This window comes from Leucopleurus acutus, assembly GCF_964270905.1.
Source record: "Leucopleurus acutus genome assembly, chromosome: 1".
NCBI lineage: Eukaryota > Metazoa > Chordata > Mammalia > Artiodactyla > Delphinidae > Leucopleurus > Leucopleurus acutus.
Genome location: NC_139142.1, coordinates 25066100 through 25167825, shown reverse-complemented (window position 1 = coordinate 25167825; position 101726 = coordinate 25066100). Strand labels below are relative to the sequence as shown.

At 42.3% G+C, this 101726-nt stretch overlaps 5 protein-coding genes across 7 annotated transcripts; 2 read left to right on the top strand and 3 right to left on the bottom strand.

The window, feature by feature from the left end:
- Nucleotides 1-8461: 8461 nt before the first annotated feature.
- On the bottom strand, nucleotides 8462-33493 carry TMED8 (transmembrane p24 trafficking protein family member 8). 2 transcript variants are annotated; one of them, XM_082835212.1, is made up of 6 exons: nucleotides 33226-33493; nucleotides 19761-19842; nucleotides 13953-14082; nucleotides 12077-12218; nucleotides 11384-11689; nucleotides 8462-10127 (listed from the first exon to the last, which is right to left on the bottom strand). In XM_082835212.1, the coding sequence occupies exons 1-6, from the start codon at nucleotides 33341-33343 to the stop codon at nucleotides 9910-9912; spliced, it is 996 nt and encodes a 331-aa protein (XP_082691338.1). In that variant the 5' UTR covers nucleotides 33344-33493; the 3' UTR covers nucleotides 8462-9909. The 2 variants fall into 2 exon arrangements, with proteins under 2 accessions (XP_082691338.1, XP_082691339.1); XM_082835213.1 differs by having other exon boundaries at nucleotides 12077-12203.
- Nucleotides 33494-33537: 44 nt separating this feature from the next.
- Nucleotides 33538-42205, top strand: SAMD15 (sterile alpha motif domain containing 15; the record flags this gene model as incomplete). The annotated part of the gene is made up of 4 exons (XM_082849669.1): nucleotides 33538-33543; nucleotides 33659-35296; nucleotides 36138-36236; nucleotides 41969-42205. 4 exons carry the CDS (start codon nucleotides 33538-33540, stop codon nucleotides 42203-42205), a joined length of 1980 nt encoding a protein of 659 aa, XP_082705795.1.
- A 3311-nt stretch (nucleotides 42206-45516) lies between these two features.
- NOXRED1 (NADP dependent oxidoreductase domain containing 1) lies at nucleotides 45517-61955 on the bottom strand (the record flags this gene model as incomplete). Its single annotated transcript, XM_082833302.1, has 6 exons — nucleotides 61786-61955; nucleotides 59885-60081; nucleotides 55385-55565; nucleotides 54677-54828; nucleotides 53767-53989; nucleotides 45517-45694 (listed from the first exon to the last, which is right to left on the bottom strand). Exons 1-6 carry the CDS (start codon nucleotides 61938-61940, stop codon nucleotides 45517-45519), a joined length of 1086 nt encoding a protein of 361 aa, XP_082689428.1. The 5' UTR covers nucleotides 61941-61955.
- A 3616-nt stretch (nucleotides 61956-65571) lies between these two features.
- Nucleotides 65572-90352, bottom strand: VIPAS39 (VPS33B interacting protein, apical-basolateral polarity regulator, spe-39 homolog). The gene is made up of 20 exons (XM_082844505.1): nucleotides 90240-90352; nucleotides 87401-87493; nucleotides 86444-86549; nucleotides 84517-84660; nucleotides 83375-83413; nucleotides 82966-83030; nucleotides 82191-82247; nucleotides 78310-78402; nucleotides 77628-77661; nucleotides 77017-77119; nucleotides 74739-74766; nucleotides 73297-73370; nucleotides 71272-71347; nucleotides 70698-70832; nucleotides 70048-70089; nucleotides 69636-69725; nucleotides 68484-68570; nucleotides 67817-67906; nucleotides 67293-67397; nucleotides 65572-66538 (listed from the first exon to the last, which is right to left on the bottom strand). Exons 2-20 carry the CDS (start codon nucleotides 87491-87493, stop codon nucleotides 66518-66520), a joined length of 1482 nt encoding a protein of 493 aa, XP_082700631.1. The 5' UTR covers nucleotides 90240-90352; the 3' UTR covers nucleotides 65572-66517.
- A 489-nt stretch (nucleotides 90353-90841) lies between these two features.
- On the top strand, nucleotides 90842-98669 carry AHSA1 (activator of HSP90 ATPase activity 1). 2 transcript variants are annotated; one of them, XM_082848654.1, is made up of 9 exons: nucleotides 90842-91054; nucleotides 92420-92610; nucleotides 94303-94385; nucleotides 94787-94904; nucleotides 96004-96092; nucleotides 96945-97073; nucleotides 97534-97635; nucleotides 98127-98178; nucleotides 98296-98669. In XM_082848654.1, exons 1-9 carry the CDS (start codon nucleotides 90975-90977, stop codon nucleotides 98466-98468), a joined length of 1017 nt encoding a protein of 338 aa, XP_082704780.1. In that variant the 5' UTR covers nucleotides 90842-90974; the 3' UTR covers nucleotides 98469-98669. The 2 variants fall into 2 exon arrangements, with proteins under 2 accessions (XP_082704780.1, XP_082704781.1); XM_082848655.1 differs by lacking the exon at nucleotides 97534-97635.
- Nucleotides 98670-101726: the final 3057 nt, after the last annotated feature.

Here is a 101726-nt window from a genome sequence, read left to right as displayed (position 1 = left end):
TATTCCCAGAGGAACTTAGCTGTGCTTTGAGGAGTAAGAGAATGCAGCGTTACTAAGCCTTCTTCCCTGTGTGAGAGCAGAGCTCCCTCAAGCTCCTCTAGGGCTACACTCCTGACCTCTCTTGCCCCAGTACCAAGCAAGATGACTAGCCCTGCTCCATGAATGCATGTGAAACTGAGAGATATCCTTCCCGTACAACCGTGGCTGGCTACCCCCTCCCTCCCTGAGTGTCTCTCTCCTCTTTCAGGGCCCTGGAAGATCATGAAGGAGCACATATTTCCCCAAGTGCATAGACTTTTCTCTAGAGGTCAGACAATGGCTCCAAGGCTTAGCAATAATTAAGCTTCTATAAAGGGTTTTTAAAAACTACCCCCCCGCAATTCCCTCAAGTCTGCAAATAAATTCTTATTTTGGGGGGTCAGATGTATCTCTCAAACCAAAAACCATCACCTATTCAGAGGATGTTTTCCAGGAGGGGTTTCTCCCCAAAGGCTGACTGAATGGTGAAAGTCAGGTCCTTCTTCATTTCCACATCAGTTGTTAGATCTGTGAAGAACGATCCGCAGACACCTGATCTTGGGACGCCAGGGACCGCAAGGAGATCTGATCTGCCATCTTCCCGCAGTGGGCGTGGCCACAGCGGATGAAGAACAGACGTTGGAGTGGCCTGATGCTGGTAATTAGATGTGGAGGATCTTCCAACTCTATGGAAGTAGTAAGTCCTGGCAAATAGTTTAGAAGGATGAAAGCAGGAAGGGGGTGCTGCCAGGAAATATTTGAGAACAAAGTAAAATACATACGATTTTATTCCAAAGCAATTTTATATAACCATTAAGGAAAGTAGTAAACTTACTGGACAAGCAGGTGGTGGACAGTACCTGGACACATATTCATAAGATAAGTACTCACTCTACTGGCTCCTCCTAACTTTTAAAGATAACCTATTTAGCTCTTGATTCCAAGGTCGTAGGCAGGTGTCATCCCATCTGGGCGAATACCTGAACTAAGATGGCTGCTGAGTGTAGCCAGAACCTCATGGGCTAAGGAACATCAGGCTGGATGTCAAGGCTGCAATGTGTGGCCTGCACAAATTTATATGATCCTGAACTATGTCAGGGTCAATGATATGGCAGATATGAGTGCCTTTAAAAGTTAGCAATAATCTCCAATATGTTCTGTGTCAGCAGTGACACACTACCTTTGCCTCACCCAAACACAATGCATTAAAGGTCCCCAGCTATGTGTAGTCTGCCTGGGCTTTTTATTATTGCTTGTGGTGTAGTCTGGTGGGAAGAGTATACTCATTTAACTCACAATTAGTTCAGATCTCTTCCTCCTTTATACATCAGCCTCTAAAATATGTGGCAAAGGAAAGTAGGGAAAGATCTAACAGGCTCATCTTAGACCACAGATATCGCCGAAGAAAATATTTAAATGGCACCCCTCTCTGCTCAGATGTGAGTCCTTCCTGTTCTCTAATAGGCACCAACGATGTGCAGAGGCAACATTTTGAGAGATGTCAAAGATATCTTATGGTGTCATTTCTGTAAATGAAAGTAGGCTGGATTAATATCATCTAGACTACGTTAAATGATTACTGTGGTGTCCAAACTACTAATTCCAAATTTGAATAGAGTAAGTCAGTAAACTGGAAAATGAACATCACTGGGGACCAAATACTAACAAAACTCAGTAATATTCTATTAAGTAATCATTACTGTAAACCCAGTTTTTCTGCCCTTGGGCCAAACCCAGATCCCAGTTCATACTCAGCCATAAATTTACATGCAGATGAAAGATCTATCATTAATCTCATTCTCCATTTTTCTTAATTTTTCTAATAATAGATTATAAAATAACTGGTATACATTTAAAGAATACTTTTCTTAAGATGCAGACGAGAGATGAATAAAAAAATTTTAACTCTAAGTCATGTTCATTAAGATATAACTCAAGGGCTTCCCTGGTGGCGCAGTGGTTGAGAGTCCGCCTGCCGATGCAGGGGACACGGGTTCGTGCCCCGGTCCAAGAAGATCCCACATGCCGCGGAGCGGCTGCGTCCGTGAGCCATGGCCGCTGAGCCTGCGCGTCCGGAGCCTGTTGCTCTGCAACGGGAGAGGCCACAACAGTGAGAGTCCCGCTTACCGCAAAAAAAAAAAAAAAAAAAAAAAAAAAGATATAACTCAAATGTTTCAGGTGCATAGTGAAAAAGTTTATTTATGACAGATTTCAAAATTCGGAAGAGAAGACAAAGAATGCACCAAAGCATCACGAAACTGTTACATAATATAAAACACAAGAACTGAGCTATTTCAGGAACCATAACTCAGTATCATCTATGTATCTCAGCAACACATTCAGTGCCACAGGGTGGTAAAAATATGGTGTTTTAAAGGAAAAACCACTCAGCAGGACATAACAAATAACAATTTCGGTAAGAGCTCTTAGAAATCATAGGAGATGCTGACAGCATTCCTCATGATAGGGTACATGTAAAACAAGTTGACCTCAATAAACGATCGCTTGGGATACTTTGATTTTAAAGAAAAGACTGTGACACTGTTTCCCTTCCAGACCCCTTTTTGTAACGTCAGCATCAGTGCACGATACAGAACGATAAGGAAAGAATGCCATTGTGGTTGCCAGTTGCTTAAATATTTACCAAGAAAGCGTGATCATCTTTCAATCAACTGATAGATCTCAGTGCATGGCACCAAAGCAGGCCTTTCAGAAACATAAGCTAAATGGCATAAAGTAGTTTAGGAAAATCCTTACCCAAAGTCTGGCTTCCTTATAATCCATCACTTTAATTACAAAGCAGCTTTCTTCTGGGGTTTCAAAACACTTCCCATTATTAAGGGAAATGGGTGCACCAGATTCAGGGGTTACTGGATTGCTTTCTCCAGACTCTACTTGCTCTTGAACATGGCTAAATGGAAATAATTCAACTTGATTAAATAAAAACAAATCCATTTATGGGACAATAATCTCAGAAAGGGCTGCTAGTGTTTTTAAATACAGATTTTCTTAGTAAAATGTACTGCTTAGGACATGAGAGAAGGAATTAGGATAATGTTTTCCAGATGATTCTTGCCTGAACCTGAAAACCAACAATAACAGTCACTTACAGGTAACATTACAGATGAGGCATTTCAAACCTGAGTGAGAGAGAGTTCAGGAAGAGAGCTCCTTTACATGACGGTGAGTTAAGGGCTCTTCTGTAATCCCATATACTATAATATTTCAAACCAAAACTTAACAATTGTTCATGACCCTATATCAGAACATTTAGAAAATACATTTTGTCCCCTGGAAATCATTTCACATATATTATTTTATCCCTAGATAGGTCAAAACTATCTGCTTAAAATGACAGAAAACTGTGGAATTTAATTTTGAAAAAGCCTCTATCTCTAGACTTCTGGGGCACCTTTTCCTTATCTCTTAAGAGTGAAGAACAGCCATGAAATGGACTCTGGTCCACATGCCTGGGGGACTAAAAGAGATCAGATCATGAGTTCAAACCAGTGACTGGGACTACAAATAATTTCAAAGCCAGAGTCTTGTGCCTTTGGACTTAGTTTTTGAGGGACTGACTGTAAATGAACCCCACTGTCAAGGCTTTAGGCAATTACTTGGGTTTTCCCAGGTTGGTGATAAGACTTTTAAATAGGAGGAGTTTTGTTTGGCCTTCTTGGTTCCAGCAGGGACATGCAACACCCCAGAGGGAGCAGTGATTTCTGAAATCTGGCCACGCAATACTTAGCAAAGTTTCTCTCACCCTTTGGGTCCCAAATCCTACCCTAACCTCACTACCTAAATAACTGGGTAGATGTCAAAGGAATGCCCACAGCTGCTGGACTGGTTGGACAGAGCAAAGGGGCAACACTGACCATAACCAGGTACCAAGAGAGCCAGAGCAGCTCTTGCCGGGGTGTCTCCACCCATTCCCAGAAAAGAGACCACCAGGAACCAACTCCCAGAAGGTTCTCCTTTGCAGAAAGCCAGAGTCACTGCCCACAGAAGACTGGTTCCTTCAGTGGGTTCTGAAGCCAGACTCTGAGAACCTGCAGAGCTCATGCTCACTCTGAGATTCCACTCACAGCAGGTGACAGAATCTACTTCCCGTAGATGGAGGCCTTGCTCTGTTTCTTAGCCAACTCAATTAATTTGTCGTCCTCATCAGCATAGCATTATCACATCCTCTGCACTCACCTGGTAAAGTTAATAAGAGTTCCAACCACACAGTCATACACGAGTTACCCAGCTACCCCAATGTGGGACTATAAGTCATAATCCCTCCTCAGCCCTACTTCCAACCTAGGTTGATCGCCTTTATCTACTCAACTCATGTTATTATTTAATTCTGATTAACCGGTAAACTGAGGCCTTGGATACCATGCTGCCAGTGCTAAACAATACTATAAATAAGAGAAGTGGAGGGGGGCCTCGTCCCTCTCTTTACCTCTCAGCTGTGTGGAAATGAAGGCCTAGGGACAGGATCCCATGTGCATGAAAATTGGGACCCTGGCCATAGGAATATTCATCATCTACTGGATTGCTGGAAAGCACCCAACTTGTGACTGGCTTTAGACACCTGTTCCCTATTTACTCCCCAAAGAATCATGCATCATGGCTCCGTGGGCACAATCAAATACGCTGAATACAATGACTTGCTCTCTAAAGAGCATAAATCCCTTAACAGCTGCCCCTCACAACAACAAAAAATGAAATCACCTTCCTTCAGACAGAAACTCACTTTCCCTTTTCAACCACTGAGATTCTACATGGATGGTGCTCTTTCCTTTTCTAGCAAATTCAGGTTTCTAAAAGGTCTACACTTTTGGCCAGGTGGAGAGACTAGTTAAAGTGGTTGATTTGGACCTTTTAGACCCGGGAGAAATTCTAAACCGAAGCTCTAAAAGGAAGGACAAACTGTGTCTGTTTGGTTGGTCCCATTGCCTGCTGTGTGTATGACTGTCCCACACAGATTAAAGAAGATGGCGATTCCTACACCTCACAGGGAAGTCAGCCTACAGAGGGCAGAGCTTGTTCACAAACACACTCTTGTGGCTCTTCTGGGATGTTGGTCAAAATTAACCTGTTTCATCCCTTTTTAGCCATAGTCAAAACCAACTGAGGCTCCAGTGACACAGCTGGAACTCCTCCTAGCCAATTTCTAAACTCACCATCTTTTTTCATGGCACTGGACTCACAAGTCTCAGAGAATATAGAGATGAAATCAATCTTCAGGTCAGGATTACACTTAGCAGAGGAGACCTACTGAAAAATATTTCTAAAGTCGATCCTGTTGGAAAAGACAGGTAGGTTTGGGATTTCTCCAACAAGCACAGTGAGAACCAGTGAGGCTTCTGGCCTAAAGAACAATTCCAACGGATGAAATGCAAACTAAAGAACTACACAAAATCAGGATATGCGCAGAATTCTGGGATACATTTGATAGCTTTTCTCTCTTCCTCTCATTGTTTTCATTCCTTACTATCAATATAAAAAGTCAGTTCACAAGCTGCATGAACTGTTTCACTCTTGCCCCTTCCTCTAAAACAATAGCCTTTTGTGTAAATGTTAGGGTCACTCAGCTCTGTACCTTAGAACCTTATACTTTGGGGTTAAAAGGCAACCTTTTGCAGAAAAGCAGTCTTAAAATAAATACAAAAAAACAGACTTTAGCGTTTGGGCTTCACCTAATTCTTTCAAAGAGGGACTGGATAGGGCTCATCAAAAACATGCAAACATGTATTTTCTCTAAATGATGTTTTACAACAATATCTAAACCCAGCGATCAAGATAAGACAGTAAGCTTTCAGGTTTAACTCTTCCATATACATATTATAAGGGATAATATATACTTTTTAAAAGTCTAAGGTTTTCTTTCCTAAATAACAGATAAAAATATTTTTAAAGTGCATGAATCAATTAAGAAAAAAATAACTAAGAATGGCCTAAGTTCAAATTGCTACCTACTTCCCTTTTAAAGCTACATATTATCTGAGGATTGAGTTTTAATTTCAGAGTCCTGAGGATGTGTTGGAAAGCAACAGAGACTAGAATAAAGTCCTTCCAGAGCAGTTTCACAATTACCTTCACTCTGACATGCCAGGTAGAGAAGAAAACATTAGAAATTACAGCCTGAGGGAGAGAGGAAATACAGCATGAGTTTTGAAAGATGGAGACCAAGAAACATTTTTATGAGGACCACCTCCCCAGGTAACTGGCACTGAATGAAATAATTTTGCTAATAAACCAGCTCTCTGACATAGGAGAGCTGATGTCTGTGCAGGGAACATACTCTATTGAATACCTGTCAAAAGGAACAGAATGGCAGAATCATCTTTGTTTAAAAATTAGCAGTTTATAATTTTAACATCTATGTGCTGGATATACATAAGGGTGCTTACTATATACTTCTTTTAAAAGTTTTTTTAAACAGTCTTTTTTTAAAAAAAATTTATTTTATTTATTTTTGGCTGTGTTGTGTCTTCATTGTTGTGCGCGGGCTTTCTCTAGTTGCAGAGAGTGGGGGCTACTCTTTGTTGCGGTGCGTGGGCTTCTCATTGCGGTGGCTTCTCTTGCTGCGGAGCATGGTCTCTAGGCACGCAGGCTTCAGTAGTTGTGGCTCGCAGGCTCTAGAGCGCAGGCTCAGTAGTTGTGGCGCACGGGCTTAGTTGCTCCACGGCATGTGGGATCTTCCCGGACCAGGGTTCGAACCCGTGTCTCCTGCATTGGCAGGCGGATTCTTTTTTTTTTTTTTTTTTTGCTGTACGCGGGACCCTCACTGTTGTGGCCTCTCCCGTTGCGGAGCACAGGCTCCGGACGCGCAGGCTCAGCGGCCATGGCTCACGGGCCCAGCTGCTCCGCGGCATGTGGGATCTTCTTGGACCGGGGCACGAACCCGTGTCCCCTGCATCAGCAGGCGGACTCTCAACCACTGCGCCACCAGGGAAGCCCAGCAGGCGGATTCTTAACCACTGCGCCACCAGGGAAGCCCTCTTTTAAATTTTGTTTGCTGAAAATTTTTCAAAATAAAATGTTGGGAAAAATTAATACTCTAAACTTTCTAAAAGCCCCATCTCTCAACAAAGTAGCAAAACTGAACAAACTGAAGAAACTTAAGAACTCAGCCACTCTGTGGAGAGACTTCCACGCTCTCTCCTACTGTGAAGTACCTTCTTTCCATTGTATGTCAATACTTATTTATCCTCTAAAGAAGACGGTGAAGGTGAAAGCAATGATTTTCATTTGATTGTTTGGTTCTGTAAACTCAGACAGGGAGAGACTAAGGAAGTGACTACCTCTTAGGGTCTGGTGGACTATGAAATTCTCAGTAATTACCTGTGTTTGTTAAGTAATATTTTGTCCCTAAAGTTCACTAATTTCAGATACTTAATATAGGATAGTGAATTAATTTACCTATTTTTTGTGAATGGATCAAAGAAGCACGGACTGTTAATGAAACACCAGTACAGAATGAAATGTAACAATGTCCAGGACTTCAAAAGTGACCAGACAATAAGAGGCACACAGAGGCGTTGGAAACAAGTCCCTCAGGCTTCCTTGATGCAACAGAACTAGGATTCCAAAGAAAATAAGTACAGGCTCTGATGGCAAAAATAAACAACAATAAATGTTATCCCAGGGAGCTTCCAATGGCCTGACAGCTCCATTTTAAGAGAATGTCAGAAGTCAATAATAAACAGGAAAAATAAGCCAGGCTTTAGCTGACTGGAGAACAGCTCAGTAGAAAATTATTTTATAAAGATTCTACTCAATTAGCTAAGGCGTGATTCAACTTCAGTGATGAAAAGAGCAGTCATACAGTTACCAGATGGGATGACGCAGAGCAAGTTTGCTTTCACTGCCCAAATAGGCAGTCACTAAAATAATTTCTAACTTCTTACAAGGTATATAAATTTGGGCCAGTATAATCCTCTATAAAATGCACTCAAATATAAAATAATGGAGGTATGAGGCCGCTCAGAGGATGCGGACGCTATGGTGGTCCACAGCATCCTCTCCTACTTGGGGCTTTGCCCCCAGAGGAACAGAAGGTGCGGCTGTATCACCCTTTGTTCATAACGTAGGTGCCACTACAGACCTATTGTGAGAAGCCCTGTTCTTTGAGTTTCTGCTTCTGTGCAGAGGGAAAACTTGGTGTGAGGCACCCACACAAGGAATGAATGAGCTAAAGGAAACATCGTGAAGAAGCTGACTCCTCAGAGCAGACAAAGGACTTTGAAGTCCTAGAATCACAGGATGCCTCTGGTTGGCTAGTCAAGTCCTCTGCACAATCTGGGGCAAATGGGCAGATTCCCTCACAATCTAGAATTCCTAACAGGGAGCGCTGGGGTAAGCTGGCATAATCCATCCATCTGAGAAGGGGCAGACTCCTCCCAAAGCATTACAGGACTGACCTGCAGGAGTGGAACATTATCCCTTCCCCACTTCTCCTGAAATCGTCAGCTTTGACTCCACAGAAGAGGTGCCCTCAATGGCTCAGAGCAGATGGAAGCCTTCTGAGAAACAGACGGAAACTGTCTCAAAGGCAAAATGAAATGTGCTTTAAAAATAAATAAAGTAATAAATAAATCTAATTATTCCTCAAAATCCTAAGGCAGGAACAGGCTTGACACAAGGGATAAGAAAGAAGGAGGTACAGATAATCGCAGTGGTCCCTTCTCTGCCCCCTCCTCCGCTGGGGCCCTGGGCACCCCCCTGCTCTGGTGACACTGGCTGCAGCACCCTGGGCCTCAGGGCCCACAGGGTGGAAAATGCAGTCGCCAGGGACTAAAGAACAAATACACCAGCAGCAACAGTGAAGTTTCATTATCACCTTTCCTGAGAGACTTTGAACACCAAAAGTTTTGAGCCCTCAACGCAAGAAACCTAAATCCAGAAACTCTGGAAATCTGACTGGTTCCAAAGCAAAATTTCTAAATAACACTCCTAAAGACCAAAAAAAAAAAAAAAAAAAAAAAAAGGCGTGGGAAATCTGGAGTGTTGTTTTATTTGTTTTTTTAACATCCTCTCTCAGACTGTACCCCTCCTTCTTTGATTATACAAAAAAAAAATAATTTAGTAATACTTGACTTTCAAAAATGTGGGTTCTGACATCAATCCAGTACCTAATTTCTACCCTTTCCCCTTCGACCACCAGTGCATCTTGAAATAGGAAGTGAAAAACTGGAGGCAGTTTTTCTTCCCAGAAGACCTTAGACTACAGTGATCATCATTTTGGATTGCATGGAAGTTCTTGCTGTAATGGCAAAGACACAGACTTAGAAAAGGGAAAAGAGGAGAGAAAGAGGTGGAGTGAAACCACTAGGACTAATAACACCCCTCCAGAGGCAGTGAGGGCTCCCAGCCTGTGCTAGAGACCACAAAGAAACAGCAGGTGGGAATATGGCAGTGGTGAGAGGCTGGACAGAGCTTTCTCCATCCAGGAAACTGGGCTCCTTCATGGACAATGTGCTTTGCTCTCTTCCAGCCCTTTCAAAAAGTGAAGAGAGTGGGTGCCACTAAACACATCTGCAATAAAAGCTCTGGAAGAGAAGAGAACAGCAACTGAAATAATACACCTTGTACCAAAACAAAACTATATTTAAAACGCAACACCCAACTTCCTTTCAGGCTTTTGCCTGATGGTTTCCTCCACAGAGAGATTTTGCTGGAGTCTAAAGCCAGAAGAGCGTGAGTCAGGGACCACGGAACAGGGGCACTATACCACCATGTGCAGAAGCCTGGGAGGGGGAAAAGCTACATGGGGTCAACAGTCAGGCACGCCAGCCAGGGCGTGAGGGTCGGGAGCTCTTGCCTATCCAAAACAAGAGGCCCCAGCTGGCAGCCTGCTCCAGCCAGCAAACACCACCTGCCCCCTGTCCCAGCGGGCCTTCAGCTGGTGTAGTAGATGTGGAAGTAGAGAGTCTTGTTGCGCAGCAGGGAGTAGGAGTTGTCGAACTTGAGCAGGTAGATGCCCTCGCCAGGGTAGTCGTGGCTGCCGGCCTGCACGTCTCGGTGGCTGTCCCGCCGGTACACGGGCATGACCTCCCCATAGCGGCCCCGCAGGGAGCTCCTGGAGCCTCGCTCCACGTCTCCAGCTGGGACAGGGTCTGCATGAGCAAAAGGCAGAGTGTCTGGATATGAGTTCAGAGACCAAATACGCCTACCTGAGGGTGAAAAGATGGACCAGGTAACCCAGTGGCTTTCACCCAGGGGAGATACTGTTGCCCTCCTATGGGCATTTGTAAATGTCTGGTGGCCTTCGGGCCATCAGAGTGACAAGTGGGTGATACGGGCATTTAGTGCTCAAGGGTCCAGGAGTGCTAAATATAGGGATAGTACCTTCTCAACAAAGCAGTGTCTCACCCCAAATGCCAGTAGTATCTGCACTGAGAAACAGTGATTTAGCCTTATAGAGCCTTCCTAGCTCCAAGAGTATCTGGAAATTTCCAAGGGGGAGAAAAAGATACTTAGAAGGGAAAATTCTGACATCTTTTCATCCAACAGGTAAAAGAACTAGCTAAAGGAGGTAGGAAAAGTGGAAAAGTGCTGAAATGCTGAAAGTGCTATATGGAGTGACCCCGAACTCCTACTGGTCCCCCGGAAGGGCAGCAAATAAGATCTGAGGTTCTCCTCCTCCCTGAATACATGCAGATTTCCCTGCAGACTTGCTTTTCCATGAAGAAGCAAGTTAAGGGAATGACTTAATGACTTAATCTTTCCCGTAAGATTATACGGGAAAATAAAGGAACAAGGCTAATGCTTAGAACCTACTCTTATACTACAAAACAAACAAACAGAAAAAAGCGGCTTCAGGGCCATGTGAGCAGGCGCCGCAAGTAACAGCTGGAACAGAGCACAGAGACTATTTTTAAAACTGCTCTTGTCAAGCAGCTGTGACAGTTTGGAGGGCGGAGAGAATGGGTACATTTAGCAAATTGTAAACACTCAGTTTGGTTCCAGACCAAGAATAAATGTAAATATCCCACAAGTAAGAGAGAAACATAAAATAATCTCAGATTTATACATGTGATCTGAAAAACACTGCCCATACATACACCAGCACGGATCCACCCCTTTTCCTGCCCCCAACCTATCCCTGTCCCCAAGGAGATCTTGGGGGACACGGCTAGGTACTGATTAAAAAGAAAAGAAGCTTTCCACTAAGGCATCAAAGCCACCCCACCAGAATGTTCTTTAAGGGTCTGACTTTGACCTGCATCACTCAACTTAGCTTGCCATGCTGAAAGGGATTCTTCACCTGCATTCCCAGGAAGAGGACGACTGGTACAACACAGGAAGTGATCGCTGCAAATTAGGTTGAGACAGAAAAGGAAACTGCAGATTATGTTAAAATTAAATTTACCTTCAATCTCCTCCTCTTCCTCCTCATCTTCATCCTCATCCTCACTGGAATCACTGACCTGCACCGTTATGTCAGTGCTGGTTACAGGGGTCCAGTCAAAGTAAACTCCAAAGCCAATGTCGTAGTCATCGGTCGCAAACTCCCAGCAGACACGCTTCCCCTCTGGGTGGGTAGGTACCCGGATGGTCACCACCTCACCCCGCTTCACCACCAGACGGCTGTTCTTCTCTTTGCCCAGCTTGCTTTTGAATTCCTTCATCTTGGCAAAGGTCCAGATGCACGGAGGTGCTATCAGAGGCGGGGAGACTGAAAGGACAGGCAGCTCACCACCGAGAAAGAGACCCGGAGGAAATGCCGCCACACCCGGCATTTTGCTTAGGGAGGTTGCCATAGTCGAAGACATTCTTCCTACTGGCTTCCCTGACTTCTTTTCACAAGGAAGGAGAGAGCACTGCCCTGAGGTGTGTCAGCTACTCAGCTTAAGAAATAGTCTCTTTACGTACCATATATATACCTGGTACTCTATCCAGAATGTAATATTCAGACACTAGCTGTTTTTCCTCCTTTTGTAATATAATCACCTATGTAATCTTACGCTTTCTCCTTCCTTTCTTTCTTTCCTTCCATCTGTCTGTCTGCCTTTCTTTAAGTACCCACTGGGAACCACACCTTCCACACCCCCAAAGGTCTCACCTCTCCTGTGGTCCCCCAGAAGGTCTGCAGATTCCAAATCAGCTGAAAGAATATCTACAGCTCCTGTGTGCTCAGACTGGATCATAACGATGTCCCCAGACCTTGGCAGACCATGGTACTTGGCCATCTGCACAAGAGAACTCTGGTTACAGGACATATATAAAGGCGGATTCCAATTAGCCTCTTTCCACCTGAAGGCTGCCTCCCCTGCCCTATTACCTCCACTCTCCCAACTCACAGTCTGAGTGCTAGTCAACATTCCTGCTCTCTCCTCCAGCCACAGGTTGCTAATAAATTCTACCAACTTTTTTTAATGCCATCAACATGTTCCCTAGTTTAAAGCTTCTTTCTTGTTCTCTCCTGCTTTTTGCAACTTTCCCACTTCAGACCCTTCATAAAATCCTTGCCCAAGAACATCCTCAAAATTTGCTACTGACTTTTCCATCGACAGCATTTCTGGGCGCAGCGTTTCTGGGCCATGCCTGCACAGTCTCTCCCTTCGGCTCCTCTCAGGACAGCTCTTGCATCTGGGCTTTAGCTCAACCTTCACTCGGCCACACATCCTCCTGCTACAATTTCCATCCACAGGTTACTTCCAGGTCACTGTCAATCAGTTCACCAAAGTACTGCAGAGAGAGAATCTGGCTCCTACTCTCTGGCTGTCTCTGTCTCTCTCTCTCACCCATGGCACACCTTGGATGTCTCACCCTATAGGTTGTCTCATTCACTAACAATGTTGTATAAATAATCACAATCTCACCTTAGACCAGCCCCAGGATTTGCATTTAAACAGTATATTTGCTGCCTGACATCTAACTTGCATGTAAGTGCAAATATCACTCGATACTCACAAAGCCCTCACTGACCCATGGCAGGAGCCTGCAGTCTCTCCCTAGTGGGTTTCACTTCAAACCACTCAGATTACCATTCCCCTATTTCATGCTATTATGACTTAATTTCCTACCCCTTCTCCAAGCAGTTGACAAGCAACTCAAGAAGAAATGTACGCCTACTGCCAACACGGAAGAGCACATCGGTGAGACAGCAGTCCAGTTAAGGAATCAGAATTATATTTGCATAAATGAATGAATGAATAAATGAATGCTGTAATCCTCCCAGACTATTTTCTCATAATATCTGTTTCTGAAGAGTTAAGTTCTTCAGCTCTTATTTCCAATGTTAAATGAGGTAAATCAGACTTTGACTAACTTGCTTGAATGAGTCCTTCCTCTTACAGAGGTTAAACAAAAGATTTAGTTTGCAACTTATTAGCTGCATAGACTTGGTAAAGTCACTAACAGCTCTGAGCCTCAGTTTCCTCATCTTTAAATTGGGGACATAATGGTACCTATCTCACAGGGTTGTTCTCAGGAGTAAATGAAGTATTATATTATGGATAAAAATGCTTTGTAAACTCTAAAGCATCATACAAATGTAACTATAATGTTCGGCATTGTCTTTACTGACACCATTTGTTATTCTAATATATGTGTTAATAATGGTATGAACAACCCATCCCTCCATGGCAGGGAGACCACTACTACTGGTACCGTTTCTATGGAATCTTTACCATAAATACCGAGTAGATCTACCACAAGAAAACTGAGACTAACACATAATCCAATGGTTGAAGTTTCCTCACATCGAGTGGATTTTAGACAACATGGGAACATTCATTATAACACTTCATTATTTGAATAGATGCTTACTGGGTGCTAGTACAGTGATGGGCCCTGGGGAGGATACACATGATCATTCCCCAAATAATTAAACCTGAGATGACAGTGCTTTCTAATTCCAACCCACCCACATGCATCTAAATTCTGTTGTCACAAACTAGTGCTTTTCAGAGAGAGAGTAAGAATGTGCGCCCTACCTTGCTGAGGACCTGGGCCTGGTCTGCAGACAGCAATTCCTGTTCCACCGAGGCCTGTGCCTCCATGGCACTGGCTGCCTTCTGCTGATCTTCTGTGGCATCCTCCCTCACCGGAGATACCATCTGTGGCCTCCCAGAGAAAGAGAGCATGTCAGTTCAAGGACTCTTTTTTTTTTTCCCTGGCCACACCGTGTGGCTTGTGAAATCTTAGTTCCCTTGTGGGATCTTAGTTCCCCAACCAGGGACTGAACCCGGGCCCTGGGCAGTGACAGCGTGGAGTCCTAACCACTGGACCGCCAGGGAATTCCCCTCAAGGACTCTTTTCAAAGGCACAATGGTCCTGGAGAAACTCAGAAAGAAAAAAACCTTCAAAGGGTACCCCCAACCCCTGTTTCCTCTGGCATTTGGGCCCACCGTCATTTCAGCTGACCACCGCCCAGGGCTGAAATGGCCTACAATGAAGCAGTGACAGCATGTGAGGGCTCGAGACTGACAACACCACATCCCAGGCTCCGAGAACCACGGTAAACACACAGCTCAGTCATCTGAGATAGACCGCAGGTCTGGTTTTTATTCCTCAGTCTGGGACCGATGCCATTTGCTCTGCACAGAATTTCAACAAAAGAAGAGTTAGAATCCCAGGTCTGTTCCACACATAAAGCTGCTGTTAGAAGCAAAGGGAGGAGGCCTCGCCTAAGCCAGAAACCGATCACAAAACAAAGGAAGTACAGACTGGTTAGCAAGGCAACCCTCTCCGCCTTATCCCAGGAGCATTCAGCGTTTCCATTCACACTCTATCACTGATATCCACAGCACACCCAGTTCACTTTTTTAAGCACATTAATCTACTATCCCAATAACTTAAAACACAACTATTGGGACTTCCCTGGTGGCGCAGTGGTTAAGAATCCGCCTGCCAATGCAGGGGACACGGGTTCAAGCCCTGGTCCGGGAAGATCCCACATGCCATGGAGCAACTAAGCCCATGCGCCACAACTATTGATCCCACGTGCCACAACTACTAAAGCCCGCGCACCTAGAGCCCGTGCTCCGTAACAGAGAAGCCACTGCAATGAGAAGCCCACGCACCACAATGAAGAGTAGCCCCCGTTCTCGCCGCAGCTAGAGAAAGCCCGCATGCAGCAACGAAGACCCAACGCAGCCAAAAATAAAATTAAAAAAAAGAAAACCACTATTCCAATAGCTGATTTTAAAGAAGCAAAGGAATAATTTATGCTCTCTTCCATTTCTTCTGGCTTTGGAGAGACCAGAAAGTGAGTTAAGAGCCGGGGCTGTAGCACAATACCCCAGGCTTCCTGGAAATCTGTCGCCAACAAAAGGTGGCGTGGAGTCTTTAGACAAGCAGTTATCAAAGTATGGTCCAGGGACCCCTGGCGTCCTTAAGACTCTTTCAGGGGAGTCTGTGAAGTCAAAATCTTTTCATAATAATTCTAAAATATTATTTGCCTTTTTTCATTTTCATCTTCTCAAGAGTTTACAGTGGAGTTTTCCAGAGACTACATGACATATGATATCACAACAGAACGAATGCAGAAGCAGATCTGAGAATCCAACTGTCTTTTGTTAAGACACACATTAAAGAGATTTACAACATCCCTCTTCTCACTAAATTATTTTTTCTTTGGAAAACAATTGTTTTTCATTAAAGACATGTTATTTATATTAACATGTAATGAGTTCCTTATTATTTTAAATGAATAACTATTTTTTAATTTTCTAGTTTTAATTACTAGTATAGTAAACATTGTAAGATATAATTCACATAAACAAAAATTCTTTGAGGTCCTCAATAAATTCAAGAGTGTAAAGTTTTGAGAACTGCTGCTTTAGGGTATCGTCCATTTCCTCAGACAGGCTGAGCAAACAACTGGGAAACAGCACTACGAACTGCACGGGGAAACAGAGGGCTTATTTTGGAGTTCATTAGTTTCTTTCTTTTTTAACATAAACAAGAAAGATCACTCCTAGTTTATAAATTACCTCTTCTTCAGATAAAACAGAGCCATCTTTTGGAATATCTAAGTCACTCCAATTGACCTCAGAACAAACAAGAGGTAGTTACTATGAAAATCAGAGCTGTGGTTGATTATTCTGTGTGAACTGTACATTGGTCTAGGCTGTGAGCCTATTTTATTCTCTTAAACCCAGAAATTAGAGCCCATTTTGGTTCCTTGGCACTACTTATTATGTCTCCTCCTCTATTAGGAGGTGAGCTTGATGGCAGGGACTGGGTCTTACTCCCTCTAGACTAACAGCTTCCATGGCCAAGCTTGTCGCATGGAACCCTGAGGCCCTTTGCACTCTGACCTCATCTCCTAGAATGACCTCCTCTTGCCTTGCCCAGTCCACGCCAGTCACAATGGCCTGTTGAATCTCTGAGAGTCCTCGAGCACCTCAAGCTCTCCCCCACTGAGGGTCTGGGGGCCTGCTATGGCCTCAGCCTAGAATACTCTTCCCCCAGTTACTCAGGGCTTCCTTCCATCCTTCAGGTTTCTGCTCAGCCATCACTTTGGGAGAGGCTTCCCCTCCCTGGCTCATCACTCTTTACACCCGTACCCTGTTCATTTTTCTTCACTGCACTGATGACTGCCTGACATATTATGCACCATATTTTGTTGACTGCGATATGCATATTTGTTTTCAGATTTTAATACAACTGAAATACAGGATGTCCTAAAAACTGGTGGTATCTTAAAACTGCCGTGGGCCTGGAGTGACACGGAATCCCTCCTCAGGGGATTTGCATTTGCTTCTGCCAGGGCTTGGGAATGCTACCAACTGAGGTGACTTGAATTATGTTCTGTTTAAGAGTTTTGTTTGGACCACACTGGCAGAGTGAATTTACACAACAGACTTGTGGCTCATATTCTCAGGGGAGGTATTTTTCCCCCCTTACACAGCGCCAAGGTTGAGACATTCAAGTTGCCCTGCTCTCCTTTTCTGTGTGGAGCAATCTCTTTCCTCGTTTCTCTTTTCACTGAAGGTGCAGGCTTTTGCGGGAGGTCTCTTATTAGCCTATCTTGGGCATTCTTTCCTTTCTTGGTGGTATATAAAATAACAGTACATCTTATAGTTGATGACAACTTAGATTCTATGAAATACGATGTATACTTTTTTTCCATCTACCTCCCCCACTAGAATATAAGCTACATGAGGCCCGGGATGTGGATTGTCTGTTCATTTGTGGTGTCTTCAGTGCCTAGAACACTGCCAGGTAATAGCAGGGTCTCAATAAATATCTGTTGAATGAATAAATGTATAAGTTAACTTTTGTTTGGGAACAAAAGAGGACTATTCGGAATGTGAGAACACAATAGTTAATCTGACCAGCAGCCTGACCTTATTGTATATGGCATCTAAAATGTAGTTTCTTCTTTGCCTTTGTGCATGCTACTTTGCACAAATATGGTTCTGCTTATTTAAAAAATATTTTAAACAGGACACGCATAAATTTAATATTCACATTAGCATTTTATGCTCTGAAGAATTAGTGAAAGGTACTTTGGGAAAGATAAATTGCGAATCACTTGATGCAGATGATAAACCATGGAAAGGAAAAACTCTCACTGTAAGCCTTCTGGTTTATGCTAACCCAGAGCAAGGAGGCCATCCCAAAGGGAGGGAGAGATTGGCCAGCCAGCCTCACTAGAAAAGATCAAGAGTCATGCCGTTTCCATTTCTAAAATATACAAAACACAAACACCAGACTTCAGGCGTCATGCATGCTGGATTATTTTTCTTCACACATCAGATTTTAGAAACAAAACTTGAAATTTTTATCTCCTTTTTTCTAAGAATAGTCTATATTCTTCACTCAAAAAATTTATTTACTCTTAGTATGAAAAAATCAGCTCTGTACCAAAAGCCATCTCCCAAGGATCCTTCAAATCAGCATGTGCAGGGACTTCCCTGGTGGTCCAGTGGTTAAGACTCTGCACTTCCACTGCAGGGGGCAGGGGTTCGATCCCTGGTCAGGGAACTAAGATCCCGCATGCCACGGGCCATAGCCACAAAACAAACAAACAAGAATCAACATGTGCAGAAAAAGCGTGGTGGTAGGAAAACGGAAGGACAGAAGGACACTCTTCTCACAGGATTTGATGAGAACATGAATTATCTCAAATAATCAATGCCTGGAGGAGGCTATGTCTTCTAAAAGTATCCTTATATGTAATAACCTAGTAGCTCTAAGCATAGATCTCAAAACCCTTCTGTTGCTACTTATGAGAAATAAGCTTTAGAGTAAACAAAACTAAAGCTGTGTGAACTTGGGAAAATTATTAAATTCACTGTTTCATTTTCCTCATCTTAAAAAAAATACTTTATTAGGTTTGTTACGAGGATTAACTGAGATAATACATTTTAACACCTAGTACAGTATTGAACGAACAGAAATATTTGATAAAAAGTAACTATTTTATTATCATTATTACAGAGAGGCATTCAATAAAGGGTGGCTATTATATTATTATCACCAACTGTATTAAAATTATATTAATTATTATTATTTTCCATTGTCTGAATTCTGGGGGAAAAAGTTTTATTTCATATACAACGGTAAGAAGAGATAATTTCTACTTAAGAAATAACATTTTAAAAATATCATGGGACTTCCCTGGTGGTCCACTGGTTAAGATTCCACGCTTCCACAGCAGAGGGCACAGGTTCGATCCCTAGTCAGGGAATTAAGATCCTGCATGCCGTGTGGCATCGCCAAAAGAAAAAGAAATCTTAACATACCCCCACCCCCAGCAATCAACTTTGGGTGGGGCATGGAGACCACAGGTTCTACTGGACAGTACTGCACCATGAGCTGATTAGTTGGACTATAATATTCACTAGCTCAGCATTCTCCAAAATAACAGTTTTTCATTAATTATTCCATTAATGTTTTGTGGCTTCCACTTATTCTAGGGCACAGTACTACTATCCCCTTTCTGCTATATACTCTAATATCAGTGATGGCAGGAGGATGAGATGGGTGGAGAGGGAAATTAAGAATGACAACCTGAAGATCATCATCGTGGCTGCAACACTGTGTTTGTGTGTGTGTGCATTTTATGGGTAAAAACCAAACACATGTTTTCTTGAAAGTCCACCTGTGGACACTCTTTTTCTTTCTTTTTTTTTTTTTTTCTGGGCTGCGTTGGGTCTTTGCTGCTGTGCGCTGGCTTTCTCTAGTCGCGGCAAGCAGGGGCTACTCTTCGTTGCGGTGCGCGGGCTTCTCATCGCGGTGGCTTCTCTTGTTGCAGAGCACAGGCTCTAGGCGTGTGGGCTTCAGTAGTTACAGCATGCGGACTCAGTAGGTGCGGCACACGGGCCCTAGAGCGTATGGCCTTCAGTTGTGGTGTGTGTGGGGGCTTAGTAGCTGTGGCACACGGGCTTAGTTGCTCCATGGCATGTGGGATCTTCCCGGACCAGGGATCGAACCCATGTCCCCTGCATTGGCAGGCAGATTCTTAACCACTGTGCCACCAGGGAAGTCCCTGGGATCCATTTCTAATGTTTTAACATTTTAACCTGGTCTTCAAGAGGAGATAAATGAAGACACTACACTATTTGTTACAGTTCTATTCTCTGAGAGTTAAAGAAAATTTTATAACCTGAAATAGACCTGCATTCCCCCTAAACACACTTAAGGATTGATTAATTAATGACAAAACACTCCATACTCTTCACTTCATCTTGTCTTCCCCCTTAAAGTCACTGTTCACTTCTTTCATCAATTACTATCTCAGAAGATAAAACCCCGAGAAGCATTATATCCAAAGTAGTTGCTGTCCCTACCTGTAGGATGAGGAATGGGGTTCCGGATCAGAGGCAGAAGCTGCTAGAGAGGTGACCTTGGTGACTTCTAGATCTTCATTCTCTAGAAAATCATGGGAAGAAAAATTCAATACCGGAGAAGGAACACAATCATAATTATCTTGTATCTTTTTAAAAAATCTGGCAGTTTCAACCAACTTTCTCTTTCTAAAAATAATCTAGGCACAAACTTTATACTGTGGGAGCCCCAGTACATAAATTATTCAAGTCATCACGTCCAAGTATTCTCAGACCATTATAACCTACTCATAAAAAAAATGTCATTTTCCAAAACAAGTCCCCACAGAATTCATCCTAATTCAAGGATCACATTTCACAGAAAGCAAATGGTTAAACTAGGCAGAACGTAGAGGACAGAATGGAATGTAGAATGAAATGAACTGGAATTCAGTGCCAAAGTAGAGAGTGCCACCTCTACATTCGATCAGCTCACATCAGATCACTGTATCCAGGGTCAGGTAAAGGATTTTTGTAATTTCATTCATTTACTCACTCACTCATTCACCAATGACTTACTGAATAACTGCTCAGCATCGTCAAGGAATATACAGGTGAAATGTACAATGAAGACCAGTTTCCCAGGCTCACAACAAGCCTGTGACTGGTATTATCATTGCCATTTTGCAGGTAAGGAAACTAAGGCATAGAGATAGGATGCAAACCCAGGCAATTATGCTCTTAACCATTAGGTGTTACTAAGTTTCATGGTGTATTCATGTAGCCTTTCCTGTGAGCACTCAGAAAAGCATATGGTTTAGTGTGTTTAGATAACCCCTGGTGAACCTCCTCTAGTTAAGACAGCAAAAAAACTGAAGCCCAAAGTTCACTTCTCAATATAAAATATAACTTACTGATGTAAACCTCAAACACTGAAAATTTCAGAGTTTGGTAGCAACATAAAAGTATAAATGACAGGTAAATATTTGTGATTCAACTTTAGTCTCATTTTTTTTTTGTATGTGAATAGGATCTATTTTCTTTTTGTCAACTCACATTCTCATAGGTAGAAAGACCTTACAGCTTATGCTACCTGATTTTCCTCTTGTGAAATAATAGAAAATACATATATTAGTTTCTGCCCCCAGTTCCTGGCACAGAACTAAAACCTTTATAATTCCCTAAGTGATTAGAGCACTATGAGTACCTTTTGTTCTAATATTTGGTCTTTGATTTGGTTCCTGCCACAGAGTTCCTTAATTCCATGGAATTTCCTGGGTGATAACAATGTCTATTGTTCTAATGAGGTGCCTCTTGGGCCCCTACATGGGGGCTGGTAAAGAAAGAGACAAAGCCATGATTAGAAGCTTGGGATTTTCAACCCCACCATCCTTTCTGCAGAGAGGGGAGAAGGGCTGGAAATGGAGTTAATGATTGATCACACCTACATGATGAAGCCTTCATAAAAATCCCAAAAGTACTGGGTTTGGAGAGCGGCCAGCTCAGTGAACACATCTCTATAGCAGGAGGGTGACCCACCCCAACTCTGTGGGGACGGAAGCTCCTTCGCTTGGGACCCTCCCAGACCTCGCCCTCTATATCTGACTGTTCATCTGTAACCTTACCATATCTTTTAATAAACTGGTAAACGTAAGTCCTCTGAGCTGTTCTGGCATTTAATCAAACCCAAGGGGGAGGAAGTCATGGGAACTACCAATTTGTAGTCAAGTCTGACAGAAGTTGTGGGTAACCTGGGGAACTACTACTGGCAATTGGCATCTGAAGTGGGATGGGAGCAATCTTGTAGGATTGAGCCCTTAACCAGTGGGATATGACACTATCTCCAGGTAGATGGTGTTTAGAATTGAGTTAAATTGTAGGACACCCAGCTGGTGTTGCAGAGTTGCTTGGTGTGGGGAAAAAACTCCACACATCTGGTGTCAGAAGTGTTGAGAATGTGGCTGTGTGACAGAGTACAGGAGAAACACAGGAGGACTGAGGTTTTCTTTACACCTCTCAACAAAGGAACTGAGTCTAAGACAAAAGTCAGACGTTCCCCAGGGTCCCCTAGTCTGTGAAGAGGCCCTTTTCACCAAGAGATAATGAGAATAAAAAGTTCTTCCCTATGTTGACCTAAGTAAAATTCGCTTCCTAATAAATTCTGCTCTTCGATCACTACTCCCCACAATATCCTTTCAAATATTTACAGCCTGCTATCACATTTCCTGCAAGTTCCTTCCCAGGCCGACCATCTCCAGTTCTCTCCATCATCTCTTTGTTCCATTTCAAGAAAAGAGCTAAAATGGACAACTTTTTCAGATGAGTCCTAAACCATGCAGAGTACATGGAGACAATCATCTCTTAATAAGGACACAGTATTTCTTGACGTAAGACATTAACTGGGCACTAGATTTTTTTAACTGCAAACTTACCCCGTTGGCCTAAATAAGTCAATCAAGATCTCCAAGGGCTTATAAAAATAAACTTATTCCAAGCTCAGTCTCTCCTATGCTCTATTTTTGAAACAGATTTTTGGAAAATAACTGACTTCTTAACTTAAATGCAGGACTTCATGTATCCGTATTACTGATTTTAAATTAGGTTTTTGAAATGACACAAGTACATGCTTTGCGTATTGTAGAACAAATTAAATACAGATAAGAAAACATTCTGCATTTACCCTTCCAGACTTTAATATACAAATAATCCATTATTCAGTGTAGAAAAATCAGGAAATACAGACAAGAAATAAACAAAACAACCAAACACAATCCCACTAGCCCAAAATAACCACTGTTAACATTTTGGTGCATATCCTCTCAGAAATATATTTATACATATACATACACATATATGTACATATTTATATGTATTACATATATAGATAAATGTATACGTATAGACATCTATATATTTTCCCCCCCTATCCCCAGCAATCAACTTTGGGTGGGGCATGGAGACCACAGTTTCTACTGGACAATACTGTACAATGAGTTGATCAGTTGGACTATAATACCTACTAGCTCAGGTATGAATACAGCTTTTCATTAATTATTCCATTAATGTTTCATAGTTTCTACTCATTCTAAGGCTCAGTACAAATATAAATGTATATATAATATTTATATATGTATTATATAAATATTTATATAAAAATTCTATTTATATACCTATATTTCCGAAAGGACATGTACCTAATATTATTGAACATTATTCATGAAAATTTTTCAGGGTCAATAAGAATGGGACTAGGGCTTCCCTGGTGGCGCAGTGGTTGAGAGTCCGCCTGCCAATGCAGGGGACGCGGGTTCGTGCCCCGGTCCAGGAGGATCCCACATGCCGCGGAGCGGCTGGGCCCGTGAGCCATGGCCGCTAAGCCTGTGCGTCTGGAGCCTGTGCTCCGCAACGGGAGAGGCCACAGCAGTGAGAGAACCGCGTACTGAAAAAAAAAAAAAAGGGACTAAAAAAATAATTTAAAATGGCTGCATATTACCCCATAGGCTGTACCATAATTTCTTTAACCAATCCCCAAGCCCCTATTGTTAGAGCTAGACTCTGTTTCAAATCTTTCCCTGTTATAGACAATTATGTTATATTAGAGATGTCTACAATCCTCTCTTAAGAACTCTGACTGTCCACAGCCTTGAAGGGGCAGTCCTGTGACCAGGGAACACTATGTTGGCTACTGGTTTTGGGTGAACATCTGCCCCACAGTTTCCAATTCTCTTCCCCCAAGTCTGGGGTTGGTACCAGAGACCAAAACAAACTGTGAAGAGCCTCAGTCGGGTCAGGGACTGAGGCTACCTTTTGGAAGAAGCCTTTGCGTGCCATGCAAAAGCAGATGACTAAGCAGAGGAGACAACTGTCAGAGACAGAAAATAATGCATTCAAGCAAAAAGAAACAAGGCGTGGTGGGGTCCAGGCAGCTGGTGTCAGGTGAACCCGGATTAGGGACAACCAAAGGAAGCTGCACCTTGGCCTCCTCTGAGCCAAAAGCTGAGCCCTGGATTGTCATTTTATTATTTATAGGAGTTCTGGATACAAATTTTTGTCAATTGTATGTTATAAATACCTGCTTCCACTCTGTGATTTACCTTTTCACTCTTCTAATGGTGTCTGTCCTTTGATGAACCAAAGTTCTTAATTTTAATGTTGTCAAAATTTATCAATCTTTTCCTTTATTAGTCTTTGTGTGTCCTGTTTAAGATGTCTTTCCCTACACTGAGATCCAGAAAATATTCTCCTTTATTATTGTCTAGGAGCTTATTGTATTTTTTTTCACATTTTGATCTACAGTCCAACTAGAGTTGATTTTTTGTGTTTATGGTGTGTGAGATAAGGATCAAGGTTTTTTTCCTTTTCCTTCTTTCTCTTAGGATATTCAATTTTACCAGCAATATTTACCATTCTTGCCCCACTACTCTAAAGTACAATCTTTGTTGCAAATGAAAGATTTTGTTTCTAGGCTTTTATTTCTATTCCTAGGGCTTAACTGGGCTATTCTGTAAAAGCCTTAAAATAAGTCTTGATTGTAAATCAACTATATTTCAATAAAACTTTTTTTAAAAAGTCTTGATACCTGATAGATCAAATCTTCCCATATTGTTGTTCTTACTTGAGTGTCTTTGGTATTGGCCTTTCATTTCTTTGGTAATGGCCTTTCATTTCTATATATATTTTAGAACCAGCTTGTCAAACTCCACCCAAAAGGCCCACCAAAACCCTCTAGGAAATTTATTGGGATTGTATTTTATCTATAAATCAAGTTGGGGAGAACTGACATCTTTACAATACTGAGTCTTCCAAACTAAGAATATGATAGATCCTTCCATTTACTTATTCTTTAATTTCTCTCAATAATAATGTATTATAATCTTCTGCATAAAGTTTTTGCATATATTTTGTGAGATTTGTTCCTAGGTATTTGAAGTTTCTTTATTCCATAGTAAATTACATATATATATATATATATATATACACACATATATATTTAACTTCTTTGCTAGTATACATGAATGCAATGGAATTTTGCATATTGACCTATATCCAACAATCTGGACAAATTTATTAATTTCAATAAATTATCTATAGATTCTTTTGGATTTCCATGTACACAATCATCATCTGCAAGTAACAGACTGAATAGGATTCCTTTATAATCCTATATTTTTCTTGCCTGACTGTTCTAGCTAGAATATCCAGTAAAATGATGAAAAGCAAGTGGTGAGAGTGGACAACCTTGTCCTATTCCTAATCTCAAAAGGAAAGCTTTCAAATTTCCCCATTAAATTTGATGCTGCTTGTAGGGACTTTGTAGATATGCTTTATCCAATTAAGAAAGTTTCCTTTTATTCCTCGTTTGCTAAGAGTTTTGAATCATAAGTAGAGGCTGAATTTTACCACTTTTTTCTGCTTCTACTAGACTGATAATTTTTATTCTCTACTGTACTAAAATGGTGATTATACAGCTGACTTTTTTAAAAAAAATGTTAAAGCAACTTTTCATTCCTAGAAAAACCCAACTTGGTCATATATATTGCTGGATTCAGTCTGTTAATCGTTTGCTAATGACTTTTTGCATCTATGTTAATGAGGGAGATTAAACTGCAATTTTCTTTTCATCTGGGATCATTTTGATTCTGCCTAAAGAATTCAGTTACCTGTAGGTGATAAATCCTGTTTTTGATTGCCTGAAAATATCTTTATTTCACCTTCATTCTTGAAGACTGTTTTCACTGAAAAAAATTCTATATTGGTAGTTATTTTCTTTCAGTATTCTAAAGATAACCTAGCTTTCACTGCTCTGTGCATAAGTCAGCTTTCAGTCTAATTACTATTCCTTTGAAGGCAAACTGTAATTTTTTTCTGGCTACTTTTAATATTTTGTCTTTGCTTTGGTTTTATAGAGTTTTAATTTAATGTGTACCTACTGTGGATTATATACCCCTACCTGGGGTGTACAGGGCTTTGTGAATCTGTAGATTCCATTAGTTTTGGAAAATTCATAGCTATTATCTCATCAAACATTGCTTCTGTCCATTCTTGCTCTCCTTACCTTCTAGGACTCCAATTATACAAATGTTAGACCTTTTTACCATATCCTCTATGTCTCATCTCTTTCCTGAATTTTCCATTGTTGTATTTTTACATATTTTCTTTTGACCTTTCTTCCAGTCCACTGTTCTCTCTTCAGGTCTAATAACTTATTGTTAAACCTATCAACAGAATTCTTCATTTTCATCTGTATTTTTCAGTTACAGAATTGCTATTTGGTTCTATTTTTATAAATTTCAATTCTCTGCCAAATTTCTCAACTTTCTCTTTTACCTCCTGAACATAATAAATATAATTTTTAATTGAAGTATAGTTGACTTACAATATAATTATTTTTAAGTCTGTATCTGGTAACTCCAAAATCTGATGCTCCTATGGATCCATTTTTACTGTCATTTCTTTTGATTTTTGTTCATATTGTGTCTTTTCATGCATTTGGTCATTTTTGATACATGCCAGAAATTGTTCCTGTAAAACTGTTTGTCAAAATAATTTGAAGACTACAGTGACCCTTCAGAAAAGATTTGCCTTTGCTTCTTCCACATACCTGGGGGCACTAGCACCCTGGGGTTAACTTAATCCAATTTCATGAACTCAGATGTTTCTGAAGCTGAGCTGTAGTCTTTGCAATGGCCTGCTTCTAACTTACCCTTACTTCTAGAACATGGCCTTTCATGGTCCTAACCCAGAGAAAAGGGGGTTAACCAGGGTTCCCCCTACTTCATTAACCCCTGTTGCTTTAGTTCAGAGAAGCACTTCCACAGTCTTGCCATTAAGCCTCCCCACTTAGGAGTTCAGCATATCCTCTCAGAGGAGAAAGGAACCCCAAATTGGACTCTCATCCTTGGACCTCTATCTTTTTTTTTTTTTTTTTTTTTTTTGCAGTACGCGGGCCTCTCACTGTTGTGGCCTCTCCCGTTGCAGAGCACAGGCTCTGTACGCACAGGCTCAGCGGCCATGGCTCACGGGCCCAGCCGCTCCACGGCATGTAGGATCTTCCCAGACCGGGGCACAAACCTGTGTCCCCTGCATCGGCAGGCAGACTCTCAACCACTGCGCCACCAGGGAAGCCCTGGACCTCTGTCTTTATACATCTGCCCTCACATGGATCATAGCCTAATAATTATTCATTATCTGACTAGCTGACTAGCTTTCCAGGATCTTCAAGCAGATGTTTATATTTTGACAATTATTTCCTAATTGTCCCCAGTGGGAGAAATAATCCCAATTACCTAGTCTAACATTTCTCAAAACAGAAACCTGCATTGCTTCTACCCTTTTCAGTTTTAAGATACCTTAGTGAATAAAATGGAAACAAAATAGAATTTTTACAAGTCTGCCTTCTTTCTGTCACTGGCGAACAGTATCAGCCTCTGTAAGTAGTGGATCACAGTGAAGACTTAGGTAAGGTTGAATTTTTAGACAGAAATGAAAAGTAGCACAAGAATAAAGGAAGTCAGTAGTGGATTTAAAGAGTAACATAATAAAATAAGCTGTAAGGATATACTGTACAACACGGGGAACATAGCAAATATTTTATAGTAACTATAAACAGAGTATAACATTTTAAAATTGTGAATCACTATATTGTACACCTGTAATTTATACATTATACATCAACTATACTTCAATTAAAAAAAGAGTGCTTCCCTGGTGGCGCAGTGGTTGAGAGTCCGCCTGCCAACGCAGGGGACACGGGTTCGTGCCCCGGTCCGGGAAGATCCCACATGCCGCAGAGCGGCTGGGCCCGTGAGCCATGGCCGCTGAGCCTGCGCGTCCAGAGCCTGTTGCTCCGCAACGGGAGAGGCCACAACAGTGAGAGGCCCGCGCACCGCGAAGACAACAACAACAACAAAAGAATTGTATGAAAATCATTCCTAAGGAGATTTACAAACTGTATTTCACAGAAACTTTATCCGAGATAAAAAAACCCCAGAAGAGGTCAGTTCCTGATGAGCAGAAAGGCAAAAAGAGATACATAGAATGGCTCCAACTTACAATATAAACACAGTGAAGAATCTCATGACATGCTTGTGTGTATTTTTTCTCAATAGGTAATATATGCACATTATTCAAAATTCAAAAAGCATAAAAGTATACAGTGAAAACTTCCTCCCGTCTCAGTCCCTACCTCCAATGTTACTAGGTTTTGGATAGTCTTCCAGAGATATTTTGCATTAAAAAAGTGTGTATGTGTGTATAAAAAGAATATATATATACTTTTTCACACAAATAATGGACATACTAGACATGCTAGCATACACGTTGTTTTTTCTACTTAACATCTCAGAGACCTTTCCATAACTATATATAAAAAAACTTCCTCATTCTTTTCCACAGCTGATTAATATTTCAATGGCTGGATATTCCATAATTTATTTAACCACTTCCCTATTGACATTTATGTCCTTTCTAATCTTTTTTTTTTTTTTTTTTTTGCGGTACACGGGCCTCTCACTGTTGTGGCCTCTCCCCTGCTCTGGACGCGCAGGCTCAGCGGCCATGGCTCACGGGCCCAGCCGCTCCGCGGCATGTGGGATCCTCCCGGACCGGGGCACAAACCCGTGTCCCCTGCATCGCCAGGCGGACTCTGAACCACTGCACCACCAGGGAAGCCCCTTTCTAATCATTTACCATTACAAGCAATGCTATAATAACCTTGTGTCTGTGTCATTAAATAGGTGTGTGATCTATAGGATAAACTCCTGGAAAAAAATGGATCAATGAGGACATATATTGTAATTTTGAAAGATATTGACAAATTGCCCTCCATAGCATTTGTATCAATTTCCACACCCCTCAGCAATACATGAAAGTTTGTGTTTCTGCACGCCGTTGCCAACATATAGTGAGATATTGAACTATCCAGCATAGTTACGATTTTCACTTCCCTTATTGTGAGTTAGGTTGAGCATCTTTCATATGTGAAGAGCCACTTCTCATAGCATCTTAACAACTTAATGTATGCAGGGAAAAAAAAGTGAAAAGAGATATTGCTTTTGATTTTTAAGGTTAAATATATTCGCTAAACTATGTAAGAACTACTGGTAAAACAACTTGTAATTGGATTCAGAGAGGCAGGAAGTAAGAAAAGGAGAAAGAAATATATGTTTATTTCCAGAAGTTTAAAGTGTGGAAGATGCAGTCCTGTTTTAAACAGAGAGAAAACAGGGCTTCCCTGGTGGCGCAGTGGTTGAGAGTCCTCCTGCCAACACAGGGGATGCAGGTTTGGGCCCTGGTTCCGGAGGATCCCACATGCAGCAGAACAACTAGGCCCGAGCTTCACAGCTGCTGGGCCTGCACTCTAGAGCCCGTGAGCCACAACTACTGAGCCCGCGTGCCTAGAGCCCGTGCCCTGCAACAAGAGAAGCCACCGCAATGAGAAGCCCACACACCGCAACAAAGAGTAGCCCGCGCTCGCTCGCCACAACTAGAGAAAGCCCGCGTGCAGCAACAAAGACCCAACGCAGCCAATAAATAAATTAATTAATTAATTTAAAAAAAAAAACAGAAACCCAAAAACCACTGGGGCTCTTTGGCATAGACGTCCACTCTTTTGCTCCACCTAATATAGTAACCACCAATTTTTAAATTTTAATTGAAATCGAAATAGCCACAGATAAGCAACATTTCCATCACTGCAGAAAGACTTATTGCACTGCTCTAAGTCCTGCATAAGAATAATGAACAAGTTCACCTGACCTGTTTGCAGTCCTTGACGTCTACATGCATCGATAGCCCTCAGGGTCATATATACCAGACCAAGTTCTGCTCACTTCAAGGTCGTAACAGATTTTGCCCTTTATTTTCCCCAAAGCTCCCTAAACTTAAAAAACAAACAAACAAAAAAACGATGAAAGAAAGAAAAGCCCTGTTCTTAAGTGATGTAACATATGCCTCAGAGAGTTTCACTATATAAAGAGTGATCTCTCTCTCCTCTTGGGAAATGAAGGACCCAGGTGCCCCCAAATAAAAGACTATTAAAAACAATTACAGTTCATAAAACAACAAGAACACTATGACCAATGGAGAGTTTAGTTCAGAAGAACATCAACATTTTTCTTACTTTATTACCAAAACCGCAGCTGACAAACACGAAGACCCTCAAAAGGTATTCTTTGCCTAGAATACCTTTAAAAAACAAGTCATGGTTATTCTGGATAATTATAAATTCCTGCTCTGAAGGAACAAGACACACTGAAAAAAATCAAAACCCTTAATTCAATAACAAGTGAATGTCCAATCTCATTTCTTATTGCTGAGAGAATGACAGAAACCTCTTTTGTTGTTATTGTTGTTTTTGGCCGCGTGGCATGTGCGATCTTAGTTCCCCAACCAGGGATCGAACCTGCTCCCCTGGCAGTAGAAGCACGGAGTCTTCAACCACTGGACCACCAGGGAAGTCCCCCGAAACCTCTTTTGATTTCATTCTTAGGCCTCTATTGCTTACTCATTGGATCATTTTCCAGAGGAAGGCGGCAAAAAGATCCAATCAAACAAACTGCTAGTTCCAAGCAGTGTTTTGAGTTTACTCCCAAGCCTATACAGCTCTGAGTTAAGCCAAATGCATGCTTTGCACACCACTTTGGAAACCCAGCTGAACTCTAACTCAAGGTTTCTCAACAGCTGCACTACTGACATCTGGGCCAGATAACTCTTCATTGTGGGGGCAGTTCTGTGCATTGGAGGCTGTTAAGCAGGTTCGCTGGCCTCTACCCACAAGATGTCAGTAACAGCACTTCCCCTCCTCCCCAACCCAAGTTGTGACAATCAAAATGTCCCCTGGGAGAGGCAAAATCGTTGCCGGTTGAGAACTGCTTTCACCTAAAGAGCATTCTTGATATCTCAACCCTAATTCCTCATATTCATTTGATGCTCCTTCAAACCTGTGTTGAGACTTTGTCTCACAATCCAGCAAATATTTACAGAACCTCTAGGACACATCAAGGACTCCAGGAGAGAAACAGACAAGATAGATTCTGTCCCTACCCTTAAGCTGGTTTCTTGGGGGTACGTACATAAAGAATTGTAATAGGGACTTCCCTGGTGGTCCAGTGGTTAGGACTCTGTGCTTCCACTGCAGGGGGTGAGGGTTCAATCCCTGGTCAGGAAACTAAGATCCCACATGCCGCACAGTGTGGCAAGAATTGCAATAAAAGACACCCAATTATATAAAGTTTTGAATGGTCGATTTTTCTTCCTGGGTACTCTCATCTTACCAAACTAAAAACCCCTAGACAGCAAAGACCGTAACCTGCCCTAGAATGCCAATACTTGATTAATGGCCAATAAAAATAAAAAATAAACTATTCTGAACCTCATCATAACAAGGGGACAATTTCAGACAGACAGTAAAAACTCCACACCTAACTTGAGCAAATAAGTTAACTTCTCTCAGCTGTAGTTTGTTCTTCCGTAAAACAGGGAGGAAATGACTGTTGACAGGATTAAGTCAGATAATACAAGGAAATCTTTTTCCACATTCTGGCACAGAGTAAGCATTCAATTAATGTAAGCTATCATTACTATTATTTTATTAGCTATTTTATTAGCAACAAATCTTACCTCAAGGGGAAGAGCTTGCTCTGAGCTACAATAACAAACCCCTATATGACATAAAAGAAATTGACACTCACCCTGTTTTCTGAGGGCAAGAAGAAGAAAGGAATCATAAGTATTTCCATCAACATCCTGGGAGGAAAATGTGAATGCAGGAACCAATTACAAGGTTTGGGGGGTGGGGAGAGACATACTCAGAGACAAACCCACTATCCTCCAATACATTCCTGGACTATTCTTAAGACCTTTCTGTTTAAAATGCTTGGGTATATTTGCCACAAGGATCTAAAGAGGAAGTATAAAAAAAAATCCTTAATTTATAAATATTAACACATGCAAGGGACAGATGTTTATGAGACTTCCTAAGTGTTCATTTGCTTAATCGTTCAGAAAGTATGCTTAAAATTTCTATTGCTATAATGTTAAATACATGCCAGCAATTCTGAATTTACTACAAAGCATAAGAGTTCATAAGAAGGAAAAAAGACAATTGTTAGATATTTTAAAGTAAGAGAATATAAAGTCACATGAAAAAGCTGGGTGATTCAAAGCTTGTGGGTGTGTGTGTTTGACCCAAGCAGCATTAGGAAATGGGAGCTATTTAGGATAGAAGTAAAAGACGGGGAAAGTCACCATACCCGGAGATACACATCCAGGAACACCTCCTCTGACAGCACGTGGAGTTTCGGTGAGCAAAAACAGACCTTATTCTCATAACGGATAACACCAGTTTACTGTGTACCGTGGCTTAGGCACCAAGTGCCTCATACATAGTGGTCCATGCAATCCTATAGTGCCCACATTTTACAGATGAGGAAACAAACACAGATGAGTGACTTGCCCAAGTAAATTAAAGATTCACACTCCAACCCAGGCATCATGGTACCCACCTGTACCGCTATACTTCATGGTGTCTATTTTAATTTCAGAACTGGAAATTTAATTTTTACTTGCTACTTAGTGAGCCCAGTACTCTCCCCCTACCTACCCTTCCGTATTTCAAATGAGCATCTTTTTAGTTGCATCCCGTGTGGTGATGATAAGGAAGCTCGGAAGGTAAGTGTAATCGCTGGACACTTTCGCCTTCGGACACTGACAATGAGGTAATCCACACGGAGGAACTAGCGTGGGTGGAAGTAAGACAGTCTCCGGAACAAGAGGAGGGTCCCGGAGAATGAAGGAGGGTCGCCAAAGTTCCTATTTCAGCCCCGATTTCCTGCCTTGGCTCTGGCCGCTATGTTCATTCAAAAGACCCCAGAGCCCACCTATTTCCAACTGCGCTTTTCATCTCGCCCACTCTAAAAGGCGGAGAGGATGGATGCGAGGTGAGGCGCGGGGCCCTATATGCAGGCAGGCTACAGCAAACGGGATTCTGGACAGAGGAAGGCGAGGCTGCCTATTCGGATGGGGGCAGAGAGGCGCGTGGAAAGGCTGGGACCTGGGACAGAGGTGAGGATCGGGGTGGGGAGCCAGAAGCAGGGGCAGCAAGGCCGGTGGGGTCGGGGTCGGCAGCCAAGGAGGGATGGGCAAGCGTGCTGAAGGTGAAGAGGCGCCAGGGTCAGAGATGCCCTGTCACTACCATCCGGGCTGTTCTGAGAAAGGAAGCGGGGCAGGAACCAAGGTATTTCGAAACAGGAGTAGAAAATAATCTCGAGGGAAGACCAGGCCCGAAGGATGGCGGCGGCGGGGGCGGGAGTCGCGGCCCGGGGGAGCCGGGCCCGGGCAGGAGCGAAGGCAGGGTCTCCGCGCGCGAAGGGGCTGCCCAGGCCGGTCCGCTCCTCTGGGCAGCGCGGGGCAGAGCGCGGCCAAGCCTCGCACCGAGGTGCGGGGTCCCGAGGCCGGCAGCACCCACCCGCCGGCGCCCGGCCTTGCGTACCTGAGGCGGCCGCCTGGCTCCCCTCCACTCCCGGGCCGTCCCCGACGCCGTGCGCCGGCCCTCGGCGGGCTGCGGGGCTCCAGACGCCCGGCCCCTCAGCCGCCCGCCGGTCCGACATCTGCAACCCGCGTCCGCAGCGCCTCCGCAGCCTGCCGCAAGTGGCTCCGGAAAGAGCCGAAGGCCCAGCGCGCCGGGAAGAGCCGAGCGGAGCCCGCGGGCCGGAAGGGGCAGCGCGTCGGCCCCCGAGCGGTCGCGAGAGCTCTGGCTAGCGGAGGCCTGCGACGCAGGCTCGGGGAGGGTTACTGCGTGCTTATGATCGCAGGTTTTTAAAGTCAGTGCTTGAAAGAAGAAACGAAACCTGGGCAAGATTCAGTGAGACCCGGCCGGAAGTCGTGGTATCCATAGACACGCTATCGGAAATTGGGGTTGCTAGGAGGCCTGGGCGCGTCGGCTAGTCTGCGTCACGGCTGAAGTCCCCGAAGGTTACGATTCCGGCCCCGGTGAAGATGAAGACCTGCAGCCTGAGAGACCAAAACTTCAGTCTCTTAAGGTGACTGAAGATGTCGAACCAGGCAGCATGGAAGAGGCAGGGCCAGAGCTGCCTGTAGGGACTGACCAAGAGCCCCAACCAGAGACGCAAGAAGAGGGCTTCAAAGAGGAGACACCGGCGAGTGCTAAGAATATACACCTACGTCTGAAACCCACCTGGACGTCCGAGGAAGAGGCTCCCCAAAAGTCCAAGACAGACATTTCTAGCGAGATTGAGCTAGGGATTCCCAAAGAGGTAAAGTCGGAGACATCCAGACAGATAGAAGTAGAGCTTTTCAAGGATTTGGAGGTCCTTGTGGACGAAAAGCATGGGGAGCCAGAGGAGGAAGCCAAACCAGATGTCACAGAGGATATGCTCATAGAGGCAGCTAAGGAAACAGATCTAGAGCTACGAAAGGAAGCCGAGTCTGAGGTTCCAGGGGCCACAATCAGTGAGACAAGATTAGAGTTAGTAGAGGGGACCAAACTAGAGGTTTGGGAGGAGTCACTTAGAGAGCAACATGGAAAGGCGGGTCTGGAACCTACAGAGCAGACCAAACCGGAATTTCCAAGTGAGAAACTAAGAAGATCAATTGAAGAGGCAGATCTTCAGCCACCAAAGACACCAGAGATTCCAGAGGAGACACAAAGTAAGTCACCTGAGGAGAAAAGGACAGAGCCACATGAGCAGGCCATACCAGAGTTTCCAGAAGAGAAACCAAGTATGTCTACTGAGGAGACACAAAGAAAGTCAACTGCAGAGAAAGTTCTAGAGCCACCAGAGGACACCAAATCTCCAGATCAAAAAGATAAGCAGAAAAAATCAACTGAGGAGACAGGTCTAGCACCATCACAGAAGTCCAGATCAGAGGAGACACTAAGAGAGTCAACTGAGGAGCAAGTTCCAGAGCCACCAGAACAGACTAAACCAGAGTTTCCAAAGAAAGAACCGAGAAAGTCAACTGAAGAAACAGGTCAGGTGCCACCACAGAAGATCATACCAGAGGTGCAAGAGAAGACACAAGCAGAGCCAACTAAGAAGATAGATTCAGAGTTACCATATAAAGCCAAACCACTACTTAGAATAGAGACATGTGTAGAATTTGCCAAGGAAGTTAGGCCAGAACCAATCAGACTTAAGTGTTCTGTAGACAGAGATGAGCCAGAGTACTCTGACTATCAAACAAGAAAGTTGTTAGTAAAAGAAACTAAAGACGTTTCAAAAGACTCTGTGTTAGAGTCTCTTCCAATAAGTGAAGTAGACTCAGTGAATATAGATTATGAGTTTTCTAAAGAACTCCAAAATCTGTTTCAGTTTTCTGATACCAATTATGAATTCTACTCATATTACTCTGAGTCTCAGAGGGATTTAAAAGAGTCCTCTAATGAAAAGAAAGATCTGTCCCCAGAGTCAGTGACACTGGTACCTAAAGATAAAGAAACCCAGCCAAAAAAAAGTACTGACCTACAATTTGAGTATCTTGAATGGAGCCCAGAGAAAGTTGCAGAGTGGATTTGCCAGCTAGGCTTCCCTCAATACAAGGTATACAAAAATAACATTTTTTGAAATCGTATAGTCTCATTCCTCTACCTCTTATTCCTCTATCCTTACCTGAGCTTTTGCATCTTCACTAGAAGGAGTGTAGAAGAGGCATGGACTATGGTAGTAACTTGGATTTTAATTTTGGCCTTTCCACTGATACATATTTGTATATTGGGAGAGGAAGGAAAGGTCACGTTTGTTTTTCCTATTCATCACAGTGATTATACTTCTCTGCAATCCTTGAATAAAGACTAAGAAATTTATGTAGATTTCTTTTCATAGAAATCTGTATTTCTAAAAAGATTTCATCCAAGGTAGACTTTTTGGTACTTTGTTAGGTTGTTTTAGTAGCAACTCCCTTAACTTGAACTTGTACTATTAATCGTAGTGTCTGCCCCAAATGTGTTATATGTACCATGATCACCTAACAGTACTAATTTATATAGCCAATTAACCAAGGATAGTTTTCTTTTTTAAACAGGGTGAATCCTATTATTTCACTGCCAACTATGTTCCACAAACAAAACAAGATCTGAAATCTTTGGTACCACTGTAGTTAAAAATGTAGTTGAGGCAAGAAAGAAGCACTGGTTGTATCGTGCCAAAAAAAAAAAAAATTAAGCAGCAATGTGAAATTTAATCAAGAGTTTAGATGGAAAATATGTGGGATTATTAAATTACAATTTTTTCTCAGTACAGAGCTAGAGACAAATATGATTTATTTATTCCTCCTCCCCTCCCTCCCTCTTTCCTTCCTTCCCACCTCCTTTTCTGTTTCTTGCTTTTTTTCTTCCTGTATTTGCCATACATCTTTTGAGTAATGTTCTCATTGTACTGACAGGAGTGTTTTACCACAAACTTCATCAGTGGCCGAAAACTCATCCACGTAAACTGCTCAAACCTCCCTCAGATGGGTATAACAGATTTCGAGGACATGAAGGTGAGTTGTGTATAATTTCCCACTAGAGCACTGAAACAGTGCTACCACCTCAAACCATCCTCCTTTTATTCCAACCTGGCCTCCAATTTCTCCCAAAGGTGTTATCATACTCCTAGTTTCCCAGGCTCAGAGTGGTTGCTTCCTCTCTTTCCTTTGATCCCCACAAAGATCCCAAGAACTATCAGTTCCTCCTATAGCATCTGGTTTTCTCCATTCCCACTTGTTCAGACCTTTATCAGACCTTTACTAGAATGTACTTAGAATGTACCAGTAGCCTGCTTTTAGCCTCTGTCTATAGGCCCTTTGGATTCAAGGACCCTGCTTTTAGACTCTCACCTTCCAACTATTTATACAGCATACTACTCAAAGCTTCTTTGGATCCCCTCTACTTACAAGGTAGTCTCAACTCCTCAGCTTAGGATTCAGGCCCCTCCACAAGTGTTCTCCCACCACTGTTCTCTCGCCTGGTACTCTTCTATGTGAATCTTCTGCTTCAGCCTCACAGGTCCAGCTCACACCCTCACAAACCTGTCTTGTGCATTCTTCCCTCTACATCTTTGCTCAGTTCCCCGCCTCCCCCGCAAGACTAATATGAATCTTAACCATCCCTCAGGACCCAACTCAATTCTCATCTCCCCATGAAGTCTTTCCTGATCTTCCCAGCCCACAGTAACCTCTCCTCCAAAGCTGTCATACATTTTATGTCTCTAACACCTACAGAAGTGACTCACCTTTCCCTTTGTTCTTCCTACAAAATACTAAGATGACAGAGAATGTATAGGTGAGACTGGTGAGGGGTGCAGGAAGAAAGAAACACTAATTTTTTTCTTTTCTTTTTTCATGGAAAGACATTTTAAATATAGCAGTGTGTACATGTCAATCCCAAACTCCCAATCTACCCCTCCCCTCCCCGCTGGTAACCATAAGTTCGTTCTCTAAGTCTGTGAGTCTGTTTCTGTTTTGTAAATAAGTTCATTGTATCATTTTTTTTAGATTCCACATATAAGCGATATCATATGATATTTGTCTTTGTCTGACTTACTTCACTTAGTATGATAATCTCAGTTCCATCCATGTTGCTGCAAATGGCATTATTTCATTCTTTTTAATGGCTGAGTAATATTCTATTATATGTACCACATCTTTATCTGTTCATCTGTTGATGGAAATTTAAGTTGTCTCCATGTCTTGGCTATTGTAAACAGTGCTGCAATGAACACTGGGGTGCACGTATCCTTTTGAACCATGTTTTTCTCTGGATATATGCCCAAGAGTGGGATTGCTGAATCATATAGTAGCTCTACTTTTAGTTTTTTAAGGAACCACCACACTGTTGTCCATAGTGGCTGTATCAATTTACATTCCCAACAACAGTGTAGGAGGGTTCCCTTTTCTCCACACCCTCGCCAGCATTTATTGTTTGCAGGTTTTTTGAAGATGGCCATTCTGGCGGGTGTGGGGTGATACCTCATTGCAGTTTTGATTTGCATTTCTCTAATGATTAGTGATGTTGAGCATCCTTTCATGTGTTCGTTGGCAATCTGTATATCTTCTTTGGAGAAATGTCTCTTTAGGTCTTCTGCCCATTTTTTGATTGGGTTGTTTGTTTTTTTGATATTGAGCTACATGAGCTGTTTGTAAATTTTGGAGACTAATCCTTTGTCAGTCGCATCATTTGCAACTATTTTCTCTCATTCTGTGGGTTGTCTTTTCGTTTTGTTTATGGTTTCTTTTGAGTTAAATTAGGTCCCATTTGTTTTCTATTACTCTGGGATATGGATCGAAAAAGATATTGTTGCAATTTATGTCAAAGCGTGTTCTGCCTATGTTTTCCTCTGTTTTATAATAACCAGTCTTACATTTAGGTCTTTAACCCATTTTGACTTTATTTTTGTGTATGGTGTTAAAGAATGTTCTGATTTCATTTTTTTACTTGTAGCTGTCCAGTTTTGCAGCACCATTTGTTGAAGAGACTGTCTTTTCTCCATTTTATATTCTTGCCTCCTCTGTCATAGCTTAGTTGACCATAGGTGCATGGGTTTATTCCTGGGCTTTCTATCCTGTTCCATTGATCTGTATTTCTGTTTTTGTGCCAGTACCATACTGTTTTGATGACTGTAGTTTTGTAGTATAGTCTGAAGTCAGGGAGCCTGATTCCTCCAGCTCTGTTTTTCTTTCTCAAGATTGCTTTGCCTATTCGGGGTCTTTTGTGTCTCCATACAAAGTTTAAGATTTTTTGTTCTAGTTCTGTGAAAGAGAAACACTGATTCTTCTCACCTGGCCAGGGAGCACTGGAAACCACTATCCTGTCTTTCCCATTTATAGTGATGCACTAGCTTGGCAAAAAGGGGAGAGAAAGTCAATCTTATTTATTCTAGGGACAAGCTAGTCAAGATAGCACTTGCTTCAGCTTTCTGTCTTAGAAAATAATTCACAAAATATTTTAAACTATTCACTCCATCAAGTGAACAAAAGAACTCTGTGATAAATATTTGGAGAAGAATATAGATGAATTGCTTATTCCTTTCATATGCATGATTTTATGTTTCAAAGTAGAGCCTTATAAGCTTAATAATATCTCAGGAATTTTATTACACCTGCCTTATTGCAAGCTATTTAAATAGCACAAATTCATAACAACATGTCAGCAATTGTCACTAAACAAAAATATATACTTTTAAAAATTTTCAAATGATTTTAGTTTTACAGAACAGTTGCAAAGATAGTACAGAGAGTTCCCATATACTCTTTTAAAAATATATATTTATTTATTTTTTGGCTGTGTCATTCTCAGTTGCAGCACGTGGGATCTTTCATTGTGGCACGCAGGCTCTGTAGTTGCAGCCCTTGGGCTCTCTAGTTGTGGTGCATGGGCTTAGTTGCCCCACGGCATGTGAGATCTTAGTTCACTGACCAGGGATTGAACTGGCGTCCCCTGCATTGCAAGACCAATTCTTAACCACTGGACCACCAGGGAAGTCCCCCATATACTCTTAACCCAGCTTACCCTAATGTTAACATCTTATGTAACCATTTATCAAACCATTTATATATTTATCAAAACTAAGAAATTAACACCAGCACATTACTATTAAACAAACTACAGACTTTATTCAGATTTCTGCAATTTTTCCACTGATGTCCTTTTTTCGTTCCAGGATCCAGTTGGGGATACTATCTTGTATTTAGCTGTTATGTTTCCTTGGTCTCCTCCAATATATGACAATTTCTTGATCTTTATCTTTCATGACCTTACTTTGAAGAGTAGTGATCAGGTATTGTGTAGATTTCCCTCAGTTTGAGTTTGTCTTATGTTTCCCATGAGATTATGCTTTGTGGGGAGAGTATCACAGAGATGATGAGCCCTTCTCATCTAATCATATCAGGGAGTACATGGCATCAATGTGATTTATTACTGGAGATGTTAACTTTGATCATTTGGTCAAGGTGGTGCCTGCAGGTTTCTTCACTACAAAGTTACTGTGTTTCCCTTTTCATATTCTATTCATTAGAAGTGGGTTGCTGAGTCCAGCCCATACTCAAAGAGAGGGGAATTAAGCTCCACCTCCTGGAGGGAAGAGTATCAAAGAGTTTATGGACAAACAGTAAATACCACAGTAATAGATATACTGGGGGAGGTGGTTTGAGGCTATGCAAATTACCTGTTTCTTAAAGTTTTGCCCACTAATTTTAGTATTCATCAGTGTATCTTGCCTGCATCAGTTATTACTATGTTGTTCTAATGATAATTTGGTTTCCTCATTCCTTCCATGTTTAATTGGAACTCTGCTTAAGGAACTCTTCTGTTTAATTGTCCCTTCTTCCCCATTTGGGAACTCTTTCAGTTTGTCTCCTGTGTCCTTTTGACATGTTCCCGTTATTTCATTTTATTGTTTTTTAGCATTTTCTGGCACTACACTTTACTTCAGACTCATTTTCTGTTTTCCTTGCTACAGCCCTAGAAGCAGGCATGTTTCCAAGGAGCCCTGGTTGCTTTTATAAGAGAATGGTATTTAGAAATTAAGATGTGGTCACTAGTTGTGCTTGTTGCTACTGAGGTGTTACTGCTTCTAGGCACTCTCAGCAGAAGGATGTAGGAAATATATGTATATATACTAACCCATGTATACACAAATATTTATCTTATTTCTGTAAGCATGTGTTCATACTGATATCCCTGACTCTAGTCCATCACCACAGGGTTCATACTAGCTTTCATCCTTCCTACTCCCTACCCCACTTTGCTTCTTTATAACTTCTTTCTCTGACAGTGAGAAACCTGGCTCTGCTTATTTATAAATATGTATCCCTATAAGAAACAAATTTACCAAAAGAGTACAGTATTTGTATACGGTTCTTTTTGTCATTAGCCTTACACTAACTAGACAAAGCACTGTTTTTCAAAGTTAAAGTTATTTAGGTCAGCTCCTTTCTTCCCAGCCCCCTTCAGTGAGATTATGTCTTAATTTGTAATAAAGTTAAGATTCATCTGCCCAGAGTTTATATTCCATCATGGGTTCCCACAGCATCCTGGCTTTTAAAAATTTTACCTGCAGTAAAGTCACTCTTTTTAGTATACAGTTCTGTGGGTTTTGACAAATGCACAGGGTCATGTATCCACCACCACAAAACTGTATAGAACGATTCTATCACCCTAAAACTTCCCGTGTCCCCACAGTAGTCAGCCTATCCCTCCACCTAATCCCTGGCAACCATGAATCTGTTTTTTGTCCCTATAGTTTTTCCAGAATGTCACACAAATGAAATCAAATAATATGTAGGCCTTGAGTCTTGCTTCTTTCCCTTAGCAAAATGCATTTAAGATTAATCCACACTGTTATATGAATCAACAAGCAGATCTTAAGGACATTATACATCTGCTTTAATAATGGTATTTTACCTATCTAAAATGTACTCCTAATGGGCAGTTTTGCATCAGGTTAAGAATTGTCTGTGGTGTGAATTTTCCAGCCTTGTAACTATGGCCAGTAGTTTTAAACAAACAAAAATCCATTCCACATACTCCTTTGACTGTGTTCTAGCAGCAATTTCACGGACTACATTCTCACCCAGAGGCAGAATATGAATTCAAATAGCAGTGTTATAACAGACCTGCAATTAAAACTAGACTTTGAAAATGCAATGACAGTTTAGGATATCAAGTGGCATGGTACTCAATGAATACAAAGTATGTTTTAGAGACACTGAAATTGTGGCAAAAGATATTTTAAAAGAATATACAAGTATAGGCACTAATAAAATAACTGGAACTTTAATGTCTGCTTTTTAGTGTTTGAGATTTCTTTCCAGGCAAATAAATTGAATGAGTAATAATTTTTTTCTTAGTTAACTGAGCCCCTTATAAAGTTATTTATTAACCTTCCTAGAGAAAGTCATGGCTCCTAATCTGAACATATTATCTGCTCATATCATTGGTCAAATTGCTTAGCCAAGAAAAAGAAATGAACCCATCCATGGCTATCTGATGCAAGGGTCTAGAAACATCTTTAAGTGGTACTTTTAAAAAGGTAAATCATGTGATGTTTCTCTTAAGGACTGTGTTTTGATAATGCCAGGGTAGGAAGCCTTTCAATGTGTTATCTCGTTATTATTTCCCCATAGAATTAGCTTAAGGGGTTAGCATTCAAGAGGTCTAGGAAACTAAGTAAAACGTACTTGATTTAGTTGTATTTTCAGGTTAATCCCATTAAAAAATTATCCTTGCATTACAGGTAATTTCTCAGCATACCCGGGAGCTACTGGGAATTGAAGAGCCATTATTCACACGCTCCATCAGCCTTCCCTACAGGGACAATATTGGCTTATTTTTAGAGCAAAAATGTCATAGTGGAGTTAAATCTGATTCCTTGACCTTGTCTGAATTTGTGCAAGCAGTGGGATTACAGGATTATGCTCCAGAAATAACCACCCCTGAAGAGGATGCAGCATTATATTCCATTGAACCATAGGGCAAGCCGTTTCACTTAGCTTGAAAATCAAATTAAATTATGTGGGGGAAGAAGTGTAGTATTTCTGCATTTTCTTTTTCTCTTCATTCAGGATCAGAGTTAGAACTGCTGGCTCCATTCCTAGTTCTGCCACTGACTCACAGCACCTTCCCTTTATTTGTGTGTCAATTTAGTCCCTTGTTAAAACAAAGATAGCAATATTTCTCTTTCTGAGTAATTGTAAGAATTCCTGATAAATTCTAGTACTTCATCTGGTAGTAGGAGCATGATGGAGAAACAGACTAAAAGTAAAATCACCTGCCAACCCAGATAATCCTCTTCATAAGTGCAGACAAGGAAACAGTTGTATTATTGAATCAACATAAAATCAGACTTTGATGCACATTACAGGCAGGCCACTAAAGAGATTGCCAAGACAAGGAAATCTCACCCTTCTATATAGCCAGGCAGATATAATCCATTATTTACATGTTGACTGTCTGTATCCAAAGGAAAAATAAAAGTTCTCATATCTTAGTGACAAACAGAAAGTTACTCCCTGGAGCCAAGCACTTAGGCTAAACCCCCAGCGGCAGGGAGACAAAGCGCCATCCTTCTAAACGCCCGCATTTCAAAGAGGCGGTTCCAAGGGCCCCTCCCCCAGAAGACAGTCCCGGGATGGAAAACTGGCAGAAAGTTTAGTCACCTTTTTAGAAGAGGAGCATACATGTCAAAAACAGAGAAAAAGGATTTATATTACAAGTTTTTAAAAGGAAATGTGTTATGCTGTTGGTGGGAATGTAAATTGATACAGCCACTATGGAGAACAGGATGGAGATTCCTTAAAAAACTACAAATAGAACTACCATACGACCCAGCAATCCCACTACTGGGCATGTACCCTGAGAAAACCATAATCCAAAAAGAGTCATGTACCAAAATGTTCATTGCAGCTCTATTTACAATAACCAGGACATGGAAGCAACCTAAGTGTCTGTCAACAGATGAATGGATAAAGAAGATGTGGCACATATATACAATGGAATATTACTCAGCCATAAAAAGAAATGAAATTGAGTTATTTGTAGTGAGGTGGATGGACCTAGAGTCTGTCATACAGAGTGAAGTAAGTCAGAAAGAGAAAAACAAATACTGTATGCTAACACATATATATGGAATCTAAGGAAAGAAAAAAGAAGGTCATGAAGAACCTAGGGGTAAGATGGGAATAAAGACACAGACCTACTAGAGCATGGACTTGAGGATACGGGGAAGGGGAAGGGGAAGCTGTGACAAAGTGAGAGAGTGGCATGGACATATATACACTACCAAACGTAAAATAGATAGCTAGTGGGAAGCAGCCACATAGCACAGGGAGATCAGCTAGGTGGTTTGTGACCACCTAGAGGGGTGGGATAGGGAGGATGGGAGGGAGGGAGACGCAAGAGGGAAGAGATATGGGAACATATGTATATGTATAACTGATTCACTTTGTTATAAAGCAGAAACTAACACACCATTGTAAAGCAATTATACTCCAATAAAGATGTTAAAAAAAAAAGGAAATGTGTTATGAAAAAGGAGGGGGGAAGTTCTCATTCCTTTTTGGCATCAGAGAACAAAATTTTAAAAATATTTTTTTAGATTTGTATTTACCTGTTAAAACAACATGGCTTATAGAAGTATATCATTGACCATGGACTAGGGTCTGGGTTTGTTTACAAGGCGTTTTATGTGGTAACTCCAGACTTTTATAAAATGAAATTCAGACCAGAGTCTGCCTGTGACTGGACTGTTCAAAGGAAATTAAAAATACTTCTTGTTGCTTGAATGACTCCAATTCCACTCTAGTTTTATAGACTAACTTCTCTTTCTCTTCCCAGCCACACTTCTTAATCCTAAGAACCACTGTAGGGCTACCATAATCCAGAAGGGCAATGATGTACCCTATCCAGTTCCTTACATCTGAATGAATAGTCAAAGGAATCCATTTCTTTTCCTACTGAGAGAAAGAACAGTGCCTCAAATTAGCATTCATGTCACGTGTTAATGTTTGATGATGAACCTAATTTTTTCCCAAGTGGACTAGCAAAATTTTATCTTATACCATTTAACACCATACCATTGAGTCTGCTTCGCTCACAAGCATGCAAAAAAGAAAAATGTAAATGATTTACCTAAGACCATGGTGGTTTACATGTAGAGTGAATGGTTTTGTTCCAAAGCACTTTAGCATTTGGCAAACAATAGTTCTGTTCAGTGACAGAGCATAGTCAGCACCATGCTTTCTCAACTTTATGGTTACTGCTTTGTTTTCTACTCTATTATAATCGACATAAAGTAATTGCAAAACGTAAAGGAAATAAATTTGAACTGTAGGTATAAAATCTGTATTTTGCAGAATTATTTTTAGCCATTTAATATAAATGCTGGCTTTTTTTTGTTGGGGGGGTGGGGCTGTGTTGGGTCTTCGTTGCTGCGCACGGGCTTTCTCTAGTTGCACCGAGCGGAGGCTACTCTTCCTTGCGGTGCGTGGGCTTCTCATTGCAGTGGCTTCTCTTCTTGCAGAGCATGGGCTGTAGGCATGCAGGCTTCAGTAGTTGCAGCACACGGGCTCAGTAGTTATGGCACGTGGGCTCTAGGGCACGCGGGCTTCAGTAGTTGCGGCATGTGGGCCCAGGGCACACGGGCTCCAGTAGTTGTAATGCCAGCTATTTTTTAAAATGGTTTTATGGTTTAAAATAGTTTAAAGGGGAACAGCTTTAAATAAGATAGTACCAGAACAGTCATGTTTAGCTGAAATAAGCCTAAAATGAGTCATAATTCAATTAAGATTGTTTACCACACATTTTATTTTTCTACTCAAAGTGTGGGACAATCAAGGTGTATCATTTGTCAGCTACATACTGCTAAAGGGAAAGAATGTAACTACATACTGTAGCTACATATTGTAGGAAAAGAATGCTACAGAAGAAGTATGTAACCATTTAATAATGACAATATAACTTCTTGAATTTAGCTTTTAGACAAGAGATAATTTGAATTAACTGAATTGACAATTAACTGCTGGGGAAGCAGCTTACTTAAGTATGTCAGGTTATGTGGTTTCATTCAGTTGCTTCCAAAAGCCAGACACACCCAAATATACTGATGTAAAGAACCTTTTGTTTTATTCTAGATTTTAAAGAGCCATCAGTACAATTTTCTAATTCCTTACTGCCTAACATATGGCAAACACCATACAGTCACATGACTTCCACTGTCAATTATGATAATCAGGGCATTACCACTGTAGAGGGAGAAAAACATCCTGATTCCTGAGGTCTCTTCTCTTATTGGGATGAAAAACCTGTGGAAACCTCTGGCTCTTGTTCTTTGGTTAGGATGATACCAAATGAATCACAGTATAGGTGGGTAAGGTTGTCCTGAAAAGTAGTGCTGTGTGAGAGATACTGGCTAAAGGGAGTTTCCTTGAGTTGCACAGCAGTCAGATCAAACCAGGGGAAAGGCCTGGGGTAAGGAAAAAAATAGTGTTACTTTTTTATGTCTGTTTAATACATCTGATTTTGCTGTTAAACATTTCCTTTAAAGAAAGTTCTCCTCCACTTGGAAATAAGGTTCTTCATTTTCTATATCAAACTAATTAAAATTCTTAGTTAAATTAAAAATTCATCTGGGTCTATTCAACATGTGGATTTAATTGTACTTATGAGTTTTCACACTTACAATTCTCTAAGTGCATTTAGGGAGGAATTCATAATTAGAGAATGATTATGACAATAAAATCAACATCCTTTTCAGTTTATTTTCCTTGAATTTAGAAAGAAAATACATAAGAGGATCATGGACATTAGGAATGGAAGAGACCTCATTTCTTTTACAATATCCTCTTCAAAAAAAAAAAAAGATACCCTCTTCAACTGTATAGGGAAAGAAGTAGGAGTTAACATGCAAATAAAAATGGGGCAATGTTAAGTATTAGTCTGTAGTGGAATTCAACTTAACAAGCATTAAGACATAGGGTTTTATAGTATTAAAAAAAATCAGGAGTAAAGCAAGGATATCTGCTCTCACCACACTTATTCAACATACCACTAGAAGTTGTAGCCAGTGCAATAATGCAAGAAAAGGAAATAAAAGGCACACAGATTGGAAAGGGAGAACTGAAACTGTTGCTATATATAGATGACATGATGGTCCATGTAGATAATCCAAAGGAATCTAAAAAAAAGAAAAAATCTCCTAGAAGTAATAACGAATTCAGCAAGGTCATAGGATATAAAATAAACATAAAATAAATTTTATTTATATATATTAGCAATGAACTCTTGGGCAAGAAAAACCTAAAAATGCAGTTCCTTTCACACACAAAAAATAGAATACTTAGATGTAAATCTAACAAAACAAGTACAGGACTTGTATATTGAAAACTACAAAATGCTGATGAAATAAGGAAGATATAAATGGAGAGATATACTGTGTACATGGATGGGAAAATTTAACATTATAAAGATGTCAACTCTCCACAAATTGATCTATAGATGTAATGGTAAAACAAAAATTAGTGACAACACCAAATGCTGGTGAGGATGCAGAGAAACTGAATCATACATTGCTAATGATGTAAAAGGATATAACAACTTTGAAAAACAGTTTGGCAGTGTCTTAAAAAAATAAACATGCAACCAGTCATTGCACCCCTGAGCATTTGTCCCAGAGAAATTAAAACTTATGTTTACACAAAAACCTGTACATGAATGTTCAAAGCATCTTTATTCACAATAGCCAAACACTGGAAACATCCCAGATGTCCTTCAACAGGTGAATGATTAAACAAACTATGGTACATACATGCCATGAAAACATAACTGCCATGAAAACTACTCAGCAATAAAAAAGGAATAAATTATTGATACACACAGCAACTTGGATGAATCTCCAGAGAATTATGCTAAATGAAAAAGGCCAATCCCCAAAGGTTGCATAATATATGATCCCTTTTATATAATATTCTTGAAGTGACAAAATCATAGAAATGGAGAACAGCTCAAGTTGGGGAGGAAGGATCAAGATGAAGGATGCCTAGTTATAGAATTGTTCTGTATCTTGACTGTATCAGTGTCAATATCCTGGTCGTGGTATTGTACTATAGTTTTACAATATCTGTGTATAGCTATTGTACTGTGGTTTGTTCCATTGGGGGAAACTGGATAAATGGGTACATGGGATTTCTTTGTATTATTTCTTAATAACTGCATGTGAATCAAAATTATCTAAAAAGTTTTTTTAAAAGGGGGGATACAATTAAAAAGTATAATCTACCAAGAAGATGTAAAAAGTACAAACTTCTGTTCATCAGATGATATGGCTTCAAACTTTATAAAACAAAGATTATAAATATAAAGAGAATTTGAGAAACTACAATCATAGTAGAAATATTAATATGCTATGCCTCCCATTCTAACAGGTCATCTGATGTAAAAGACCATATAGCAGCACTTTTCCAACTTTAATGGACATATCACTTGGGAGCTTGTAAAAAGGCAGATTCTGATTCTATACATCTGGGGTGGGGACCCATAATCTGCATTTCTAAACAAACTCCCAGATGATGGCATGGTTATCAGGCAGTTTGAGTGGCAAGGATATGCTGAAAAGGGGAGAAATAAAGTGAAAAAATATATTCTGAATGATAAGACCACCCCTCTCCCTACACACGTGCAGCTTTCTTTCCCCAAGTTGGGTCCCAAAGACTTGAAGATACCAATATTCAGGGTTTCCCAAGGAAAAAGCTGATCAAACCACTCTGTAGTAAAGACCACAGTAGCAAACACAGAGTTTCCAAGCATCTTTTTAGTAACCAGGATCTTAAATATGAGCAGACAGGACTTTCCTGGTGGCACAGTGGTTAAGAATCTGCCTGCCAGTGCAGGGGACATGGGTTCGAGCCCTTATCTGGGGAGATCCCACATGCCACAGAGCAACTAAGCCCATGCACTACAACTACTGAGCCTGTGCTCTAAAGCCCGTGAGCCACAACTACTAAACCCACGTGCCTAGAGCCTGTGCTCCACAACAAGAGAAGCCATCGCAATGAGAAGCCCTGCACTGCAACAGGGAGTAACCCCCGCTCGCCACAACTAGAGAAAGCCCATGCGCAGCAAAGAAGGCCCAACGCAACCAAAATAAATAAATAAATTTATTTTTAAAAAATATGAGCAGACAATCAAGGTTCTCCATATACTTGAAGAAAGCTCTAAAATGAATGACAGAGACCAAAATAAATGGTCAAAAATATCCTGAAGGAAAGACTCCTCAGAGAAGAAAAAACTCTATCATTTACATTCTCAAAGGGATAAAAGATGGTATTGCATAGGGAAATGACAACAGGATGCTACATAAAAAAGGAATATTTGGAGACTAAAAAAACTTTGAAAGTCAAAATATAGCAAAATGAAAATATGTTCTAAATATAATAGTAAAAACAGGATAGTTGAGGAAATCTCTCAGAAAGCAGAACAAAAACGCAAAGATAATGAAAATAGGAGAGCTAAAGAAAATCAGAGGATCAGCCCAGGAGGTCCAATATTTGGCTAATAAAATATTCAGAAGAGAGAACAGAGAAAACAGAGGGAAGGGGAGGAAATTATCAAAGACATAATAGGAGAAAATTAGAGAACTTGACATGCAAATTGAGAAGGACCATTGAATGTTCTGTTTCTTTTATGGGTGGCAATTACATGGATATTTGCTTTACAATAATTCATTAAACTGTATATTTATGAATTTATGGAATAGGTACTTTTCTGTGTACATATTTTACAATCTTTTTTTTTTAAGTTAAAGGGAAAAAGGGAGAGGCCCACCAACTGCCCAACACAGTGCATTAAAATAGACCCACATCATGACGCATAATAAAATTTCAGGATGCTGAAGTCAACAGATACTATAAGCTTCCAGAGAGAAAAGGAACAGATTTCAGACCAAGCATGAATTGAAGAATTAGAAGGGCACTGTACCTCTCAACAGCAATTTAAAAGCTGAAAGATGATGGAGCAATGCCTTCAAAATTCTGAGGGATGGGCTTCCCTGGTGGTGCAGTGGTTAAGAGTCCGCCTGCCAATGCAGGGGACACGGGTTCGAGCCCTGGTCCGGGAAGATCCCACATGCCGCAGAGCAACTAAGCCCGTGCACTGCAACTACTGAACCTGCACTCTAGAGTCCGTGAGTCACAATCACTGAGCCTGTGTGCCACAACTACTGAAGCCCGTGCCTAGAGCCTGTGCTCCACAACAAGATAAGCCACCGCAATGAGAAGCCCGCACACCGCAACAAAGAGTAGCTCCAGCTCCCTGCAACTAGAGAAAGCCCACATGCAGCAATGAAGACCCAACACAGCTAAAAATAAAATAAAATAAAATAAAAAATTCTGAGGGAAAACTGTTTCTACCCTAGATTCTTTTTTTTTTTTAATTCTTTTTGTTGCAATGGTGAATGGGATTGTTTCCTTAATTACTCTTTCTGATCTTTCATTGTTTGTGTATAGGAATGCAAGAGATTTCTGTGCATTTATTTTGTATTCTGCAACTTTACCAAATTCATTGATTAGCTCTAGTAGTTTTCTGGTGGCATCTTTAGGATTCTCTATGTATAGTATCATGTCATCTGCAAACAGTGACAGTTTTACTTCTTTTCCAATTTATATTCCTTTTATTTCTTTTGTTTCTGATTGCCATGGCTAGGACTTCCAAAACTATGTTGAATAATAGTGGCAAGAGTGGACATCCTTGTTGCTTTGTATTTCTGTGGTGTCCGTCATAACTTCTTCTTTTTTATTTCTAATTTTACTGTTATGAGTCCTCTCCCTCTTTTTTTGATGAGTCTGGCTAAAGGTTTATCAATTTTATCTTCTCAAAGACCAGCTTTTTGTTTTATTGATATTTGCTATTGTTTTCTTTGTTTCTATTTCATTTATTTCTGCTCTGATCTTTATGATTTCTTTCCTTCTACTAACTTTGGGTTTTTTCTTCTTTCTCTAGTTCCTTTAGGTGTAAGGTTAGATTGTTTATTTGAGATTTTTCTTGTTTCTTGACATAGGCTTGTATTGCTATAAGCTTCCCTCTTAGAACTGCTTTTGCTGCATCCCATAGGTTTTGGATCGTCGTGTTTTCATTGTAATGTGTCTCTAGGTATTTTCTGATTTCCTCTTTGATTCCTTCAGTGATCTCTTGGTTATTTAGTAACATACTGTTTAGCCTCCATGTGTTTTTTTACGTTTTTTTCCCTGTAATGGATTTCTAATCTCATAGCATTGTGGTAGGAAAAGATGCTTGATGTGATTTCAGTTTTCTAAATTTACTGAGGCTTGATTTGTGACCCAAGATGTGATCAATCCTGAAGAATGTTCCATGTGCAATTGAGAAGAAAGTGTAATCTGTTGTTTTTGGATGGAATGTCCTATAAATATCAATTAAATCTATCTGGTCTATTGTGTCACTTAAAGCTTGTGTTTCCTTATCAACTTTCTGTTTGGATGATCTGTCCATTGGTGTAAGTGAGGTGTTAAAGTCCCCCACTATTATTGTATTACTGTTGATTTCCTCTTTTATAGCTGTTAGCATTTGCCTTATGTATTGAGGTGCTCCTATGTTGGGTGCATATATATTTATAATTGTTATATCTTCTTCTCAGATTGATCCCTTGATCATTATGCAGTGTCCTTCCTTGTCTCTTGTAACATTCTTTATTTTAAAGTCTATTTTATCTGATATGAGTATTGCTACTCCAGCTTACTTTTTTTTGTTTTTTTTTGCGGTACGTGGGACTCTCACTGTTGTGGCCTCTCCCGTTGTGGAGCACAGGCTCCGGACACGCAGGCTCAGCGGCCATGGCTCACAGGCCCAGCTGCTCCACGGCATGTGGGGTCTTCCCAGACTGGGGCACGAACTCGTGTCCCCTGCATCAGCAGGTGGACTCTCAACCACTGCGCCACCAGGGAAGCCCCCAGCTTTCTTTTGATTTCCATTTGCATGGAATATTTTTTTCCATCCCCTCACTTTCAGTCTGTATGCGTCCCTAGGTCTGAAGTGGGTCTCTTGTAGAGAGCATACATATGGGTCTTGTTTTTGTATCCATTCAGCGAGCCTGCGTCTTTTGGTTGGAGCATTTAATCCATTCACGTTTAAGGTAATTATTGATATGTATGTTCCTATTACCATTTTCTTAATTGTTATGGGTTTGTTTTTGTAGTTCCTTTTCTTCGTGTTTCCCACTTAGAGAAGGTCCTTTAGCATTTGTTGTAGAGCTGGTTTGGTGGTGCTGAATTCTCTTAGCTTTTGCTTGTCTGTAAAGCTTTTGATTTCTCCTTTGAATCTGAATGAGATCCTTGCTGGGTACAGTAATCTTGGTTGTAGATTCTTCCCTTTCATCACTTTAAATATATCGTGCCACTCCCTTCTGGCTTGTAGATTCCTACTGAGAAATCAGCTGTTAACCTTATGGGAGGAGTTCCCTTGTATGTTGTCATTTTTCCCTTGTTGCTTTCAAAATTTTTTCTTTGTGTTTAATTTTTGTCAATTTGATTACTATGTGTCTCAGCATGTTTCTCCTTGGGTTTATCCTGCCTGGGACTCTCTGCACTTTCTGGACTTGGGTGGCTATTTCCTTTCCCATGTTAGGGAAGTTTTTGACTATAATCTCTTCAAAGATTTTCTCGGGTCCCTTCTCTCTCTCTTCTCCTTCTGGGACCCCTATAATGCAAATGTTATTGCGTTTAATGTTGTCCCAGAGGTCTATTAGGCTGTCTTCATTTCTTTTCATTCTTTTTTCTTTATTCTGTTCCATGGCAGTGAATTCCACCATTCTGTCTTCCAGGTCACTTATCCGTTCTTCTACCTCAGTTATTCTGCTATTGAGTCCTTCTAGTGTAGTTTTCATTTCAGTTATTGTATTGTTCATCTCTGTTTGTTCTTTAATTATTCTAGGTCTTTGTTAAACATTTCTTGCATCTTCTCGATCTTTGACTCCATTCTTTTTCCGAGGTCCTGGATCATCTTCACTATCATTATTCTGAATACTTTTTCTGGAAGGTTGCCTATCTCCACTTCATTTAGTTGTTTTTCTGGGGTTTTATCTTGTTCCTTCATCTGATACAAAGTCCTCTGCCTTTTCATTTTGTCTATCTTTCTGTGAATGTGGTTTTCTTTCCACAGGCTGAAGGACTGTAGTTCTTGCTTTTGCTCTAACCTAGATTCTCTACCTGGCTATGTTCTCAATAAAATATTAGGTTAGAATAAAAACATTTTCAGACACAGTCCCTAAAAATTACTTCCTACGCAGGCTTTTCTAAGGAAGCTACTGGAGAAGGACAGATTCCACCATAATGAAGAAGGAAACGAATCCAGAGGAAGAGGGGTCCAGGAAAAAGAGATCCAGCATAAGAGAGAGGCAAAGAGAATCCCAGGATAAGGGGGAAGGAAAATTCCCAAACTGAAAGTGTACCACAGGTCATTGGTGATTAATTAGAACACAAAAGATAAGAGGGGAGTAAGATCAAGGATTACTTCCAGGTTCTGGCCTGAACAACTCCACAAAGGAGCATGTAATGGCAACCTAAGTCCCCCAAGTGGAAAAGATCACCCAGGAACAAAGTGTAGAATGAAAACAAAGGAATGCCTAGGACAGAGCCCTGAAAACTCCCAGATTTAAGGATAGGGCATAAGAGGAGCTGGCAAAGGAGGAATCGCAGGGGCAGGAGGAAAATGAAGAGAATGTGAGGGTATCATGAAAGCTAAGAGAAAAGATTGTTTCAAGAAGGAAGGCATGTTCAATAGCCAAGGAAGAAAAGGATGAATTTAGTGACATGGAAGTCACTGGTAACAAGGGCAACCATTTGTCTCTATTAGATTATTAAAGATTAAAAAGAATGATCTAATAGTTATCAAGCTATAGTGAAATGGCACTCTCATACACTATTGGTAGAAATATAAGTATCACTTTTTTGATAAGCAATTTAGGAATACCTATCAAACATAAACTATATATAACCTCTGACCCAGAAATTTTACTGGTACAAGTGTGCAAAGTTTAAAGATGAAATGTTCAAAGCAGCCCTTTGTGCAAAATGTGGGGCAAAGGAACTACATTGCCATCAAGAGGAAATAGGATGAATAAATGTAGCTAAAGAAATGTATCCAATGGATGCCTGCACAGTGCTCATAAATGAAATAGATATGACTGTACTAACACAGAATGGTACCTATGATGTAGTAAGTATAATCCCCATGTTTCTAAAATGTATATATAGATACAGATATGCATATACATTATAATGACAATATAAATATATGTTTGTAAATGCACAGGTAGAAAGACAAAAATACAAAAACCATCAGAGGTAAAGTCTATGAAAAGGGATTTGGGGGGCAAAGGAGGGCTCTCACTTTTCCACTAGTTGGATTTTTTTTATAAGAATGTATTCATTTTATACATTTCTAAAGATAACATGAAAGGAAAAAGATAAAAGCATCTTCTGAGAAAACAGTGTGGGAGAAGTTAGAATGGCCACTCATCTAATACTTTACCTTTTCCGAGACAGATTCTTGGCATAGGCTTTGCTGACAAAATCTTGTGCTTGAAATTTTTGGAAAGACACTCTATCTTTCTCACAGGCTTCAAAGTGCTTGGCGAGGAACAGTTCGTTCAGAAGCTGCAGCACTTGTGAGTGGGGCATGTCCTTTTCTGTGCAGACATTTATGGCTGCATAGAACACTCCCTCCAACCATTTGATATCGAGGATTATTCCCCCTAAACATCAGTGAGAAAGGAAATACCCGTTAGCACCACCAAAAAGGTTTGCAGGGAACCTAGGACAAACCCCAGACAGTGAACAGCCACCTTCTGTCCAAGACAGTTTGGTTATATGAACCTCAAGATAAGCGCTCTTCCTTTCTAGGCCAAGAACCCTGTTTGTGCCCTTTTTAACACGTTGCATGTTGACCCTACCAGAGGAAGACAGATATGTTAATGTAGGCATTGCTGATGACAAATGCATCTCTAGAAATCTCTAGAATGGTCCTTGCCAGTAAGGCAAACTGCAAGGTTACAGTAAGGAAAAGCCATTTAGTCCCAGACACTGCATCCTCTGGTTTAAATAGGCTCTCTCCTCTGGTTGTTTCCAATTCATCCTTAAAGGGTCCGATTAATCACACTTCTTAGCTTTCCCTAAAAAGGCTACTTTTTGCCACCAAAGCTGTTCCCATGTAAAACCTAAATAGCTGAGAATGTATCTAGCTTGTACTTATACACACACACACCCCCTCAGCACACATGCATGCACGCACACGCACACACACACACGCGCGCACACACACACACGCGCACACACACACACGCGCGCACACACACACACACACACTCAGGGATTTAATAAGATAGCAGTAGGCCAAGAGGAAGGTAATTTTTAAAAGTACCAAAAATATCGTGAGCCATTACCAGCAGGACTGTAGGGACAGGTAGCCTGAAGAATCACAGGGTCTTGGAGAGCAGCTGTGATTTCCTTATTGGCCCCCCAGATGCTGGCAAGATCTTCAACACACTGATACTGAGGCCGCAAGACATTGGTGTGGTTCAGTAGGAGTTTCAACCTGAAAGTAAAGCCACCAACGCAGGAAGTGCAGGGCCCAGACTAGAATAAAGCACCATGTGACCCACTGAGTTTACATCCAGCCCCAACAATGTAGTCCCCTGCACAGCACTGCTCACCGGCAAACGCAGGTGTGGGTCGGCACTGGGGCACTACATCTTAGACGGATTGTTCACCCATCCACTCAAAACTTACTCAATGTCACCCCAAGCCAGGCACTGAGCTAGACACTCGAGGTACAAAAATAATATCTGACACATGCTCCACATCAATTTTCATGCTGTTGAGTGGCGTACAAGGGGAACACTCATCAGCTTCAAGTAGTTGGAAGTAATGCTCTACTGCAGTTCTAAACATTTGCACATCAAAGAAAAGGTCCCACCCACAAGTGCTGGAAAAGCGGGGAAGACACAGTTTCAAAGGCTGGCTGGTCCTTCTGCCAATGAAGCTGCTTCCACCTTATGACTGGGAATGACCAACTCCAAGAGGTAGGGGCCAGGGTGGAGATGAGCAGACAGAGCAGTCCTGCCAATCCTGTGCTCACCCTAACAAGATACCTGGGTAGTGGGACGGCAGCCACAAAGCTGTACACAATGCAGGCTTTTCCAAGGCTGGTTTGAATTTCTGCACAGATATTAGACAGCTGAGATGGCAGGCAGCAGAGGAATATCACGTTGGCCCACTCCACCAGAGAAGAGTTACAGTAAAAGCACTGGATCCCCAGTTTCTTGAATTCATCTGGGAGGGAATAAAGGAAGTCAGAAAGATCACAGTACAAAGAACTTCGAACTCAACATCAGCTGTGGGGAGAGGATGACAATTATTTTATCTCAAGTCTTGCCACCACATTAATCAGAAGAGATTCCCTCATGCCTTCTAAAAGCCACGCAGCAAAGCCCTGACCCCATGACTATGGCAGGAGGTGCCACTGCAGCAGTGCTCGAGATTGTAAGATAATTCATCCCTACCTTATGTTTTAGACCAAATGCTAGAATTTTTCAGAGTTTCTTTTTTTAGGAAGAAAAAAGGTCTGAATGAAGCCTTCTCCAATTTACAGAATTCATCGTGTACCAGATAATGTACAAAGTACATACGTTATCTAAGGGAATCTCATAAGGACCTTATGAGACAGAGGCTAGTGTTATTCCTATATTATAGATGCAGAAACTGAGGCTTCAAGAATTCTGTGACTGGGCTGAAGTTAAACAGCTTAACTGGCTTGAAATGATGGGAAAGACTGAGAGAGTGGAAGAGTATAGGGCAGAGGTTGGGAGGAATTTGCAAAAATATGCTTACAGTTTCAGTAAAGTATACACAATTTAATGTCAATAAGATGTTTATAAATGTAGAAAGAAATGTGATAACTCATGTAGTTGCTAAAAACACTTCTTGGTAGTTAATCATTTAATTGTACTTATTGTGATCTGGACCCTCAAAAGTAAAAATGTGAACTCACATACGATAGTATGTTTTAAGTGTTATCAGAGAACAGGATGTTAGACATTGCAGAGGTCAGTTCTTCTCTTAACCACCACAAGTATGTGATAAAGTTGATGCTGAGGTTATCTGGGTACTCAGGTACTTCCAGGTAGGAAGATACACAGGACAAAGAAGAACTTTAGAAAACATGCATATCCACTTTTCTTCCATATGTGGTTCTCAAAAGTGCACAGAAGCTGATGTTGAGCATTTTGAATTCTTGCTTCCTTAATACAACATACAGTGATATTCTATGACTGTAATTTTATTATTAATAAACATATTGCTTCCCAGAAGAATATATGCATTTTATTGAAATGTCATATATACTGGTCCTATTGATGAGATTTAAGAAATCTGCCTTGAGGGGTTAAGATTTTTTTAGTTTCCTTAATATAGAAGGAACATTTACAAATCAATAAGAAAAATCATACAGGCATCCAACAGAAAAATTGAACAAAAAAGAACTCAAAAATGATGAAATAGCAATAAGCCTATAAAAAATTTTAATTCTTCTAGTGATCAGTGAAAGACATATTAAAATAAGAAAAATTGTAAAGGCATATTAAAATGGTGATTAAAAAAAAAAGATTCCCAGAATTGACAAGTGTGTAGTAAAATGGGTATTCTTACACACTGTTGATGAAAGTTTATACCTGAACAACATCCTTTGTAGGTCAGTTTGAAAAAATATATTAGAAGTTTCTTTAAAAATTAAATATACCTAGCATATGACCCAGCCACCCCATTCCCAAGTGTTTACTCAAGAAAAATAAAAGCATTTCTCCACACCAATATTTGTACACAAATGTTCATAATAACTTTATTTGTAATAGCCCCAAATTGGAAACAACCTGAATGTCCATCAACAGAGGAATAAATGAACTATGGAGTATCCATGCAATAAAACACTACTCAGAAATAAAAAGAATATCAATACATGCAACACACGGATATATCTCAAAATAATTATGCAGAGTGAAAGAATTCAGACCATTGCAGGGAGGGATAAATTAGGAATTTGGGAGTAATATATACACACTACTATATATAAAATAAACAATAAGGACCTACTGTATAGCACAGGGAACTATACTCAATATTTTGTAATAACCTATATGGGAAAAGAATCTGAAAAGGAATATATGTATATAGAATATATTCTGTGTAATATATTCTATATATATATACATATAACTGAATATATATAACTGAATCACTTTGCTGTACATCTGAAACTAACACAACATTGTAAATCAACTATACTTCAATAAAAAAATTAATTATAAAAAGAATTCAGACCAAAGAAGAAGTACAAACTGTATGACTCCATTTATACAAAACTCTACAAAATGCAGACTAATCAGTAGTGACAGAAATCAGATCAGTGGGGATTTCCCTGGTGGCGCAGTGGTTGGGAGTCCGCCTGCCAATGCAGGGGACATGGGTTTGAGCCCTGGTCTGGGGAGATCCCACATGCTGTGGAGCAACTAAACCCATGCGCCACAACTACTGAGCCTGTGCTCTAGAGCCTGCAAGCCGTAACTACTGAAGCCTGTGTGCCTAGAGCCTGTGCTCCGCAACAAGAGAAGCCAATGCAATGAGAAGCCCGCGCACCACAACGAAGAGTAGCCCCCGCTCTCTGCAACTAGGGAAAGCCCGCGTGCAGCAACGAAGACCCAACGCAGCTGAAAATAAAATAAATAAACAATTAATTAAAAAAAAAATCAGATCAGTGGTTTCCTGAGTGGGTTCTGCAGGGAGGTAGAGAGATTCATTACCTTGATTACGTTGATGGTTTCACAGGAGCATACACGTGTCACAAAACATCAAACTGTACACTTTATTTTTAAAATTTATTTTAAAAATATTTATTTACTTAGGCTGCACTGGGTCCTTAGTTGCGGCACGCAGGATCTTTCAGTTGCGGCATGCAGGCTTCTTAGTTGCAGCATGCGGACTTCTTAATTGTGGCATGCATGTGGGATCTAGTTCCCAGACCAAGGATTGAACCCGGGACCCCTGCATTGGGAGCTAAGTCTTACCCACTGAACCACCACGGAAGTCCCTGTACACTTTTTTTTAAAATATTTATTTATTTCTTTTCTTTTTTTTGGCTGCGTTGGGTCTTAGTTGCAGCATGTGGGATCTTGGTTGAGGCATGCAGGATCTTTTTTTCATTGCCGTGCGTGGGCTCTTCATTGCGGTGCTCGGGCTTCTCTCTCGTTGTGGCTGTGGATTTTCTCTCTCTAGTTGTGGCACGCGGACTCCAGAGCATGTGGGCTCTGTACTTTGCGGCTTGCGGGCTCTCTCATTGAGGCGCGTGAGCTCAGCAGTTGTGGCACACGGGCTTAGTTGCCCTGCAGCACGTGGGATCTTAGTTCCCTGACCAGGGATTGAACCCGCGTCCCCTGCTTTGGAACGTGGATTCTTTACCACTTTTAAAATGTGCAGTTTAGAACTTCCCCAGTGGTCCAGTGGTTAAGACTCCGCACTTCAATGCAAGGGGCACGGGTTCGATCCCTGGTTGGGGAACTAAGATCCCACATGCCTTGTAGCCTGGCCAAGAAATTTTTTTTAAATGTGCAGTTTATTATATACAAAGTATATCTTAATAAAGCTGTACCTGTACTTTGACCTAGTAATTTTGTTTTTTAAATTATGTACAAGGAAGTCCTACTAAATAAGGCACAGTTACATAAATTATCATACAGTCATACTTAGGAATACTATACAACCTTAAAATCATGAGTTTGAAGACTGTCAAATAATATGAGAATAGGCTTATGATACATTAAGTGAAAAAAGTAGGATACAAAAAGCTTTGTAGAGTGTTAATTACTGATATAATGAGAGGAAAAAATGGGAAAGAAATGATAACCCTGCTAGAATTATAGGTAGTTATTATTTACTTCCCTATAGAGTAGTTTTCTAAATTTTCTATAACATTCATATATTACTTTACATTAAAAATATTTTGAAGTATAATTTACATACAATGCAACACACAGATCTGAAGTAAATAGTTTGATCAACTTTGACAAATGCATACACCTATGTAACTCACACCTCTCTCAAGATACAGAATATTTCCAACTCCCCAGAAAGTTCCCTTGGGCCTCTTCTCAGTCTCCCCAGAAGCAACCACTGTTCTGATTTCTATCACCGTAAGTTAATAAATGGAATCATTATAAAACTTTAAAAAAATTTTTCAGTAAATGTTATTTTAAAAGAATAAGGCCAAATATTTGGAACTGGTAAACACCACTCAGACTCTAACTGGTCCAGTTAGAAAATTTGAATTCTGTTTGGAAACCTTCTCTATATCAAAGACCCAGAAAGATATCTCGCCACCAAGGGCACAGGGAGGAGATATGGATATAAATATTTAGGTGGAGAAGAAAGTTGCTTTAAGGAACAAGTTAAAAAACCATCTTCCTGGCTTTTCTGGGGGCTAGCAAGCTGAGAACTCAGCATGCTGTATGCGAGGATTCCTCTTGAGGGACCCTTTCAAAATGGCCTCGTCACCACCTAAAGAGCACACCCAAGCCCCCCTTCTATTGCGCAGAGCTCCTCACCTAGGGCCTCTGGCCTCCGAGTGGAGATCCTCAGGCTGTCAGCTGGGATGGGGACAAGCTGAAGCAGTGTGTGAGCCAGCTGCTTCCCAAGGTGGCCGCCTCCAATGATGCCCACCTTTAATGCATCGTCATCAGGAGTGTCTTCACGCAATCCAGCCAAGCGACATCTAGAAGTTTGCTTCTCCTGTAATGATTTTCTGGAGAATGATTCTCTGGAGAATGAACACAGACACACACTCAAGTAAACGCAGACCCTTAGTCCTTCTTGACTGTCAACCTCTGACGTTCTCTGGTTTAACTTCCTCACATGCAGCCTGCTGTGACACCATAAGTACTTCAGAGAGTAGAATTCCAATTATGTCCCACTGATCCAGCTTCACTGATGGAAGGAAATGTTCCTCCTGAGTGAATTTTCCAGGAAGTAAAGCATACCCCTTTCAAAGGATCAGAACTTGTTTAAAACATTCTTAAGTGAACATTTTTTGGGTTATATGTATCGTGCATTTCCCTGCCTTCTTAAACACAAGGTCTGACTATTTAACCATTTCTTTGACTCAGGACCATCACTGTGAACAGCCTAATTACAATTACACCTTATCCTGGAACATGGGGAGCCAGTTCCTTCATTGTTTCCCGTGCAGACAGCTGTCAATTTCCATCTCCATCAGGATGAGTGCATCTCCATCAGGATGAGTGAATTTGCTATTTCAGTTCTGCACAAACCCAGGAAACCATGTAACTTAGCTTTTTTCCAAACATAATGATTTATAAATGTAAATGGTTTATAAGGGAAAACAGACCTAAGAAACTGAGGATCAAGGATCTGAGGCCACTCTTTCTGGAGGTTCACTTGACCCAAGATGAACAAAGTCTGACCTCTGAATACATAAGGCATTTTTATGTTGTTATATGGCAATCTTATATTTGTTCTGTGTTTCTGTGAAAATTGGAGTCTTAAAGCTCGGAGTTTCCATGTAAGCATCACAGCCCCATTCTATTTAAGGCTTCTCTTTTGGTTGAAAGGAGAGCATTTTCTCTCTGTGCCTGATCCTTCCAAATAGAAGATGCCTCCTGGAAGTTTCCCATATTGGTTTCTCATCATTCACCTTGGAGGCAGCCAACAGGTTTACTACACATCCTTATCAGTCAGCCAGTCAGCAAACTTCTCGAGTAGTCTGCCTCCTCGGGTATGTGCTGTATCTATAACATGTTTAGTTCAGATCTGGTCCCACCATCTAGGAATTAATCTAATTTCAGAGAAAAGTAAACTGAGAAGCAGACTGAGGGGTTGGGGGGTGGGGACAAATGCTCCAGGAGTGACCTAGAGTTACAGAATCCAGGAGCCTAGTCCTAGGTACTTGGCTCTCACACACCTCCTATTTAAGCATCAGAAGGCAGGACTGGACTGAGAGCTTCTTTGAAAATCAGTATTCCTGGTTTCAGGCAAGTCATCTGGCCATAAGGACCCCCAAATTTCCAGGAAGCTTTCTTGTGAGGAGGCATTCCACTGTTAGCTCAGCCCCAAAAGAAAAAAATGACCCCATTTTCAGCCAGTAGCCATGGAATGGCTAGTGATTAGTAGCTGTGGCAGACAAGCTGGTCATCCTGATGAGGGAGTGAATGATAGGATGGATGAACGAATGAATGAATGGATTATTTAATGTCTACTCACTGAAAGGAAATCACCACTAATCCATGCTTTATTACATAAACACAGCCAAGGGATCCCTGGTGTGCATTTCCCTGGTGCTTTCAGACCAGCAGTACTCGAGTGTGGGTTGGAAAAGGTAGGAGGACACTCCCCCTGCCAAAGTTACTCTCCAATATAAAAAGTTTAAGTCATCTGGATTCTCTGCAGTGAAATTCTTCTCCATCTGCCTGAACATGGAGACCCAGCTTACCTCAAATTATGGAGTAGCTTGCAGAAGAAGGTTGCATGGGCACAGGCCTTGGTCATCAGCCCATGAGAACGGCCCAGCAAATACAGCCAGCTGTGGTCTTCCTCTTGAATCCCATACTCAAACTGCAGTGTCTCAAGGTCCTCTAGCATGTCCATCTCCAAACCAGCATCTCCTGCAACAACAGACACCAATCAACTCGGCTCCCTGTCCGGGAAGAAGAAGGAGTCTACGCAGGAGGGTGTGTGTGCCCAAGTCTCAGGGTCTCCTGATGGTGGCTTCAGCACCTCTCCTCCAGGTTATGAACTGGCAGCTCTCATCCACTTCTCTGAGTGTGAGTCCTGGAGAATTCCTAAGCACTGACTACCCGTGAGTCAGGAATACTGAATTCATGGAAAGCCTGGACAAAATCCATATAGGCTCCAGGCACAGTTTTCAGCAGATGCATTTACATTAACAATGGGTTTCACAGGCACATTTCTCCCTTCCATTCTCTCCTAGGTTTTAGACATAGGACTGAACACTTAGACCACATTTCACAGAAATTCTCCCCTTTCACTAAACTCTGTGTTCCCCACAGGGTAGAAAAGAACCCAAACTAAATATCACGGTCCTTTATCTAGGGCGGGTACATCTAGATTTTAGAAAATGAAGTCAGAGAGGTATAAGCCCATCCACATATATCTCTCACCAACCAAACGGAGGAGAAGATGGCTCTGCTCCTCAGTGGTTCTGGTACTGGAGGGTAAGAACTACATTTTCAGGGAGAATTACCCAAGAAGGTTGTCATTATGACTCCTTAGCTACCGGATTACTTCAGTCTTGGAGCCTTAAAGGGGCCAGCCCCACTTAGAGGGTTTCCAGACCTGCAACATGAGGGCAAGAATTCCTTCACTACTTCTTGGAGTACTACACCAGGGCAGTATGGGATCCCCCTTTTCCCAACAGAAGTTTCTAGGCTTCTAGTTTTTTTTTTTTTTTGGCAGACTGCAATATCATACAGATCTTAGCACTACTCAGAGTTATTTTTCAAACCCCTTCTTTTTGTGTTCAAGAAATCAATGAATAAATAATAATAAATAAAACAATAAACAAAATAGATAAAATAAATTCTGAGGATCTAATGTACATCATGGTGACTATAGGTAAGAATACTGTATTGTCTACTTGAAATTTGCTAAGAGTAGATCTTAAGTGTTCTCACCACCCACACAAAAAAGGTAACTGTGAGGTGATGGACATGTTAATTAACTTGACTGTGGTACTAATTTCACAGTGTATATCAAATCATTATATTGTTATCACTTAGATATATACAATATTTATTTGTCAATTATACCTCAATAAAGCTGGGAAAAATAATATTTAAAACTCTAATCTATTTTATAGCAATGGCAAAATTGAGATCAGAATTCAAAACTGCTCCTCTCTAAACTTTTTAAATTAAAAAAATTTTATTGAGGTGAAATTCACAAAACAGCCATTAAAAAGTGAACAGTTCAGTATATTCAGTGTTGTTCACCCACTACCTCTAGTTCCAAAACATTTTCAACTCCCACCAAAGGAAACGCTATACCCAATAAGCAGTTACTCCCCATTTCCTCCCCACCCTCCCACTCAGCCCCTGGCAGCCACATATCTGTTTTTATCTCTGTGGAATTACCTTTTCTGGCTATTTCACATAAATGGAATCATACAAAACGTGACCTTTAGTATCTGGCTTCTCTAATCCCTTTTGTAGGAGGGCTGTTAGGTCAATCGCTTTAAAAGCAAAGTCTCCAGCACTTGAAGTGAAGAGCAGACAAGTTTTCAAGTCTAAGAAACCCTTCCTTAGACCGTAACAGTGGGTAGGCCATCTGAATGTTGCAAGTGATGTTCCCTGATCCGAAGGGAAGAGACGCTCAAAACCTTCCAACTCAGCATGACAACGCAGCACACGTTAACTTGTATAAGCGTGGATTCTAGACCCATCCTTTACTTACGCATTCTCAAAAATGGGGATCTGCTGCTTGTGGCGTTGTAACACATCGAGTTGGCTAGGCTGAACTACATTTTCCAGCATTCCCTTCCCTGTCTGTTTCCAGTTAGGGTGTGCCACCACAGGAGAGGTTTCGTGCGGATCTGGAGGTGGAAGTGCAGCAGCCGTTTGTGCTTGCGAGGCTGGGCAGGCACTTCCACTGTCTGCGGGCAGCGCTGTTGCTGTGGGGCAGCAGTTGGGCCCGCAACTGCTATACCTTCCCTGGGATCCTCCTGTAGCTTCTCACACTCCTGGGCCAGGGGTGTGTGTTCAGCTGTGTGACAAAGGCCACCAGTGAGCTTCCCCTGCAGGTCATCCACTTCCTCAGGTTGGGGGCGGTGAGAACTGGCAGGGGTTCCAGTCCATCCTCATGGGCTCCAGCTCATCCTTGCTCCCCCTCCCCTCACTTTTTATCCATCTTCCCTTCCCCACTGCCTGCCCTATGGATTTCTAGCTCTACCACCAGACATGAAGATAACCTTCCAGAGACTGTACCAGCTGCCACACTTGAGCAAGGTCAAAGCCCTGTAATGAATCCCACATGTAGATTAGACAGGTGGACAGACTGGCAGACTATATAATCCTAGTGGCTCTGCTTCTCTAAATGAACCCTCATACACTAGTTAGGTCACCACTGTTTATTTGAAGATCGGTCAATAACTTCAGCACAATTTAGCGAATTAAACTCCTGTTTCTTCAATAGCAAGAGGGTTGATCCGGAAAGGAACCAAATATGAGGTTACCTGGAATTGCAAAGGCCATTACAAAGTACAGGAGCAAACGATGGAATCTGATCCCCTTAGAGCAGGCTTCCTCCGCACTGGCACTACTGACATTTGGCGCCGGATAATTCTTTGTTGTAGGGAGCTGCCTGTGCATTGTAGGATCGTTAGTAGCATCCCTGGCCTCTATCCACTAGATGCCAGGAGCTCCATCCAGTTGTTGCAACAAAAAGTGTCTCCAGGGCTTCCCTGGTGGCGCAGTGGTTAAGAATCCGCCTGCCAATGCAGGGGACACGGGTTCGAGTCCTGGTCCGGGAAGATCCCACATGCTGCGGAGCACCTAAGCCCGTGCACCATGACTACTGAGCCTGCGCTCTAGAGCCCACGAGCCACAACTACTGAAGCCCGTGCACCTAGAGCCCATGCTCTGCAACAAAGAGTAACCCCTGCTCGCCGCAACTAGAGAAAGCCCGCGCACAGCAACAGACCCAACACAGCCAATAAATAAATAAATAGATAGATAAATAATAAATTCTTTTAAAAAAAAAAAGCGTGTCCAGATATTGACACATCTCTTGGGGGCAAAATTGCCTCCAGATGAGAACCACATTGCTCTAAAGCCTGCTGTGTGCCTCTGTACCGGCGTCTTCTCTTCCCCCTACCACTTCACCCACTCCACACAGCCACGAAAGCACAGAATCCTACAAGCTCTGAGAGAAGCGTGCCCTCCCCTCACAGATTAAGATAATGAGTCCAGAGAGAAGGGGACTCGTCCAGCACCACACAGCTTGTCAGTGGTAGAGCTGGGACGAGAGGCCGGGTCTTCAGCCAGGGGGCAGTGCTCCCTCTGTTAACCACACGGCCCTGCTTTGCCGTAAGCACTGTTATTCCACAACCTGAAGTGCTGACAGGCTGCTGAATGCTGTCACCAAGGCAGATTTGTAGTGGTCCCAAGAGACGGGGCAGATGCTTCACTGTTCTGTACAAAATAACTGGGAGGGAAAGAGAAGGCACCAAGGAAGCAGCAGCTTTATTAGGAGTCTAGGCATGTCTGGGAAACCCAGTTCAGTCACAGAGAAGAAAGGCTAGTATTGGTACAGGAATGCAGGAAACTGGCATTACAGAATATCCTCTCGAAAACCAACATGAAACTAAAACCTCCATCTTAATAGCCTAACAGAAAAGCTGCTGAGTTTAGCCCCGGTGAAACTTGTGGAAGGTTCTAGTGAAATAATGAGATTTGTGCAGAAAAGGAGAGCCTCCTCCAGCAATGCTGAATCTGAGCTCCATATAAGGTTAGGGGTCCGGGTGGGAGGGAAAGGTAAGGGGGATGCTCTCATCTCTCACACAAGGCCACCTCGGGGTGCAAGTGAGAGAGGAACCAGTTTTTGTACAAAGGGAAGACCATGGCAGCAGAGGGACACTGGCAATCTCTGTCATGAGGCGGAGGACTCTGTACAGTGTGAGGGCGCCTCCAACAGGTCCTGGCAACACTGGCAGTGCTTCCTGAGGCCCCTTGGGAGACAGCCATTCCGGTTCTGTCCTGACTTCCTTCAGAGCAAAACTGCCAATGTCCAGCACCAAGTCCAGGGTCATAATTAGCTGAGGGGAATGGAGTGGCCACCCTAGGACACCTGTACCTCTCAGTCGAGGAGACTTCCTTTCTGGAGCAGTCACTTTCCGCAGACCAAGAGAGATCTTGCCCAATATGGGCCCAATCTAGAAATTATTCCCACCTTCACATGAGCACCAGGTGGAGAGATTCTCTCATGAGGCAAAGCTTTAGATCTTGCCCCTCAGATGATGGCCCCTGGATAAAAGATCGGTCTGAAGCTGTCGGTGCCCAGGTGCTAGTCTCTGTCCCATGGGTAGCAGGCACTGCCTGCTGACGATGGGCCCAAGCGATGTGATGCTTAACTCTCCCAAGAAGAGCGCTCTCTACTTTCACAGGCAGGAAAGGAAAAAATGAGGCAGGTTTCAAGGGAGCTGATGCCACTTAATTCTTCCATCGAATTTGCTGTGAAAAAAACAAACAATGATCAGTTTTTCACTGATCCTTACAGATAGGCAGATGGAATTCGATAAAACAAGGCCCACAGCTAGGTAATGTAAGGAAAAGAAGGATGCAGGGGGGAGGTTGAGAAAATATTTTTTTAATGTGGGGGGGAGTTCATTTATTTAGAGATGGATTAAATACCTATTCTGTATCTTACAAGCCTGATTTAGGGCATTTTTTCTGGTTCTGCCTGCCTGAGGACAAAGATTCACTAGCTTTAGCTTGTGGAAGGTTCCAAAATATCTAACAGGGACCTACACTCCACATTAACAATAAGCTCAGCAATTTTCTGCTATGAGAGATGAGTCAGCTGTGTTCCCCAAATAGCTAAAATCTATTTCACCCACTTCTCTCTCCCAACAGGAAAGTCACATCCAGCCCCAGGCAACTATGCAGTTTGGATATTCTGAATCTGTAACGTTTGTTTCTAGACTCCCAGTAGTTAGTCCTTCCTACCTGCTAGGTTTAACAATGATCAGAGGGCTACAATTGTCAGCCAAGGTCCCCACATCACCCTTATGTCATCCCATATCTCAGGAGTGACTTCTGCTGTTCTAACCAGTGCTTTTGCCCTGTAGGCCCACAGGAGACCCTTATCCAGAGATCCACAGGCTTGGCTGACAGCAATCCCATCCAGGCCGTGGGAATATAAACTCAGTGCTACTCTATGAACTGTTTACTGACACTGCTGGAGGCGTAAGCGGCAGCTGCTCACCGAGCTGTTGAGAATGGCATCAATCTTCTCCTCCTCGGCAGATCCTTTATCCACCTTGCTCCTGTACACCAGCAACTGCTGACGATCCTTCAGGTCCCGGCAAGTCTATCACCAAAACAGACAACAATAAAAACCACCAATCAGCCTTCTCCAGAAGGGCCTTTTTCCTTTTGTCACTCCCATTTTGAGCTAAGTTTCAAGGAGAAGCCAGGAAGCTACAGTGGGATAGCAGTGGGGTCAAGCACCCACTGAACTACATGCTGAAGAGAAGTCTACAGAGGTTACGTGGCTTGATTCAGTTCTATGAATTCTCCGAGTGCAACGAATTTATAAAAGCAGAGAGAAACCAGTCAGAGGGCTGGGAAAATCATACAGGAGTGCTGGTCTCCAAACTAACTCTTGCCAGACCACTTTATCCACTGAGTTGAAACTGACAGACGAACCTCAGGATCTAGGACTTGAGACTATAATCTCCCACTTCCCACTGAGGTCTAACTCAGGGTTTTCATTTCTTACAGACTCACATCAATGACGACATCATGACACTTGAACTTGGTGGCTAAGTTCAACTTTGTGTCCACATCTTCCACCAGATTGACATATTCCTGTAATATCTGTGAAAAGAAGTACTTCTGATTAATGATTCCCAGATGTATTAAACCCAGAGCTCTGAAAGGTAGAAAAAAAAATCCTGAAGAAGGAAAAGAGTCAGTATCTGCAGTCTACAATTCCCATCATCAACCACAGGACTAGTTTTGCAGAGGGAAATGAGGTAGACTCTCTGCAGTACCTCCATGCTCCCCCAGGAAAGAAGGGAAGGGCCCATTCCTCCTTATCCCAGAGCTAGATACCCATGCCAGCAACAGGTATGCCCTAGACCTGACCCCATGCTGTGCCCCCTTGCTCCTTGATGTCCTTTCTCATTAAGTTCTCTTTTTGCATCATTTGAATAGTATGTCAGTACTTCACCCGGGCTAAACACAGTAGATGCTCCGCAGAGAGGGCAGACTTGGATTACTTCTTAAGGGCAGAGGAGAACTTCCTTCCCTGGCCTTTTCTATGTCAAGGTACAGTACAACCATTATGCTGCCTTTAAGATAAGACCAGAGCAGGTCAAGCCTCCCATCGCTGAGCACTAGAGGCTGAAAGTTAGGTTTCCTAGAAGATCCTGTACCCTCTAAGAGCCATTACCTGGACAGGGGCACTGTTCTTGTGCAAAATTTCCACAACCCGATGGAAGCCAATGGGTGCTCTCTTCTTGGTATAGCCCAGCCAGTTCTGCAAGAGGAAGATGGGGCAGCCGTGGGTAGGCCAGACATCTGAGCTAATCTCCCTATGTTTTATGGTCAGACTAGAATAACATGGTGATGAGGAGTGGATGAATGGGAGGCGGGGGAGAGAGAAATGAAGAGAGATGAGAGTTTCAGTAAAGTCAAGGAACTCAGGAGGGTGGAAAAGAGTCAGAGGTATGAAATAAGTTCTTAGATCTATAGGCACGAACGTAGAAAAATGTCTGTGAAATATGGCTAAATAAAATAAGCAATTTACTTAACAATCCTTGTAGTATGAACTTATCTGGGTAGACTAATCCTACCCTTTACATCTTTATATTCATATAAATGTTTACTTGTCAGTTCATGAGGAAAGGTCTGGAAAGCCACCCGTCAAACTTTTCACAATGCTTGCCTTGAGGAAGGGACTGAGAAAGGAACAGGTGGACAATGGAAGAGGAACTTCACTCTTTACCCTCTACACTGTCATATCGTGTTTGATTTTGACACAGGCATATATTGCTTTGGTAGTTAATGTAGCCAATTAAATAACTAACAAAGGGGGAGAACAAAAAACTGTCAAACCCATAATGGAAAAATGGATATTTAAACATAAACTAATAGAGACATGACAACCAAATGTAATGCAAGATCCTTGACTGGATCCTGACAGCAAACAAAAACAAACAAAAAACAGCTCTAAAGAGCTAATTTATATGTATGATAATATTCTTATATTAATGTTAAATTTCTTGAAAATGATAATATTGTGGTTACAAATGAGATAAATGCTTAAGTAATTAAAGGAAAAGTATCATGGTATCTGCAACTTACTTTCAAATGTTTCAGCAAAAGAAAAAAGCATATGGCAAAAATGTTAACAAATTAGTGAAGCAGGTGAAGGCTGTTAACTATTCTTTCAGCTTTTCTTTAGGTTTGAAACTTTGGAAAATAAAAATCTGAAGGAAAAATGTCTACCAGTAACTAGAACTTGAGAACTCCCAGGAGGCATGGGATGACAAGATGGTATCGCCAAGGCATCAGCGGCATGGAACAGTCCCAGGGCACCCACCTTTGTGGTAAAGAGGGCATCGACATCATGCCAGGCCCGAAGCTTGGCGCGAGCAGCCAGGGCTGTCAGCACATACTGTTTTTCTGGGATCTAGAAAACAGAGGCCAGGGGAAATTAAGGAGGAGTAGAAATGCATCAGGGGATGTGCTTGAGAATTTGGAAAGATAGGCAAAAATATTCCCTGGTGTTGATTCTGCCTCTTAAAATCCACAAATCTCTCAGGTTTCCAAGCCCCAGCACTGCTGCAGGCCATTCGGTTAAAGCCTTCCCTCACTTCCCACAAACTTACTCCATTTTCCCCTTAACCTTGAATGTTAAGGGACTTACTACTGTGCAGGGATAGAAAGCAACATCCACTCCATGCAGTTACTCTGATACTACTTTTACCAAACACTGACTAATTTATATCTACCTTAAATGTCTTCTTCAGGTTGACTGGACTGCTGAATGTGCCCTAGGATGAAAGTGAAGAAGGAATTTTAGTGGTATTTCTCAAATACTACCAATCTCCCCTTTTCTTTTCCACTACATAGACAGTCTACATTTCACTCCGCAACCATTTAAACCCGGAAATTAATTTAAGAGAAAAGCTCCGTCAGGTCTAACTGGATATCACCATAACCCAGCTTAAGAGGGCTGGATTAATAGGTATGGTGTATTTCCCAACTGTATGCTAATCCTGTTATCATTATGATCATGCCCACCTATAGTCATTAAATTTACACCTCTTCAAAAAATTTTTTTAAAGTACCCACAAGTAACTATCCCCCGCTGCTCTTCTCTGTACTGTGCGAATCCATTTGAAACTATGGACCTTTGAACAAAGACTGCTATGGGAGCAGCATCGCTCCATGCCAGCTCACTGGAAGCCATGCAAACCCTTACAGACCTCTTTTCTCCTCTTGGTTCACCCCTGCTGAGAGCCGGGAAGGCTTCCCAGATGGATTGCCGAGAATTATGCGCACCCATTGTAAATAGGATATGCTGAAGTACTGGTTTTGAAATATGCTCGTCTTGTGCAGTGAGAATGTGTGGGGCCTTTCTTTCACGTTCTGCCTGTACCTCAGCCTCTGTGTAGTGGTAGAAGCAGGAGTAGAAAAGCGTCGTCACTAACGGCATGTTGAGGATAGAAGCTTTGCGGGGGTGCTTCCGGAAGATTTCAGTCTGTCCTGCTGATTCTAGATGTCGATCATTTGCCTGTGGTGGCGTGAGCCAAGTGAAAAAAAGGACAATGTCCATGGAGTAGAGGCAGGAGAGAAGCCTTTAATATTACAGCAGTTGTGCTTCCTACCCTAGGAAAGAGGCAAAGAAGAGAAAAAGAAAAGGAATTGCCTAGGATGGCCCAGAGGAGCTTAAAATCCAGAAAATGATGACAGGCCCAAGTTGGATGGAGGAAGACCAGAGAAATAGTGATGAAATGGAGTTCTGGGAAATACTTCCAGGTTAATAGCAAGTGAGAAGAAAAAGGATGCCTGAAGACAATGGACAGAAGGCTACCAAGTAGAGAGAGAGAATGAAAGGCTCTTAGAAAATGTAACAGGAAATGACCTATGTGGGCAGAGCAGAAGTCTCCTAGCTGCTGAATGGCAGTGAGCTTTGGCACTGAAGCAGAACGTGTAGAGACAAGGAGTCTAACCTCGATAATGATCTGACGTTCCAGGAGCGTGTAATGGTCTTGTATGTGTGCAGAATCTTCTGCTGAAAATGGCAAACTGGGAGAGGGCCAGAAGGTTAGTACCTCATTCTCTACTCAAATAGGAAACAAACCCAACTAAACCAAATCACCACTGTAAGCATAAAAAGCTCATGGGGCTTCATACATCTGATCTCAGTTCACCTTTAGAGCATCCCTGAAAGGCAGAGAGAGAGAAAGCAGAAAATAGAGGAGACCGTTGGCTGGGATTTTATATTTAAGGTTTTGTCAATTCGAGAAGGAGCCTGAAAGTCCACGAAATATACAGTCACTGGTGATTTTGCTGAGGAATGAATTAGAATCCCCTCATTGTGGGAGTTGGAATTTTTTTTTTTTTTTTTGCGGTACACGGGCCTCTCACTGCTGTGGCCTCTCCCATTGCGGAGCACAGGCTCCGGACGCGCAGGCTCAGCGGCCATGGCTCACGGGCCCAGCCGCTCCGCGGCATGTGGGATCTTCTTGGACCGGGGCACGAACCTGTGTCCCCTGCATTGGCAGGCGGACTCTCAACCATTGCGCCACCAGGGAAGCCCTGGAATGTTTGATGAACGAGTCACTTAGCTAGTGAGTGAGCCTAGCCAGCTGCCTATCATCCACATCCCCGTGAAGCACAGCGGTTCCTATCATTGCTTAATGTCAATGCTTAACTCTCCTTAAGGGGCACTTACATTTGTTAGCAATTTTTTTTTTTTGAGCAATTTTTATTGGGGTATAGTTGCTTTACAATGTTGTGTTAGTTTCTGCTGTACAGCTAAGTGAATCATGTGAGCCATTTTTTAATGCAGAGTAATAAGGTAAAATCAAGTTACACAGCACGGCGGTATGTTTGTAGATTAGTAAAGATCTCAGAGCTCTACATAATGTCAAGGGTCCCATCTTCAACACTACATTATATTTTTACACATGAAGAAGTTGAGGGACAAATAGTGTGTTGCCTAAAAGCTATATGGTAAGTCAATGGGTAAGGCCAGGAATAGAAGCCAGATTTTAAACTCCCAGTTCCCAGACCTTCCTTCAGAAAGTGCTGCCTTATTCCCCTACTCCACTCACTCCAGGAAGAATTCTGAAATTCAATTACACTCTCCCAGATAAGTGTGATCCCCAGCCAATTTTTGGAAGAGATAAAGAAGCCAGCAAAAGGTTCCAGTTACTTCACTATTCTAACTTATCTTTGTTTACGAGAGGCCATAAGACGCATCAGCTCAGTAGCTGATAAAGTTAAAATTACGGATTGCATTGAAATAAACAAATTTCTAAATGTGAAACCTGGAAATCATGTCACATGAGGAATGACTAAAACAACTGTGACCACTGAACCTCGAGCAAGGTCTACTGGGTAGACTCCACATCTGTCTTGACAGATAGAGGGAAGCAAGTTTTAGCTCAATATAAGGAAGCACTTTCCAATAATGAAGGCTGTCTGACAATAAAATAAGCTGCTTTCCAGAGAACTGTGTGCCCCATCACTGGAAGAATAATATGTGGGGCTGGTTTTTACAGGGATTTATATTCTGAATGAAAGCTGGACTGAATCAGTAGTTCTTGGACTGTGGAGTTTCAAGGACCAGTAACACTGAAAATAATATATAAGGTAAAATGTTTCCAACTTTTTCTTTTAATATATAAGGTCACACAAAAAAAATTATAACCCATTTTTCTACCAAAAAGGGGGTGGAGGAGGAGGGGAAAAAAAATCCCAGAATAAAAGGCAGTCTTTCAAATTAAATAAATATAGCTTTAGGAGAAAACTCTCTACATTGTCCTTATTATTCTCAACTTACCACCTATCAGAGAAAACTCTGTGGGGGACTAGTGTTTGGAACCACTGAATGAGATGATCATTAACGATGCTTGTATGATCCATTGTTAGCCTTTCCCTGCAACCATCTATCCATTCTACCCTTTTTTAGTCTCTTCATTGGTCTGTATAAGAGTATTTATAGTTAAAAACATTTCTCCCCCACTTACCCAATGCAGGTCTTAAGAAATTCTTTTCGTTTCTCGGGGTCCTGAATGTTCAAATGCTCTCGATAATGGGTTAGCTACAAAAAACAGAGAAAGGCTTTGAGCTATTTCTTTTCCTCAGAAGGGCAAGGTAGCTCTGTAAGTAGATTTCCCATGCTTAAAAACTAAATTCTCATTACCAGAGATTCCTCTGTGAATAGATGAGGGGGCAGGGGGTGGAGAGGAGGGCAAAGAATGATTCAAAATTATTATCTCTAACTGCATTATCCAATATGGTAGCCACTAGCCACTAGTTTCAAGAAAAAGTTGTTCTTAGGAAATCTCATATTCTATGGGGATAAACTAAAAGCAGACTCTCAGCTTTGCCAATTGCAAAGTTTACAAGGTTGAAAAACTCCCAATTTATATACAACAGCATGCATGATAAATCATCTTCAATTCAAACATAATACAGAATATGAAGAAAATATGAAAGTTTTAGATAAAAGTAAGTTACACAAAACACATTTATTTTCACTAATTAATCAAACTTCAAAATAACAAACTTTATAAGAATGCTATTTGAAGAAAATTCCTTATAGTTTTGAACCTACAGAAATTAAAAATGTAAACAAAAAGTTTTTCAAAATGATTACTACAGATTCCCAATCATTTTGAGTAGATTTAGATAAAGGGTTTTTGAGATTTTCCCATGCCCTGAATATTAAGTACAAGTTCCTTTTACAAAATATTACTGAAAAACATTTTCCTGAATTATATTCTGTTGTGCAAAGAAGGTTAAAAATATATTACCACCAATGTGTGGTACAGCGACTAAAAGGACAACCCTGACATTGATGGCACTGAGAAATTCTTACCCCTGCACTATAATGTTCAACTTTTTAAATGGATCACTGAAGTCTGAATAATACAATTACATTTTTGGTAAAATTTCAGATTTATTCTTGTATTTCCAGGAGTTTCTTCTCTAATGGTGAAAATTTGCCCCAAATCAATTTTAACAGTCATTGAGCTCTCAGCCAAAATGTGTATTGGGTGCACCACCAGCAGCCTGACCTATCTTCCTTCATGACCTGTATCTGGTTTCTTATCCCTCTTTGCTTTCAGTATTATCTTTAGTATTAGAAGCCAAAACCCCAAAGCTCCAACAAACCAAGAATTGAAAACAACTAGAAATTAAGAAACAAACTCCAAATCGACCAGGCCAATTTTCATTCAGCTATTAAAAAAAAAATTATTCATAAGCCCAATCAAAACAGCATATAAAAAGAAACAAAATGGTACATCATTTGGATTGTTTTTAGGCTTCCCAGATGCCTTTCTGTCCTGGATATAATCAATACCAAAGGAAAGAAAATATTCAATCAGTTTGGGATCTTGGAGGCTGGGTTTTGGCTTAGACTTCTGTTAAAGAGGCCCCCAACTGAAACAAAGGCCACACTTACCGCAAGCTCTTCTGTTCTATCTAGGAACCTGGGAAGAAGCAGAAGGCAGCAGGGCATTTTTATTTATTGATGTGTGGCAGTATAACCTCACAAAATAGGATGACTGCTCTAAAAGAAACACAATTCAAACTCATTTGCCTCTATACATAAGATAAACCCTTCTCTTCTTAAACTCTCTACTGATCAGCAACACCTTGAGAACACATGGTGCATCAGGTATCATCGTTCCCCCATCTACCTAGCTGAGCAAAGAGCAAAGAAGACACTGCAGGGCACTAATAACTGTAATGTTAACAGATCTGACAGAAAGGCTCAGAGCCTCTGCAAAACCTTAGCCCACAGCAGTCTTCTGTTTTTTGGGTTTTTTTTTAAATACAGCTGAAGAGTTTTTTTTTAATAAATGTATTTATTTGTTTATTTATTTTTGGCTGCATTGGGTCTTCATTGCTGCGCGCAGGTTTTCTCTGGTTGCGGCGAGCGGGGGCTACTCTTCATTGTGGTGCGCAGTGGTGGCTTCTCTTGTTGCGGAGCACGGGCTCTAGGCACGCAGGCTTCAGTAGTTGTGGCTCGCGGGCTCCGTAGTTGTGGCTCGTGGGATCTAGAGCGCAGGCTCAGTAGTTGTGGCGCACGGGCTTAGTTGCTCCATGGCATATGGGATCTTCCTGGACCAGGGCTCGAACCCGTATTCACTGCATTGGCAGGTGGATTCTTAACCACTGCGCCACCAGGGAAGCCCTGGTTTTTTGGGGTTTTTTTTTTGTGCTACGCGGGCCTCTCACTGCTGTGGCCTCTCCTGTTGCGGAGCACAGGCTCCAGACGTGCAGGCTCAGTGGCCATGGCTCACGGGCCCAGCTGATCCGCAGCATGTGGGATCCTCCCGGACCGGGGCACGAACCTGCGTCCCCTGCATCGGCAGGCGGACTCCCAACCACTGTGCCACCAGGGAAGCCCCCTGTTTTTTTTTTTTTTAAAGATGAAAACACTTTTCTCTGTCATTACAATCTTGGAAACAGATTGTCTATACTGCCCTCTGTTGTTTTCAGGTACAGCATACAATGTGTTTGGTCTCTCCCCAAAGGTGGAAAGGCCGTGGAGAACAAGGACTTGTCTTCTTACCTTAAATGGACCACTATAATTGACATCACTAATTTGGCATAGAGGTGATACTTAATAAAGCCTTGCTGATTGGGAGGGAAAGAAGGAAGGAAAGAAGGAAGGAGAGAGGGAGGAAAGGGTTGGGGGAACAACCTGTCTCAATGAACATGTCTTCTGCAAATTCCTGGCTAACCATCGGTAATCTTGATCCTGCCCAGGTGACCTGCTTTCCCCACCTTAGTCTTCGGGGCAGCTCATCGCTGTGCTGAAGCCATGGGGTAAATGAAGTTACCTTGGGCCACATGTCAGCCTAAACAGAGGTTCCAGCCCCTTCTCTGATACTGAAGAAAGGACATAAAATAGCCCCTACCAGTTGAAATGAGACAGGGAAGAAACACATGATAGAAGACAGCCGCCCCCAGCAGATACGCCTACCTCTTGCCTCTCTACCTATCAAAATCCTACCTAGTCTCACAGGCCCAACTCAATTCCTAATCACTTCCATGAGGCTCTCCGCAGATATCCTGACTGAAAATTATATATGCTTCTTCTGCTCTTCCACTGTACTTCTCACTGGCATCACTGGGGACCAAGTAATAAAAGATACCTTTATTCTAGGTCTTTTGTAAGAAAATACATAATAAATATTAATACTACAGACTAGGCATTATGCTGAGTGTTTATACACACGAACTCTTTTCATCTTCATAATGACCTGTGGGGTGGGTATCATCATCTCCATTTTACAGATGTGAAAACTGATGCTTGGGGAGGTTGAGTAACTTGCTCAAGGTCACGCTATGAACTAAGTGCTGGAGACAATATTCAACGCAGGTGCTTGACTCCAGAGCCTGGTTCTTAACCACCTGCTGCATGGTCACGTTATCACAGGTTGTGGTACATTATTAGTTATCCCATCACGTTTCTTTTTTTCTTTTTGGCCGTGCTGCACGGCTTGCAGGATCTTAATTCCCTAACCCAGACTGAACCCTGGCCATGGCAGTGAAAGTGCCAAGTCCTAACCATTGGATCGCCAAGGAATTCTCCCATCACGTCTCAATATCCTGTCTGATAAGCATTTCCATAAAAGAGGGGCAGTGTCTTCTCTTTCTCTGTATTATCGCCCAGAGTGCTTTGAACAAAGTACTTAACGAACTTTATAGACCAGATGATCAGTTCTTACCTAAAGAGGTCCAAAAGCAGCTTTTGATCCCCTATCTCCTTAAGGAAGTGAATGAGATGTCTCAGGGCAACCTGCCGTACCTCCAGCTCTCGGAAGAGGATCTCTAGCAGGCAGGAAGAAGGAGTTAGATGGGGAAAAATTAAAGCCTATTACTCAATAGGAAATTGCTCTCCCTACTCACACATTCCAAACATGATCTCCTCAAAATCCACCAGAAGCTAGGAATGGTTTTCTATGGTGCCCATCCCTATGGCTCAACCCACCAGCAACATAGTCCATGGTCCAGGGCAATGCTTAGCCTTTGTGCTAACTTTCAGTTCTCACCAACCCAAACATCAGGCACTGAGCATGGACTTTCACGTCCTCAAACCCACAGAGCCATCTGTCTGTCCAATAAATGGAGGGGCTTTGTAGTTACTGTAGTTATCACCCTAAAGGAAGAACAACTGCCCTCAGGGTTGTGATGTGTATTCAGAAGTCTCAGGCCACCCCAGCTGTCCCTAAAGTAGACTTGATGCTGGTAAATTCTGGTATGAAAGCCACAATGCCATTCTCCCTTCAAATGTAGTAGACACCTTACTGACTGAAGATTTCCCTTAAACCACGCTCACCTTTGCTCAATGTCCTCTTCAGGAAGATCAGAACCTAGAGGAAAAAGAGAACTAAGAATGAATTATCCTGTGTAACCTTCCAAACGCAAGGCCCTGCCTGAGCACCTGATGTCTAGGAATGAGGCCAGCAACTCATTAGGAATCTCTGCCCGTCTATACAATAGGTTTCTCTATGTGATAGAAGGACAGGTGATGGACATATGGAATGAGCTGTGTCTTGGGAGTCCACATACCTGTGCCCCTACTGGTGAGAGGCACCTCCCTCCCTGTGTGAGAAGCTGCTCTCACATCTCCCCTCCTTCAGATTATTTTTGAGAACACGAAGTGGCCAACCTACTGCTTCTGGGTCATAATCAAGAGTGCCACACACAATGCATATCCTGCCAGCTAAGCCTTGGAACACGTACTTCTGAGAATCTTCCACTTCAAGAGGAAACCCAGGGTCTCTACTTGACATTACCAACAAGGACCTACTGTATAGCACAGAGAACAATACCCAATAGAATCTGAAAAAGAATAGCTACATATATAACTGAATCACTTCACTGTACACCCGAAACTAACACAACACTGTAAATCAACTATACTTCAAATAAATAGGTTTTTAAAAAATCTATTCTGATTAGACTTTCAGAAACAAATGAAAACAATACTTAAACAACAAACAAAACCCACAACTCACCGCAGTAATGACGTTTCCATCATGCATGCTTACTGCTTCTTCTAGGAGTTGTAGCTTGTCCTGTAAGGAGCGGAATCTTTCCAGGGAGCAGACCTGGCAGAGTAAGAACAGAATTGGTGTGCAAGGAAGACAATTTCCTATATTCTTTTGTCACTGGATACTGAAGAATGGGCAAGAATAAACTAAAATGTCCCCAAGGAGAGCTTCTTTGTTTTTACACAACAGCCCCCAGGACTCTATGAGCCAAGAGATTCCCATCATACCCTCCCTAGTTCAGCCTTATGCCCTAGAAGATGCTGATGTCCTGATGAACTCTTGCCAAAGTCAACGGGTAGAGAGCTCACTTGTTCTCTTTTCCTCTTTTTCTTTAAATCTGTTTTTTCGGTTTGTTTGTTTGTTTGTTTTTTTTCAAACCCTTGTGTCGAGGGCCGACTTTCAGTAGGTCGCAGCGAGGGAGCTGCTCTGCTACGAACGAGACGCTGATCCAGAAGCAGGTCGTCTACGAATAGTTTAGGACCAGGTTCCCCAGGAACGTGTGGTGTGTGATGGGCAAGGCGGTGGCTGCCTTTCCAGCAGCGCCCTATGTCCTAGGACGAAGGGCTCTCTGCACCGGACCCCAGTCCCGAAGTTCCACAGGGTACGCCACGCCACCGAGGACAGTGGGGGACCAGCTATCTGAGGCCAACTTGTTCTCTTTTTAATGGGGCATAATTTACATAGCATAAAATCTACCCTATTTAAGTGTACAGTTCAGTGAGTTTGGCAAGTAAATAATTCCATGTAACTACTACCGCAATCAAGATACAGAACATTTCCATCACCCCAGAAAGTCCCCTTGTCCACTCTGATGTCAATACCCTTCTCCCACCCCTACCCCCCAACAACCACTGATGTGTTTTGTCACTAAAATTTTGCCTTTTCTAGACTTTCAGAAAAACAGAATCATACAATATGTACTCTTTTGTATCTGGCTTTTCACTCAATATAATGTTTCTGAGATGCATCTATATGTTGTGGTATTAGTAGTTTGCTCCTATTTACTGCTGAGTAGTTTTCCATTGTATGGGCATACCACAAGTTTTTAATCCATTTACTTATTGATGGATATTTGAGTTATTTCCACTTTAGGGGCCGTAACAAATAAAGTTACTATGAACATCTGAATACAAGTCTTTGTATGAACATATTTTCATTCCTCCTGGATTGCAAATGTCTAGTAGTGAAACTAAATGTGTTTAATTTTGTAAGAAACTGTCAGACTACTTCCCAAAGTAGTTTTACCATTCTACCTTCCTGCTTGCACTGTATGAGAGTTCCAGCTGCTCCGCATCCTCCCAATGCGTGGTAAGATCAGTATTTTTAAATTTAGCCATTACAGTGGCTGTATAGTGATATCTCAGTTTTAATTCATGTTTTCTTGATAACTGATAATGTTGAGCATCTTTTCAAGTGATTATTGGCCACTTATGTATCTTTTTTGTGATATAACTAGTCAAATCTTGAGCCAATTTTTATTTTAAAAGATTTATTTATTATTTATTTATTTATTTAATTTATTTTTGGCTTCGTCAGGTCTTAGTTGTGGCACACGGTATCTTGGTAGAGGCATGCAGGATCTTTCGTTGCCACGTGGGCTATTCGTTGCGGCGCATGGGCTTCTCTCTAGCTGTGGCGTGTGGGTTTTCTGTCTCTAGTTGTGGCGTGCAGGCTCCAGGGTGTGTGGGCTCTGTAGTTTGCAGCACACAGGCTCTCTAGTTGAGGCACACGAGCTCAGTAGTTGTGCCTCGTGGGCTTAGTTGACCCATGGCATGTGGGATCTTAGTTCCCTGACCAGGGATCAAACCTGCGTCCCCTGCATTGTAAGGCAGATTCTTTACCACTGGACCACCAGTGAAGTCCCCTTGAGCCAATTTTTAAATTGGATTGTTTGGGACTTCCCTAGTGGCGCAGCAGTTAAGAATCTGCCTGCCAATGCAGAGGACATGGATTTGATCCCTGGTCCGGGAAGATCCCACATGCTGCGGAACAACTAAGCCCGTGTGCCACAACTACTGAAGCCTGTGCACCTAGAGCCCGCCTGCTACAACTACTGAAGCCCACACGCCTAGAGCCTGTGCTCCACAAGGGAAGCCACCACAATGAGAAGCCAGCGCACTGCAACAAAGAGTAGCCCACGCTTGCTGCAACTAGAGAAAGCCTGCGCACAGCAACAAAGACCTAACGCAGCCAAAAAGATTTTAAAAAGTTTAAAAAAAAATAAATTGGATTGTTTATCTTCTTATTACTGAAGATAATTCATTATATTTTATATATTCTGGATAAAATCCTTTATGACACATGTATTTTGCACATATTTTCTCCTAGCTATGGTCTTTTAGTGATTTCTTTCGTTTGTTTGTTCATTTGAATTTATTTCGTTTTATTTATTTTTGGCTGCACTGGGTCTTCGTTGCTGCATGAGGGCTTTCTCTAACTGCATCAAGTGGGGGCTACTCTTCGTTGAGATGCACGGGCTTCTCATTGCGGTGGCTTCTCTCGTTGTGGAGCATGGGCTCTAGGCATGCAGGCTTCAGTAGTTGTGGCTTGTGGGTTCTAGAGCGCAGGCTCAGTAGTTGTGGTGCACGGGCTTAGCTGCTCCATGGCATGTGGGATCTTCCCGGACCAGGGCTCAAACCCATGTCCCCTGCATTGGCAGGCAGATTCTTAACCACTGTGCCACCAGGGAAGCCCATCTTTTTGTGTTTTTAACAGTGTTTTTAAAGAACAAAAGTTCTGGGCTTCCCTGGTGGCACAGTGGTTGAGAGTCCGCCTGCCGATGCAGGGGACGCGGGTTCGTGCCCCGGTCCGGGAGGATCCCACATGCCGCGGAGCGGCTGGGCCCATGAGCCATGGCCGCTGAGCCTGCGCGTCCGGAGCCTGTGCTCCGCAACAGGAGAGGCCACAACAGTGAGAGGCCCGCGTACTGCAAAAAAAAAAAAAAGAACAAAAGTTCTTAATTTTGGTGAAGTCCATCTTTTCAATTTTTCCCTTTCCATTTGATGGGTTTTGTGTGCTTAGGTAATAAGTCTTTGCCTAACCCAAGGTCACAAAGATTTTCACCTATATTTTCTTCTAGTTTTATAGTTTTAGCACTTATTCTACATTTAGGTTTATGATCCATTTTGATCCATTAATTATTATGATGTCAATTCTCCCAAAATTGGTATATAGATTCAATGCAATCCCAATCAAAATCCCAGTAGCTCTTTTGTAGACACTGACAAGCTGATAGTAAAATTTATATGGAAATACAAAGGATCTAGAATAGCTGAAATAATTTTGGAAGGGAAGAATAAAGCTGAATAACTTATATTACCTGATTGCAAGATTTATCACAAAGCTACAATAATCAAGGCCTTGGTAATGGCATAAGGATAGACAAATAAATCAATCAACCAGAAGAGAGTCCAAAAAGAGACCTACATATATATGGCCAATTCATTTTTGACAAAGGCACCAAAGTAATTCAATGCGGAAAGAATAGTCTTTTCAACAAATACTGCTGGAACAAACGGAGAACCACATGGGAAAAAATGAATGTCAATTTTTACCTCACACCATATACAAAAGTTAACTCACAATGGATCAGACCTAAACATAAAAGATTGTTCTCACGCTTACAGGCACTACTTTTCACTCTCATCCATCACTCTTTCCCCCCTTCCCCATCAAAGCAACACTAAACCCTGGAGAATCAGAAATTTTGCAGCTTACTTGTCTTCTTAGTGGATTGATTTTCCTCCTGAAAACCACTTCATTTAACAAATACAACTGAAGAGAAAGGTCAAGCTGCCCAGCTTCCCAAAAAAATCTCACAAGAATTCTCTCCCCAGTGGCCTTACCTTGCCCTTCCGAAGGCGTCGCACTGTGTCACTGGGGCTCCAATCATTGCTGTAATCCTGAAATATTAGCAACGCATGAATCCCAGGAAGTTAAGAGCAGAATTGTAAGTGTGCCTGCTCCTCATCTCAAACTCATAAACTTAGTCCCTAAAGGGAAGATATTTTGTGGAAGGAAATGGATGAAAAAATAAGAACTGGGATGGTCTTGTTCTGAGTTTCTTAAGGAACTAGAACAGAGACAATATAGGCAGGAGGAGTTGGATCATACAGGGAATGGATCAACTAACAAAACCAGCAACGCTATGCCTAAGTGGTTCAGGATTTCAACCCCTAAATGCAGTTTTGGGACTCTAATTAACGGCTTTGCCAACAGAGGGAAAGAGAGGAACGTGTTCCTTTTTTGGACCTTATGATATCGTTTCTTCCTTTTGAATCGATTTGCTTTTTTATGTGCTTCATGGGAATATGAGTTCCACCAAGCTTCCAGACCACAGTGGTGATCAAAAGTTTCAAAATACAACCTAAAAAAGGCAGCATAATGGGTAAGGAAAGTGTGCCAGGACTGAATCAGAAAATAGAGATTCTGAGTCCAAGTTCTACCATTTAACTAGCTGTGAGACTCCAGGCAAGTTCTGTTTAGAAATCCAGTTTTCTTACCTATAAAAGGGGTTTAAAATCATACCTGCTCAAAGATTTGAGAAAATCAAGCAAGATAACATATGTCAAAGTATGTCAAACTGTGTAAAGATATAACACAGTGTAGGATATAACTCACCCTATACTCCCCCTTGGGTCTCCCTAGCTCTGGAGCATAGCTCTTGGCAGGTGTGTCCGACAGAGCTGAAAAAGAACAGGCAACTGATTCAGAAGGGCACCATCTCCTGCCATTCCCTTCCTCTACTGCTTCCTTCTCAGGCACATTTTTTTTTTCATTTGGCCCCCAAGGTATCATTATGGCCCAAAGTAGATCCCATTCCTCCCCCAAAGACAGCATCCCTAGAAGTTACCCTTTGCCCCTGTAACCAGAATGGTCTTGACCTCCTTACTCAGCATCAGAAAATAATGATGACAGATTCAGAAGAAATGTCATCATCTAATTATCACTTGTCCCCATGACTCCCCAGGTTGTACCCCAGATCAGTAACATCTCCCACAGTAATCAAGAGAAGAGGATCAATGCCTACCATCAGAGAGGGACTGGAAACTTCCAGGTCTAGTTCTCCCTACAGGTAAAGTACACATAAGGTCAACAGTTCATGTCAGAGCCATTCAGACTTCGTTAAGGATGCAGTGCACATAGAACTTTTTTATGCAATATGAGAACTTAAGGCTTAAAAAAGTTTTTATTCAACTTCAGAAATTTGAGGTGCTATGAAAAAAAAGGCACTGAGGAACAGTTTTTAAAATTGTGGTTAAAATATACATAACATAAACTTTACCATTTTTAAGTACACAGTTCAGTGGTACTGAGTACATCCACAATGTACAATCATCACTACTATCCATCTCCAGAAACTTCTCATCATCCCAAATTGAGACTCTGTACCCATTAAACATTACCTCCCATTCCTCCTCACTCTCATCCCCTGGTAACCACTATTCTACTTTCTATCTCTATGAATCTGACTATTCTAGGTATCTCACAGAAATGGAATCATACAGTATATGTCCTTGTATGTCTGGCTTAATTCACTTAGCATAATGTCCTCAAGGTTCATCCATGTTGTAGCACGTATGAGAATTTTGATCCTTTTTAATGCTGCATAATATTCCACTGCATATACGTGCCACATTTTGCTTATTCATTCTTCAGTCAATGGACATTTGGGTTGTTTCCATATTGTGGCTATTCTGAATCATGGTATTATGAACACTGGTGCATAAAAATACCTGTTCAAGTCCCTGCTTTGAACTCTTTTTGGTATATACCTAGAAGTGGCCTGCTGGATCATATGATTGTTCTATGTTGAATTTTTTGAGGAACTACCAAACTGTCTTCCACAGTGGTTGTACCATTTTATATTCCCACCAGCAGTGCACAAGGATTTCCAACAGAAACGCACAGGGGTAGGGAGGAATTTTGACCTAGGCAAATTTCTTCAGTACCTGTCACAGGGTTAATGTCAGTTTTGTTCATCATGTTCTAGAAACCCAGTCCAAGCCCTGTGAATTCCCCTCATTTCTGCCCTGCCTGATCCCCAACGGCCAGCTCCAAAGTTGTAAGGAAAATAATCTTTTTCTTACAGAGTAAATGAAAATTATAGCCTCAGCGGTTTTTTTTAAAAAAAGAAAAGGACTCCCTGTTCCTTTAACCATCACTCTTTACCTCTAAAAAAGCTGCTCAGGGAGTAGGTAGAAGCAGGTTTGGGTAGTTGTGCATAGGAGGAGAAGCTGTTTCGGTTCTTTAGCTGTTCACGCTCATGGTTTGACCCACTATTACTAGCAGTCTCTTTGATGGACCATGAGATACCTGCAAGATAATAAGATCTAGATCAGTAATTCTCATCCAAAATAATGCCTTGGCATCCAGCATTCCAATAAACTCTAAAAGCTTTTCATTAGAGGCTCTGGTCTCTTGTCAACATGAACTTAAAAAATTGGGGCAGGGAGAAAGGACAGAATCAAATAGACCAATCAACAGAAAAAAGGGGCAAAGGAACTGAATAAATGGATCACAGAAAAGGAAATACAAGTGGCTATTAAACATGTGAAAAGATGCTCAACCTCACTCTTAATAAGAGAATTACACAAAATAAAAGTACACTGAGATACCACTGGCCCCCTATAAGACTGGCAAAGACCCAGAAGTTTGGTAATACCCTGTGTTGCCAAGGCTGTGGTAGAGAAAGGAATACTCTGACACTGCTGGTGGGAGTGCAAACTGGTGCAACCCCTGTGAAAGGCAACTTGGCAATATCTAACCAACACAGATGCAAATACTCTCTGCCAGTAATTCCACTCTAGGAATTGATCTTTCGGACACTCTTATATGGGCAAAATACAAGGTTATTGACTGCAATATAAACAACAGAAGATTGGAAACAATCTAAAGTTCATCAACAGTGGACTGGTTAAATAAATTATGAGAAATCCATACAACGTATACTATGCTGCTATTTTTGAAAAGGAAGAGGCAGAATGAGAAAGCTCTTTATGTACCGATATGGAAAGATCTTTAAGCTATACTGTCAAGTAAAAGAGCAGGGTATAAAGTATGCTACCACTGGTGTAAAAAAGGGAGTAAAAATATATACTCCTATATGTATTTCCAAATGCAAAAAGAATCTTTAGATGAATACACAGAATGCAAACAACAGCAGTTGTATTTTGGGTGGCCAGGGCCTGAGAACTGAATAGATGCATGACAGTGGGGAAGGGAAACGTTTCACTGTGTGCCTTAAATACTTTTTACTTTTTAAATCATGTGACAGTATTTCCCAGTTTAAAGAAAAAAACCTTGGGCTTCCCTGGTGGCACAGTGGTTGAGAATCTGCCTGCCAATGCAGGGGACATGGGTTCGAGCCCTGGTCTGGGAAGATCCCACATGCCCTGGAGCAACTAAGCCCATGCGCCACAACTACTGAGCCTGTGCTGTAGAGCCCGCGAGCCTAGAGCTCCGCAACAAGAAGCCTGAGCACGGCAGTGAGAAGCCCGAGCACGGCAGTGAGAAGCCCGAGCACCGCCCGCCAGCAGCAACGAAGGCCCGAGGCAGCCTAAATAAATAAATAAATAAATAAATAAATGAAAATTAAAAAAAAAAGTCAGATGGACTCTGCAAAGGTGTTAAGTGGTATTACAGAACAGCTAGGCAGTGAGACTTGGTGGCTAAGTAACTCAGTTCTGCTAGCCAGTTATGAGCATTTCAGTCAGCAGTTCCCAAATATGACTGCATATCAGAAGCATTTGCAGTGCTTATTATCAATTGAGACCCCACCCTACCCCCCAACCACCCCCATCCCCAAGACCTACTGAAGCAGAGTCTCTGGAGTGAAACCTAGAAATCTAATTTTAACAAGCACCCCAAATAAGTCTGAAATAGCCAGCCAAGCATTAGCCCTAGGGTAGCAGGCCTAGATAGCCATATGGAAACTACTGCTGTACTTCCCCAGTATCTTCTCCTGGGTTAAATTTCCAGATGTGTGCTCATCTGAAAATAGTTTAGCCTCATTCCCTTCCCTGACAAGTATTGAGGAGACTTTACTAGTGGTAAGAACCCTGAATAAGTAATCCTTCCTAGGGCCTCTTCTACTTACTTCCCACAGGTTCCCCGCTCCAGCTGACTCTCTCCAGGTCATCGTCATCATCATCATCATCCACGAAGTCTCGAAGGCTATTCACTGCCCGCTTGGATTCCTTTAACTGCAGACAGACATAAGGCAGGGCACTCAGGCAGTCATCACTTCTCACCTCTCCTTCTGACAGCCAAGAAGGCTGAGGAACTGGGTCTTGAAGATGGCCAACATTTTCACCCTCTGCAACTGAAAGCCTAGCCTGCTAGACATTTGCCAAGAAAACAATTTGCTTTTTAGCCAACACTGGAGTCCAGTGACAAAAGGTCAGGAGGAATCAAAACCGCTTTTGAATTCTAATCACACTCCTGGTATTGACTTGCTTTGTAGTGAGGTTATCCATCTCTCCAAAAATGAATCTGCTTCCCCATTTGTAAAATAGACACAATAAAGACAAACTTCCAATCCAGTTCATCCTTCAAAAATAATAAATTGGGCTTCCCTGGTGGCGTAGTGGTTGAGAGTCCGCCTGCCGATGCAGGGGACGCAGGTTCGTGCCCCAGTCCGGGAAGATCCCACATGCCGCGGAGCGGCTAGGCCCGTGAGCCATGGCCGTTGCGCCTGCGCGTCCGGAGCTTGTGCTCCGCAATGGAAGACGCCACAACAGTGAGAGGCCCGCGTACCGCAAAAAAAAAAAATAATAATAATAATAATAATAAATTATATCACATGATAAAAGACAGGGTTCTTGAAAAAAAAAACTCAAAGAAATCAATCATCTTAAGAATGTAAAGGAAAAAGGGCAGAGAGTTGATTTTTACAATCCCCCTCTTTTCTCAGGGTTCTTTTCCATTAAGATTTTTCTAAAGATCTGACTGAAAACACTTCTGAGCCTCATGGAGACAGGTTACTGAGGATGCAAGGGGAAGGGTACACAGTGGAAGAGGGTGAGACCTTCAGCAACTGTTCATGGAAACCTACCTGTGAGAGCTCATCATCTTCGTCATCAAAGGTGAAAGCCTTGAACTTGGAGCTATTCCAATACTCCTCCTCATCACCCTTTGTCCGATTCATCTGCAGTGAGAGGAAGATAGATATATGTCCCTTTCTGGATTCCCCTCAAAAGAGCTCCAAAAGTTTTAAGTTCCTAGACTACAAACTCCCCACAGTAATCAGGGATGTGTGAAAGTGTCTGGTAAAGCAAATACTGAACATGCCATATAAAATCAGATCCTTGGGTCTCCAATCAAATCATACTTTTGATCCTCTGATTACCCACAAGTAGTCATTCATTCCTAGAGCTGCTACTTTCTTCACGGTACTCTCTCAGGTGCTGTAAAGAATATTTAAAGTGCAAAAAAATAGTCCCTCTTTGAAGGACCCTACAATAGAACTCGGGTATTCAGCATAGGTTATGTATAAAGGTAATAGTACAAAGCAGGCAAGTGTTAAAAGAATGCATCACGAACTTTGCCGAATATACAATATCAATCAAAGCAAGAATATAACAGATAATAACTGCATTCATGTACTCAACATATATCTATTGAGTGCCATCTCTGAGGCACTGTTCTAGGCTCTGGGAATACTACAGTGAATAAAACTGACACATATCTTGCTCTCATGTGTGCTTGTTAAATGCCTTAAGGCAAGCAAGCAATTAAAGGAAGCTAAATTATCCCCCTTGTATCTTCAAATCATGATTAATTTATTAACAAGTATTGGCCAAAATGTGGGAAATGAGGGCATGGCCAAAAAAGTATATAAAGAATCAGTCAAAACACAAGTCCCTCTCATAACTACTCTAAAATTAGATTTCACCCCGAAAAAAAGTTTGCCTTAGAATTACAGACTAAACTATCAATGCCAACTGGATTAGAGTGAAAACTGATGTAAGCCAAGAACCAGGTACTGAACCTTCCACAGCACCCAAAATAACTCCAAAGGCTACAAAGTGTCAAATTCTAAAATATCAATTGGCTTTTTCTTTCATCTCAGTAGCACCTTTCTCAATAGAAGGTTAAGAAACACTCATCATGGCAGCCCCATTGAGGCTCCCAATGGCCCTTAACATACTCTGCTCTCACTGTGTTTTCAGGGGATCCAGGGATGGCAAAGGTAGGAAGAGAACTTTTTACTATCTGGTTCTTTCCCATTGCGGACATCACTAATTGATTTCTACTGAACCCAAATATGTCTTAAAAATCTTTTTGTATATTTAATCCAGGGAGTCAAAACCAAATAAAAAAGCTAGCAGAAACAATAAAATCATCCCTTATATTGGAACAAGCATAGGCTTTGTAGTCAGGCAGACTTGAATTCAAATGTCGCTTCTCCAATTGTGAGCAAACTGGGTAAATATTGTTATTTACTTCTAAGCCTTGGAGAAAGTGATATCCTACCTCACAGGGTTGCAGTGAAGAATAGGAGTCAAGAAACAGCTAACAAACTGCCTAGCATAAAGTAAATACTAAATGTTAGTTGTTTTTAGTATAGGATATCTTCTGCCATCTTTCTATCTCAGCCATCTGCAAAATTTGGCCATAACAATAGAAACCTACCTTTTAAGACTGGTGTGAGGCTTAAACCAGTTAAAACAATACATGTAAAGCACATATGCTGACAGAAAATTAATGTTTCGTATTAATTTTTATTATTAATAAATCGCTATCTTGGAAAAAGCTAGAAGAATATTTCAAAGCATTCCTGAAGCTTAAAAAAATGTTGATACAAAAATTCTGAGTAGCCATCACAAACACTGAAGGTGTGCATACAGCAGGTGAATGCCTCTGATACAGATGCCGGTTTATAAAGCACTTTGTAATCCTCAGAACAACCCTGTAACGCAGGCCTGGCAGATTCCATTTCACTGATGAGGGAAATGAGACAAAAAAGGATTAATTATCGAAGTATTAAGCTAAAGCTAGCTGCTCCTAGCTAATCCAGGTTTTCTGTCTCCTGGGTCATTTCCAGTCTGATTTGCATGGTCCTTTTATCACTCTAGGGAAAACGAGGGCAGGTCATTACTACAGTAAATAAATAAATGTAAATATCTACGGATGGGCATAGAATGTGTCTAACAAACCCAAAAATCCACCAGAGGATTTCCGGAATCTTTTTTAACCATGCAACAGCAGTGGACATCTGACACTCATCTGTACTTCTAGCGCCAAGTCAGAACACAGATTTACTTAGCAAGTAAAAAAATAATGATTTAATGGTTCTAGAATTTATAAAGCAACCAGGTACAATTTTAAGAGGGACTGAGAAATCTGCTTCAACATGATTTAAAATATTTCAAAGGCTTGTCCTTGTCGCTTGTTTACTGAGATCCCACCATATAGGGTAGTAGACCTGAGGGAAGAACAGGAACATGACAAAGAAAGGAAAACGATTCAACCAAAAATATCTATAACCAACACGCTCCCGGCCTTAGGACACCCCAGAAACCAGCTACTGAGAAGTTACATTCGGATTCATTTATCATTTTTAGAGCCAGGCTACGAACTGAGACGAGGAAATGTGGGTTAAACTAATAAGACTCTACGGGCGAACGTCCAGGAAACACGGATCAACCGCAGTGGCCAGAGCCCAGAACCCTGGTACAGTAAATGCTCGTTCAAAATCCGTTGTCTGGCCTCACTCGCGGCCCCAACCCCGAGTGGACAGCGGCTGCCTGCCCACGGGTCGCCGGGACTGGAGTAACAGAGTCAGGCCTGGGGGGCCTAGGGACGCCTCAGAGAACAGCGTGAAAGGATATGGATGCGGAGAGGCTTGACTTGGCCAGATATGTGGCCCAAGGGCTTTGGGACACCCTCACCTCTTCCACACCGAGCCCTCCCTCTCAGATCAGCGTCAGAGTCCTCAACCGTTGGACCGGCCTTTCTAGACAGGCTATGCGGCATAGAAAAGAGGCGGAAGGGGATAGTCCCGGAGAGAGGCGGTCGGCTGTGGGGATGAGGACCGTGGGGTCGAGGACCGTGGGGTCAAAAAAACGGCCGCAGGGCATGCTAGAAGTTGTAGTTCCTTCCGCCTCTGTCATCGGGCGCTGCCTTGACGAGCCACAGGGGCCTGTTGACTACAACTCCCGGAATCCGCAGCGTACCGTGCTTAAGTCCTTTCCTCTACATTTTCCGCGGTTATCCTGCGGGTCAGTCAACAAGACTACAACTCCCATGAGGCTTAGCATGGCCGATTAAGGGTTCAGGGAAACAATGAGAAGTGTCCTTTGTGTCTCCACGGGTGAGGAGTGACAGTGTGAGCGGTAGCATTTCGTGTCTTTTAGGCGATAACCCGAAGGAGTTTGAAGGATCCCTAGAACAGACAGAAGTTAAGGTCCGGCGAGGCGGAACGGAAGCACCTGGTGGGAGGGAGGAGGAGCCGGAAGTTGAGGCGGGGAGGGGGCGGGGGCGGGGAGGTGGAGGGAAAAGCAAGCCAGGAGGTTCTGCGGCCGCTTCTAGTAGTTTCCAGGCGCTGCCGGGCGGCTGGGTCCGCGCGGTCCTGAGGCTGTGGCTGTGGCTGCTCGGGAGCTGGTGGCCGCGCGACCGGAGAGCCGATGGCCAAGTGGGGTGAGGGCGACCCACGCTGGATCGTGGAGCAGCGGGCGGACGCCACCAACGTCAACAACTGGCACTGGTGAGGGCCAGCGGGCCAGGCCGCGGGAGCGCTCCGGCCGAGCCAGGGTTGCAGGGTCCCTGGAACCTCGGCCGGGACAAAGCTGGGGCCGAGGCAGCCTTTCTTGCCCGGAGATGGGTGTGGGTCCTTCCTGTTAACAGGGGTCCGTAGTCCCAGGTCCTTCCACCCTCCGGCCTCCGTTTCATTGGCGGGGGAGGCGGGGGGACGACAAGGAGGGCTGCGCCCCAGACGAGGGGTTTCAGATATGAGAACGAACCCCTTGGCTGCTGCATTCAGCCTGAGCGGGGAGATGCTTCCCACTCGTGGCCGCAGGAGTCAGTGAGACCCAAACCGCCGTGGATTGTGTTGGGAGACTGCAGTGTTAGTCTCGGGAGGGTTGGAATTCCTATTTTCCGGCTTACGGGTGGAATTAAAAGTCAGTCATAGGGGACTGCTGCCTCACTCCAGAAGGCTAAGGTTTAGAACGTGTTCTACCGGTGCCCAGAGCCCAGTGATCCTGAAGGCGTCGTGGCCTGTCACCCGGAACTATTAAGTTAGTTGTATTGTAGCTCCAGGGACTGCCCCTGGTTGCCGGGCAATCATGGTTTATAACCCAACCACTCTTAACAGTCTGCGGTCCTTCATGAAATCCTCTACAAGTAATGTCTTATCTTTTGAGTCCAGTGAACTTTGTTCATACTGTCTTTACTGTATTTTTACTTTGTTGCAGCTCTTTTTACTGTTGTTTTCTCTACTAGTTAGAAAATGGGGAGGTAGATAGTTTTTCTTCTCTATATCTCAGCCTGCCTCCTTTCCTCTTAACACAGAGTGTTTGACTTAATTTTTGTTTTTGAAGTGCTGGACTTACATTGTTTTCATGGCCATTTAGAGGGCATAGAATGTGTAGAGCCTTTATAGCATAGCCTGAATTTGACAGGTCAAAACACTGTGCTAATGAGATCAAGATTATTGGTTTATTCGTTTATGGACCTTTTAGCTCAATACTGCATTCTGTTGGCCCCGTTGTGTGCTCCTGACTTCAGCAAGATGTGCACAGTTTTCCACTTGGTCAGACGGGGGCGCCACGTTAAAGCGTCTAATGCTGACCCCAGCACCATCATGCTGAGAAAGGAAAGCAGAATTTTCCATTTAGTTTGAAACCACTCTATTACAGCAGTTGTCGTTATTGACATATGGGACTCCTGGTCTTCCTTTTAGGAGTCCCATACTGTCAATAAGGAGTAACACGTTTGTGGACATACTGGAGTGGGGCTGAGGGTTTTGTGTTCTTTTCCAGCCTCCTTTAGCCTTGGATGCTCTTGCATAAAGCGAGCAGTTGTATCCTTCATTTGGCTGCTGGTCCATAGCTTTGTTTCTGTTTTGCAGGACAGAGAGAGATGCTTCAAATTGGTCCACAGATAAGCTGAAAACACTGTTCCTGGCAGTGCGTGTGCAAAATGAGGAAGGCAAGTGCGAGGTGACGGAAGTGAATAAGCTTGATGGAGAGGCATCTATTAACAATCGCAAAGGCAAACTTATCTTCTTTTATGAGTGGAGTATCAAACTAAACTGGACAGGTAAGTCTATGCTTGGCTTTCAGGACAGAGGTTAACCGCGTTTTGATTGACCTGTTCAGGAGCCGGGGAGAACAGTTTTTGAGAGGTTATGAACTTTTTCAAGGGAGATAATGCTGTTTTGGAGTCCTATTGAAAACAGTATTGGATGCTGAAATTCTTCTGCCACTGTGGGACACTATTAATGGGTTTCCTCTATCAGAGCCTCACAAGTCCCCAGTGATGAAGCAGCTGAGCTGCTGAATCTTTGGACCTGGTCTGTGTTGGGACATACAATGTGACATTTCTCAGACTAGCTATTTCTGCCTCTTGGATGATTTTAAAGTGGGGAGCGGGAGTTTTTTGGTTTTCTTTCTTTTTTTTAAATTTTTTTTAACTCTCTCCAGTGTGACCCTAACAGTTCAGAGTGCTGTGGTAATGAAGCTTGCATGTGATTATAACTTGGGTCAGTTTTATTCTCTAGCTTAATGTCCCTTTTGTGAAGATATTAACATAGAATTGGGCCCATGGTTAGATGGTCCTGACTGTTGGGAGGCTGAATTTTAAAAGACAGTAAAGTTAAAAGGGTACATGTATGGGGCAAAGCATGAAATAAATTTTTGTTTCAATAAACATTTCTCAAGTGAATGTTAATAAAGAGGGGAAATGTATTTATCGTCTTTTTTTGTTTTTTAAACTACTAAAGCACAGCAGTCTGGAAGGAACCTTAGGTATCATCTTGCCCAGTCTCCTTTTTATAGATTGAGAAACTGGGACCTAGAGAAGTAAAGATAAATAAGTGTTTTGTGAGTTAACTTTGAAATACAGTTAGTTCTGCTATAACATGACACATGTGTTTCTAAAAATCACCACACTATGCAGAATCTCTCAACAAAAACCACAGGGCTTGTAGGGAAGATGGGGTTAGGGACGTGACACTATACTCAAAAGTTTTATCAGTGATTTTCTTTAAATTTAGGAATGTAAAAATTGATGGCACAGTTTACACATGTTAAATCATAATACATAAATAACATGATAAATATGATGCGTTACCTTGACAAAGACCTGAAGTTTGCTTGTGAAAGTCGGCGTCAGAAGCCTTGAGGCATGTGGGTTATTGTGAGGTGGTGGAAGGGGAGTCACCTGAGATGAGAAGGAGCATTATAACACCACTAGTGGATGGCGTGGCTCCTAACACACAGTGAACTGAAGTCACTGGCAGACAGATGTTTGAGATGTGTATTTCGCGTATTCCTATACAGCTCCATTCAGCTGGGTTTGGGTTTCTTTGGGCTCACCTAGTGTTTCTCAAGGATGAAATCACGTATAAGCAAACATGAAATTCATGTTATGATCAAATCGTCCCTTAATATATCAATAGTATTGGAACAAATTTGTATTTTCCAGACAAGCGTTCTAGCAGAGCTGTCTGTATTGACTATCAACCAAGTCCTCCTTAGCAGAGTTCATGCTGGTGCCAAATTCACATGATTCTTGGTCCCACACTGTAATAGCACAGCCTCAAGAAATCTGATGGGGAAGGACATTTCAGGGTGGGGGGCAGTGGCTGCATCTGGCATGGCATTCTCTCAGAATAAAGAAGGTCAGATCAGTTGTGCAAAAGAAGCGTAAGCAGAATAGTGGTTAGCACTCCAGAGCAGAAGAGGAGGAGAGAAGAGAAGGAGACTGATAACATTGCATTACTTTTGACAGGTACCTCTAAGTCTGGGGTGCAGTACAAGGGCCATGTGGAGATCCCCAATTTGTCTGATGAAAATAGCGTGGATGAAGTGGAGGTTTGTGCTTTCTGTTTCCTCATCTGTCTGAGTCTTCCACATCCTCTTATTCTCAGATGAGAAAAATGACCTGTCATTCAACATGACAGGCCAGGCTTGGCCCCAGCATTCAGAACCCCAGTCTGCAGATGATTCTCTGGGTCTTTGGTGCCATCGGGAGCTCCCAGAGCAGCCTGTGCTTATTTAATTACTTTGCTTTAGTGAGTAGTGTGGGTTCTAACATTAGCCACCTTTGTCTTGGCAGAGAGACCTCGAGAAGCAGCACTCATGGGGATTGTACAAAAACCTCAACCCTCATTTCCTTTGGAAATGTTAGCAGTTATCTGATTGCTCAGCACTGACATTCCACAATGTGGGTGCCTCTCAAGTTATTTACCACCTACTTCTGGTCTTTCACTCAGATTAGTGTGAGCCTTGCCAAGGATGAGCCTGACACAAATCTCGTGGGCTTAATGAAGGAAGAAGGGGTGAAACTTCTAAGAGAAGCAATGGGAATTTACATCAGCACCCTCAAAACAGGTATCCCTTGAGTACTTGCGAGTGCCTTGAGAAGATAGTTTTCCACCAATCAGATGCTAATTAAGGGGCTTGACAGGTCTTTCTTTGGCAAATGGATAAAAATTTGGGGGGAGGAGGCTTATTTCATTTAAAATCAGTCTATAAACCTTAAGTAAGGGAAAGATCTAGAGACATGTTGTCTAATGTGTCGGCTGTTGAGCACTTGAAAGGTGGCCAGTCCAAATTGAAATGTGCTGCGAGTACAAAAAACGCTATGGATTTTGAAGACTTAGTATTTAAAAGAAAAGTAAAATGTCTCAATAATTTTTTGATACTGATAACATATTGAAATGGTAGTTAGGATATATTAGGTTAAGTATATCGTTAAAATTAATTTCACCTGTTTGTTGTAATGCTTTAGTGTGGCTACTAGAAAATTTAATATTACATTTGAGGTTGAGATTGTATTTCTGTTAGACTTGCTGATCTAAAGAGTTGGCAGCCCCAGACTCACCACGTGAGCATAGTGTCCTGCACCATTTTTGATGCTCATTCTCCAGGGACATTCAGAGGGTTATGTGAATAGTAGTCAGCTCAGCTGTCCCCTAGAATTCCAGTTCTGCCAGTGTGTTCTGATCTTGGTGTCAGAGTACAGATGATCATCAGAGGGAACCGGTATAGAGGTGGAAACCTTTTTTGGTGGGAACCAGTGCTCTGATGCCATAACTGGTTGTGGCTGTCCTACAGAGGCAAGGCAGAGTGGAGAAAGGGGACTAAATTGCAGCCGTGGGTATCTTGGCACACTCTTGAAGTCTTTGGAAGTGCCACTGCGCTCATTGGCTGCCATCCACAGTAGACCTCACGTACGCTTAACGAGTCGTGATGCTTCTAATTGAGTCGGGTTTAAAATAATCCCAGTGAACATACTGTGTTCTGTAGCATACACTCAGATACCTGTCTGGCATAGATCAAAGTTAAAGACACTAAAGTGGATTACTCTTCCCTCCCTTGTCGTGACCTCCATCTGAGTTAAGATGGCCATGTTTGTCAAACTACAATGAAACCCTGAGTCTCAGCTACTAAGAAATAACTTCCAAGAGCTGGGATTTTATCTTTTCAGAGTTCACACAGGGTATGATCTTGCCTACAATGAATGGAGAGTCAGTAGACCCAGCCGGGCAGCCAGCACTGAAAACTGAGGAGCACAAGGTAACCGGTGTCCCCATGTGCTGGGGCGGGAGGCTGTCTGGAAAGGGAGTTAAGGCACTGCCTCCTTCATAAGTCTCTATATCAGCTCTTTCTCTCCCACCCTAACCTCTGAGCCAGAGCTGGTGCTTTGTAGAGAGTCCACAGAGTGTCTGTCTCCCCATCTTTAACCTGGTGTTTATTCATTTATAACAGACCCCTTAGAGCAAATGGAAGCCATCAGGGACTTCAGAGTCCGACTGTTGCGTTTAACCCCAGTGAGGAGGTTATGAACGCAGGGTGGTCTTCACCTATATGCATCTTAAGTATTATGTCTACATTTCATACTTTGATACTAAAGGTGTCATCAAGGTATCAGGGGTTACTTAGATCACTAACTTCACCTAACAGGAGACTGATCGATTTCGCTGCATTTGCAGGGTGAGCAAATATTTTTTCTGGAGATGGAACTTGTGTGGTTTGGGTTCAGCACTTGGTTTTCAGCCCTGTTGCCCTCTTGTCAGCACACTGAAGGATATTCTGGGGGTGCTGCTTCCAGCTATTTAAGCATAGAAATTCTGCTTGAGAATCACGTGGGGCTCTTCAGAAGTACCTTATGATTTGGTGTGCCCTTCAGCAATGGGCTTTTAAATGAGTGTCACTCTTCTTTCACCTAGAGTGGCATTGAGGATTTTCTGGGAAAGTTCTCCTTCTGACTGAAGTGCCCATGCACATAAATTTCCTCTAACTCTCTGGAATAATTAGCCTTGGAGGTGAAAAAGTTTGTGAGAATGAATAGCAGGGCTATCCCTGAAGCCCTGTTAATTGAGGTTTCACCATTACTCTAAACTGACAATTTCACTGCCACTTCCACAGGCTAAGTCTGCTCCTTCAAAAACCCAGGCAAGACCTGTTGGTGTCAAAATCCCCACTTGTAAGATCACCCTTAGAGAAACCTTCCTGACATCACCAGAGGAGCTCTATAGAGTTTTTACCACTCAGGAGGTAAGTATAGTCTTGTCCTTCCAGCTCCTGGCATCTGCCGTCCCGAGTGACTGGAGTTGTGGGCACATCCCCGCTTTGTGTGGAGGAAGTGCTGAGTGGAACCGTGAAGCTTTCCTTGTACACTCAGAGGCAAAGGGAAAACACTTTTGTTCAACCCACTCATCAAAGTGGATTCATCATCTTTTTTCTCTTTTATGCTAGTTTTGGGTCATGTAAGTGGGAACCACTGGAATCATTCTTGTTAGAAAAGTAAATGGATTCGAAATAATGGCATCCTAGGTTCAGAAAGAGTTACTTGAGTCGAAGCCTGGTCTCTAGTGGAACAGAAAAGAGCCTAAACCTGGTTCTTGGGTAGAGTAGTGTCTTTGGAAGTGAGAGCTGAGGCATACAGGTGTCAGCTGGCATTTCTCCTGGGTCCCACTGAGAGCCATGCATCTTCTTACCTCCTTTTGCTCTGCAGCTTGTTCAGGCCTTTACCCATGCTCCTGCAATGTTAGAAGCAGACAAAGGTGGCAAGTTTCACCTGGTAGATGGCAATGTCTCTGGAGAATTCACTGATCTGGTGAGTACGTGCTTGCCAGGATATAGCTTTTGTCTGGTCAGAAGAATAACATTTCCTCCTTTTCTTTTTCAGCTCTGTAGATAAAATTTAAGGCTGTAATCTCTTTGGTTAGTAAAACCTCATTTTGTTTTTCAAAAGAATGCTACAATTGAATTCTCTTGCTTTCATATAAATTTTTCTTTAGTGGGGTAAAATTGCTTCTTCCTGGAAAAATCAAACATGGAAGAGAGGTTAGATACATTGGTGGCTTACGGCTCTCCGTTTGTGGCACTGAGATTTCACGTGGGCACAGGTGACTGGACCCAACTTAGGAGTAAGAGGAGAGGCTGTGGCTGATGTCAGTGCAGGAGCTACCAACTCTGGTCCACTTTGTCCTCATCAGTAGTACAGCTGCAGATGATGGGCCCCGTATGAAAGGCAGATGGGTGATGCGTGCTAGGATTGGATACGTTGCAGTCTATAGTATAGGCTGACCTCTTTGATTATTTTAGATCCCTGAGAAACATATTGTGATGAAGTGGAGGTTTAAATCTTGGCCAGAAGGTAAGTAAGCATATGTATTTATTGCCATTGCCCCCAGAACTTTTTCTTTTCCCCTTAGCCTCAGACCCACATGGAAACCCTGGATCTGAAACCTCCTTCTCCTTTGCCTTTCCCCAGGGCACTTTGCCACCATCACCTTGACCTTCATTGACAAGAATGGAGAGACTGAGCTGTGTATGGAAGGCCGAGGCATCCCTGCCCCTGAGGAGGAGAGGACACGGCAGGGCTGGCAGCGGTACTACTTTGAGGGCATCAAACAGACCTTTGGCTACGGCGCACGCTTATTTTAGGAATAGCAGCAGAGGGTACAGCCCGCCGAACACTTCAGTCCAGCCCTCTCCTGACTGGGGCTTGTGACTTACAGGATTGCACCATCCCAACCACTAACTTGGGGCCGGGGCCCCTTCCCTTCATGTATACCTTGGGTTTGTGCATGTTTTCTGCTGGGTGGGAACAGAGGGTGATTTCTCTTTTATGTGTACATACGCTAAATAAACGTAATTTAAAAATCGTGCATGTCTGGAACCTGTGTTGACGGGGTGGCTGGTATTAAGAGTTCCCTTGAAGGTTTTGAACAAAAAAAAAACAACGGAGGGGTTTTATCTCCGTTCTGCATAAGTGTATGTAATTAAGAGGCCTGAAAAGAGCCTGCTTCTCACCAGCAGGCATTCCTGAGCTCATGTCCTTTCATACTGCAGACTGGCAAAACGGGTCTCCTCCCCTCACTGAGGGAAATGTGGGGTGGAGTTTCCCTGGGGTGAACGGTACCAAGAAACTTTATCGCTGGTCCAGGTGGCATCCTGGGCTTCCCACTCTGCATGGCCTCTTATCCTCTTCCAAGAAGAGGTGATCAACCAGGTGCTGGTTTGAGGCGTAGAAAGAGATTCCCCACCCTGTGACCAAGGGGAACTGTAGGCTTTGGGTTTCTGCTCACTGAGCTTCTGTTTATTGAGCGGTTACTATGTACCAGACACTGTACTAAGCAGTTCCCTTACAGTAGCTTATTTAGCCCCCATAATTTAGCCCCTATGAAACAGATACTAGCATTATTTCTGTTTTACAAGAACCTAGTCCTTGGATTTCTTAACGCATATCCCAGACCCTACAACAGATAATTTAGCAGAGTTGGAATTTGGAACAAGGACCATAACCGGCAGAGCCAGTGCTCAAGTCCAAACCACTGTCTACTGCCTCGTCGCGTTCATCCCTGAAAAGAAGCAGCTGCATTTCTAGCATGTTAGGCATCCTTCCTGGAATAGGAAATTCCAGGCCTGTTGTTACTCCCAGAAAGAGGAAGAAACGAATATATATATATATATATATATATATATTTTTTTTTTTTTTTTGAAATGAATATATTTTTAAATACCTGGGTCCATTAAGCAAGTTTACTGAGCACTGACGAAGGGGTTCCAGTGGGGTCCAGATTGCCACGTTGCAGGAAGAGGTAAACTGTACCTTCACAGGGAGGGTCATTTTCCTCGACAAGCCCCGCCCTGGTGACCTCAGTGTGAGTCAGCACCCTCTAATCCAGACACTACCTCCTGCAGTTACAGCTATTTCCTTCATCTGTCCTTGCCTGTTTTATTAGGTGGCAGTGAGGTCTGCAGGCTAATCCAACCAACATGACTTGGCCAAAATGTAATTAAAGTAGGAAATCAGTACTGATCCGGCTAATTTAGACCCCCAGTATCCTCCTTTGGCTTGAATTAATCAACAAGTGCTGGGCTGAACTAATTTGCATCTAGTTCAGCATTATATCTGCTTCCTGGGGCTTCGAACAGATACTTTTTGATAAACTACCTGTGCTCTAGCTTGAATCAAATCAAGGACCCCTTGGGACTTCCCTGGCAGTCCAGTGGTTAAGACTCCGTGCTCCCAATGCAGGGGGCATGGGTTCTATCCCTGGTCAGGGAACTAAGATCCGGCGTGCTGCATGGTGTGGCCAAAATCAACAAAAACAGCAAATCAAGGACCCCTCCTAACACAGAGACCAGTGACAAAAAAGGACCCCTTTCACACCTGGCGGGAGAGTTACCAATTCCAGAATACCTAGGAAAAATCTGAAGTGAAGTTTACAAGTGTCTTAGTAATAACCAAAGCACCAGGCAAAGTTCCTGTTATATGACAGCTCGGTAACATTCATATCCCCAGGACTGATGGCTGTTCCAATTTTCACCACTTCCATTTCACTGATAACATTTTGGTTAGCCATTGGAGCCTAAAAAGCAGAATGACAGAGCTAAAAACAGAACTTTGGACTTGGGTTTGAATTGTAAATGTGTCACTTCCTAACAAATTGGGCAAATTTCCTCATCTGTAAAATGGGTAGTATAATAGGTACCTATAAGAGCATTAGAGATGGATGTAGAAGCTCTGGCCCCCGGTGGCATGTTACCTGCTGAGTTCTGGGCTCCCAAGCCCACACATGTTCCCTTGAGCAGGAATTGATCTTCTGAAAATCTGGTTAATTGGCCAAATTGCAAATCCTAGGCCGAGGGTTCTCCTCAACTAAGAACCTCCTGAGGAGAACCTGTTAAATGCAGGAAAGTGGGCTCCACCCCTAGATACTCTTAGTGGGTGTGAGGTGTGGCCTGTGAGCTTACATTTTAACATCCCAGGTGATATTGATACCAGGGGTGATTTTGAGAAGCACTTCAACATGTTAAGAAAATCTAATTGTAATAGAGGAGCCAAAGAAGCACATCTGGGTCCCTTTTGTGAACAATGAGACCAAGGATCTGAAACATCCTGTCTCCCAAGAGACGAGGGAGGCCAGCAGGATCTGGCAGGTTTGTACTGTTGGTTGTTTTAAACCCTAGTAAGAATTCAATATGACCAGTCTTTTTTTTTTGCGGTACGCGGGCCTCTCACTGTTGTGGCCTCTGCCGCTGCGGAGCACAGGCTCTGGACGCGCAGGCTCAGCGGCCATGGCTCACGGGCCCAGCCACTCCGCGGCATGTGGGATCCTCCCGGACCGGGGCACGAACCCGTGTCCCCTGCATTGGCAGGCGGACTCTCAACCACTGCGCCACCAGGGAAGCCCAACCAGTCTTTTTTTTTTTTTTTTTTTAATTTATTTTTGGCTGCGTTGGGTCTTCATTGCTGCGTGCCGGCTTTCTCTAGTTGCGACGAGTAGGGGCTACTCTTCGTTGCGGTGTGTGGGCTTCTCATTGCGGTGCCTTGTTGCAGAGCACAGGCTCCAGGTGCACAGGCTTCAGTAGTTGTGGCACACGGCCTCAGTAGTTGTGGCTTGTGGGCTTTAGAGTGCAGGCTCAGTAGTTGTGGCACACGGGCTTAGCTGCTCCACGGCATGTGGGATCTTCCTGGACCAGGGCTATGAACCCATGTCCCCTGCATTGGCAGGCGGATTCTTAACCACTGCACCACCGGGGAAGCTCTCAACGTGACCAGTCTTGCCTAGCCTAGAACCTTTTACGAGGTAACCCAGAGTAGGAAAAATGGGGCAAAAACAAACATCCAGGTGGCTGGGGCAGCTAAGTTAGAAACAGCTGTGGTGTTCGTGCTGGATGCGTAGCCACGGATGG

Excerpts from the sequence above, each read along its gene's own strand:
- TMED8 (XM_082835212.1), bottom strand. The coding sequence starts at position 33,343 with ATGTCGGACCGGCGGGCGGCTGAGGGGCCGGGCGTCTGGAGCCCCGCA. Across the intron at positions 19,843-33,225 it reads GAGCCAGGCGGCCGCCTCAG|AGAATGAAGATCTAGAAGTC; the intron begins GTACGCAAGGCC and ends ATGATTTTCTAG. Across the intron at positions 10,128-11,383 it reads GGAAGAGGAGGAGATTGAAG|ACCCTGTCCCAGCTGGAGAC; the intron begins GTAAATTTAATT and ends TTGCTCATGCAG.
- VIPAS39 (XM_082844505.1), bottom strand. The coding sequence starts at position 87,493 with ATGAATCGGACAAAGGGTGATGAGGAGGAGTATTGGAATAGCTCCAAG. Across the intron at positions 70,833-71,271 it reads AACGTCAGATCATTATCGAG|GCAAATGATCGACATCTAGA; the intron begins GTTAGACTCCTT and ends ACGCCACCACAG. Across the intron at positions 67,398-67,816 it reads GTCATGATGTCGTCATTGAT|ACTTGCCGGGACCTGAAGGA; the intron begins GTGAGTCTGTAA and ends TTTTGGTGATAG.
- AHSA1 (XM_082848654.1), top strand. The coding sequence starts at position 90,975 with ATGGCCAAGTGGGGTGAGGGCGACCCACGCTGGATCGTGGAGCAGCGG. Across the intron at positions 94,386-94,786 it reads ATAGCGTGGATGAAGTGGAG|ATTAGTGTGAGCCTTGCCAA; the intron begins GTTTGTGCTTTC and ends TCTTTCACTCAG. Across the intron at positions 98,179-98,295 it reads GTTTAAATCTTGGCCAGAAG|GGCACTTTGCCACCATCACC; the intron begins GTAAGTAAGCAT and ends GCCTTTCCCCAG.